Genomic DNA, 144,179 nt, shown 5'->3' on the forward strand with positions numbered 1-144,179 from the left:
TGATAATGTTTAACTCTTATTATTATATGTATAAGACTACTAACGGCATAATTTAATTGGATTACAGGGACACAGGCTACACAAAGTGTAGCGTATGATGTTTGAAAGGATGGGATTTTCGTGCCGACATATAGTATGGATTTTGTCGGCTAACGGCATGAAGACAATTCCAATGATTACGTTTCTACAAGATGGAGAAAGGATGCATTGCAATTCAGATTATCAGAATGTGATGGTGAACAAATGGAAACAAATAGTAGCGCTGATGCAAAAGAAGTTGCGATGGTGAAGTTGTGGTCAGAAGTTCATGCAACCATTGGTTTACTTCGTGGCACGAGTGAGACTGAAGTTGTGAACTTAAGCTCGTTAATTAGAGAGTTCAAGGAGAAACTTTTACCGTACAAGAAGCATTTAACAAAGCAGTAAGAATTTGAGCAAATCCTTGGTTGCTCGGCCAGTGACGAGGTAACGATACTTCCACCAAAACAATCGAAAAATAAAGGCAGCGGTAAAAGAATGGTGTCAGCTAAGGCTAAAGCCATTGCCTTGGCTTCTAAGCCAAAGCGCATGTGTAATAATTGTAAACAAATGGCACACCAATAAACGGAATCGCCCTAACCCATTCTCTCGAGCATCCACCGTCTTCACCAAAGATCGAAGGAGTAGAAGAAGAAGAAGAAGAAGAGGAAAGAAGAAGAAGAAGAAGAAGAAGAAGAAGAAGAAGAAGAAGAAGAAGAAGAAGAAGAAGAAGAAGAAGAAGAAGAAGAAGAATAGAGAAACATAACATCTTTGTAGTAGTAGGCGGTAGAAAAATACCTCCGTCTCAACAAATTATTTACAATCTTTTTTTCTTTAAAAGGTAAAAATCGGTGAGACGGAAGGGGTATTTAATAGCTAGCTTTTGTCTATTTTGAAGGGGGATTGCACCTTCCAGATTGTATAACTTCAGTAATATGGTGTGTGAAATTTCAAGCTAATGTTGTATAACTCTTTTACATTATTTTGATGACTTTTGTTCATGGCAACATATCCAATATTTAAAAGTGGCTTTAAGAACGAATTATAATTCCAGTGGCTTTAAGTAAAACTCTTACCTATATATGGATAATTGTACTTCACAGAATGTATAACTCTTGTACCCAATTTGTATAACTCTTGTTATTTTTTGAAAAACTCATAATTGTCTAATAAAATTTTCCTTTTACATAATCTGCGGTCATATGTTGTATAACTCTTGTACACGTTTGTAGAACTCTTGATGTTTTTTGTATAACTCTTAGTTTGTCTAATAAATTTTGCCTTTTTTTCATGCTGCAGACATGTGTTGTATAACTCTGTACATAATTTGTATAACTTTACTTCACAGAGTGTATAACTCTAACACTTATCGGTAAAACTTGGATTTTCATTATGACCACCAAGATGATATAGTAACAATATATTCCAAAAAGTTGTCTAAGTTGTTAAGGAGTTTCTTGACAACATACTAGAGTTGCAAAAAAAAAAAAGAATACTGTAATCAAAGGAAATACATTCTATTTTTTCGCAGGTTTTTTATCTCCTCTCCGCGCTGCTTTCCGTCTGGCTTCTACTTGCTTCAGGATCTGTAATTTCTCGCCAATGAAACCGTTGACCTTGGACAGAACTCCTTCCCTGATGATGTTCATGTCGGCTAGAGAAGCGTCCGCCAATGGATCACCAAATATCGACGGTTCACCTTCCTCTCGAGATCAACGTGACCAAAACTTTCACCCTCGTACATTAACATGTGCATCATGGCGAACAAGCCAGACTCGGTGTCGTTTATCATTTGCTGATGCCAGGCAAACTGGATCCGACGGAATCGAACGCCGGTATGTCTTTCCTCTGTTCTTCTCGTTGTCCCTAGACTCCACGTAGTCGCTCATGAGGCTCTTTGCGAGAGACAAGAACGTCAAAAAGTGAAATTGTAAAAGCGGTGACAACACTTTTTAGTTGAACATAATTACAAATTAATTCCACTTACAATAACGTGACATGCTTTGCATATCTCCGATTGCCGCGGACTTGAATAGTACTTATTGTCCAGAAGATCAATCGTCCTAGAATTAAAGTTGATACACACACATGCATAATGGGCTTCAATCTTAATGGGTACGAAGATTAAATCAGCCTTCAAGCTGAAATCTGTCCCACAGTCGGTTCGGAAGACGTCCCACGTATTGTACAACCTATCGGTGTCCGGTGTTTGTTGGACAGGGTTTCGTACAAGGCTCAAGATTATTTCCTGTTCAAGTAGCAGTATATGTGTGAGGATACCAGTGGAGTTATAGGGGTTGTGCATTGGAGTTGCACTGTAACTCTTATAGCATAATGAAAAATGCCTAAGTTCATACTGGTTGTTAATAACTACTCAAAACGAAATGTTTAACTCCAGGGAGGGTATGTATAACTTTAGACTTATTTTCCACTGTGAAAGTTTTAAAGAGGGTATGTGCAACTCTTATAACATATTAAAGGATTGATTAGGACCATACCATATGACGGATACCGAAGAAAGACGAACGAAAAATCGCGCAATCATGTGCCTCCAATCGATTAAGCAACAAGGACCAACACTCAATCACTTTTTCATCCATTGGCGTCTCAGGGAGCATAGACAACATTTGCAACCTATTAATTGTTCCGTGCCGGCCATAACTCACAAGTGGTTCACTGTAGTTCAGGAGAACAGGTGTTAATCAGGCTATAACGTATACTAAATGGGAAGGTAATCGCTATTAAAATGATCGCATCACTTCACCGATGAAACGTATAATCTAGAGTTTAGGAATGTGTAACTCCATTAACGATATATATAACTTCGGTGATGAAACATATAACTCCATGTATTACTCTAGGTATAACTCCAGGCCTCTAATGTATAACTCCAAAGCATATATTGTACAACTCGAGCATATCTTTGTAAAACTCTACGCAAAATAATGTAGTATTCCAAAGTAAACCAATGTGTCTATATTGATAAAACTTAATATGATAAAACGTTAGGATTTCAGATGACTTACTCATTTGGAAATTTGTAGTCATCAAGGAAAACGTAATCAACCACTTGTTTGCGATACACCAGGATATCCCTAATTAATGCCTTGTTCATCTTGACATCTTGGAGACCACTGTAAGGTCGGCGTCCGGTTCCCCGCAATATGTGGTGCAACCAAGGCCATCGCCCTTACTCCGGGAGCGGCTATTAACACCGAGAGGGCCCAACTAGACGGCGTCCGCCCAGGGCTACTTTGGAAGGTGGAGTCGATAGGTTGAATCGACTTTAGAGCAAGGTCGTTTAGAAGAACTGTTCTCTCCGGCGATTCCAACACCTCTCTTCCTTCCACTTGTGTTGCCGGCTATCCTCTGTTTATCACGCACCTCCTCCATTTCACGGTCTTTAAGCTCCTTAAAAGCTGTTACCCTGGATAACACATCTTCCCTGTCCAAGTTAATGTCCGAGGACAAGGGTTGCGCAATTTCCGCTCGCATGAGGTCATTGCTTTCCTTAGTCCCTAAGGTACAGTCGAATGGCTCTCCACGGCACAACAACATATGAACCATGACGACGAGACCATAGTCATTGGCGTATGTCCCGCTCCCTGCCAGTTGAATTTAATGTTGACAAAAGGAAACCCTTCAACTTTCTTGCCTTTGTCGAGCCCTTTGTAGGCCATATACTTTCCCATTGCATCAGCCTGGCGGAAGTTAGGCAAGGCGTTTAAAAGGGGAAGACCAATTAACAAAACAAATGGAGCTGATAATTAATCTAGTCACCAGTTTTATAAGACTTACGATGAATACGCGCAATCCCTCCGTATGGTAATTTCGAAGATCCTCATCGTAAGAACGATTATCAAGATACTCGACCGCTCGAGAGAGGAAATTTATGCAAATGCAAGAGTAATGATCTTCATCGTCAGTGCTTACCGGGACGAAAACCTACAAACATGCACCAAAAATCTAAGAGTTATAAAACATAATTAGCAGATTAGAGGCATACATATTGTGCGTAGTTGGAATTATACATTTAATGGTTAGAGTTATACATTATATGTGTAGAGTTGTACATTCAATTTCTAGAGTTATACAGTATATTCTTACAATTGTACATTATGTGCAGTAAGCAGATGCCTGGAGTTATACATTATACTGTATATGCTTAAAGTTATACATTATATGCCTAGAGTTATGGAGTGAAGTTAGCCACTATCAAAACTCTGAGCATATACTGTATAACTCTAGACAAATAATGTATAACTTCAGTCCTAGAACGTATAACTCTAGTCATTCTGAAAGGTAGAGTTATATAATGTATAACTCTTGCCATATGATGTACAACTCTAAGCATATACTGAAAGCTAGAGTTATATAATGTATAACTCTAGCCATATACTGTATAACTCTAGACAAATAATGTATAACTTCAGTCCTAGAACGTATAACTATAGTCATTCTGAAAGCTAGAGTTATATAATGTATAACTCTTGCCATAGGATGTACAACTCTAAGCATATCTTTGTTAAACTCTAGGAAAATAATGTAGTATTCCAAAGTATGTAAATGTCTCTATATTGATATCTGAGCTCACCATATCGGAGTCCAGTTGGAATGGACTAGAACACGACTCTTGCCACATGTCCCACGAGGCACAAAAGCCTTCAGAATTATCAACAACCAAGTTTTTCTTCCTGCCTTGCCAAATTGCAATTGCTAGGTCCTATAAAAATGATAGACGGGGTTGGCAGCTTGTATCACAAGTTACGTACAGTTTGTCACAAAATAACTTGCGGAGTTCGAGCACACTTACAACGTGACCTAGGCCAAAGAAAAAGGCGTGAACTTGAAACATTTGCGGTGTTCGCGCACGTAAGCCGATTGAGTAGTCAGACCAGCCAGATCGATGACGTTGGCCGTAATCGAGCCCCGGGCATCAACGATCGGAGATCAATACGCGTTATGCGGTTTGGACGAGGATATGTGACCAATTGTTCCCTACAAAGGATTAGAAAAATTGAGACACGCAGCAAGGGAAAAGATTCATGGGTCATTTTTGGTGTCGTATTGAAATATAGGTAAAACTTATCTTCTACTTACACTTTCTTATGGTCGTGGAATTGATCAAAGACATAATCCATTACATCCTTCTGTAGACACCTCGTTTCTACACCTCCCGCAAACACCTGGTGATGATTGGGCCGCATGTTTGATACGCGGAACGATTTGTGACAATTTGTAAGATTATCGTCAAGTGATTGCTCAAATATTAATGTCTACCTCTTAGTTGTCATCTACGTCCCGATACGGTCGTTTTGACAGTAATTAGAGTACATTCGGAGTCCGGGCCTAAAACCGTCTCCATTTTCTGATACCCGTCAAATCCCGAGTCAAAGCAATGCGCTTGTCTACCTAAGGTTAGGATGTCATAAAATGTTGAGATTATATCTCATTTTGAGTCTCATGTCACTTCATTGGGCTAAACATAAAGTTTACATTACAAAATGTGTATTTCATTTAGTTAAAATGACAACTCGAGCTTTAGGCCCGTTTTACGAGGCGATAACGACTTTTTTGGGTCAGGCCTATTTCACAGAAAGTTCTAGATCTCTTTCTTAGCTTTCCAACGCCACCGAAATCACCTAAATCCGAGTCTTGTAGAGAAAGTTATGCCTAAAATACGACAGGCTGTCAAACGCGTTTTCTACGCGCAGAGAAACCTACCGGGAAAGGACGCGCAAGTGCGCCTCTTCCAAGGGACGCAGCACTCTTTGCGCCTTTTCCCAGGGCTTTCTTTTTGTCCAAGTTTCCGTGTTTAACCTATGTCGGTTATTTCCGGATCTTTCCTTCCGTATCCTAGTCTTACCATAATTCCGTCGTGTGATTAGTATAAATAGGAGCCTTCGCTCCTCATATTTCTCACGCGAGTGTCCGCCCTTCTCTTCTCCCTTTGCATTCTAGACTTTGTTCTTACTTTTTGGCGTCTACGTGCTTGAACTTTCGACAACGTAAGCTCGGATCCTTCTGAGTACCAGCCTCCCCGTTTGCATGACCGACCAATTTGACCAACTCCACATCAATCAACTTAATTAACTTAATCGTTTTCCTCTTACGAGGGCACTTTCTTTGCATTCGCGTCGAGCATCACTAATCGATATCTTAGTCCTTCTCGTTTCGTCAACATGTAAGTCTGAGGGTGTAATCTCTCCTTTTATTTATTGTATTTATTTATTGTATAATCAATTGTAAGGTTTACGTCGAAAATACCATTAAAACCGATTTCTAAAACCATGCTTTAAAACCTCTTTTTACGGATTTCCAGTAGATAACCGTCGAGAAAGGACGCAAAGAATCGCGCCTCTTGAAGGAGCACGATTCTGCTGCGCCTCTTCGTGAGGCCGCCGTTCTCGCTTCCTTTCTTCTTCGTTCGTCTCGTTATTCGTCAAAATCCTTTTGTTTGTTTCGTTTATTTGTTAATTCTTCGTTAGGATAGTATATAATTCATATGTATGTTATAATCATCATCATTAATATGTTTTTAATTATTTAAATCCGACTTAAATCCCTTATAATCCAATATTTGCGGGTTTTCGTCATTAAATTCAATTCCGGGTTGTAGAGATTCAATCCATCAATATTGAGTTTCTGGAATTCGTCTTTGATATAGTTTTCATCTGTCTTTTATCGTGTTCATCACATATTCGTAATATATCCATCGTATCTAACTTAATTGATTTAATTTGTTCGCTCATTAATATTCTTCACTTCTATAATTAATCCATCTTGTGTTAATTCGTTTAATTCCGTCTTATTCATGTTTTACTGTTTTCACGACCCATTCATATGTTAACTAACATGTTAATCACTTTCATCCGAGTAAATATCATCAATCGATCATTAAATTCACCAATTAACATTAACGGCTTGCAATTATGGCTTCACAGCCAGAATTGAGCCAAGGAACAGACGCAGCATCTGCTGCGCCTATTCCAAAGGACGCTACTCTTTGCTTTGTTCTGGGCCGAGTTCGTCCCGAACTCCGTTTCTGCCTTGACCTAGTTTGTTTAGACTACGTATTATTTGACTATTATCCGTAATATCACGCTAATTCCTGTTCGTTAGTTTATTTGATTCTTTCTTCTTTTCTCAAATTATCCGTTTTAAAGGTATTTTCGACATAAATCGCCTAATCCAATGTAATTTTTGTAATTTCCCTTTGTTGTATTTATTGTATTTCTTTTATCGCTTGTATGCCTTCATATGTAATTGAACATCTAAATCCTACTTCGACCCAATTGTATGCTAATTAATTGTTCACCGACTTAGTATTAATTCTCACATGCTAGGATTAAAACTTGGATGTTGCATTGCATGCATATAGCCGACGATATATCAAGTACGAATAACTTCCCTAATCATTAGTAGAGGCCGCTATCGAGGCGGGCGGGATTAGGTGTTCGATCAAAAGAGCTTCCTAATACGTACCCTCACCCCTTACTCCAGATATCTGTGAACACCCGTGTTCATTGGCATCCACGAGAGTCATTCTAGACATAGAATGCTAAGGGTAACGATTGCTTAGTGTTCATGTCTCTACTTTGTGTCTTGACATGACACGGGGTATTCGAACGGTTCCAATTTCCCATAAAAATTGGTGGCGACTCCATACAAAATGCAAACGCTTGTTTGTTCCCAAGCGCCCCCGTGGCCCATGTCCACAGTTTGGCGACTCCGCTGGGGATAATACACTTACGTGTAGCAAGGGTGAAACTTGAACAAGGTTAGGGAATAATTTGTACAAGACAATTGTCGGTTTTCATAACTCGGTCTTCCTAGATCGTTTTATTCGGCCTTCCTAGGCCCAACCCAACCCATTCGACCAATTGTCCCGTCTAAACGGTCCTAATTCTTATTTGGGCCTAAGGATGGATAGCGATTGACGTCATCCATACCATGATGCTTACTCTTGTTTGTATCAAGGGCCTTCACTACTTGAGGAAATGGACTAGGAATCGGCCTTACTCTTGTTTGGCACGAGCCTCTCCACAGACTTCGGGTTTGATGGTTCGGTATGGCAACCCACCCTTTAAACCAAAACCTTTTCTAAATGCACTCAGCATCCCGTTATAATGCCTGTATATATGTTTGTACCATATGTGATCACCATTTTCTAAACAAAACCATGACGAATTTTGTGAAAATCAAAACCTCTTTCAAAATGTAAAATTTTCGAAAAGGCCATTAATTAGCGCAAAACCCAGTCAAACTCTGTCCATTTGTCGAGTCAAAACTTTGGGCCTAAAACCCATTGCAAAACCCGTGTAAAAAAAAACAAAAAAAAACGAAAGAAGAGTCCGAAAAAAAAAAAAAAAAAAAACCAAAAATAAGTTTTAATCAAAATATTTTCAATCCATGTAAATGCGAATATGTAAATTCAATTGGGTTAAGTTAGAGTCAAAGTTCAAACCGACTTTGTCCTAGTCGAAACTCTGTCAAATCATAAACTCGTCTTCCTTTACATTTTGTGTCTTTTCAAATTCAAGTCAAGTCCTAAGGCGTCACGCCGTCATTTTGGACTCCCTACCCTAATTCAGTTAGGATCTAATCATTTTCGACACATCGAGTCACACGTTTTGAGGCTCAACACACGTGTCTCAATGGGCCTCGTATTTGAGTCTAAACTACAATAGTCTTCTTAACACCTATACACAAACCTCGAGTCTAGAATCAACACGTGTCATCAATCCCGTCAATCAAGTCAACCACATAAACGTCACTCCGTCAAAGTCAACACTCGAGTCTAAAGGTCAAGGTCAAACACCGTGAATCCAAACACGAAAAGTCGCTCACGACATTTCATGAATTCACAAGTCAAGTCTAGATTTGTCATCTTATCCCTTCCTTTGTTGTTTGCTCTAGTATGCGTGATCCCATGTCAAATCAAGTTGTAATGCGCATCATTTTCTTCTCGGTAGGAATTCCGCAATTTCCAATGAAAGTATTCAAGTACGTTTATCTGTCGACGTCAAGGGACTAAGTGCTGCAATCATTAAGCTTCAGGCCACCGTCGAAGACTTGAGAACTCGTATCACCAATATGGAAAACAAGATAGATATGATGAAACCTTTACCATCTTCTCATACCCCAAGGTCAGGGCATAGCTTCAACACGACTCACCCATCTAAGAAGGCCAATGAAGGCAAGGGAGTTAACCTCTTGGAAACTCCACCCAGAAGGCCGAGACGAGCTCATAGGGAATTCGTTGACCTCGGAACCACATATAAAGTAGCTCTACAAAGACTGATTTCCCAAGGAAAACTTCATCCAATTGGTCCAACCCCAGACCCTGAAAAGATATTCCCTAGATGGAAGGGCGATTCATATTGTCAGTACCATCAAGGTAGGGGACACGATACGGAGGAATGCTTTTGTCTAAAGCATATTATTCAGGATATGATCGAGGATCGCAAGCTTCCTGTGCCACCTTCCGCCAAGAAATCCAAGAAGATCGACTCTCTTGGGTCTAATATCATTAAACATGATGAAGAATCATCTCTAGACTGTTCTCAACTCCTCACTCTTCATGATAGCGAAGAGATCAATGTCCTCGAAGACGAAGATATACAAAATGGAATGCTCATGCTTTCCATGGCCTTCGACAACAAATTTCCCAAAATAGAGGGAGCTATTGATAGCTTAAACTCTCGGCTTTCCAACATGGAGAAACAGTTTGCCGAAATGGGTAAGAAGCTTGATGTCCAACCTCTTAAGATGAAAAATGTCCAGACAAACCCTCAACATGACAGTCCTAAGGAGAAAGCAACAAATGGACAACCTATTCTTAGTTCTTCTCATCCGGGAATCAAAATCAATAAAGGCATCCTCATGGACCCTTCATCAAAGAAACCTAACAACCCTCCAAGGTCATTTACAAAGGCTTCCGAAAATAAGGGCACACCTCCTAGGAAATTTACCAACATTGGTATTACATACACCGATGCCTTTCAGAGACTCATGGAACAACGAATGTTGAAGCCTATAGGACCTACACCCGAACCAGAAAGGAAATCCAAATTCTGGGATGGGAATTCGTACTGCAAATACCATAGAGGCAAAGGTCATGATACAGAGAAATGTTACAAATTAAAAAATGTCATTCAAGATATGATCGAAGACGGGAAGTTGTCCCTCTCAAACTTTAGCCCACAAGGTAACTTAGGCAATCCTCATGGATATACCAATTATCAAGAAACTCTTCTTGACTATTATCCTTTCAGTGTTCCCAATGATGAGGACGAGGTGCTCAAATGGGTGAATGCTCAAAGCCGGATGTCGAAGCCAGTTGCTGGAAGAGAAAATGTTCAAGCATGGGCCGATGATTACGAGTCTGGGTCTAAGATCGCGTCAAAGTCCGGGTCCGAGTCCGAGTCTTAGGCTTTCCATCTCATATTTGTTCTAGGGTCTTTCTTCGTGTCCATTTTCATTTCTAGTGACAACTTGGGGGCTGTCCCATGAGTCACGTGTCTTCTCATATCTATGTTAAATACATTTATTATCCATTTCAATAAAAGCACACTTTTCAATCCACATATTCTATCATATCTCTTCCTTTACCCTTTTCCTGTGACAACAAGAATTGGTTTGAGACATTTTAAAAAGAACAACACATGTCAGTCGATGTGAGTGCACTTAGATGATGTTCCATTCTAAGTTGTAGAGGACCTGAAACTCCGTGTTCTTTTCTTACCTATTCCATGTCTGGCAATAGAAACCACAATATACCCCAGTTTAGGACGAGCATATCTCAAGAGATTCTAGGACGAATCTAGACCGTCTCCCTGGTTAACGATCCATGATGGAAGGCAAGCCCATTCCCCATAATAAGCAACCCGTGTTACTAAAAGACCAACCCGTTCCACACCAAAGGTGCTAGTCGGACCCAAATCCATGTTTTGCAAGAAAATTCAAGACGATACGAGTCACGATCAAAGACAAGGCTCAATCAAGAGAAACTTAGGTCAATATCCAAGGCCACAATTATGCCCGTAATCCAACACAAAAAAGTCAAAGAAAAGGCTCAATCAAACAAGTCAATATCCAAAGTCAAAATTATCCTCAAAAACCCGAATCAAGAATCCGAGCAAAAATCCGAAATATATTCTAGACCAAGAATCTGCGTCTGAATCAAGAACAATATCAAATACGAAATACTACTGAAGTCTATATAGAATCAAGACATCAATGAAGATGGTCAGCTAGCACCCTCACTTAGCCGTTTACATTTCATACACCCTAAGTCCTTCTCGAGACCGTTACAGGAAGATAGTTAGGAATTTTGAGAATCTTCTCAAACTCGTCAAATATACCCATCCTTTAGGGCCAAGACATGGAAACTTGAACCCACGTTATTTAACCTACCTTTATGTGCTCAGGCTACATCAAGCCAAGAGACCCCATTTCCAAGCCACATTACAAGCCATAATCCCATTAAGCCTTAACTCCACAAAATTAAGCTCCAGAGATTTGCTCATAAAAGCCTCTTATTACCGAGCTCCACATTCAAAATATCCAATCTAGTTTCACCTTGGCCCAAACACGGAGTCTTCAAATACTTTGCCACCTAGAACGGGACGAACCCATATCATCCTTAGGGTCCACTAAGTGTGCTCACATGACAAGGAAATTTTTAAAAAATTAGTTACACCTCTTTGGTCTATGATCAGAGGGAGTTATCTCAAATCGATTCTTCGAGTCACCAAAGGAATACACCCTTGTGACCCCTGCACTTTAATGTCCTAACAACATTGCTTAGGCACACACCTGAACTACGATCTGGTTTGATTTCACTTCACGTGAATACGTAGGCAGTCCTCAGGGACACAACCATCCCCACTTCCAACTTTCAAATCTCAATTATCAACCACCTCAACCATCAACTTTCAACCTCTATTCCAACCTTTCAGCCTCAATTAACATCCTTTCCACAACCAACATCTCTATACTGGGGGCTTCTTATTGTCGCCCAACCTCTTTTTTCACCAAATTCCAGAATCATCCTCCCATCCTGGGGGCTTCTCTTCCGAGATGCCACCCTTCCTTTATTCCTCTCTTATTTTAAGCCAAGCTAGTACTCGGTCCGGACAATGACAAAGATCTTAGATCAATTCTCCAAGTCATCGTGCCTCAAGAGGGGTCTCTTTTACAGCAAGCGGCGACGAAGATGTCTAAGTAGACAGATGATCCATGGCTCATGTCCTGCCTTTATATGCCTTCATCATTCTTGCGATTCTTCTACCTTTGGAATTGATACGCGTTATCACCCACACTTGGCTAGGGGTTGCGCATACTTAAACAAAGTCTGTCAGAGTCATCTCTGTGTCGCGTCAGTCAAACCTAACTCCACATTTCGTGTCATGTCCATATAAGGTCTACGTCGCGTCGGTCACGTGCCTAAAGCCCATTGAATATGCATAACGCATTACAAACGACAAACTTCTTTGAACAAGTTTTAAGCGACTTTTTAAAAAAGAAACAACTTTTGAAAAACCTATGTGTTTCCTCATTCGAGGTCCATGTGATAATTGCTTACGTGCATATATTAGATTGCATTCTTGTGTGGCTACTAACCATGCAGGTAAGTATTAGATGCAGTACTTTACCAAGACCTTGCTTGTCACAACGAGCGAGTATTTCCCGACAGGTGTTTTGACACGCCTTCATTATATTTCCCCAAGCGAGAGTAAGCGGATAGACAATCTCTCTCAAGACATAGAAATAAATTCTCGATTATTTCCCCAAGCGAGAGTAAGCGAATGGACTTTCCCTCTCAATACATGGAGATCAACATTGACCCAACGTTCTTCTGAAGTTTGTTTGAAGACTACCCAAGCAGATTTCTCCTCAATAGTTCCCGCCTGTGTCCTGCTACTAGCAATATTTCTCGAAGACTACCCAAGCAGTTTTCTCTCAGCAGTTCTCGCCTGTGTCCTGCTACTCACAATATTCCTTATTTCCTCATAGAGTTCGGCAAGGGTGTCATTCTCCAGGAGTTCCCAAGCCTCCCTCCTTAGGTTCGTAAACCCAAAGTTAGGATTCTTACCCCTAGATTCTTAGATCCCAAAGTGGTTTCCTTTAGGTTCATAAACCTTTAAGCTCCCACACCAACGACCTTAGGTTCATACACCCAACTCTTTAGGTAACCCTTTTCAGGATAAACCCTTCAGATCTTTCAGAAACTTACCTTAATCTTTCAGACAACCCTTTAGATAACCTTTCAGGATAATCCTTCCTTCAGCCTTATCCCTTCAGATAACCTTCCTATATTCAGATAACCTTCAGATACCTTTCAAATAACTCTTTAGATATCTCTTTGAGGATAATCCTTCCTTCAGCCGTATCCCTTCAAGATAGTCCTTCATATGTTGATCCTTTCAGTAACCTTCAGATAACCTTTCAGAGAATTATCCTTCAGCCTTCCCTTTAGAGAGAATTATCCTTTCAGCCTTCCCTTTAGAGAGAATTATCCTTTCAGCTTTCCCTTTAGAGAGAACTATCCCTTCAGTCCTTTCCTTTAGAGAGAGATAGCCTTCAGAGTTAGCCTTCAGAAGTATTAAGAAGTTTTCTTAATCCTGTGACCCTAATGCCTTGAGACACCAAGTTATCTTGAGACCAAAGAGTTTTTTGCGAAGCGTCTTGATCCCGTTTCACCCGGGGTATCTCGGGTATGGTCTCTTCTTATGGTGGCGAGCCTCCTTACGTAGTCTAATGGACTTTAAACGACCCTCCCGATAGTCGACGGACTCTAAAATGTTCCCGACGACAGGTCCTTGGTTCAGATCCCTTGAGCCGCCTCGCGTCGCCATAGTCGTCAGGTTGTAATCTTCGATTGACCCGATGGCTATACTTTGACTTTCGCCTTGTCCAAGCCTCAGTCAAAGTGGGGGCTCTGTAGACACCTCGTTTCTACACCTCCCGCAAACACCCGGTGATGATTGGGCCGCATGTTTGATACGCGGAACGATTTATGACAATTCGTAAGATTATCGTCAAGTGATTGCTCAAATATTAATGTCTACCTCTTAGTTGTCATCTACGTCCCGATACGGTCGTTTTGACAGTAATTAGAGTACATTCGGAGTCCGGGCCTAAAACCGTCTCCATTTTCTGATACCCGTCAAATCCCGAGTCAAAGCAATGCGCTTGTCTACCTAAGGTTAGGATGTCATAAAATGTTGAGATTATATCTCATTTTGAGTCTCATGTCACTTCATTGGGCTAAACATAAAGTTTACATTACAAAATGTGTATTTCATTTAGTTAAAATGACAACCCGAGTTTAGGCCCGTTTTACGAGGCGATAACGACTTTTTTGGGTCAGGCCTATTTCACAGAAAGTTCTAGATCTCTTTCTTAGCTTTCCAACGCCACCGAAATCACCTAAATCCGAGTCTTGTAGAGAAAGTTATGCCTAAAATACGACAGGCTGTCAAACGCGTTTTCTACGCGCTGAGAAACCTACTCGGGAAAGGACGCAGCAAGTACTGCGCCTCTTCCAAGGGACGCAGCACCTGCTGCGCCTTTTCCCAGGGCTTTCTTTTTGTCCAAGTTTCCGTGTTTAACCTAAGTCGGTTATTTCCGGATCTTTCCTTCCGTATCCTAGTCTTACCATAATTCCGTCGTGTGATTAGTATATGTTCCGGGTGTAATTCCAGAGCAAGTATAGTTACCACCCGTGGCTTGTTGAATGATGTCTTGAGTTGGATTCTCCTTTGGTCTTAATCGTTCCTCTCGGCCTCTCCTGCACAATGAACGAAGGCGAGGGCTTGGCTTTGTGCCAAGCGTACTCACTCCGACGCTCAAGTCAGTAAACTTAAGGGGTAAGTTGTTACTTGAGTGAATGTATATTGTAGAGAGATAAGGAAGATATTACCAGATGAATAGTGTATTTAGGTTTAGTTGTGGATTAGTTGGATCCCTTCCTCAATGAAGGTTGAGGAGTATTTATAGGCTTTCACCTTTTGTCACGTAGTGGCCAAGTGGCTAGCAGGTGGAAAGACTGATCTACCCCTCGGCCGAGGGACCTATGGCAGGCCGGCGGGCCCTGTTGACTCACCGCCGAGGGGTCTTGGATATGAGTACGCGGGTATGTGTCCCATTTTGGCAGGTTGTCATGCCGAGACCAGCCGACCGCCGATGGGTCGCATCGGCTCGGCTAATTTCATCTAAGTCGTTGACTTGCTGTGGATATCTTTGACCTTGCTCAATATGTTGACTTGGTCAGCGGTGCAGAATATGCCCCATCAATTTGCCCCCAGCGTAGTCAATGCCGTGGTATGGGCTCCGATGTATGCTCGAGCGTATATTCTGCGCAAGTAATTTGTAAAAAAAAAACGTCCTGCATCGGCTTCTTCTGCGGCGGCCTCTTTTACCTCGTCCTGGTCTTTCTTAGGCCGTACCATATCCCCCCTCCACATGGATGTGTAAAGGGCATCCGATGTGGAAAAGAAAGTGACTCTGGCCGAGACCAGGATTGAGTGTGCCGGTTGTTTTTGATTGCCCCCCGGCCGGCGCTTCTTAGCCTGGTTGATTATGTGGCCGGCGGAGAGCTGGTGCTTGGGAATTCGTTGAGGAAGGTGAATAGGCAAGGAGATATGAATAGGCGTGTTGAAGACGCTTGGTCACTGTTGCATTGATTGACGTCTAACTGTTGCAACGATTGACATCCCGTGGTTGCATGTCTGACACGTGTCTGCACGCTGATTGGTTGACGCTTCATGGGTCATTCATTCACGATTGGTCCTTCTTTATGGGCTTTTCCCTATAAATATGGCAGTTATCCCGTGAAATTGGCCACCAATTTCATTCTCCAAAACTTTTCTCCTCTCTAAACTTTCAAAGGCTTCTTCGTCTTCTGATTTTCAGTTGTTACTCCGGCGAGTGTTTTTCTTCAAGGTAAACAAACAAATTTCTTCACTTTTTATTTTGTTAAATAATTATTGCGATTATGTCTTCTGCTGACGCCGGGACTAGCATTTCTATGCCGGAGGGTTCCCCGTCGCGTCTTGATGGGGAGGGGATACTAGACGCCATCCCGATTAGGTTTGGTGGCCCTAGGTCTCCTTCTCCCGTAGCCGATCCACCAACTTTGGAGGGACGGGAGGATGAGGATGACGATCTTTGATGAGGATGAGGGGACTCCTTCGATGGTGGGAGGTCTGTCTATTCCGGATCATGGCGAGCCCCGCACGTTGGTCTTGACCGTGCTTGGTCTCATAAGTTCGCCGATTGTTCGGCGAGACACTTTTCGGAGGCCATTTCTCCTTCGGTGAGGGGTACAAGATCGTTATCCCTAAGAAGGGTCAGGCGGTCTGCTGCCCTCCACCGGGTCACACCGGCGTGTACCTCGAGGCACTGGAGTATGGGCTGCGGTTTCCTCGAATAAATACGTCATGGCCATCATCAAAGCTATGAACGTCGTCGTGGCCCACCGCATCCGGCCATGAGGACGATAGTTGGCTTTGTGTGGCTCTGTCTTTTTAGGGGAAGATCCCGACGTCAACTTGTTCCGCCGCCTTCATCATCTACGGCCGTCAATCGCTGGTAAAGTGGGTTGGTATAGCGTGCGGCGGAGCCGAGGCCGTCTCCGTGTCCAAACTTACTTCTTGCAAGGACGGCACGGCGATGGGTGTACGTGCAAGTCTTGGGAGGACTACCCCTGCCTCGGTCTTTCCGAGCCCTGTTTACTTGTGGTGTGAGAACCGGGAAGAGTATGAGGAGTGTACCTCCCGGGGTAAAGTAAAAATGGACGCTTCGATGGTCCCTCTTGCGAGGATGAGAAGCGTGCGATCTGCTTGTTTGATCTTTGAGAAGGGATGGCTGCCCCCGACTCAGATTATTCTTAGGAGGATGAGCTGCTCTGCCACGTCGGCCTCATACCGGCCCTCGGCCCGGGGTGAGTGGGGTCGGTGTGGGGCCCATCTTTACTGTTATGCTCCTGTTTTTAGAGCTATGTTTTTCTTTCATGTAATTCTTGTTTGGTTTCTTGCGGACCGGTTTGGCTGGGATCTGTCCGAGAGTACCTTGAAGAGGTTAGGCCTTGATAAGGACGGGAAGGTCGTTGAGCAAGCATCCTACGGTGAAAAAGGTGATCGTGAGACCGGCTCCCAACGAGCTTATGGACAAGCGGTGAAGTCACTGGATCGACGGCGGCCCAAGCGCGGGTTCTAGGTGGCGTCGAAGAGAGCAAAGAAGGCAGCGTCGGTGGCGGCGTGCGGGTCGACTCCTCTTCGACCCCGGTGGTTTGAAGGAGCCTGTGGAGGTCATTGATATTCTTGGGGGTCGGTGACCGTTGCTAAGGAGCCACCGCTTGCTTCCACCGTTGCCGGGGAGAAGAGGAAAGAGCCACCGTCTGTTTCCACCATTCTTGGGGAGAAGAGGAAAGAGCCACCGTCTGCTTCCACCGTTGCGGGAGAAATCGACTCGGTAGGCCCTCGAACGAAGAGGGTCCAAACTGAGTACGGATCTAACTTGTGGTTCGGATTTATTTGGTTATTTGGACATCCCGGATGACCGGCTTTCGATGTGTCAATGCAAGGTGACATGGATGCTCTGTGTAAATTTTTGTAGATCCTCCTCGCAACCGCCGTTCTTACTGAACGGCAATCGGGAAGCGACTGAGAAGGCTATTGAGAAGGCGGGTGAGAAATGTCATCGTTGACTCCTCAGCTCAGAAGATTCCTCCCTCCGAGCTTGTGGCAGAGGGTGTGAAACTATATAAGAGGCTGGCCAAGTGGACCAATCAAGCCGGCTCCTACATCTTGGAGCAGGAGAAAACCATGGCCCAGGCTGCGCCACTGATCGCAAAGCTTAAACTTGATCTCTCCGCCGCAAAAGGGGAAGCCGGGAAGGCTAAATGGATCTCCTTGCCGCCAAGAAGCGCGTGGAGGAGGCGAGAAGCGACTAGCGCCGAGAGGGCCAAAGTTGAGACGCCGATGCCGCCACTTTGCCAAGATGATGGAGGAGCGGGACAGGTATAAGGGTGCTTATGACGCCGCGGTTGCCAAGGGGGAAAAGTGGAAGGATTTTTTCGACAACCAGGCGGAGGTGCTCAGGGACGCGCAGGCTACCCTTGCTCAAAGGGAGAAGGATATTGAAATGCTTCAAGATGATCTTCTTCCCAAAATGTGCGCCCAATTCCGGGACCAGGCTGAAGAGGCGACCAGGGAGGCAATCAAAAAGCTCGTTCCCGAGGGCTCCTTCCCGTGGGATAAATTTGACCAGCTTCTGGACGAGATGGCTGAGGCTGCGGAGGCAGCGGCTGCAGAGAAGATGGAGGCGGCGAAGGCGGCTCAGATAGCTGAGGCCAAGGCGGCCTATGATGCAGAGGTGAAGGAGGTTGAGGGGCCAAAGGCACTTGAAAACCTCGAGCCCTCTTCTGAGCCGGCCACTGAAGATGCTGCTGCTACTGATGGAGGGCAGCAACAGGCATAGGGAGACGGGCGGTCGTCACCAGACTCACCCGGCGTCTCGGATAGCTTTAGCTGTTCGGGGGCCAATTATTGAGCCTTCTCTCCCTGCCATCTTTTGGCGCTTCAACTCACAAGTCTGTAACCTTTGTTTTTTTTTTTGTTTCCTTGCTTTTTGTAAAGCTTTGGTAGGTAGAGTTTAGGCTATCCTTATGGGGACGGCCGTCGTCTGTACTCTCCTTGCGATCATTTTCAATAAAGTTTTATCTTTTTGGTCCTCGGCTTGGCCGGGACTTTGATCACGATCCTTTACTTATCTTCTTGCGTTATTAATTGAGTGCCTTCGTTTTTACCGTCGGCATGGCCGAGTCAGTTAAAATGCATATCTCAACTGCGTAACGTCTTTAGCATTTCTTCTAGCGTATCGGTCATTGTGTCCCCGTCGCTCTCGGCTAAGGCCGAGGTAATCGGGGTTATGGCTCGATAGCATTTCTTCTAGCGTATCGGTCATTGTGTCCCCGTCGCTCTCGGCTAAGGCCGAGGTAATCGGGGTTATGGCTCGATAGCAATTCTTCTAGCGTACCGGTCATTGTGTCCCCGTCGCTCTCGGCTAAGGCCGAGGTAATCGGGGTTATGGCTCGATAGCAATTCTTCTAGCGTACCGGTCATTGTGTCCCCGTCGCTCTCGGCCAAGGCCGAGGTAATCGGGGTTATGGCTCGATAGCAATTCTTCTAGCGTACCGGTCATTGTGTCCCCGTCGCTCTCGGCTAAGGCCGAGGTAATCGGGGTTATGGCTCGATAGCAATTCTTCTAGCGTATCGGTCATTGTGTCCCCGTCGCTCTCGGCTAAGGCCGAGGTAATCGGGGTTATGGCTCGATAGCAATTCTTCTCTTTGAGTGCCCGCCTGGTGGCAATTATGGAGGAGACAAACACTTCGAAGGAGAACTTGGGTGATTCATTTGTTTGTTATGATCGTGCGTTGGGGTGTCCACAATGGGTTTGGACACCTCCGCCGCTATACAAAGTATTTTCTTAAGTTATCGGTGTTCCAATGGCTCATCAAAGGCACACCTCCCATGTCTGTCAGCCGGTATGTACCCGGCCTCATCTCTTCGGCCACTTTGTAGGGACCCTCCCAGTTGGCCGTCAGTTTACCATGAATATTTCCTTTGTTGGTGGCAGCCGACTTCCTTAGGACTAGGTCTCCCACTTTTAAGTCCCTTTTGTGGACTCTTCGGTTGTAGGCTCTTCTCATCCGGTTATGATATACGGCCAAGTTGAGACGTCTCGTATCTCGGCTTTCTTCGACCAGTCTAGGGAAGCTCTCGGGCCTTCCTCGTTTTCAATCGGGTTAAAGGTAGCCGTTCGAATGTTGGCACCGTTGCTTCAATTGGTAGGGCGCCGGAACCGTAGACTAGGTGGAAGGGGGTGTACCCCGTTGCTTCTTTCTCCGTGGTCCGAAGGGACCACAGGACGCCGGGTAGTTCATCGGCCCACCTTCCCTTAAGGTCTTCAACTGTCTTCTTCAAACCGTTGAGGATTGTTTTGTTGGCGCCTCACTTTGCCCGTTGCTCTGTGGGTGGCAGACCGAGGAGTACGCAAACTTGATGCCAAGCTCTTCTAACCAGTTCATTATCAGGTCGCTCCAAAACTCTCGGCCGTGGTCGAATACCATAACTTGGGGTAACCCGAAGCGAGTTATAACATTTTCCCAGATTACCTTTCTGACGGCCGCTGTGGTCTTCGCTGGTACTGCTACGGCTTCAACCCATTTGGTGAAGTAATCAACGGCGACGATTAAGAACTTCCTTCCTCCGGAGGCCGTTGGGAACGGTCCTAGCATGTCCATCCCCCACTGTGCGAAAGGAAGGGGACTAAGCACCGGTTGTAGGTCCCTGGAGGGAGCGTGTATCACCGGGGCATGCATCGACGATTCGTGCACTTCTTGGTCTTTGTTCGGAATCTTGAAGCATGGTGGGCGAAGTAGCCGGCGCGGAGAGCTTTGTGGGCTAGTGTTCTTGCCCCCATGTGGTGTCCACAGATGCCTTCGTGAATTTCTGTCAATATCAGTTCTGCGTCGGCTGGACCGACACACTTCAAGAGTGGTCTTATTACGGATCTTCTGTACAGTTCCCCTTCGAACACCAAGTACCTGGCGGCGATCCTTTTTATTTTGGCCGAGGGATTGCGGCCCCCCGTGCAATTCACTGTAAGTTTGTATTTCATTATCGGAGTCATCCACGTTGTCTCGGTCTCTATGTTGCCCACCATGCCGACGGTCTCGGTGATGCTCTTCGCATTCTCGATATCTACCAAAGACGGTTGGTGACATTCTTGATGGTTGAGTGGCAAGTTTGGAGAGCGTCGGCCGGTTATTCTCGGATCTGGGAACGCATTGGATTTGGAAAGATTTCAATTTCGCTATGTCGGCTTTTACCCTCTCTAGGTACCTTACCATTCCGTCGTCCCGAGCCTCAAACTCCCCTCTGATTTGGTTAGTAACCAACAGTGAGTCTGTCTTCAACACAATGTGTTCCGCTCCGCAGACCCTAGCTAGCTCGACTCGGTTATCACCGCCTCGTATTCGGATTCGTTGTTCGAGGCCGAGAAGGTGAATTTCAAGGCGTACTCAAACTCGTCTCCGTTTGGGCTGATGATAAGGATGCCGGCTCCTGAGCTGTTCGTCGTGGAGGAGCCGTCGGTGTAAACCTCCCATATGCAGGTTTGGTTCTTCTTGATATGTGCATTCGGCCGGGGAAATCTGCAAGTGCTTGCCCCTTTATCGAAGGCCTTGGTTTGTACTGAATGCCGAAACCAGAGAGTTCCACTGCCCATTTGATGAGCCTGCCGGATTGTTCGAATTTTTCCAAAGCTTTCTCCAATGGCTGATCGGTTAGGACCGTCACGGGGTGTGCGTCGAAGTAGGGTTTTAACTTCCTCGTGGCAACGACGACGGCGAAGGCTGCTTTTTCAATTAGTGGGTAATTTCTCTCGGCGGGCAACAGCGTATGGCTGACAAAGTAGATTGGGTGTTGCTGTTTGTCTTCTTCCCTGATGATTACAGCACTGACCGTGGCCGAGGTAACTGTTCCGGGTGTAATTCCAGAGAATATGCCCATCAGTATAAATAGGAGCCTTCGCTCCTCATATTTCTCACGCGAGTGTCCGCCCTTCTCTTCTCCCTTTGCATTCTAGACTTTGTTCTTACTTTTTGGCGTCTACGTGCTTGAACTTTCGACCACGTAAGCTCGGATCCTTCTGAGTACCAGCCTCCCCGTTTGCATAACCGACCAATTTGACCAACCAATTTGACCAACTCCACATCAATCAACTTAATTAACTTAATCGTTTTCCTCTTACGAGGGCACTTTCTTTGCATTCGCGTCGAGCATCACTAATCGATATCTTAGTCCTTCTCGTTTCGTCAACATGTAAGTCTGAGGGTGTAATCTCTCCTTTTATTTATTGTATTTATTTATTGTATAATCAATTGTAAGGTTTACGTCGAAAATACCATTAAAACCGATTTCTAAAACCATGTTTTAAAACCTCTTTTTACGGATTTCCAGTAGATAACCGTCGAGAAAGGACGCAGCAACTGCTGCGCCTCTTCGTGAGGCTGCCGCAGTTCCTGCTTCCTTTCTTCTTCGTTCGTCCTCTGTTATTCGTCAAAATCCTTTTTTTTGTTTCGTTTATTTGTTAATTCTTCGTTAGGATAGTATATAATTCATATGTATGTTATAATCATCATCATTAATATGTTTTTAATTATTTAAATCCGACTTAAATCCCTTATAATCCAATATTTGCGGGTTTTCGTCATTAAATTCAATTCCGGGTTGTAGAGATTCAATCCATCAATATTGAGTTTCTGGAATTCGTCTTTGATATAGTTTTCATCTGTCTTTTATCGTGTTCATCTCTTATTCGTAATATATCCATCGTATCTAACTTAATTGATTTAATTTGTTCGCTCATTAATATTTTTCACTTCTATAATTAATCCATCTTGTGTTAATTCGTTTAATTCCGTCTTATTCATGTTTTACTGTTTTCACGACCCATTCATATGTTAAATAACATGTTAATCACTTTCATCCGAGTAAATATCATCAATCGATCACTAAATTCACCAATTAACATTAACGGCTTGCAATTATGGCTTCACAGCCAGAATTGAGCCAAGGAACAGACGCAGCGTCTGCTGCGCCTATTATTCCAAAGGATTTGACTCTCATTGCGCCTATTCTGGCCGAGTTCGTCACGAACTCCGTTTCTGCCTTGACCTAGTTTGTTTAGACTACGTATTATTTGACTATTATCCGTAATATCACGCTAATTCCTGTTCGTTAGTTTATTTGATTCTTTCTTCTTTTCTCAAATTATCCGTTTTAAAGGTATTTTCGACATAAATCGCCTAATCCAATGTAATTTTTGTAATTTCCCTTTGTTGTATTTATTGTATTTCTTTTATCGCTTGTATGCCTTCATATGTAATTGAACATCTAAATCCTACTTCGACCCAATTGTATGCTAATTAATTGTTCACCGACTTAGTATTAATTCTCACATGCTAGGATTAAAACTTGGATGTTGCATTGCATGCATATAGCCGACGATATATCAAGTACGAATAACTTCCCTAATCATTAGTAGAGGCCGCTATCGAGGCGGGCGGGATTAGGTGTTCGATCAAAAGAGCTTCCTAATACGTACCCTCACCCCTTACTCCAGATATCTGTGAACACCCGTGTTCATTGGCATCCACGAGAGTCATTCTAGACATAGAATGCTAAGGGTAACGATTGCTTAGTGTTCATGTCTCTACTTTGTGTCTTGACATGACACGAGGTATTCGAACGGTTCCAATTTCCCATAAAAATTGGTGGCGACTCCATACAAAATGCAAACGCTTGTTCGTTCCCAAGCGCCCCCGTGGCCCATGTCCACACCTTCCTCACCCTGAACACCGTCCTGAAACGTTCCTTGTTAAATCGCAACCACTGTGAGCATATGTGCTGGTCAGGTTCGGGTGCCCCGCAATCGTGAGAACACCCTAGGTTCTCAGGTACAATGTCCATACACGGAAGGGGGCGGTTGAATGCGATGAAGAAAGGATGGTGGATCATGTCACATCGCGGCACATAAATAGGGGGTGGGAGTGGTGCAACCGGCTCAACCCTAGCACCATCGATTTCAACTACCACACCTTCTTTGGCAGCACCAATCGTTCGCTCCTCAACCCCGGCAAATGCCTCATTCACATCTGCCGTGCTCATGAAAGTCAGCGGGATTTGATTTCCACTCCATTCCGTTGAAGGATTCCCCGGGGTGATCTCCGCACCATCGACAACATCTACGTTTACACCCCCATTGTTAGAATGTTGTTCAACATTCTCAATTACATCCTTTTTAACAGTGGCCTGAATGAAAAATAATAAAATTAAACACCAAACGTATAACTCTGGCCATAAAATGTATAACTGTGAGCATAGAATGTATAACTCGGCCATAAAATGTATAAGCGTAAGCATATACACTATAATGTATAACTCCGGGAATAACTCCGGGTATAACTCTAGATATACCTCCAGCTATCTAAGGTATAACTACAAAGCATATATTGTATAACTCTAGTCATATATCTTTGTATAATCGTAGTCATATCTTTTGGTTAAGAGTTGTACCAACCGGCCGTTGCAGTGGCACTACAGTTACAAGGCCTCAACATAAGTTTCAACAAAGTTATACTTTATCAACTTAGAGTTATACACGACCAATAAAAAAAACGATTGTATAAAAAGTATTTAGCGCAAATTAACAAACTTACCTCGCCACCAGGACCACTCCCGTACGCTGGAAGTCCACATAAAGCTTCCTTCATTTCAGCAGTAGAAAGCATACACTCCATCAATTCTTGTGTCTCCAAACCCAATTCTGGGACCGTAGATTTTTCCATCTCCTTATCTGACGGTTTATTGTCTGACAATCTTTCAACATTTTCTTGCAATCCCTCCCCATGAACTTGCTCATGCACCTCATCACCTACCACGGGCCGAGATTCGAGCATCCCTCGACGGTCCGTCGGCTTGGCCTACAATGTCTGCTTTGCTCTTTCATGGTCAATGTCGACAATCTTCCAACATTTTCAGCATACATGTTCAATTCCTCCCCATGAACGTGCTCATTCATGCCCCTCATCAACTGCCCAGAGGCGAACCTCATCGTCCTTTGACCGTCCGTAAGTTTGGTCAATTTCCTCCTCGGTGTAACTCGCCTCCAACAACAGTTCTCTGACAGTTGGGACGGGGGTGCACAAAACTTGATCCTCTAACCCTGGGCTAGCAGGTGACAACGGCTTAGAAACTACTGTATCACCTCCCACTTCCTCCATAATCTTTAACCAAGAAACTGCAACTGATTTCGTTGGTGTGTCGGCTTTGACAGACTCTCGACGCGGCTCAACACGGGGGTTACCACCCCTGCCACCCCCATCATTGGCGAGACTAGACAGAATTTCACTTATTTGACGCGTAGATGCATCGATTCCGTCAGATTTTTTGGGAGGCTCGGTAACTACCTCTCCAAATGCAGGAGCGTTACCAACAGAAACCTTCAGCCTTTCTGCAATCTGTTCTGCTTCAGCGACGTACTTTTGAATCTTTTCACCCTCAAAGAATTCTTGAGAGGCCTGACTAGGATTTAGGCCCGTCGGATCACTAGTTACAGCTTTGATCCTTGCGGTTGCATCTGCGTACCATGAATAGAACACAATAGCGTTCCTTTGCATTTGTAGATAAAGCTCGTGAGTACACTGCATTCAAGAAGTACAGTAAGTTAGTTATATTATAATAGATGGGTACGTTCAGCTGAAACAGAATCCATCTGCAGAAATATATAATAGTTTGCACTTACATCGACAGCCCTAGCTTTCAATTCCTGGTCATCCTCGACACCTGCTGGTAGTTCTATCTGAATGAACTTCTTCTCAGAAGTTGAGCAGGAAAGAGGGGTGGGGGGCCTGATAGCAATAGTAGTTTGGGTTCACGCGGGTCGCTAAGGCTGCTACTGTCCACACTCCTTCCATAAGAGGGGTCTTGAAGGCACCTCGGATACCTGGTCTTAGACAAGGTTAAAGTACCCAATCCCCCTTGACCCACCTCAAATTTTACCCTCTCTACAAGCGAAGTTTCATCCTAATGCTTAATCAAAGGTAGATCGTGGCGGCACGGCTTACCTTTGTAATCATATCGCTGAAAGTAGCTTATCATGAGGAACGGGATACACCCGTTCAACATTGTTACCCCCTTTTTACGATCGACCCGCTTTCACCATCATGTCCAAAATATAAGAGCACCGGTCAAAATGCGGGATGGCTTTAGGATCTTCTACTGCCCTTAACAGACTTCCAATCTATCCCATTTGTTTGGGGTGGGTGCGAGGAATGAAGACATACAGAACAAAACAAATAGGCGGCAAAATTGATCGTCCGCCTCCTCGTACTCCAGAAGTTGCTTGTAAACTTTCCCTAAGGGTATTGCACTATTCCCTTTGGCCACCCCGTACGCTTGCCGCCATTTGTCCTTCAGCTCCTTATTCTCGGGATCGTTGGAACCCTTCTACGAGCTCACAGGCACCAAAGGGAGAGGGTTGGGTCCGAAAGGTATCAAGAAACAGTCATGCACGTCATGCTTACTGATCATAAACTCCTTCTTCCGCGAAGCCCTGAACACATATGACCCGTCAGAGAAGGACTCCAAGAACAGGCGAACGTGTGCAAGTGGGAAGCTGTTAATCTTGAGCTCCAAAAGGCCACCAAACCCAATTTTCTTAACAGCGGACACCTGATCCTCATTAAGCTTTTCAATGAGAGAGACAAGTCTTTGAGGTCGACACGAAACCGTGATTTCATGCACCATCTTTACCCTTGGCTTGACCTCAACCATCTGGGGAAAAGCAAGGACAACACACAAAATTAGACATACTGTAGTTGCAATTAGAGATATTTGGAACAAAGAAATAGACATACTGTGAATTAAAGTAATACAATAGATAGTCAGAGTTATACAAAATATAAGTAAAGTTATACATTCTGATAATAGAGTTAATCAGAAAATATCAAGAGTTATACATTCTGACAGCAAAAGTTATTAAAAATGAAATCAGAGTTATACAACAAATGACAAATGATTATAAAAAGGTCAAACTTTGAACCTAGGAATCAGCTCCCTTCTCAGTACTTGGTGCATCATCCATCTCAGAGGTGGTGACAAACAAAAAGGGATTGATTAACAAAGACGATTATACATATACATATAATCAGGTGACAAACAAAAGAAGAGATAATCGGAGAGTTATACGAGAATAACGATGCAGTTTGACCTATTATTAAAATGTATAACTTCAAGTATATCTTGTATAACTCTAGGCATATCTGCATAACTCTAGGCAAATATTGTATAACTCCGGTTATACATTATGACATGACAGTTATTCAACAAATGACCGCAATAGAATGTATAACTCTAGCAATAGAAAGTATAACTCTGGCCATGTAATGTATAACTCTAGCCATACAATGTATAACTCTGGCCATATATTGTATAACTCGGTTATACATTATGAAGCAGGTTATTCAACATGTAATCGAGTTATACAACAAATGACTGCAATAGAATGTATAACTCTAGCAATATAAAGTATAACTCCGGCCATATAATGTATAACTCTGGCCATACAATGTATAATCGTAAGTATATAAGTATAACTCTAGCAATATAAAGTATAACTCTGGCAATATAAAGTATAACTCTGGCCATATAATGTATAACTCTGGCCATACAATGTATAACTGTAAGCATATACAGTATAATCTATAACTCCAGGAATAACTCCAGGTATAACTCTAGGTATAACTCCAGGCATCTAATGTATAACTCCAAAGTATAAATTGTATAACTCTAGCTATACATTGTATAAATTCAGGTATAAATAGTATAAATGTAGGCATATATTGTATAACTCTATGCATGGAAACTAATTAGAAGTATAGTTATACATATAACAATTAGAGTTTGACATTATGAAAAAGGAGTTGGTCTGAGAATCAAAAGAGCTATACATCTAGAACCCGAGTTATACATCTAGATACCGAGTTATACATATTGCGTACTAAAGTTATACATCTAGTAACCAGAGTTTTACATTAAGTAACCAGAGTTATACACATTGAGTACTAAAGTTATACATCTAGTAAGCAGAGTTAGACATCTAGTAACGTATAAATCAAAATCAAAACTTTTAACCTGGATATCAACTCCCGTGTCAATACTTTCTACAACATCCATCTGTAGATGACAAACAATTGGGATTAGAGTTATACAGATATTTAATTGAAGTTACACATCATTCTATAAGAGTTATACAAACAAGACGAGATTTTTACCTTCGATTGATTTCTTGGAAGATTTCTTGGCATTTTTCTTGGCAAAAACCATAGTTAATTATCAAATGACCTCGAATTTGATCTGCACAACCATAATTAACAATTGGACAAATCAACATCAACAAACCCATAATTGAAGATTGAAAAATCAAATGAACTCTTTTTATGATAGTTTAACAAAGGCAATAATTAACAAAAAACAAACTACAAATCACTAAATAAGGAATGGAAAAAATACCTTATAAAAAAATGGAGACAAAGCGAGTTTGCGGGCGAGTTGGAATTAATTTGTAGTGATGAAAATGGCGTTTTTTAGGATGGAGTTAATTGGTAGTGATGAAAATGGAGTTATCAGAATTGTGAAGAAAGAAAAGGAAGACGAAATGACAGGAAATAGAGGGAAAAATACCTGCAAGTTGTTTTGAATTGTCTAGAAAATGAGGAGGGAAATGATCATAGATCGATGGACAAACAGTGTAGCATGCATGGGTTAGTGGGTAAGAGGAGAGAGGTAAATCAAAAATATTAGTTTAATGGGGTTTAGTGGGGTTTGATGCGAAATCGTGGCCATTGGTTTGATTGATCCAACCGTCCACATTAGGACTTATGGACTTAATATATCTAAGGACCTTAGTTGATCTCTTCTCTCTCTCTCTCTCTCTCTCTCTCTCTCTCTCTCTCTCTCTCTCTCTCTCTCTCTCTCTCTCTCTCTCTCTCTCTATATATATATATATATATATATATATATATATATATATATATATATATATATATATATAGATCTTGTGAGTTTGGTTTCTTATGGTGAGTTGTGAGTTTTGGCCTTTGAAATCTTAACCACTAGATTATATTAGAGATGAATGGCCAAGATCTAATCTTACATGTCATATATAACTATTGTCATTTACTTATTTTCTCTTTTTTCTAGTGCTACTTTTTTTTTACTTTAATTTTTTTTTCTCCTTTTTTTTACCTCGTGTTATTATGCATTTTTTTTTAAACTTTGATTTTTTTTTTCTCTTATGTTTTTATCTAATTTTCTCATTATGTTACCTTTTTTTTTCGTTTTGTACCAGATTTTTTTTTCTTTGAAATTTTTTTACTCGTATTTTTTTACCTCGTGTTATTATGCTGTTATTGTGCTTTTTTTTACTTTGATTTTTTTTCTCCTTTTTTTTACCACATAATATTGTGTTGTTATTGTTATTTCGCTGTTATTGTGATGTTATTCTGCTGTTACTTTGATTTTTTTCTCATTTTTTTACCACGTGTTATTGTGCTGTTATTCTACTGTTATTCTGCTATTATTGTGATGTTATTCCGGTGTCACTTTTGATTTTTTTACTACTTTGATTTTTTTACCGCATGTTATTGTGCTGTTATTCTGGTGTTATTGTGTTGTTATTCCGATGTCATTTTGATTTTTTTTACGACTTTGATTTTTTTTTCTTTTTTTACCACGTGTTATTGTGCTGTTATTGTACTGTTATTCTGCTGTTATTGTGATGTTATTCCGGTGTCACTTTGATTTTTTTTACGACTTTGATTTTTTTTCTTTTTTTTACCTAGTGTTATTGTGCTGTTATTCTACTGTTATTCCGCTGTTATTGTGATGTTATTCCGATGTCACTTTGATTTTTTTACTCTTTTTTTACCGCATATTATTATGCTGTTATTCTGGTGTTATTGTAATCGTCTAGCAAAGTCAAACTTGTTTATGAGAACAGGAGTATCATATAAGCTTCAAAACTCTATATAAAACCTCCAGCGGCTTCCAAGGGACATTTCAAACAAACTTGTATGCATTTACATTTTTGTACATTCACACACATACCATATGGATATTGAAACAATCAAATAAAAGTCAGAAGGCAAAATCAAAATGGTCGTGGAGTCGTGGACATATAATGATAATCTACAATGTACGACGTATTGCATATCAGCTTGACTGTAACACTGAATGAGAAACATCAAATGGAGCATCGTCTTTAGCCATTCCTGCCTGTACTTTCAGGGCATCAACTGTCATGGCCTCCATCTTTTGCATAGAGAATGACAGGATTTCATCAGCTGAGATCGGGTCTTCACGAACATTCCAAATCCCGGTTTCAACCCGTTCTTTCCTGGCAGTAGTCATTGAACTTGCAATCTTTTTAACAGTAGCAAGGCTTCTAGCAGCAGTAGAGCTAGCACCTTCTTTGTTTCTGCCACTGATGATTGCTGATGTAATCCCTTCAAATTCTACCTGTTCAGCAGTTCTTACCTATTATATCTTCAATGGATGATACCTGCAGGCAAAACATTTGAAGCCAATATAATTATCAGTAGAAATAAAGCTCGGAGGTCAAAACTACTATCAATCAAGTTCCGCAAGAAGGAACTGATAGCATGGATGCACTTAACACAGCATATATATACAGATTGAAAAACTCGTCTTGAGATTGGAAAACTCGTCCTGAGATACACGAGTGTTACTAATTTAACTTGAAATCACTATGCTAAGACTACTTATCTCCATTGGATGTCAACCGAAAACCCAATTGCCATCAGAGCACAACCACATATGCACTCAACACAGCATATATATATACACCAGATACATCAGCAACCAGAAAATGTCGAAAAGGCAACAAAAATACTTGGAAAGAAAAGGAGCTCATGTTTTATCTTCAAGCTTAAGCTCTTGGCTACCGTACTCAGGCAATAGAACAGTGTCTCCTTCCTTAAGGCTTACAGCGATCACCGTCCCATCATTAGTACGACTTCCTGGACCCACAACAACGACTTTCCCGGAGTTCAGCTGAATCAATTAATAATAACACAGATTTAGGTATTCAACTCTTTCATCACACAACCTAGTACTTAGGATCTACATTGATATCCTGAAATATGACAAGATTCAATCTTTTCATAAAAATTACTAGAATGCAATCATTTCAGAATGGATTAACCTCTGCATCACATAATACGATCACAAAAGCAGTAAACTTAACTTGAAATCACTATGCTAAGACTACTTATCTCCATTGAATTAGTCTTCCCTTGCAACAAAATCAATTTCATCCAATTAAACGGATTCGAAACACCGTAAACTTTCCCACACCCTAACGCTCCCAACAACTTGTCCGCAACAAACTCAATATATTGACTCATCAACTCCCCATTCATCCCAAAGCACGCAAAGTAGAACCATCTTCGAGCAACTTGAGCCAACCATGGATTCGTGCACCGCATATGTTCATAAACCCAGTCATTTCAATTTAGGGTTCAAAATTTGGGGGAAAACATAAGAGTGAATACTAAGCAAAAAGTGGTGTAACGGAAGTTAAAATCAATAAGAAAACAGGGTAATCAAATGAATATAATAAATCTGAGCTATTAAATAAGAGGGAATGGCTGGGTGGTGATGATAGTGGAAGAGGAGATGAGGCCATGTTTGAGGTTTGAGATGTGTAACGTGTTTAGGAAAGCAAAGCGCGTGCGTTTTATTATTAGTATTAGAGCCAATCTCAGCCGTGTGTACTTATCCAATGGTCCAGATTTTCCAAACTCACAACTCACCGTAAGAACCAAACTTACGAGATCCCGCCTCTATATATATATATATATATATATATATATATATATATATATATATATATATATATATATATATATATATAGAGAGAGAGAGAGAGAGAGAGAGAGAGAGAAGGGTTCTCATAAGGCCCTTACATCTTATGAGTCCCTAAATCCTTATAAGGACCTTAGGATGGAAGGAATGGAGGGATGAGATTACATCTCATTCAAGGGTCACAAATGAACCTCTCTAATCTCCCTCCCTAATTTTGTATAACTCCTCCTAATTTTGTATAACTCTTCCACCATTCTAATCTCCCAACTCACTTCCTCATTATTCATTCTTTCATACTTCTCTCATACCCTCATTCTCTCTCATTCCTCTCATCAGTAAACCAAAAAAAAAAAAAAACTGAAACAAAAAAAACCAAATTAAAAAAAAACCAAAACTATTATAGAGGAACAATTGCATGAATCACTAGCTACTGGTACTTCAAAATCCTTTGTTGTTTAACAAAATCAGCACATTACAAACCCACGACCCCAACCCTCCTTTGTTCTTCATTTTTTCACCAGATCTACACCACCCCTCGCCGAACCCACGACCCCAGCCAAGGCAGCCACTACCGTCTCTCGACAACTCTCTTTCCTTGACGTCCGACACACTACGACCCCACACACCTCACGAGCACCCTCCTTACCCGTCGATCCTACCGTCCAACCACCCTTTCTTCGCCCTAGAACAGCCGCCACGACCACGACCAGCCGCACCAACATAAAACCTCCACAACCCCTTCCTCCCCTCCGTCTTTCCACCTCCTTCCTGATGCCGCCAACCACCCCAACTCCGCACCCTACCACCGTGAACAACAACAACAAATCGACCCCTACCACCGTCTTTCCTCCTCCTTTCAGATCGGCTGTTTTGTTGTTCTTTGTTTTTTTTCTTTCTTGTTTGACGGTAACTTTATTTTGGTTTTTGGTTTTTGGGTTTTCTTTTTTCTTTTTATTGTTTTCTTTCTTGTTTTACGGGAATCCTTCTTTTTTTTCTTTTTATTGTTTTTTATTCAATTTGTTTTGTTTGGTTTTTTTGTTTGGTTTTTGTTTTTTTTTTGTTTTTTTTTTTCGACGATTTACGATTAAAGTTATACCTTTAAATATTAAAGTTATACAATTTACGACTAAAATTATACCCTTAAAATAATAAAGTTATACGATAATCAAACTAAAGTTATACTATTAACCTCTAAAGTTATACCCTTATACTACTATTTTTTTTGAGAATTTGGTTTGTGGGATGTCTTTCGGTTTTTATTTCATTATTTTTTTTGGCCTTTTTTCAGTGTTTACATATTATGGTTTTTGTTAGATAAGGATTTTTGTTTTTCTAGTATTGTTGGTTTGGATTTGGTTTTTTCTTTTATTAAAGTTTGATTTTTTTTTTATTTTTTTTTTTCAGATCTACTTTTTTCAGTCCACTATATTTTTTTGTTAGATAATTTATTATTGTATTGTATTTTCTAATTTTTTATCTTTGTTGTTTTTAATTTCTAATTTGTTATTTTTCAAATTTCATATTTTGGGCTGAAGTTATACAATAGTCAAAATAAAGTTATACTATTAACTACTAAAGTTATACATTGTATAAATTGAAGTTACACAAATTTTGGACTAAAGTTCTACATCTTGTCTATTAGAGTTATACACTGCGTGCATTAAAGTTATACATCTTGTCTATTAAAGTTATACACTGCGTCCATTAAAGTTATACTTCTTTTCTTTTTTTAAAGTTATACACACGATGTACATCTTGTATATTTTTTCAGATTTGTTGATTTTTCTTTTTTAGATCTATATGGTTTTTATTTTTTATATCTATTTGGTTTTTATTTTTTTCAGTATTGTTGGTTTTTATTTTTGGACTAAAGTTATACAATTTTGGACTAAAGTTATACGCTTAAAATATTAAATCTCTTATTCTTCTCATTTCTCTTCATTTTTGGACTAAAGTTGCACAATTTTGGACTAAATAGTGTCACTCTATGGACTAGAATTATTTGGACTTAAAGTTATACAAATATGGACTAAAGTTATACAAATTTGGACTAAAGTTATACAAATATGAACTAAATAATGTCACTTTATGGACTAGAGTTATTTGGAGTTAAAGTTATACAAATATGGACTAAAGTTATACAAATTTGGACTAAAGTTATACAAATATGAAATAAAGTTATTCATAATAACAGTGAAGTTGAACACAATGTCATTGAAGTTCTTCTCATTTCTCTTCATTTTTGGACTAAAGTTGCACAATTTTGGACTAAATAATGTCACTTTATGGACTAGAGTTATTTGGACTTAAAGTTATACAGATATGGACTAAAGTTATACAAATTTGGACTAAAGTTATACAAATATGCACTAAAGTTATTCATAATAACAGTGAAGTTGTACAAAATGTCTTTGAAGTTGTACACATTTTGTATAATTTTAGTCCATAATAGTATAACTTTAGTCTTTTTTTGTATAACTTTAGTCCAAAATTGTGTAACTTTAGTTCATAATAGTATAACTTTAATACTTTTCTGTATAACTTTAGTCTATAATAGTATAACTTTAGTCATTTTTTGTATAACTTTAGTCCAAAATTGTGTAACTTTAGTCCATAATAGTATAACTTTAGTCATTTTTTGTACAACTTTAATCCAAAATCGTGTAACTTTAGTCCATAATATTATAACTTTAATGATTTTTTGTATAACTTTAGTACAAAATTGTATAACTTTAGTATAAATATAAATTCAGATTTGAAACCAACACAATAAGAAGATGAGATTGAAGTTGCACATAATGTCCATTGAAGTTGTACATAATGTGAATTGAAGTTATACACGTTGAAGTTTAAATATTAAAACTGAAAACTTCATAAAATAAGACGAAATTTAACAAGACGAGATTTTAAATAATTTTATAAAACAAGAGGTTGAAGTTATAAACATTGAAATTTGAGAAAAAAATAAATAAATATACATTTAAATTTAAATACTAAAACTGAAAAATTTACATAACAAGACGAATTTTAAAGAAACGACATTTGAAAAAATAAAAAACAAGACGATATTTGAAATGTCAAAATATGCATTATAATAACTTTAATATGTCTAAGATTAATACTAGCAAATAGAAAAAAAAAACTCCAAACAACTAATATACCACAAAACCGGGGGAAAAAAAAACGAAAAAAAGACATATTCTGAAGAAAAAAAAAAAAAAAAAACATTAACTGAAAGTGAAACGAGATCGGGTGGTGAGACGGTGGCGGTGGGTGGGTGGTGTTGGGTGAGGTAGTGGTGTATAAGGAAAAAAGATTTTGATTTAATTGGATTTTTTATTTTTTTGGGTTTTTTTATTTATTTAGATTTTATGGGTTTTTGATTTATTTGGATTTTTTGGGTTTTTTTATTTTTTGGGTTTTTGGGGTTTTTTATTTATTTAGATTTTTTGGGTTTTTTTATTTTTTGGGGTTTTAGAGAGGAGGTGGGTAAAATGTGTGAGATGAGAGAGAAATGAGTGAGTGGAAACAAATATATAGCAAATTAGTGTTTAATTAGGTAGATTAGTGAAGTGTGTTTATTAGGCTTTTAACCACCTTTTGGTGAGTTCATCTCATCCCTTCATCTCCCTCCATCCAATGGCTCATAATAGAACTTATGGACTCAATACATATACATGGCCTTACATGATCTCTCTCTCTCTCTCTCTCTCTCTCTCTCTCTCTCTCTCTCTCTCTCTCTCTCTCTCTCTCTCTCTCTCTCTCTCTCTCTCTCTCTCTCTCTCTCTCTATATATATATATATATATATATATATAGAAGAAGGATCAAGTGAGTCCACCAAAAAACATTGAGTCCCTAAGTCCTCTTAAGAGCCATTGAAAAGATAGGATGGAGGGTTGAGATTGAAGGGGAAAAGGGAGGGATTAATACTAAATGGAGGGGATTGAAGCTAATTAATCACTTTCCCTCACTACCTCCACTAATCAACCACTAATTTTACTATATAACATTTATTTTTCACTCACTTCTCTCTCATCTCACACAATTATCATTCCTCTCATCTCTCTAAAAATCAAAAACATTCAATTTCTCTCAAAAATCCAACAAAAATCAAAAACCAAATAATTCAAAAAAATAAAAAAAAAAAATTCCCCCTCATTCACTCACACACCCGCCACCACCACCACCACGACACACCACCCACCACCCACACACCCGCTACCACCACCACACACATACCCTCCCACCACCACCGTCCCTCTCGTATCTACGCGGCCATCACCACCGACCAAACGCGGCCCCTCCTCTTTCTGCCACCTTGCTCACCACCATACACCACCAACACCTCCTCTCCTCTCCAACAAACAAAAAAATGCAGAAAAAAAGACAAACACCTCCTCTCCACCATACACAACCTCTCCAACACCAGATCTACAACCACAAACAAAAAAAAAAGCAGAAAAAGTCCTTCTCCAACACCTTCACCAACCACATCGACAACCATTTCCAGATCTGTCACCACACTCACCATCCGACCAACCTTCTCACCACCACAAACCACACAAAAACACCACCCACGACCCACCGTCCTCCTGTTTTCGTTCTCCAACCACCACCACCGTAACACGACAACCGCATCTCCTCCTCGACAACAACACAACCACCAACATCTCCAACCGTCATTTAACAACACCGACAAAGACACCCCCGACACCCCCGTCTTTTGCCCTTCCAGTTTTGTTTTTTATCTTTAATTTTTATTTTGTTTGTCGTTGATGGTGATATGATGGGCTCATAAAATATTATGAGAGCACTGATGATTTGTGATTAATTTTCAATTTCATGGTGTTTGTGTGTGTCGTTCATAGTGTTTATCTCTCCAGTTTTGTCTTTTTTTTTTCTTTTTTTCTTTTTTTCTTTTTTTAAACAAGTTAGGTTTGTTGTATGTGTTTGTTTATATTCGAGTCGGTTTTGTTCATATTCAAATTTAGATCTGGTTTTTTTATATATCGTCTTGTTATATATTTTTTAAAGATCTGGTTTTGTTGGGTTTCTTTTTCATTTTTCAGATCTCGTCTTTCTTTAAATTTACACTCATATTTATTTAAATTTACACTCGGATTTCTTTACATTTACACTCGTATTTCTTCACATTTACACTCATATTTGTTTAAATTTACACTCTGTTTTCTTTACATTTACACTCGTATTTCTTTACATTTACACTCATATTTCTTTACATTTACACGCATTTTTCAGATTTACACTCATATTTCTTTACATTTACACTCATATTTCTTTACAATTACACTCGTATTTCTTTACATTTACACTCATAATTTTTACATTTACACTTGTATTTCCTCACATTTACACTCGTTTTTATTTAAATTTACACTTGTATCTCCTCACATTTACACTCGTATTTCTCTTAAATTTACACTTGTATATCCTCACATTTACACTCGTATTTCTTTAAATTTACACTCATATTTCTTAACATTTACAGTCGTATTTCTTAACATTTACACTCGTATTTTTTGACATTTACACTTGTATTTCTTTACATTTACACTCGTTAAAATTATATAAAATTGCACTCATATTTTTTGTGGATATGAGTTGGTGGGGAAGGACGATGATGGTGGCGTTTTTTGGTAGTCGGACTAAAGTTTTACTCGTAAAGGACAAAGTTACACTTATAAAGGACCAAATTCACGCTCAAAGGACAAAAGTTACACTCTAAAACCTTCAAATTGACTAAAAAATCAAATTTTTACTCTTAAAATATTACATTTACACTCTTAAAACATCACATTTACACTTGTAAAATGTTAAAATTATATAAATTCAAAATTTCCGTCACAAAAAATCAAATTTACACTCTTAAAATGTTACATTTACACTCGTAAAACATCACATTTACACTTGTAAAATGTTAAAATTATATAAATTCAAAATTTCCGTCACAAAAAATCAAATTTACACTCTAAAAATATTACATTTACACTCGTAAAACATCACATTTACACTTGTAAAATGTTAAAATTATATAAATTCAAAATTTCCGTCACAAAAAATCAAATTTACACTCTTAAAATGTTACATTTACACTCGTAAAATATCACATTTACACTTGTAAAATGTTAAAATTATATAAATTCAAAATTTCCGTCACAAAAAATCAAATTTACACTCTTAAAATGTTACATTTACACTCGTAAAACATCACATTTACACTTGTAAAATGTTAAAATTATATATTCAAAATTTCCGTCACAAAAAAAAATAAATTTACACTCTTAAAATGTTACATTTACACTCGTAAAACATCACATTTACACTTGTAAAATGATAAAATTATATAAATTCAAAATTTCCGTCACAAAAAAAACAAATTTACACTCTTAAAATGTTACATTTACACTCGTAAAACATCACATTTACACTTGTAAAATGTTAAAATTATATAAATTTCAAAATTTCCGTCACAAAAAAACAAATTTACACTCTTAAAATGTTACATTTACACTCGTCAAACATCACATTTACACTTGTAAAATGTTAAAATTATATAAATTCAAAATTTCCGTCACATTTACACTTGTAAAACTCATACAACATTACATTTACACTTCAAATGAAACTCAAAACGATTAATTAGGGGTAGAGAGAGAAAGAAAAATTAATTAGTGTATAGAAATTTGATTAGTGGTAATTTTTTTTGGTAATTTTCAATCTCAACCACCCATCTCAATCCAACCATCCACATTTTTTTCCTTTTCTTTTTAATAGCCCTTAATCAAATTCATCTCAACCATCCAATGAGTCAATCCAATGGCCCTTAGAAGGACTTATGGACTCAATTGGGAAGGAGGACTCATTAGAACTCCTCTCTCTCTCTATATATATATATAGAAGAAGGATCAAGTGAGTCCACCCTTTTTTATTGAGTCCATAAGTCCCATCTAGAGCCCTTAAAAAGATGGGATGGAGGGTTGAGATTGAAGAGGAAAAACAAGGGATTAAGGCTAAAATTAAGGGATTGATGCTAATTAATTAGTTTCCCTCACTACCATCACTAATCCAACCCTAATTTCACTATAAAAACCTTCTTTTTCCACTCACTTCTCTCTCCTATCACACAAATATCAATCCTCTCCTCTCTCTAAAAACCAAATAAATCAAAAAAACCCAAAAAATATTTCCCTCCTCTTTTCCTCACTCACCCACCCACCTTACACCCAACATACCCCCGACCCAGGCCACCACAGCCATAGCCACCCCACGACCCACTACTGCCGCCACCAACAACACCCATAGCCACCCTTCACGATACCACCACAGCCACCCCACTACCCGACCACCACAACCCGACAACGACACCCTAACTCTCTCCCCGACCACCACCCATCTACCACCACCAACCACCTTACATGCACAACCCACCAGCCACCTCACCTCCTCTTTTCTGACCACCACTACAACAAACCCCCACGACAAGAACAACGACCACCGCCCCTTCTTTTTTCCAGATCTGAGCCACCCACAACTACAACCATCACCTCCTCCACACGTCACTCATCGCCGCCACTGCTCTCCTCTGCCTCTCCCGTTTCTCTCTTCCCTCCTCCTCTCCGCCGCGACTGGCTATCTTGTCATTTCTCCTTTTTTTTTCTCCAGATCTGGAGGTTATGCGGGTAATGGTGGCTGTTTGGTGGTGAACGTGATAAGGGGAGGGGATGGCTGGAGTCGTGGGGTATGGGGTAGTGTTGTGGCTGGGGTAGTGTTGTGGCTAGAGTCGTGGGTATGGGGTAGTGTTGATGGAGTCGTGGGTATGGGGTTTGGAGTAGTGTTGTGAACCAGATCTCCAGATTTGATTTTATATATATTTTTTTTTTCCGAAATCTCGTTTCTTGTTGGAGTTGTGGCTGGAGTAGTGTTGATGTGTCGTTTTTGTTTTTTTTTTTTTGTTTTTTTTTTGTTTTTTTTTTTAAGTTTGGTGGTAGTTGTTAGATTGTTTTGTTTTGTTTTAAAATGGTTAACGGTTTTTGTGTTGTTAATTTTTTTTTTTTTTATTTGACAGTTTTCTTTATCCTAGATATCGTCTTGTTTTAGATTTCAAAATCGTATTATTATAATTTTTATTCTTAGATCTAATAAATATATTTATTATATTCATATTTCTTTACATTTCCACGCATTTTTCTTTACATTTACACTCATATTTCTTTACATTTACACTCGTTCTAGATCTAGGTTTTTTAGTTTACAATTTTTTCTTTTAGAATTTTTTTGGTTTTTGTAGATCTATATTATACACTCGTATTTCTTATGTTTTTAGTTTTTTAATTCTTTTATAAAATATTTTTTTGGTTTTTGTAGTTTTTTTCGAGATCTAATAAATATATTTATTATACTCATGTTTTTTTACATTTACAATCGTACTTCTTCACATTTACACTCGTAAATCATTACATTTACACTCGTATTTCCTCACATTTACACTCATATTTCTTTAAATTTACACTTGTATTTCCTCACATTTACACTCATATTTCTTTACAATTATACTCGTACTTCTTTACATTTACACTCATAATTTTTACATTTACACTCATATTTCTTTACATTTACACTCATATATTTGTACATTTACACTTGTTAAATTTATATAGATTTGCACTAATATATTTTTGTGGATATGAGTTGGTGGTGGAGGACGACGGTGGTGGTGTTTGTTGGTAGTCGGACTAAAGTTTTACTCGCAAATGACCAAAGTTACACTTATAAAGGACCAAAGTCACACTCAAAGGACCAAATTTACACTTAAAATACTACATTTACACTCGGAAAACATCACATTTACACTTGTAAAATGTTAAAGTTATATAAATTCAAAATTTCCGTCACAAAAAAATCAAATTTACACTCTTAAAATATTACATTTACACTCGTAAAACATCACATTTACACTTGTAAAATGTTAAAATTATATAAATTCAAAATTTCCGTCACAAAAAATCAAATTTACACTCTTAAATCTTACATTTACACTCATAAAATGTTAAAATTATATAAATTCAAAATTTCCGTCACAAAAAATCAAATTTACACTCTTAAAATGTTACATTTACACTCGTAAAACATCACATTTACACTTGTAAAATGTTAAAATTATATAAATTCAAAATTTCCGTCACAAAAAATTAAATTTACACTCTTAAAATGTTATATTTACACTCGTAAAACATCACATTTACACTTGTAAAATGTTAAAATTATATAAATTCAAAATTTCCGTCACAAAAAATCAAATTTACACTCTTAAAATGTTATATTTACACTCGTAAAACATCACATTTACACTTGTAAAATGTTAAAATTATATAAATTCAAAATTTCCGTCACAAAAAATTAAATTTACACTCTTAAAATGTTACATTTACACTCGTAAAACATCACATTTACACTTGTAAAATGTTAAAATTATATAAATTCAAAATTTCCGTCACAAAAAATAAATTTTACACTCTTAAAATGTTACATTTACACTCGTAAAACATCACATTTACACTTGTAAAACTCATACAACATTACATTTACACTTCTGAAATCTGAAACTCAAAACTGATTAATTAAGGGCTAGAGAGAGAAATAAAAATTAATTAGTGTATAGAAATTTGATTAGTGGTAATTTTTTTGGTAATTTTCAATCTCAACCACCTATCTCAATCCAACCATCCACATTTTTTACCTTTTCTTTTTAATAGCCCTTAATCAAATTCATCTCAACCATCCATTGAGTCCATCCAATGGCCCTTAGAAGGACTTATGGACTCAATGACACATGTTGGACTCATTAGAACTCCTCTCTCTATATATTTGAGATTGAAAATAACAAAAAAAAATTACCACTAATCAATTTTCTATACATTAATTAATTTTTCTTTCTCTCTCTCTCTCTCTAACCCCTAATTAATCAGTTTTGAGTTTCAGATTTCAGAAGTGTAAATGTAATGTTGTATGAGTTTTACAAGTGTAAATCTAACATTTTACGAGTGTAAATGTAATATTTTAAAAGTGTAAATTTGATTTTTTGTGACGGAAATTTTGAATTTATATAATATTAACATTTTACAAGTGTAAATTTGATGTTTTACAAGTGTAAATGTAATATTTTAAAAGTGTAAATTTGATTTTTTGTGACGGAAATTTTGAATTTATATAATTTTAACATTTTACAAGTGTAAATTTGATGTTTTACGAGTGTAAATGTAATATTTTAAGAGTGTAAATTTGATTTTTGTGACGGAAACTTTGAATTTATATAATTTTAACATTTTACAAGTGTAAATTTGATGTTTTACGAGTGTAAATGTTATATTTTAAGAGCGTAAATTTGATTTTTTGTGACGAAAATTTTGAATTTATATAATTTTAACATTTTACAAGTGTAAATTTGATGTTTTACGAGTGTAAATGTAATACTTTGGTCCTTTGAGTGTAACTTTGGTCCTTTATAAGTGTAACTTTGGTCCTTTACAAGTGTAACTTTGGTCCTTTCGAGTAAAACTTTAGTCCGACTACCAACAAACACCACCAACGTCGTTCTCCACCACCAACTCATATCCACAAAAACTATGAGTGCAAATCTATATAATTTTAACTGAGTGTAAATTTACAGATATACGAGTGTAAATGTAAAGAAATATGAGCGTAAATGTAAAAATATGAGTGTAAATGTAAAGAAATATGAGCGTAAATCTGAAAAATGCGTGTAAATGTAAAAAAATATGAGTGTAAATGTAAGGAAATATGAGTGTAAATCTAAAAAATGCGTGTAAATGTAAAGAAATATAAGTGTAAATGTAAAAGAAATACGAGTGTAAATGTAAAGAAATGTGAGTATAATAAATATATTTATTAGATCTAAGAAAAAAAATCATGATAATACGATTTTGAAATCTATAACAAGACGATATCTAGTATAAAGGAAAGAAAACTAGGATCTAGGAAACTAGATCTATTAATTTGAAAAAAAAATTGTGTTAAAACAGATCTACAACAAAACAACAAACAATGACATTTTTATTGTAAAGAAATACGAGTGTAAATGTAAAATAATACGAGTGTAAATGTAAAATAATACTAGTGTAAATGTCAAGAAATACAAATGTAAATGTAAAATAATACAAGTGTCAATGTAAAATAACACGAGTGCAAATGTAAAATAATAAGAGTGTAAATCTGGAACAATAACAATAACACCAACAAATATTAACAAGACGAGATTTATGAAAAACTGAAAACAACAAACTCCAATCTGAAAATAAAAAATAAAAAAAAAAACACGAAATATAAATAAATCAAAATCAGAGGAGAATATAAACAAACAAAAACAAAGTCAAACAAAAGTATAAACGAAATATACAAAAACGAAACACAGATCTGGTGGACTAAATAGTTAATGGTACCAAAATATAAACCAAACAAACACAAACTAAAAAGAAAAAAAACACAGTGTGGGGTGGTGCGTGGTCAGATCCGAAAACATAAAAGGAGGGAGGGTCGGGTTGTGGTCAGATCTGGCGGCAGTGGGTGGTGTTGATGGTGGAGGGTGGGTCGTGGTGAGGCGTGGGACTGGCGTGAGGCGTGCGGGTTGTGTTGATGTGATGCGGGTTGTGGTGTGGTGTGGGTTGCGTGAGAGAGGTCAGTGTGGGGTGGTGCGTGGGCTGCGGTGGTGGTGGGGGAAGTAGTGGGACCACCACCAGATCTCGTTTTTTGGTATTTTTGTGGTGTTGTGGTTGTCGTCGTGGATGTTGTTGGTGGTTGTTGGTGGTGGTGGCGGTGGGAGAAAAGAAGGGAGGTGGTTGGGCTGGTGGGGATCAGATCTGGACATAATGGAGAAAGAGCGGGAGGTGGAAGGGCTGATGGTGGAGATGGGGTTGTGGTGGTTGTCGTGGGGAGTGGTTGTGGTTGTCGATGGTGGTGGCTGAAAGGAGATGTGTTGTTGTTGGTGGTGGTGGTTGTTGTTGATGGCGGTGTTGGAGGAGTCGAGAAGGGTGGCTGGTGGTGTTTTTGATTGAGGTCGGGGTTGGGTGGTGGTGGTGGGGAGGAGAGGAGAAGAAGAGAGGAGTGATTTTTTGGTTTTTGTTTTTTTTAGAGAGATGAGAGGAATGATAATTGTATGAGATGAGAGAGAAGTGAGTAGAAAATAAATGATATATAGTAAAATTAGTGGCTGATTAGTGAAGGTAGTGAGGGAAAGTATTTAATTAGCATTGATCCCCTAATTTTTGCACTAATCCCTTGTTTTTGGTCTTTAATCTCAACCATTTATCTCATCTTTTCAATGGCCATAAAGAGGACTCGTGGACTCAATGAATTTTGGTGGACTCATATATATATATATATATATATATATATATATATATATATATATATATATATATATATATATATATATATATATATATATATATATATATATATATATCCACAATTTATATTTATTTCCACAATTCCAACTCCTCGTATACTATAGGTTGAACGCCCTTACTTGAAACAAGATAATTAAGGCCATGTTCTTTTGTTCTGTAATTGTTTGAATTAAACTAAATTTAATAGAGCTGAACTGAACTAAATTGAACTTAACGGAGCTGAACTGAACTGAAATAATAATAAAAAGATTATACTACTACTATTAATAATAATAATAATAATAATAATAATAATAATAATAATAATAATAATAATAATAATAATAATAATAATAATAATAATAATAATAATAATAATAATAATAATAATAATAATAATAATAATAATAATAATAATAATAATAATAATAATAATAATAACAATAATAATAACCATAATAACAATACTACTACTACTACTACTACTAATAATAATAATAATAATAATAATAATAATAATAATAATAATAATAATAATAAATATTATTCCCTTGCTTATCTTTAATGAGAATAGATCATAATCTTTCTGCAAAAAAAAAATAATAAATATTATAATAATAATAATAATAAATATTATAATAATATTATTCATTAATAATAATAATATATTAATATAATATAATAGTAATAATAATAATAATCTAATAAGATATATAAAAAATAAAATAGTAACATAATAATAATAATAATAATAATAATAATAATAATAATAATAATAATAATAATAATAATAATAATAATAATAATAATAATAATAATAATAATAATAATATAAATTATAACATTATTAATATATATTATTAATAATAATACACCCTCTATTTTTTTATATATGACTTTCTCACATTTCGAGACAATCCCTTCTCTCTTCAATATCTCTTAAAATATAAGACTAAATATTATGATATGTGTACTCACATAAAATAGTTTTTCGTAAGGAATTTAAAGGTACCATTTTTTATAGTTTTTGAACAAATATATTTTTTTAAATATTAAGTCAAAGGCTTACCTCGTAAAAGCAAAAACCCATATATAAAAAATTGGAGGGAATATAATATATTTATAATAATAACTAAAAAATAAATAATATCTTATATCTTATAAAAAAAGAGGATTGGGGTCTGACATTACTTTTGACATGCTTCTATCCCTCATTGACGTCATATTTTACAAAAATGCTACCCAATACAACTTCTTCTTCTGTCGTTCTTATCCTTTGTCTTTTATCACCTACCGATATTTCTCATTTTTTAATTTTTGTTTCTTTGTTCTCGATTTTATCGACGCTAAAGATAATCACCGTCACATATTTCACCTTCGATTTCTTAGATCAATCAAAAAATTTGATCTGGGTTTGTAATTGTAGCTATGAATTCAAGAAAGGGTTGTTTGAAATCAGATTATCCTCCTCCTCCTGCTTTCTTAGGTTTGGATATGTACGATGAATTCAAAGAGAGATAATCCGATTCATCCTGAGGTCTTATAATCTTATCTTATGTCAGACGGCAATCCCTATCTACAATGTCTTAATCGTCATCGCCGTTGCCTGATGTTGCATCTCTTCGAATGGATGAAGCTAAGTATATATGGGCGACGAATATGATATGGAGGACATCGACGACGATATGCAAGAAACTTTTCGAGACAGAGACGGCTGCTCGGATTTGGATAATGAAGAATATGATTTCATGGTTAGTTGTTTTGATTGTTGTAGTTTGTAGTCTTTATTAGTATTTTTCTTTTGATTCAATTTTGATTTTGCTCGTCCAAAATTATTTAGGTTGTTTATTACAGTATTTTGAACTTAAGTTTTGTTTTTTTGTTCTTGATTTTATCGCTGCTATAGCCGATCCTCAATATGTTTTATTAGACCAGGCTTGATTTGGGTTTTTTATTGATAACTTTATTGATTAATTGGGTATGCAGATTATCGTGTGTAGTTGTGATTTGTTAGTGATGTCGTGTTTCTCTTGTGGTGTTTTGCAGCCTGTTCCATGGTTGAGCTTCCTTTTGTTGCTGTTGACAGGAGCAGAGCTTATATTCTATTATGACCGGGAAAAGAAGTGTCATATTGAAGGTAGATTACTATGGTGAGTTAGTGTTTTTTTCCGGGTTGTATGAATTATTGTTGGTTGATGTGAATTTGAATGGTTTGGCCTTAGAGTCTTGGACACATCCAAAATAGATTACAACTGGACCTTAATGAACTATTGATCAGGTAAAACATGCTTATTTTGTTCATGCTGTTCAACTTCTTGGTGGTCATGAAAGTATGATCCTTTCTTTTCTTCTTTGCATTTTCAATATGTTAATTATTGTGTAATACTTCGTACCGTCTTATATATAGTGAACTTTGAATGTTGTTTTGTTTACTGTTGGAGGAATTTAACAACATTTTTTAAATGTTTAATTGGATGAATTTTGAACAGGAGCAACGCCAAAATCAATTCTTGAGTTGATGAATGTAAAGGATCTAACTTTGTCACATGTTAAGAGTCACCTCCAGGTGAGTTATTATGCTTGATTTATGTTACAGTCTATAATGTATGGTTGCGTACATCTGACCCCATTCTTGAACCTTTCATCAAACGAGTCTAGGAATTCTCTACAGGTTCTGATCGTCAATTTACTAAATTTTTTTTCAAAATTATAATAAATTTATTCTTTTTTTTGTTGTTTTTTTGTATTTACGTATTAAATTTGGGCATATGATGAAATTCAATCTTTCAAATGGGTAATTTGCGTCTGAACTTTTCATTGATGTTATCACCTTGGAGAACTGATGCCCTTTTCATATTTTCTCGATACTAATTCTCATATGAGACGGTCTCACATTAATTTATCGTCAAACGATCTCATACATTATAATAAAGGGATTGTAATGAGGATAACAAGCTTCCTCTTCTGAGTAAAGTTGAGGACAATCGTTGGATGAATGTAACCAATATAATTACTGCCGCTATTGAACTATCCCTTATTATGTATCATTAAAAATTTCTATATAAGACGGTTTTATATAAAACTATAAACAAAATTCACTAAATTGATTATCTTAGCCGAATGTGTCACAAGTTAGAGGGCAATTACATATTGTGAGAGGGAGACTATACGTTTTTAGATTGTGACGGGTTGTGTTCGTTTTTAATGAAATTTTTTTTTGTTACATATAGATAATATTTAATGGATAAGATATAAGGTAACAAATTACGAATAGAAATAAAATCTACTTAATATTAAGTAAAATTGTTTATTTCTAATATTAAGCTTTCGCTATAAGCCGTCGTAAGTTGTAATATGTTAATTTTGTATGCATTGCTTGTGTATGCTCTGCAAGATAGGCATGTCCAGTAACATTTCAAGTATTACGTGTATTAAAATGTACATCCGTCTGATTTTCACAATTTTTTTTTAAATAGAGCAGTTTTTGTTTTTGTTGTCTACTGCCACTTATGTTATGGCACTCTGAAATGCAAAAAACTAAAGGCTATGTATGCATTAATAACTTTTGATTTATTATGCATGTGCAAAGAAAGTGAAAAAAGGTGAAAATAGAGTGAAAATTATACTTTTGCTACACATGTACACACATGCATATCTTTTGTTGTGACTATCTTCATTTCTTCTGTAGTTTGACAGACATACATACGCATGTTAAACTAAGCATAGGACATCTGTTTGGTTTTTAATTATTTTTTTGTTTTTTTTGTAAAGATAAAGGAACCACATTTTTTCTTCCCACCTATGCTTTGTTTAAATACCCAGGTACCTAAGATTCACTTCGGCTTATAACTACAACAAATATCTTTACAATATTTCTCTTCTCTCTAAATTTTCTGAAAAGTTTTTCCAAATTCTATAATTTTTTTTGTGGTTTAGTATATACTGTTAGCGTTAGGAAGAGGTACAGGTTACCGCGAAGTTGTCTGTCTATAATTTCGGGTAAGTATATGCATGTAATTGTATTTAAATATAGCTTCCTTTTTCACTTAAATTGTATTTAGATAATATATATATAGTATATAATTAAAAAAAATATAGCGTATAACTTCATTTATATGTTCACATTTGTTTTCGTACTGGAAGTGAATAACAACTACAACTTTTGCAGGTGATAATTGGTAAACGATCAACCTACAAAAAGAAAAAAAATACTTTGTATCTTTTTAAGGGAATTTGAAGGTTAGTACGAGAAAGGTTGTTTTTTACATTATTTAGTAATATTTTTGGTTTAATGAGATTACCATATTAATTAGATGTAACTGTATTCTAACTTTCTATTGTTACCATTGTTATATTATTCACCTAGGTGCCAACGTTTCTGTGTAAGCGGTATATTTTTCTTACGCATCGTCCTTTTTTTTGGTTGAAACTATAAGATTTAGTGTATATATATATATAGAATGACGATAAGGCACCACCCGGTGACGCTGAATCCAGGCACCAGCTTAATTAAAAAAGAAAAATATTATAAATTAAATTATTAGTTTTCGATTTTGCGCCAAAGTCTAAAGGGTAGTAACGTAATCTAATATTTATTAAATTAAATTAAAATTGTAACTAAACTAAAGCAGATCTTTTCTTTATCAATTGTTAACCTAAAAATCATTTGTTGTTTGAGCAATCCAATCATCTATAATCTCAAAAATAAACAAAACTGAATCAAGTATTTATGTCTATTGGTGTTAGCAAATATCAAACATATTAGAGTTGTAATATTCACTTGAAAAATCTGCAATCCCATGCTCGTACCCAGGATTTTATATACGTGGTAGCGGAATTTTTTTTAACATTTCCTCGGTTAGAATAAACACGGATGAACACAAATTTTTTGTAATAGTAACTTTTTGTAAAATTGAAAAAAATATTTGTTTTAGCGTAATTGTTTAATAAGTTAACAGAAAAAAACTCAATTGCACGTAAATAACTGAATACAAATGCCTCTCAACGAATCCCATCAGCCCTATGATATATGGACAGAAACAAAAAATGACGCGAGGAAAAATAAAAAATGCTGCTTGTGAGAATCGAACTTGAGTTGTCTATGTAAGAGGATTAAGAGCTCAACTTCACCACTTTGGCACAGACAATATACTGCTATTATGATGGTTTTACTTGTATTTATATTTCGATTACAACCATCTATACGGGGCAGCAAAAAGTCATTTTTCTTATATATTTTTCCGGTTTCGGGATAGCGGCCACTACCCCTTGCTACCGCCTGGATCGCCCCTGCTTCTACCTTTCTAATTCATTAACAATCATATCATTTTGATTCATCTTCAATCTTTTTGAGGAAATGAGTTCCAAGTTAGAACAAACAAAATACACAGTTTGTAACTATAGTCTATATACGTTTCTACTAATAAATTTTTTTAAATTGATTACAATTCGGCATCAAACTCAATCATCATGCACGATGAATTCACCATTAAGCATTTTGGGCTATTTAGCAAGAGTATGTATATATGACTTAAGGTTCCACTTATTGGAAGTTCGTTGCATGCTATCAAACATCATTACAAAGGTTGTGCCACTTGTGTTATGGCACTCTGAAATGCAAAAAACTAAAGGCTATGTATGCATTAATAACTTCTGACTTATTATGCATGTGCAAAGAAAGTGAAAAAAAGGTTAAAATAGAGTGAAAATTGTACTTTTGCTACACATGTACACACATGCATATCTTTTGTTGTGATTATCTTCATTTCTTCTGTAGTTTGACATACATACATACGCATGTTAAACTAAGCATAGGACATCTGTTTGGTTTTTAATTATTTTTTTTTTGTAAAGATAAAGGAACCACATTTTTTCTTCCCACCTATGCTTTGTTTAAATACCCAGGTACCTAAGATTCACTTCGGCTTATAACTACAACAAATATCTTTACAATATTTCTCTTCTCTCTAAATTTTCTGAAAAGTTTTTCCAAATTCTATAATTTTTTTTGTGGTTTAGTATATACTGTTAGCGTTAGGAAGAGGTACAGGTTACCGCGAAGTTGTCTATCTATAATTTCGGGTAAGTATATGCATGTAATTGTATTTAAATATAGCTTCCCTTTTCACTTAAATTGTATTTAGATAATATATATAGTATATAATTAAAAAAAATATAGCGTATAACTTCATTTATATGTTCACATTTGTTTTCGTACTGGAAGTGAATAACAACTACAACTTTTGCAGGTGATAATTGGTAAACGATCAACCTACAAAAAGAAAAAAAATACTTCGTAACTTTTTAAGGGAATTTGAAGGTTAGTACGAGAAAGGTTGTTTTTTACATTATTTAGTAATATTTTTGGTTTAATGAGATTACCATATTAATTAGATGTAACTGTATTCTAACTTTCTATTGTTACCATTGTTATATTATTCACCTAGGTGCCAACATTTCTGTGTAAGCGGTATATTTTTCTTACGCAACGTCCTTTTTTTTTGTTGAAACTATAAGATTTAGTGTATATATATATAGAATGACGATAAGGCACCACCCGGTGACGCTGAATCCAGGCACCAGCTTAATTAAAAAAGAAAAATATTACTCACTCCCATTCACAATAAACCTCCCATTTCATTTTGGCACAAAAATTAAGGAAATACACTACCCCACCATATAATTAAATTTGGACCACACAAATACACTACCCCACCATACAATTAAATTTGGACCACACAAACACTTACCAAAAAAGGAAATAGGGAGGTTATTGTGAATAACCGAAAAAGGAAATAGGGAGGTTTATTGTGAATGGGAGGGAGTATAAATTAAATTATTAGTTGTCGATTTTGCGCCAAAGTCTAAAGGGTAATAACGTAGTCTAAAGGGTAGTAACGTAATCTAATATTTATTCAATTCAATTAAATATTCATATATGTGTGTAATTACAATTACGAATTTATATTATTTATTTATCATTTAAACGTAATAGATTTATTTTATTAGTTCGACTTATAAGAACTAATAAAATAAATCTATTACGTTTAAATGATAAATAAATAATATAAATTCGTAATTGTAATTACACACATATATGAATATTTTTCTAGAGATTTTGGAATTGTTTGACGGCAAAAATATGTACAATTTGCATTAACATATAAGATGGAATACGTATAATTGTTATACTAAATATTGAATATTAATAATATCTGTAGTGTTATAATTTTATTATTCCAGTTTATTTTTTTTATATATATTTAAATGCGTAAACATTAAGGTATATATATATATATATATATATATATATATGTATATATATATATATATATATATGTATATATATATATATGTATGTATATATATATATATGTATGTATATATATATATATGTATATATATATATATGTATATATATATATATATATATGTATATATATATATATATATGTATATATATATATATATATGTATATATATATATATATGTATATATATATATATATATATATATATATATATATATATATATATGTGTGTGTGTGTGTGTGTGTGTGTGTGTGGAAAATGAGATGGAGCTACTGGGTGGTACTCAAATTGGGCGCCATCGGGGGTATTATATTAAATTAATTATGTATTTTCATTTTCATCCACTAAAATTTGAATTTCATCGTCACTAATTGAAATGGGTAGTTTGGGAACTTTAAATTGCATAATTAATTATGTATAGATAATTGGAAGAAAAACAGTTGATTTGTTCCTAACATTTTGTCTCTTTTTGAGGAAATGAGTTCCAAGTTAGAACAAACAAAATACACAGTTTGTAACTATAGTCTATATACGTTCCTACTAATAATTTTTTTTAAATTGATTACAATTCGGCATCAAACTCAATCATCATGCACGATGAATTCACCATTAAGCATTTTGGGCTATGTAGCAAGAGTATGTATATATGACTTAAGGTTCCACTTATTGGAAGTTCGTTGCATGCTATCAAACATCATTACAAAGGTTCAAGATGAATCAAAATGATATGATTGTTAATGAATTAGAAAGGTAGAAGCAGGGGCGAATCCAGGCGGTAGCAAGGGGTAGTGGCCGCTATCCCGAAACCGGAAAAATAAATAAGAAAAATGACCTTTTGCTGCCCCATATAGATGGCTGTAATCGAAATATAAATACAAGTAAAACCATCATAATAGTAGTATATTGTCTGTGCCAAATTGGTGAAGTTGAGCTCTTAATCCTCTTACATAGACAACTCAAGTTCGATTCTCACAAGCAGCATTTTTTATTTTTCCTCGCGTCATTTTTTGTTTCTGTCCATATATCATAGGGCTGATGGGATTCGTTGAGAGGCATTTGTATTCAGTTATTTACGTGCAATTGAGTTTTTTTTGTTAACTTATTAAACAATTACGCTAAAACAAATATTTTTTTCAATTTTACAAAAAGTTACTATTACAAAAAATTTGTGTTCATCCGTGTTTATTCTAACCGAGGAAATGTTAAAAAAAATTCCGCTACCCCGTATATAAAATCCTGGGTACGAGCATGAGATTGCAGATTTTTCAAGTGAATATTACAACTCTAATATGTTTGATATTTGCTAACACCAATAGACATAAATACTTGATTCAGTTTTGTTTATTTTTGAGATTATAGATGATTGGATTGCTCAAACAACAAATGATTTTTAGGTTAACAATTGATAAAGAAAAGATCTTCTTTAGTTTAGTTACAATTTTAATTTAATTGAATAAATATTAGATTACGTTACTACCCTTTAGACTTTGGCGCAAAATCGAAAACTAATAATTTAATTTATAATATTTTTCTTTTTTAATTAAGCTGGTGCCTGGATTCAGCGTCACCGGGTGGTGCCTTATCGTCATTCTATATATATACACTAAATCTTATAGTTTCAACCAAAAAAAAGGACAATGCGTAAGAAAAATATACCGCTTACACAGAAACGTTGGCACCTAGGTGAATAATATAACAATGGTAACAATAGAAAGTTAGAATACAGTTACATCTAATTAATATGTTAATCTCATTAAACCAAAAATATTACTAAATAATGTAAAAAACAACCTTTCTCGTACTAACCTTCAAATTCCCTTAAAAAGATACAAAGTATTTTTTTTCTTTTTGTAGGTTGATCGTTTACCAATTATCACCTGCAAAAGTTGTAGTTGTTATTCACTTCCAGTACGAAAACAAATGTGAACATATAAATGAAGTTATACGCTATATTTTTTTTTTAATTATATACTATATATATTATCTAAATACAATTTAAGTGAAAAAGGAAGCTATATTTAAATACAATTACATGCATATACTTACCCGAAATTATAGACAGACAACTTCGCGGTAACCTGTACCTCTTCCTAACGCTAACAGTATATACTAAACCACAAAAAAAATTATAGAATTTGGAAAAACTTTTCAGAAAATTTAGAGAGAAGAGAAATATTGTAAAGATATTTGTTGTAGTTATAAGCCGAAGTGAATCTTAGGTACCTGGGTATTTAAACAAAGCATAGGTGGGAAGAAAAAATGTGGTTCCTTTATCTTTACAAAAAAACAAAAAAATAATTAAAAACCAAACAGATGTCCTATGCTTAGTTTAACATGCGTATGCATGTCTGTCAAACTACAGAAGAAATGAAGATAGTCACAACAAAAGATATGCATGTGTGTACATGTGTAGCAAAAGTACAATTTTCACTCTATTTTCACCTTTTTTCACTTTCTTTGCACATGCATAATAAATCAAAAGTTATTAATGCATACATAGCCTTTAGTTTTTTGCATTTCAGAGTGCCATAACACAAGTGGCAGTAGACAACAAAAACAAAAACTGCTCTATTTAAAAAAAATTGTGAAAATCAAACGGATGTACATTTTAATACACGTAATACTTGAAATGTTACTGGACATGCATATCTTGCAGAGCATACACAAGCAATGCATACAAAATTAACATATTACAACTTACGACGGCTTATAGCGAAAGCTTAATATTAGAAATAAACAATTTTACTTAATATTAAGTAGATTTTATTTCTATTCGTAATTTGTTACCTTATATCTTATCCATTAAATATTATCTATATGTAACAAAAAAAAATTTCATTAAAAACGAACACAACCCGTCAAAATCTAAAAACGTATAGTCTCTCTCTCACAATATGTAATTGCCCTCTAACTTGTGACACATTTTGCTAAGATAAACAATTTAGTGAATTTTGTTTATAGTTTTATATAAAACCGTCTTATACAGAAATTTTTAATGATACATAATAAGGGATAGTTCAATAGCGGCAGTAATTATATTGGTTACATTCAGCCAACGATTGTCCTCAACTTTACTCAGAAGAGGAAGCTTGTTATCCTCATTACAATCCCTTTATTATAATGTATGAGATCGTTTGACGATAAATTAATGTGAGACCGTCTCATATGAGAATTAGTATCGAGAAAATATGAAAAGGGCATCAGTTCTCCAAGGTGATAACATCAATGAAAAGTTCAGACGCAAATTACCCATTTGAAAGATTGAATTTCATCATATGCCCAAATTTAATACGTAAATACAAAAAAACAACAAAAAAAAGAATAAATTTATTATAATTTTGAAAAAAAAAATTAGTAAATTGACGATCAGAACCTGTAGAGAATTCCTAGACTCGTTTGATGAAAGGTTCAAGAATGGGGTCAGATGTACGCAACCATACATTATAGACTGTAACATAAATCAAGCATAATAACTCACCTGGAGGTGACTCTTAACATGTGACAAAGTTAGATCCTTTACATTCATCAACTCAAGAATTGATTTTGGCGTTGCTCCTGTTCATAATTCATCCAATTAAACATTTAAAAAATGTTCTTAAATTCCTCAAACAGTAAACAAAACAACATTCAAAGTTCACTATATATAAGATGGTACGAAGTATTACACAATAATTAACATATTGAAAATGCAAAGAAGAAAAGAAAGGATCATACTTTCATGACCACCAAGAAGTTGAACAACATGAACAAAATGAGCATGTTTTACCTGATCAATAGTTCATTAAGGTCCAGTTGTAATCTATTTTGGATGTGTCCAAGACTCTAAGGCCAAACCATTCAAATTCACATCAACCAACAATAATTCATACAACTCGGAAAAAAACACTAACTCACCATAGTAATCTACCTTCAATATGACACTTCTTTTCCCGGTCATAATAGAATATAAGCTCTGCTCCTGTCAACAGCAACAAAAGGAAGCTCAACCATGGAACAGGCTGCAAAACACCACAAGAGAAACACGACATCACTAACAAATCACAACTACACACGATAATCTGCATACCCAATTAATCAATAAAGTTATCAATAAAAAACCCAAATCAAGCCTGGTCTAATAAAACATATTGAGGATCGGCTATAGCAGCGATAAAATCAAGAACAAAAAAACAAAACTTAAGAATTCAAAATACTGTAATAAATAAGCTAAATAATTTTGGATGAGCAAAATCAAAATTGAATCAAAAGAAAAATACTAATAAAGACTACAAACTACAACAATCAAAACAACTAACCATGAAATCATATTCTTCATTATCCAAATCCGAGCAGCCGTCTCTGTCTCGAAAAGTTTCTTGCATATCGTCGTCGATGTCCTCCATATCATATTCGTCGCCCATATATACTTAGCTTCATCCATTCGAAGAGATGCAACATCAGGCAACGGCGACGGCGATTAAGACGGTGTAGATAGGGATTGCCGTCTGACATAAGATAAGATAATAAGACCTCAGGATGAATCGGATTATCTCTCTTTGAATTCATCGTACATATCCAAACTTAAGAAAGCTGGAGGAGGAGGATAATCTGATTTCAAACAACCCTTTCTTAAATTCATAGCTACAATTACAAACCCAGATCAAATTATATAATAGTAGTAGTAGTAGTAATAATAATAATAATAATAATAATAATAATAATAATTGGTCTAATATAATAATTATGAATAGTATTAATAATAATGAGTATTAATAAAATAACAAATATAATATAATAAAAAAAATAACTAAATAAATATATTAAATATAAATATAATAATATAAAAATATGAATTAATTATTAATAAATATAATAGTAATATAATAAAAATAAAAATAAAAATAATAATAATAATAATAATAATAATAATAATAATAATTTTCCGGTCTCTCTCTTCTTTCTCTCTCTACGAATATTCTCTGAAAACTGCGACAACCGAGTGGTGCACTCAGCTTCGTTTTGAAGCCTTGTCGCCATGCCGAGGGGCCGGCCGCCCAAAATACAGGCCATCTCACGTCAGACCCGTTCTCGTGATCAATCAGGTGGTGATTTAATTGGAAGTAAAGATGGTGCTAGCACGTCTAGGTCTCCGGGGACTGCCGTTTTGGGGGATTTTATCGGTTCTGCTCGATCTTCTCCTCAGGCGGTGGCTACTTCTCCTCAGGTGGTGGTTAATTCCACTCCTGTGCAGGTAATCTCAAAAACCCCTCTAGGAAACCCTAAACCTAACTCGGATATTCCTGCTACTGTCAATCCCCCTAAGAAACCCTATGCTCAGGCCCTTAAAACTTCTGGGAAGGGTATGTCTCTTTCCTATGTCCAGAATCAGAGTAAAGAGGTTATCATTGAGGAGGAGGATATTGTTAGTGAAGTAGATTATTGGAGTTGTACCCTTGTTGGCACTGTAATGGGACGTAAAACGTCCATTGCGGAGCTTAATTCCCTCGTTTCAAAGCATTGGAATCACATTACTTCTCCTGAGATTCTCTACTTTGGGAAAGGCTGGTACTATTTCCGGTTTTTATCTCAGGAGGATATCACAAGTATTCAGTCTGAATGCTGGAATGTGAATGGTTTCCCTTTGGTGTTCAAACCCTGGTCTCCTACAGTTGCAGAAGAGTTAGATGTGGTCTCTACTGTACCTGTTTGGGTTCTCTTCCCAAACCTTGACCCTTGCTTTTGGTCTCAGTCTGCCTTAAGCAAGGTTGCAAGCTTTGTTGGCAGACCTATTTGTGCTGATGAGCCCACTACTTCAAAGAGTAAAATTGCTTTTGCTCGCATTTTGGTTGAGGTAGACCTTTCCAAGGAGCTGCCTAAAGGGATGACCTTACAAACTCCTTATAGGGGTACCATCCTTCAGAAAATAGAATATGAATGGCTTCCCTATTTCTGTCACACTTGCTGCAAGGTTGGGCACACTAAGGAAAGATGTAAGAAAAACCAGCCTAAGCAAGCCTATCAGCCTAAGCAGATGGCTTCAGTGGTAAAGGAAACTCAAGTGGCTGCTACTACAACACCTCCTGCTCAGGATAAGAATGGCTTCACTAAGGCTAAATCTGGGAGGAAAAGTGTTGACCATATAGTTGTTCCTGTTGTTTCAAGACTAGAAAATCAATTCACGGTTTTGGAGCCTACTGATAAACCTGTGCTGGTCCAACTTGAGGTAGAGCATGATAAAGTCCATGTGGCTTTTGATTATGGGCCTGTTGTGGAGATTGAGTCAGGAGGTCCTCCTCCCCCTCTATCACCGCAATGATCATTTCCTCCTGGAATGTGAGGGGGATGAATGACCCCCTAAAACAGCAGGAGGTTTTAGGCTTCCTGTATGAGCAGAAAATTGATTGTGTTGCTCTTATTGAAACTCATATCAAAGCTGCCTCAGCTAAGATAGTTTACAAAAGCAGATTTAGTGGTTTTTCTCTTGCATCTAACTATGAGTGCCACCCTGGTGGGAGGCTTTGGATTCTTTGGAATTCTTCTACAGTCCAGGTGACTGTTCTGGAAAAAGGGGCACAATACATCCATTGTTCCCTCCTTCATCTATGCACTCAGCAGAAGGTTAATGTTACTTTTGTTTATGCGTTCAATAGGGCTATTGATAGAGTTGCCCTCTGGACAAGTTTACAGATTCTTTCTCAGAGCCAACAGCTCCCTTGGTTGTGCCTTGGAGATTTCAATGTTTCTCTTACTGCGGATGAACGGGTTGGGTGTCTCACTCATGATAAGGAAATGCAGGAATTTAGAGAATGTTTGCAATTCTGTGGTCTGTCTGATCATCCTTCTACATGAGGGCTCTTTACCTGGCATAATAAACAATCTTCATGCCCTAAATGGGCTAAGCTTGATAGATTGTTGGCTAACTCCCAATGGTTTTTACAAATTCCTGCCTCCACTGTTGCAATCTTGCCTGCAGGTATTTCGGATCATACTCCTCTTGTCCTGACTATCCCATCAGGCAGGATAATGAGGAGGCCCTTCAAATACTTGAATTGCTGGGCTCTATCTGAGGACTTCCACTCCCTCATTTCTGAAAAGTGGGGATCAGGTGCTCAAGGGGGTAAAATTCACTCTTTGTTTTCTCAGTTAAGGGGATTACGTGGTTACTTTAAGGCTCTGCACTCTTCTGAATTTGCTGGGTTAACTAGGAGAGTCTCTGAAGCTAAAACTGCTCTTTTGCAAAACACTCCTATTCATCAGCCTCTCCTTGCCCAGGAAAAAGCCCTTCTGACTTCTTATATTAAACTCAAATCTGCTGAAATGAGGGTGCTTACCCAGAGAGCTAAGGTCCAGCATTTGCGTTTGAGTGATGCTAATACTAGGTATTTTTATGCTACCATTGCTGCTAGACGTAGTAGCAATACTATTGGCCTCATTAAAGATATGCACGGTCAATTTTGCTCTGGTCATAAGGAGGTTTCCCATGCTTTCTTAGGATTTTATGAGTCACTTCTTGGATCTTCTGAAAAAGTGACTCCTCTTCCTCCTGAGCTTTTTGCTAAGGATTGTCTATCTGCTACTGATCATCTGAATGTAATGGTTACTGACAAGGAGATTGAAGACGCTCTGTTTTCTATTGATAGAAACAAAAGTCCTGGGGTGGATGGGTATTCCTCAGGATTTTTCAAGGATTCTTGGAGCATTACTGGTACTGATTTTAAGGATGCTGTTAAGGAGTTCTTCCTTAAAGGATCTATGCCAAAGGCTGCTAATTCTACTATAATAGCTCTTATCCCCAAGGTTGCTTCTCCCTCCTCAGTTACTGAGTTCAGGCCCATCTCATGCTGTACAGTCTTTTATAAAACAGTCAGTAAAATCTTAGCCAACAGAATGAAGTCGGTTTTGCCTAGCATTGTGGGCTTGGAACAGGCAGCTTTCATTGAAGGGAGGGATTTATTTGATAATTCCATGCTTGCTCATGAGCTTGCATCCAAATACAATAGAAAACTCCTTACTCCCAGATGCATTCTAAAGGTTGACATAAAAAAGGCTTTTGACTCTGTCAGTTGGGAGTTCCTTGCTAGCTGCTTAAAACTTTTTGGTTTCCCCCCCATTTACTCTAACTGGGTCCTTGCTTGTGTTACTTCCTCCCATTTCTCTCTAAGTGTTAACGGCTCTTTGGAAGGGTTTTTCCCAGGTAAAAGGGGTCTTAGACAGGGAGACCCCCTTTCCCCTTATTTGTTTGTGCTTTGTATGGAAGTTCTGTCCAGACTCTTAAGGAAGCTACCCTCTTACCCTGGCTTCTCTTATCATCCTAAGTGTGTGAAAGTCCAACTCACCCACTTAGTCTTTGCTGATGATTTACTTGTTTTCACTCGAGGGGATCTTCCCTCAGTTCTGGCTGTAGATAACTGCCTGCATCAGTTTGCTGCTTTGTCTGGCCTTCATGTTAATCCCATGAAGTCTAATCTCTTTTTTGGTGGGGTTCCTGCTTCAGTGAAAGCCCTTATTTTATCTACTACTGGATACACTCAGGGTGATCTGCCTGTGCGGTATTTGGGACTCCCTCTTTTTAGTTCCAGGCTTACTCAGCGCATGTTCACTCCTATGCTGGACAAAATTAGAGAGACCATCTCCCATTGGGCTAACCATCAACTCAGCTATGCTGGTAAAGTTACTCTTATTAATTCTGTTATCTTTGGCCTTCACAATTTTTGGGGTGCTAGTGTTCTCCTTCCTAAGGGTATTGTTAAGCGCATTAACAAAATGTGCAAGGACTTCATGTGGGGTATCAAAGATGGTGAAAGACGACTTGTTTTCAAGAGCTGGGAGAGCATTTGTCTTCCTAGAGAGGAGGGGGGATTTGATATTAAAGAGATACTTAGTTGGAATAAGGCACAACTGATGATATGGGTTAAAAAGATTCTCACTAATGCACCTAATATATGGGTGAAATGGGCCAATGCCTATATCCTCAAAGGTGTGGATTTCTGGGATTTTAAGCTTACTGCTGCACACTCTTGGTTCTGGGGCAATGTCATATCTTCCAGAGATTGTCTTCTTCAGGTTGCAGGGGATAGAGTTCAGGCTACTTCTTTACTTCTTCTGCCAAACTTTAAACAGCTGATCTATGATAGTCTGCGGCATAAGGGAGCTAAGTTCTATCCTCAAAAAATTTTGTGCGAGCCTCTTAACTACCCTAAGCATGCTGTCATTGGTCTTCTTGCTATGCAGGGCAGGCTCCCTACTGTGGATAACCTTTGCAGTAGGGGGCTCTTTCTGACTAATAGATGTGTCCTGTGTGAAAGACAGGCGGAATCTTCTAGTCATTTATTTTTTGAGTGTGCCTTCTCATCTGAAGTGTGGTATGAGGTCTCTCAATGGCTTGGGATTACTTTTCACCCCAAGCTCAAATCTGTTCTTCACTGGTTCAAGCAGCACAATCGGGGGAGGAGTTGGATAAAAAAGCAACGTAGGTGTGCCTTGGTCTGTTCCATATACCTACTGTGGGCTGAAAGAAATAAGCGGCTTTTTCAGGAGCTGGTGCAGCCAGTCTCTACTATTATATGGCGTGTCAAATACCTAGTCCTTCTTAGGTCTAGGAAAGAAGAAGGGGAGGTTTAGCCTGCCTTTTTAGTCTATTTTAATTATGGTTTTATTGTTTGGTTTTAGGAGGGGACTGTATTGGTCTCCCTTGTAGAATGTGTAGGATCTGTACTCAAACATCATTCCATGAATATATGCAAAGATCCTGATTTCTGCAAAAAAAATAATAATAATAATAATAATAATAATAATATAATAATAATAATAATAATAATAATAATAATAATTTAATTAATATACTAATAATGATATCAATGTTGGAATATGTGTTCTCCGACAATAATGAGATCACAACTGTCGATCATGATGATCACATGTTTAAATCTCATTTTAAGAATACATGTGGGATGTAATATTTTGATCAACAATGGTCCACACATATCGGTAATGATTGATGACTAGAGTTTGACATTATCGTCGTGCGGCGGTGGTGATCGATTGATCCCCTTAGGTCATACCTATAGGGAAATACTCTTAATTGATTATTTAATTAATCGTATGCCGATACGAGTTAATTAAATTGCTTAAAATTGACGGATGATTTTGTGAGTAAAGTTAACGTGTCTTATTGTAATTCGATTAAATTAGATACGGTCTAAGTAATCGAATTGTTTTATTACTTAGATAAAGTTATTGTTTACGAAACAATTGAAATTTAAATTGAATGAATAATTTATTATAAATACAAGACGTTGTAATTTATAATTTGATAAACCGTTTTGGCACAAGTAATTACGAATTACTAGTCGATTTTGTATATGACATATTTTATGAGTATGTTGATTTTTAATATGTTAAAAATACATTACAATTTCACAAGTCAAGTAACATGTCACATATGTCACAATTGACAAAAGACAAAATAAAATGGACCTTCCATTTTATGTCATATGTGCCGAAAATATGGAGGGAGTATAAGGTTTATATTGTGTTTTTATTTTAAGTGGAAAACACAATGATTAAAACTAACTAGTAGCCTTGCATACCTATTCTTTCTTGGGTAGAAAAACTAGCTCATGCATTGGGCACTCTCCTCCCCTCCAACCGGTTTTGCATGGTAAAAAGCCAAGGGTTTTTCCTCTCCATTATTTTTCATTCATTTTTGATGATAAAAATTTCTAGTGTAAGAAATAACTATTCTCTCTACATCTTATGAAACTTTTAGAGAAATAAAAATCTCACAAAAGCTCCTCTCTTGACCGAAATATTCAAGAGAAAATACAATTTATTTTGTGTCAAATTTTAAGTAAGACTTGTATTATTTCTAGTACAAAATAATATTAGTTATTAAGAGGTTTCCTTGGGTATTCACTTTTGGGAGAGGTTCTATTTTGGACCTTTTGTTCATCCATTATAAGGAAGCTCAAGAACTAACAAATAGGTGAATTTGTTGGTGCCCTAATATCTTAAACCTCAATGTAAGATTGACGATTTCTTCTTTTATCTTGTTTTAGTTTGCATGCATAAGATCTTCCATTTATTTTATGACTAAATAAATTTGAACATATATGAATATGTAAATTAATGAGATTAATGAACTTAACAATCAATAAGAATATAAAATAAGAATAATAATATTAATGTTGAAATAAACTAATATAAACTGAATGAAGCTGAACTGAACTTAATGAGCTGAACTGAACTGAACTGGAATTAAGTCCAAAAGAATAGGGTCTAACTTATTTCGGAAATCATTATGGTGGAATACAAACGCAAAAGCCCTTCCTTTTGGAATACTCAATAGACTTAAAAGATTTTTGGTAAATACCCAAGCTCTAAGGATGACTCATATTTATAACACAGTTATTTTTTCACATACGGATTTTACTCTTTCACATACATTTTTTTCATTTATTTTTCATATCATACCCTTTTACCTAAACAAAGCAAATTAACTCTTATATCAACATTTTTCACTATACTCTAATCTAATTGCTCCAAAGACTTGAACAATGGATCAAAATTCTCCAACTAGTGACAATTCTACTATTTATACCCTTTTACCTAAACTAAGCAAAGATTTTGGGTCGTTGATTCCCAAGTTTCAAGGATGACTTCTATTTATAATCATAAGATCACCCTACCTTATGTTAATATTTTAATATGAGTCAATTCTACTATTTATACGTAGTATATTCATCACACCTCCATTATTTTTCAATGTGAGACAAATAACATACTAAGAAATATGTCATCTTTTTCACTCGACATCCAACCCGAATCCCGAAATACGGACAATTGTTACTCATTATATCTAATACAGTAGTAGTCATATTTAATAATATGAACAAATAATATATGTTAATGTTCATACGTTCAACATCCAATCCGGTTAATAATGAGCAAATACTAACAAACTAATCTTATCTAGAGTCTAAAGTTTTTCGCACGTATATAGGTAACATTTGTGCAATTTTATCTTATTACTAACAAACTAATCTTATCTAAAGTCCAAAGTTTTTCTTATGTATAAAACTAACATTTTTTTTCTTATAAATATTAAGTAGTGTTTAAGGGTTGGACTCTCTAGATGAAAAAAATGTTAAAAATTGAAAATTTAACATGAAAAATTAACATTATGTAACGTTACTTTTAAAGTCTCGTATATAATAATTATACTACTGATGTATGTTCGTTATTTAAAATTTCAGCTTAAAAATTAAAAAATAAATAACTTATTGCTAAACTACTAAATTTGAGTAGAAAAGGAGATGATATAACAATATATATATAATTATATAATTGTGAAACCACCAAAATCAAAAATATAATACAAATAAATTTCACTATTGTGGAGGTAGTAATATAAACTCTTATAAGAGCTATCGAAGACAATACTTAAGAGACTCGAAAGATTTTGGGTTGATATTTAAACTCCAAGGATGACTCATATTTATAATCATAAGATCACCCCACATTATGTTAATCTTTCAATGTAGGACAATTCTACTATTTATAATGATCAGCATACCTTATGTTAATCTTTCGATATGAAACAATTCTACTATTTATAATAAGATGGCCCCACCTTTTCTACTAATTATACGTAGTATGTTCACCACATCTACATTATTTTTCAATGTTTGACATATAACATACTAAGAAGTACATCATTTTTTTCGCACCTAGTTCGATATCTAACTCGATTTAATAACGATTTGTTCTTTGGAGTCATGCCTCCTACTCCCCCTTAATTGATGTATGAACTCTGTTTGTGAGTCTTCTAATTTAAGTCCCTATTTAAACAAAAAAAGATTGAAGACGGATAATTTCGTCTCAAATAAAAATTAGTGATAAAAAAATACAAATAAATTTGGTATTAAGACTACATAAGCCATTATGGCCTATGGGTCTTATAGGAAAATGTTTTTCTAGCATTTTTTAATGAGCGTGTTGGCAGTTCCTAGAGCTAAGATGATAGCCGAACCATGAGCTCTTTGCTATACTTAGATTTCTTCAACTGTTGTCCGCTTAATTGTTTGACTAATATTCAGTGAGTTAGTTTGTCCCATTGTAATGAAATCATACCTAACTCATTTTTATATTCTCATTCTCATTAAATTGAATAATTAAAACATTATAAATATTATAATCCATTTTAATATAGGAAATATTATTATAATAATTTAAACATTATCTACATTATTTTTTTCATCATATTGCACAGATAATGATACAAACTCTTAAGAACTCTCTAAGACAATACATGAGATACTCAAAAGATTTTGGGTTGATAAATAAATTCCAAGGTTGCCTTATATTTATAATCATAGGATCACCACACCTTATGCTAATCTTTCGATGTGGGACAATTTTATTATTTATATATGTTCAATGTAGAACATATAAAATACTAAGAAGTATATCATCTTAAATATGTGCAAATAATATGAAATCTATACTCTAATGATAACATTTTTTTTACCATGAATCTAAGGCTCTGTTTGGTAAAAACGAAGTGAAAAAGTAGCTGGAAACTGAAAAGCTAACCGATACCTGAAAATGTAGCTGATAAGGTAACTGAAAATTAGGAGTTGATAAAGTGACTGATTATATAAAAAATTGTTTGACAAACTAACTGAAAAAGTAGCTTATTTTGGTAAAATGATGTAAAAGGATATAATAATTATTTATAATATTATAAATTGAAAGGGCAAAAAGGTAATATTACCAAGAATTAGGTACCTGAAATATGAAATGCTACCTAATGCTACTCTAGGTAGCATTTCATTTCAGGTAGCTTATTTGGGCAAATAAGCTACTTGTCAAACACTTCCAGAAAAATAAGCTACCTGAAATTTTTATCAAAAAACTATTTCGGTCAAAACAGGTACTTGTAATATCTTGCCAAACGGAACCTAATTATACTATTTTCATAATTTTTTTAACAATACTTTTTTCTTCAAATGAAATGTAAAAAGTTTTTATATAAAAAATAGAAAAATCACTTGGATAAGAAATATACTCCCTCCTATTCACCATTTTCTTCCCTATTTCCTTATTCGGATTATTCGGGTTTTCTTCCCTATTTCCTTTTTTGGGTTGATTTCCTTTTTAAAAAGTTTTTTTATTTTTTTAATCATTTATTGAGACTCAAAAACAAAAAAAAAAAACCATAAATAATTCATCACGTTGACATAGTAAGCCAATTGACGTAAGATCACACGTCATAAATTCCTAACCTCACCAACTATTTATTTATACCCAAATATGACACGGCAACGACCAACAAAACAATTCCCACCCAAAAAAGTCGTAAACCAACACAAATTCTATCTTTTCTTGTTCTCCTCGTTGATCATCCTCTCTATAATCTTCCTAAGAATTCCGACGAAAATGTCCGCCATGAAGATAAACAACACGTTCTTCATATCACATGGATCGCCTACGCTTTCGATCGACGAATCGATCCCGGCCAGGCATTTCTTGGAGGGTTGGAAAAAACAGGATTATGCGCAAATTCCTAAAGCAATTCTCGTCATTTCTGCTCATTGGGAAACTGTTGAACCTACCGTTAGCGCCGTTAATGGAGTTTCTGATACCATTTATGATTTCTACGGCTTTCCTGCTTCTATGTATAAGGTATTTTAATATTGATTTAATATTTATGTTGTGGAACTTCAAAATGATTTTTTTTTTTTTTGGTTTCAAATGATGAGCCGCTGGACTGTGGGAGCAATCCAGGTGGGGGGATTCGAACCTAGAACCTATTGTCCAGTATAATCCATCTTAACGGCTAGGCTAAGACCTGTTTGATTCATATTGATTCAATGTATGATTTATGTTGTTGGAGTTGTTAAGTTGATTCGTATGACTTTTGCCTGTTGGTGGTACTTCTGAAATTGAAACATTACCCCTCCGTCTCAATTAATTGTTTATCTTTTATATTCTTCGTAAGGGGCTTTGAATATCTAAGGTAAGCAAATGATAGACACAAATCTTAGTGTACCCCAAATTTTGGAAGTAAAGTTTGGTATGTACGGAGTAATTTGATAGCACTTGAGACGGAGTAGAAGTGGAAGACGCAAAGTCAAGCAAGGACATTGAGTCGGATTAGGAATCGTGTAAAACTCCAAAGAAACCGAGTTGTATTTACTTACATGCTGTTGGGAAATTAGCGCCAATCTCCCACGCGCAACGGAAGCAACCAATTGACAATTAAACCGTAAAAGTAAATAAATGTAAGCAATAATAAGATGAGACAGTATTTTAGGGTCAAACCCAGGGCAAAACCTTCCAAACCGGAAGTAAAACCCACTAGCCAAATCGACTAGAATCCACTATAATAATATAGTACCAGTACAACGTAACCGTTCCGAATTAATACCAATTCGAAACCCACAATAAAATAATATAACAACCTCTAGCCCTCCAGTATATTAGTCAATGCCACTAATATCACCCCTAGAGTAACCTCCTAAATTATTGTATTATAACACCCGTTATACTGCCTCTCACCCTCAAACCCCGACTGTAATTTTATTTACTAGTCACCTTGTTTGATTATAATTTGTGAGATACTATTTCCAAAGGATTACAATCCTTTATATAGCAAGGTGAAAATGACGTTATAACTTACCATCATAAATCACCTCACGTTATATAAACAAATGAACTAAAAACTTCATAAGCTTTTACGTAATGTTAAACAAATGAATTAATATTCATTTAACATCACAATAAATACATAATGTTACATGTTCATTGTAACACTTCTAATTAAAACTCTTTGTGTAACTTGTGTTGGATTAATTTACCCAACACATGCCTGAACATCCTTGCTTATATTGAAGTCTAGTATATAATTACCGAGAGACAGTCGAACAATTGAACATAATATACCGAGATTCAGGTTTGGTTTTGTTCAAAATTGGATTGTGAAAGTATATTTGACTACGTACTTTCTCGGGGAGGGCAATCAAGAAATGATATCGTAATAAACCTGAGTTATTGGTATTTTTTCACAGCTCAAGTATCCTGCTCCAGGGGCTCCAGAGTTGGCAAAGCGGGTTCAAGAACTTCTCAAGGGGTCTGGGTTTGAGCGAGTGAATGTGGACAAGAAACGTGGTCTTGACCATGGTGCGTGGGTGCCGTTGATGCTTATGTACCCTGAGGCAGATATCCCTGTTTGTCAGCTCTCAGTTCAATCACATTTGGATGGCACACACCATTATAATGTTGGACAAGCGTTGGCACCTCTTAAGGACGAAGGTGTCCTCATCATTGGTTCCGGGAGTGCTACACACAACTTGAGAGACCTCCGCTTCAATGCTCAAGAAGTTGCTCCATGGGCTCGGGAGTTTGATCAGTGGCTTGAACAAGCTCTGACTACTGGAAGGTACCTTTTCGCTACAAGTTTCTTTGGCGTTATTTGAATGAACAATGAATCTTGCCTGAGATGATCTTAAACCAAATCACTGTGTGTTCCACATTCAAGTATAAGGTTAATGATTTGGTCTCACATATAAAATCGTTCCACATTAAAAATGACTTTTGCTGATATCGAACCTGCTCTTTTCCTTTTCCTCCTCGTCTTATAGGTACCAAGACGTAAATGATTTCCAAAGAATAGCACCTCATGCGAAAAAGGCTCACCCTTCACCTGAGCATTTCTATCCATTACATGTCGCTGCTGGTGCTTCTGGAGAAAAGGCCAAGGCGGAGCTCATACATCGCAGCTGGGAACTTGGCACCCTGTCCTACGCGTCCTACAAGTTCACAGATACCCCCATTTAGCTTTCTCTAGACTTCATGCTTTGTAGCTTATTTGTTGTTGTAACATCTGTATAAAAATCACTCACAAAGTTATGTTTGTTTTGCTGATGAAATTTGTAACTTGTATGCACACTTGGTCTGCTGTTCTTTGACATAAAACTATGAACGAAAGTCCGAAATGGTATATCACCATAATTGTAACAGCAAAATGAACCGGAGACGATTAATTAAATACCACTTCTATAAGACACATTTTAATTTAATTTAGATCCTTTTGTGTTTTATACACAAGTGTAGAACTATTTGCGAATTTTTTGGTTAACTAAAGCTATTTAACAAACTATTTTGCATTTTCGTCTAATTTCAAACAAATTGAGGTCAATGGATCCACGTCATCTTCGTTTTACTGATTTTAAGTAAAGTTGCTACTTCAAGTAGCAGTTTCACCTTTTCTCTGATCCTATTAATACACATAATTGAAAACAAGCCTGAATAACACGAAAAAGACACCCGCTTTCTGGTGCATTCACGGTCTTTTCCAAAATGCATATGTAGTCGGAATTTAAATCGTACAATTTTCGTATTTTCGATTCCGTACATTTATTTGTTTCGTTGTAAACAAGAGGAACCCGTGGGAATCATGGGACATTGGACATATACCCGCCAATCCGCCATTGAAATCACTGATGAACTTCATGCAAAAAATCAACAACAATCCTTCAACAATTCGCAGAAAAACCTAATTAATTGATTATTTTACAACAAAAATCGATTAAATCTATCAATTGTGCGTTTCCTCCATCAAAAAATGGATGCAGAACAAACATTTATAAGAATACAAGAGAGATTTTCGCAATTAGTGACGCCAAAATTGAGAAATGCAATCGAGTATTTCTTTCTCTTCGCTGCTATCACTCTTTTCTGTGTTCTCGTTGTTATGCACGCCAATTTTGTTCAGCAGGTTCATTTTTTTTTTTTGAGTTAGTTTTAATTGATATTCATGAAGTTTGATTATTCGTTTTTGTGCATTTGATTTGTATGTTATGAGCTGAAGAATTTCCGTAGATGAGGTTTTCGCAGTGTTCTTTGCACGATGTTTTAGAGGTTTTTGATTGAGTTTTTAAAGTAACACCTTAAAACTAGCTAGTACTTAATATTGAAAATTCCTTGCATTTGTTTCCAGTGGGGGACGGGGGAGCACTTTATATTTCAGGGATAGAGGGTAATATATTGGGGACATAGATAACTTGTAGTCAAAAATTAGCATTGGTTGTTTCGGAATTTTGGCTAGTATATTTGATGAACACTGTTGATATTGTTAATGTTGGGAGACACTAATGCGAGGCAGTGTAATGTTGAGATTAGGTGAATGTGGTTTTGTGGTGTTCTTTGCGCAAGAGTTTAAGGTTTTTGATTAAGCTTTTTTAATAAAGCCATGAAAAGTTAAGGTTTTTGATTGTGTGTTTTGGGTGAGAAGGGGATTTTGACTGCTAGTGTATAGTGTAAATTATGTAGAATATGAAATGTTGTCCCTTGGCAGGAGTATATTTAAATTTGTTTAGATAGCCAATTTTGAGGTAAAAGGAGGGTTGGGAGACACATAGTAGGGAAAGGGAGAGAATTTGAAGAATTCCTCCGTTAGGGTAATTTTGGAGCGAAAAAAAAAAGGAGTGAAGGGAGAGAGTTTGTAAAAGGGATGATGATATATGGGGTGGAAAAACTTTTAGGCATCCCTTACAAAATGTTTCCTACGGGGGATGACGTTATGTATGAAGGACGGAGAGTTTTTTGTTTTCTTCGATTCTCTTCCTTAATTACATTCAATTGTTAACCAAACAAGGGATGTTGGATCCTTCCCTTGCCCCGCCAAACAAAGGGTTCAGATTGAGTTTCTTTTGATGATATAAATAGGGTTTTAACATTCTATTGATAGAATACAAGAGTCGAGCGAGCTAGAACTACTGATGCCAGAATTCAGAAATGGACTGTTATGGTACTATGATGGAATAGTCAGGCTGATTAGCGGGTTATCGTGCATTTATCTACTTTGTTATAACAGTCTCAAGTTAAAAGTTGATCCGGGGTCTATAATATTATTACGAGTCCTAGAATTTTGAGAGATAAATGCCTTGCATAATTGCACCACAGCTCTGTTTTATATTGCTGCAGCTACACGACTACTTGATGCTCCGTCATATAATAGCTGCTCGTGGATTGCTGCTAGTTATGTAATGGCAGTATACGCCTCTCTCACAGTGATTGTTGATTTTAAATTTTGCAGCCTGGATGTTCAAGTGAATTGTCAGGAGTCCAAACGTCAGATGCCCAACTTATTTATATCAAGGTATGACAACTGCGCTGTTTTTATTTATGTCTTATGTGCAGTTAGGTTTCTGTTTAGTTGTTATAGCATTTGTATGGTATTTGCATAGTTAGCTGCTGTCTTTTTTTTCCTCTGCATGTGGTCTTCAAATTTATTTTATACTGCCTCAGTGTCTTGCTCTTGTCATATACATGATGGTTTTAATTCGTGAATGCAGATAACTGGTGCTGGCTTGCTGACACAATATGATTCTGAACCTTATGTAGAGCATATTCATGCTGAGCATGCTGCAATTGATAGAACGAAGGCGCCTGCTGCTCGTGTAGATGAGTTGAATTTGTTTGCTGTGAAAGACTGGTTTACTTGGGTTGCCTCAGGTGCTAGGAGAGGGAAGTTGAACCTCAAGTTCTGGAGAACGTATGATGAGTTATTTGAAACTCAATCAGAAGATACCATTGATGGGAGGGTATCCAAGTTAGCTAAGCATGACCTGAGCTCTGATAGAGAGGAGCCATATGAATTTTTTTCGCTGTTTGCCAAACAGCCCGTCAAAGCTATCTTTCTCCACTTTGTCAGAAAGTGGCACAGGCGTCTTTCATTTATTTGGAAGCATGGAACCCGTTTATTTGGGAGTCTTTGGGTATGTGTGGATTTATTTTTATATCGCTAGTTTTTGTTTGCATGTTTGTGCTTAGTCACTGAAGTTTTGTTCTGCCACATCCCTTGGTTTTTGTTTGCATGTTTGTACTAGTTTTTGAAACTTAGATGGTTTTTTTCGAATGGTTGTGGACAATTTTAAAGGAAAATATGTTATTAGGTGAGAAATCAGTATCCTGGTTAGTTCGCGTCTTGGACATAGGTAATGCAGGAATTTTCAAATTATTCCCATTTGCATTTTAATGTACTCAACTACTCCGTACTATTTAGGAGCCCATTGTCTATGTTGACCCTATCTCCTGTTTGATCTCTAGCTGCATTTCTGTTTCTATTATCAGTGTACTAGTGCATGAAATAGCTGTGGAATTTAGCTTACATAGGATACAACTGGTCATTACTTGATATATTTCTAACATTAGATTCTAGCCTTGCTGAACACGGTCTTGTTCAGGGCTATCAAGCATAATAAGTTCCCATAATTCATATCTTGTAGTTCATATATATACTCCGTATTTATTTAGGAATATGTCACATTTTCTAATTATTGAAGGATGTATCATTCATTTTGTTATCGCGATGGAATCATTTTATTTGATTGTGAGTCTTTTGTTTCTGTTTCTGAATTGGACTTTTAAGTACAGAATGTTGCAGGTATTCATTTGAACATTGACATCCCCAAATGGCTTCATATTCTCCACCTGGATCGGTTCAACTCTATTGCAGGTAAATTTTATTATTGATTTAGTGGAGCATTCTTTACATTTGGAAGTACATATTTAGGTTAGCTGTGATTCTATTTTAATGATGCGTGGGTTGAGATATTTACGTTTTGTACATAAAAAAGGTGAACTTTCGTTTACTTTTATTTTGCTTCATTTACTTTTTGTTTCTATAGTAGTAGTAGTAGTTATTGTTGTTTTCAAAAGAACCAGCTGCTTGCTTCCCCTTACACGCATGTAAATATGGCAAATAGGAGAATGTCATTTTGATGCCCTGCTTAGCATGTTGGGGTTTACAGTTTATCTTCATTAAGGCTATATTTGGTAAAATGAGCTGAAAAGCTAACTGATAACTGAAAAGGTAGCTTTAGCTGAAACCTGAAAACCTAACCAAAACGGTAGTTGAAAATTTAAAGCTAACACGGCAATTGATTAACTTTAAATTGTTGGGTAAAACTATCTGAAAAGATAACTGATATTTGGTAAGATAACATAAAAAGACATTATTATTTTGATGATGATGATAATTATTAATCAAGGTTAAAAGTGGAACTAAATTATGATAAGCTACCTTATTTTTTAAAATAGCTATTGTGAGTAGCTTTGCTTTTTGTTTACCTAGGTTAAGTTTTCTTCAGTTAGCTAAAATGACATTACCACACACATACAGAAAAATCGGTAGCTGAAATATTGCCCAAAATAACCTACTTTGTCAATTATGCTAGCTGAAATGCAATGCCAGACACGGCCTAGTGGGGCTATTGAAGTCTCTTGATAGTAACTGATGGATTGAGTTACTCATTTGTCTTATGGAGACAGTTTAGACGATAATCTTTACTCTTTAAACCTGAGTATATCTTCAAGCTGAGAGTGGCTGACTGGTGGTTAACTTCTCCACGCCTATACTCTGCGCTTGTGTAATTCTTTGCCTGTCAGTGCCTTTCTTCATTATATCATGAGAGCTATATGGCTTTTGGTAATTAGGGGAAAAAACACCAATAGATCGTGACAGTAAATTTGACACTGTAATTTTTTCTTGTTTCATTCTAAGTTCATCCCTCCTTCTCAGTGCAGTGGCTTGAAAGAAAAATTAAAGCATTTGAGCCTGCGTATTTATATACTATCGAAAAGGTGTGTCGTCTGCTCTTTTTTGGCAGATTTTTTCTAACAAATCTGATTGATAAATAGTGTTCTATCTCCTGCACTGATCTCTGTCTAATAGTATTTGTTGTTATATGTAGGGCTACTTCTTGCTTCCTGAAGAAGCTAAGGTTCGCCACAACATTCGCACAGCTAACATTAGCATATCAGCGCGGCATTCATGCTTTGGCAATAGGTTAATAGTTTTCTCTTAATTTTATTCCCCTTACACTGCTCTCTATTTTGTTCTTCAGGTTTTTCTATGTTGTACCCCTCAACTATCGATTTTTTTTTTAAGTTGTACCTTTACCTTTTCAAATTCCATGTTGCAGCTCTAAACTCTGTTAATGACTGGAATGACCAAGATACTAATCTGTTAACTTAATTCATTAGGTGAAGATTGATAGATGAACCAACTCAACCAAAACCTTAAGGTGATGGTTGAGGCCCAACTATTATAAATATTCCTATTACGCTCCCTCATTCAAATGCCCGTTGGGCTTGAAGAGTGGTTAATTGTGCACCGGCTCTGATACCATGATAGATGAACCAACTCAACCAAAACCTTAAGGTCGGTGGTGGTTACCGGAGAATGGGAGGAGAGGTGTTTGCTCGGTAAAGGATGAAGATGGAAGGATTAGGGTTAATGAAAGTCAATTAGGAGATAATCATTCAATACATCATCAATTAGCTAACTAGAATTGACAGATTATTACTTTTGGTTATGGTTTGGAGTAACTAATAGAATTTGAGGGAACAACATGTAATTCGAAAAGGGTAAGGGTACAACTTAGAAAAGCCGACAGTAGGTACAAACAAAGAAAACCATCTTTTTTGTGCCATACCTTTTTCCCTCCAATTCTTGCTCGTTTAGCACAGGGTTCAGTTTGGAATGACCCTGAGCATACTGCCTGTCTGCCTTTGGTGGATTCTGTATAATTGAAGCTGACAGTGTGTAGTGTGTTACCTTCAAGCAGTTATGGTGTACTGGCAACATTGGACCTAATTTATTAAAAGTTATCTTGCCTTGGAGGCGTAATCTAGGGCTTTTCTGCTATCCATTATCAACAATATAAATCAGTGGTGGGTTTGTATAGTTGTTTCTCCAGTAATCTCCACCAGCCCACCCCCAAAATGAGCGCTCTCCTATTCGACTTCCCCAGAGTACCAAAAGAAATCGAGAAAATACTAAATAGAATTTCCTGCACATGTCTGTTATTGTATCCAAGTTTCCCACACACAAATTTTTTGTAGCCGAACTTTAGCTTATAGCTTTCAACAATCTTTTCAGGTGGCAACAACTCCTTATTAATAGAGTGGTGGGATATGACACTATACTAATGAACAGTTTACTGGCTTTTCCTGGACAAGGTAGTACATTGTTTTCTTGAATTTATGCCTCGGCTTTTTCTGGGAAGTATATGCACATGTTATGTCAAATTGTTACACAGTTTGTGATGGCTAATAGTTAGTTCCTTTTCTTGTTTATCTCATTTTGTCATTACAATAGATCTAGGGTTGTGAATGCAATGCTTGATATCATTCTCATATTGGAATTTATTTATGGAATATGATCCAGTAAGAAAGATGTGTTTTTGAAACTAGCTTAAATGACTTTTTTTGCCACAGAAAAATCTTATCTAGATATTTGTGCTCTTGTTGCTTAAATTACTGATACCATGAAGCTAAGTCCTTGGCGCGACGAAATGTGATTGCGGCTCAATGCTTATCTTTGAGTATAGGTTGTCATTCTCTGTGCTATGCATATATTTATGTATGTGGCACATTTCCTCTCATCTGTTTTTTTTTTAAAAAAAAAATTGGGAATAATGGCATTCTTTCACTTTCTCGTCTCATGCTTCCCTTTAATTTGTGCTTCTTTTCTTTTCCATTTACTACTTTTAAAATCTTCAGCTCACCCAGGCATCTCAGATTTATTTATGTATGGCTGTTCTGGTTGCAGTTGTTATACAGAGGAACAATTTTTTCATCAATGTATTTCTTTCTTTTTTTATCCCATTTTGATGATTCAACTGTAATTTAGAACATTTCCTTGTTATTGTCCGGGGCAGGATACCTATACAACTACCAGACGAAGGAGTTTTACAATTTAAGTTATGCCCATGAACCAGCAAAAGGTTCTGATTCCTTTGGAGGTTCGTGTTACCTGCCTTTTCATCATCTTGATGTGTGGCAATCTTGAATCCGCTGATTCTTTTTTTTGTCTTGCCCAAAATTGGAAATAGAATTTTTCAGTGTGTTTACATCAATGGTATTGTTCCAATTACTAATAGTAATTTTAAGGATTCTTTCTGTTCTTTTAACATGTGTTGTTCAATTGTTCCTCCATCGTTTTGACGCACTTTGTTTCATACATTTTAGATTACCTAGTGACCAAATGCGGAGTGCTCATGATGTCTCTCTTTGTGTTCTTTACGACCACTATGTCAGTTTCTTTTACTTTGAGGGAGACGCAGACCCGCATGCTTAAATTCACAGGTGCCTTTTTTTTCCTCAGTTTTTAAGTTCTTAACAAGATGCTAATGTTGCAAACATATTCTTGTTTATCTTCAGTTTTTCAGTTCTTCCATTAACACAAATGATATCCACTGCATTTCCTACATTAGACAGGTCTGATCAGATTTAATTCTATGAACCCTTGATCGTTTTTTGGAAATGCTCTTTCCAGTTGCATAGGAAACATTACATACCAAGATCAATCCTTTTTTTTTGCAGCACTTACTGGTAGTTAGCTATGGATTGGCCTCTGTTAAATTATTTCATGCCACACAAGTAACGTCAGATTTACTGGTTTTTCAAAGAGCCAACTTGAGATGGGTATATGAAGTAAGCTAAAGAAGAGGATAGAGGTGCGAAGATTATAAAGAAAACAGATCTAGAATTTTATGTGTCAAATATACATGATAATTTTGCCACTAGAATTTTGCCAGTTGCGTCAGCTATAGGGATTACTAACAATTTTACTTTTTTGGCAGAATTTTTGGATGAGTTGCAAATATTTCTTTTTTATTTTATTATATTTGCTGTAAGATTTAAATTGATTGGGTTGGTAAAAGATTGAGCTAGTATTTTATTTTCACTTTTCATTTCACATTAATCATATGATGACTTCTAGTTTTTCCTTCGTATGTGTGCTTTTTCACACAAACAAGTTCAGAACTTTTCAGAACACACTGAAGTTTTGTTCTCAAATAATTGCAGTGCAGTTGCAACACCATGCTCGACGTCGACTTCCAACATTCCAGTTGATATTTGTTCATGTCATCGAATCACTTGTTTTTGTACCCGTAAGCTTTTAACTGTAAACTGTGTGCTCTTGTATTCTCATTTGCATTTCTTCTTACTTAATGATGGACTCTGATATGTAATGCAGATTATGATAGGCATTCTCTTTTTTCTGTTCGAATTTTATGATAATCAACTACTGGCTTTCAAGGTGTTGATACTGGTCTGGCTTTGTGAGCTGTTTACCCTTATTAGGTTAGTGAAATGCTATTTTTACCAGTCTTCTCATTTTTTTTTTAAGATTTAAGATGTGTGTGCTGCTTCGCATATTTGAAGTCTTCGCCTTGACATGGAATTTCCGTGCATTTGCAGTGTTCGTACACCAATTTCAATGAAGTTCTTTCCACGCTTCTTCTTACTCTACTTCCTGGTTTTCCACATTTACTTCTTTTCCTATGCTTATGGTATGACGTTTTGCTATATAGGCGGTCATTTCCTTGTTCTGTGACTTATTTCAGTGTTGCTTTAGTTCAAATAATACGTTTTATGACACTTGTATATTTTTTCGTGTGTAGGTTTTTCATACATGGCTCTATCTACTACTGCAGCGTTTGTGCAACATCTTATAATGTATTTCTGGAACAGATTTGAGGTAGATGATTTTGTTTTGCTTCCTAGCTAGAAGTCCTATGCCATGAAGCTAAATTATCATTATTTCTCTTGTTTTGTTTGGAATTTGTACAATCCTGGTTGATGCTCTTATATGTTGTTAGGATGTTGAGTAGTTATTCGGCAAATAAACCAGTTTTCCTGTATTATTTCTGCAGCTGGCCATTTTTTTTTTATATACCTTCTTGCTACACCTCATTCTCTACTAGGTTGTCCTTATTTTGTTTGTTGAATCTACTTCGTGCATCTATCCTCTTAATAAAGGGAATTTCATGTTTGAGGCTTATTCCCGATGTCATTTCCTCTTTTTTGCTTCTGTTTCGAATGGAACCAAGCCTCACATTTGTTAGGCTCTAAATAAGATGCGTTATTATTGTACATTAAACTGACTGCACTTCTTTTTATTGTGAAGTTAGTCATATAATACAACTTTTGATGTAATTATCATCCTGGATCAATCGGAACAGCCTTAATCTGCCCCTTTGAGGTGCTGTGTGTTGACGTGTGCCTCTTTCTCTTAAATGGTCAGGTCCCTGCTTTACAAAGATTCCTGCAAAATCGCCGTACACAGATGCAGCAGCACCCAGACTTCCACATTACCTCATCTACCATACTTGCTTCTACGTTACACATTACCCGGTTGAATACAAGGAACAACGCACCTGCCAATTCAGATGATACTCCGAGCTCTCAACCCTCTGGGTTTGGGCCAGGTATTGATGTTTCCATACCTCAGAATGTGCAGGATGGAGTTACAGGGATTCTAGAACAATCAGGGAATACAATCCCACAAAATGAAAATACAGGGGGAGATCCTATAATTCCTGAGCATGATCCTCAACTACCCGAAAATGGTCAGAACCCTGGAAATATGAATTCGTTTAGCTCTTTGTTGCTACGGATTTTAGGAGGAGCTTCCGCTGAAAGTCTCAATTCTTTCTTCTCTATATTTAGAGACGTGAGAGATGAAAACCATTTTAATGCAGATCCTCCTAGCCCTGAAGCTGACGCTGCCCAGAACCCACACTAGCAGAGGAGTGGCAGAAGAAGGTGAATTTGTTATTTCACGTGATTTTTTCCGCTTATAAAGGCTCTATTGCCTGAAATCACTGTGCTTGGTTATGTTTATGTTGTGTAGCATTCATGTTAACCAAAGCAGGATGCTTACGGGCTAATCAACTGGTGACAGACGTTGATGACTTGATGTATAAAACCTTCAAGTTAGCCAAAATAGGATCACTTGCGGGATAATCTGCTGGTGACATTTAAATGTCAGAAAATCGAAGGAGAAAAGATGCGCAGGGAATTATAAATGGTATGTGTACTAAGATTTTGTCAAATGCATTGCTGCAACCTTGGCTCAGTGGGGCGTTTTGGGTGTTAAAGTTGGTAATGCAAGTAGTAAACAATAAACATGCCTTTTACCGCGAGCTTTCTGCAGTAAGACTGTAACTCTTGAATGGTTGATGTAAAAATGTGCTCAGTTGTGACCTGTGATTTATAGTGAAGTACAGTATCATGCTTGAAATTCGTCTTGTAGGTGAAGCTTCCATCCTTACTTAAAACACCGATGCTTGATCAACTTCGCGCGTAAATACTGTCAATACGGGTCTTGATCATTTTAGGTATTTTGGTTTCTAGTCGGGTAAGGTCTAATCGGGTCATTTTGAGTTTAGTGATGTTGCTGCGCTTTCATTCATTACATTGTAGAACATCTTTTCACTTCTTGAGGGGTCTGTTTGGCTTGTAGATTTGTAAAACAATTGACGCAGGACCTCTTCAACAATTTTTAACAAACTTTTTAATTTATCGTTGTACTACATATATTTTGTGGTTACCCTAGAAAGCTATTCCTTCTATCCCAATTAATAGTTCACACTTTTCTTTCTTGGATGTTTTAGTCAATAGTTTACGTTTCTATTTTTGGTATGTTTTTATCTACTTTATCCTGATTTTTGTATATAAAACATATGTAAACATTTCATTGAGACAGAGAAAATATTGTTTTTTTTTTCTATAAAATCTTGATTGAGATTGTAAGCTTGAAATGGATTTGATAAGTTACACAAATGTAATTATACAAGTGTAAATATTATTAATGAATTGCATAGTATTGATCTATAACAAAGTTCTATTTATACATAATATACAAGTGGTAGTTATATTAAACTCGTATGATATTTTACCAAGGGACACATTGATTTACCAAGAGGCACTAACATCTTCTTTCATATTACAATCATCAAAATATCGCCGTCAATATACTCCAATACGGTCAATATACTCTAATAGGATTTGAACAACTCATATACTTGGTTAATAATAATTATCAATGTTGGTTTTCGGTCTGTTGTAATCTAACAACCGTCTTAATAAAGGCTAATAGTTTCTTTAAGAATTTCAACTTGAAAGAAAGAAAGAAAGAAAGAAAGGGACGATAAGAAGGCTCTGTTCATACACTTGTCTTTCCCTGGAGCTGATGTTTAGCACACGATTAGCATTGAAAAGAATGTCTAACAATCTGGAATGAGACGTTTGTTATTACTAGTCGCTGCGCCGCGCCCTACCGGGCGCGGAGCCTCGATTTGACTATCATTTGCAACGTCTTCAACGGTAATTGGGTTTAGTTAATGTGTGATTTGTTTTAAACTGTGAACTATTTTTTTTTTTCATGTAGTTGCCTCCTACCATTTACGAAATTGTATGGCAGTGTTATACTACTACATTGGTCAGGTTAAATGTTATAGAACATCGCTGCAGCTAACCGCATACGTATTGGAAAGTCGTGTTTATCAAAGGATTAAACCGTCTTGCCAGAATTTAGTTAAGAGAAAAGTACGAATATTTACAATTAGTACAACCTAGGCTATCTTACACGGTAGATGCTTTTACCGCAAAAAGTAAGGTTGTCTAGTTATCATATGTTACTAAAGTTCCGCTACAATCCGATCTAATTGTCTCAAGGGTAACTAACCCGAGATGTTTCGCGCTTATATTTGGAAATGTGTTTTGGAACAGACCTGCTTCAAAATGAGTCAAAATAGTCTTGGCATATTTGTTGTTTAGGTTAGAGAGATTTTGTGGAGCATCCACTTCAATTCTTGAGTTCTAGAGAGAGCCTTAGTTGGCATGACTTTAACGTACAACTTAGTTGTCTTAAATTTGTCTGCAATGTCTTTGAGATAGGCCTGTTTACCCTGCATTGAATGAATGCGTATGAGTGGTTAGTCAGCGATAAATTTATGTTGTACCGTTAGGATGCCTTCTTAATCTGGCTTAAGGGTTCTCGGTTTTGCATGTGACTTGCACTGAATTATTTACATAATTAAATCGAGAATATTTGGGTTGTGTGATTTGTTTTGATATGTGGGGAATACACGGGGTTAGGGATTTCTATTTCCAAAGGTGTATAGGTGTGTTGAAGACACATGTGTTTAACAAAACTGCATTTAAATTATAATTGATCAGAGAGTGGAAGGTCTGGCGACTTTCATTTCCAAAAGCATTTCTAAATTTCGGTGTATGCAGATAGAGTATACTCTCCAGTTCGTCTCGCAACTTGAAATGTTGTCGCCATTCCGTACACGCAAAACATTATGCAATTAAGGAGTTAAGTTCACAGGAGTGTTTTTCGTGTTGTGAGTTAATACCTTGGAGTGGAAACGACATTGTCCTGATGACAATCATTACACGGATATGCGACTCCTATCTCTTCATCGTTGCCGATTGCCACAATTACCACAACCATGGTACAAGTGCACATCTTTAGGGTCAAACGGTGCGGCGTAACATGTAGCCGTGGTGTTCTTCTGTAAAGTGTTGTTTGCCTGTAATTTTAAAGAAGTAATGTTTGTTGGTGGTCATCGTTTGTAATCATTTTCGAACATCACCGTGTATATAACTCTAACGAAACGCCTAGTAATGCAGGATTACATTATGAGAAGTGTCGCTATTTAGTTTTAATATATATTACACTTACACTCTTTTTGAGGAGTGTTTCAATTCTTGTTATGGTACGATGGATTTACGGAAGGCGGACTTCAAAGACATGTTGTCTTTTTTTTTTTCGCTAGTAGACTTTTGTTTTGCTTGGCCCCGTAATTTTACTAATTGTTAATTGTGTAAAGTGTAATTAGGGCCATGGGTTTTGATGCATGAACTCTTACCAAGTCCTGAGTAATTGACCTCTTCTCCGCGGATCTAACATGATGAATGTTGAATGCGTGGTACAAAGGGAAAATCCTAGAGTTGATGGCATGGTTATGTCAGTCATGAATAACATTCTTTGCTACTCTAATTTCGTTTTCTTGGGTTATGAAATTACCTTTTTGGTAGCTTGGCATTAGAGTTTGTAAAGGCTACCACGGGAAAGCTTGGTGCTATGGATCGCAATGCCAAACATTCTTGCAAAGCGGATCCGCCCAAGCCGTTATTATCGAACTGTTCATGGTTTGCACATGCAAATTGCTATTAAAAAGGGTTTTTTTGATATAGTTTGTGTTTATAAAAGTGGATATTATCATCAACTTGAGAATTCACCGACTGTGATCGACAATCATTACTTCACAAGCATCGGTATCCGCTCTATGTTGGCACTTTGGTTTGGCAAAGATCGGTCAACATATATAACAACTCCTAGCACATCTAAAGTTTAAGCCGTAATTAATTATGCATTCAATAAACAAAAGGTTTTTTTAGTATCTTTCTTTTTTGATGCGGGTGCGTGTTTATGTGTGTGTGTGTGTGTTAAGGCTCGGACTATGCTGTATAGTTTAGTCCAGTTTGGCTTACCATAGCGGTCTTCAAGTGCTACTTTTCTGGGTATTGATCCAATTAATACGAAATTAAGTGCCTTAGGAGCTTCTTCACCAGATACAGGTTTGACAATGGTATCTATGTTGAAAAAGATGTCATAAATCTGACCATCAGGATTCTCTGAAGTTGCATCAACGTCTAACTTTAGTTTTGCATTAGAGATGTCGTATTCCAGGTTGTCCTGAATAACGCCTTGAAAAAATTCTAGCTCATGTTCGTGTAGGAAAGTCCTCATTTTAGTACCCTGCAATGCACGCAAACCTTTTTAGGTACACTTTTTCCGCATACAAATAGTAGCCTGGCTATGCAAATCGAATGAAATATGAGCGGGGGTAATTTGTTTCAACAGTTTTGGTAACACTGTGTTTTGGTGATAGCTAATCTATGGTACATATTAGTTGTTTAGGATTTCTAAATATAAAGATTGTGAAGGTTGCTCTAAATCTAGTACCTGACTAATTATCAGGTAAGAATTTGTGTGCATAACTCTTAAACTCTTTAATTATAAGATGGGTTAGACGTTGTATGCGGTTGGTTCTCAAAGTTAGTAGGAGGCCTCCACAGTACTTCTGAAAGTCCTGCTTTGCCTCAAAAGCACCTAAATACGAGGCTACTAAAATTAGCCGCTTTGTTGAATTATGTTAAATGAAATTGATTAAGCTATGTCAAACAAGCCCAAAGCGTAAGTAACCTTCTGAAAATATTCTGAGACAGGAAAATCATGCAATCAATAGAGACACATCTAACGCCATCTTTTAGCATATGACAGAAATCATATCAGTACTGACTAAGATTAATCTATGTGGCTTACCGCCGTTTATACATAAACTGGCTGCACCCTTTTATTTGATAGTTGACCATGGGCTAATTGACTAAGGCTCGTTTAGCTATTAAGTTAGTTGGTATATGGCTGACATATTTATAACTGCTCTTAACCATTCAATGGTAGTTTGCATATAATTCCGTTCATTCCTGATCCTAAGTAAATGTATAACATATAGATCGTAATTTAAATTCTTTAAATTACCTCTTCATCTTGGAATGTAATTATTTGTAGCTCCAACCCTTGGCCATCTGGCTCAGAATGCACATTTGTTTTTTCAATGACTTTAGCTCTAATAGTGTAGGGGCCAGTTGATCCTGAAAGTTCCTTGATGCGCTTTCGCCGAGGCCTCATGATGAGCTGCATAGATTTGCAAGCGTCAGCCGATTACAAAAGGAATCATATTTACTAAAACAAACGGTTCAACAATTGTCAGAAGACATAGTTGTAAGTATATATAATTATGTGGCAAGCATATTGTGGTTATCATCCAGGTATGCAAGCCATAGTGTTGGTGGTCTCTACATACATTTTTCAATACTATGCTATCAACGTATTTCTACGACTGAACTAATACTATAATCGAACACCTAATGTAAGAGCAAACGAAGTACGCCTTAGATACGGTCGAGAATAGAAAAATTTGGTTAAAGGAATAACTGTTTGTAGCTTACTGGTTTCTGATTAACTCTTATATATTTCTGAATTAGTATTGTTTTGATAATGGCAGAGAAGCTCCCTTTCTCTTATTTTTCTCTATCTTTATATATATAGATATATATAAATGTTTCTTGTTTCAGACAAATAATTAAAAGTATACTTTTGATATTGCTCTGCAAATTAGGCTTTAGGTAAATCTATTGAAAGTTTCCTAAGATATTGTGTGCCATACAATCTAAGATGTAAGTAGGGCTACCCTATAAGGTTTTATCCTTTTTTTTTTGGGTGGAATGTTACTTGTTGAGTATTGTATATAACTTTCTTATTTCAGGGGATTGTGTTGGAAGCATTGATTGTAGAGCTGCCATTTGTTGACCATTGCATATAATTGTCTTATTTGAGGGGATTGTGTTGTAAAAAGAGGATATGTAGTTAGTTTTGAACTTCTTTGGTTAGATGCGGGGTAATTTTAGGTTTCATGGTATGGTTTGTTTTGGTTTGTGTAGGTAATGAATTAGTAATGTTATAGGCGCTTCGTGGACTCGAGACGACAAGCTCTTTGTTGGGAAGAAATATAGTGTGTTTTCCACTGTAAGAATGTATTCGAAGAAATTTATATGCTAGTGTAAGTGTAAATTAGCTTACGTTAAACGGGTTTTGTTGAAGGGTTTTTTTGGGTTTTATGTTGCGAAGGTATATTTGACTTTTTTACCTTAAATGTTCAGGTCAGCATCGCACAAGTAATCCTAAAGTCTAAAGTAATGCAAGATCATTATAGGATTACGATAACTAATGTATAGAGATGTTAGGGTAATAGTAGTAACATAATTTTAATTAATTATTTAGCTGATTAGTAGTAGTTGATTGCATAAATAAAGACCAGGATTGCTGAACACATAGAGATAGATTTTCCATAATAAGTGCTTCATTCATAATTTCCAAAAGTGCACATTGTTTTTGGTAGTTAGGATCAAAGAGCCATAGCAGGATGCTCTTGGATGGAACACATAAGTAGGTAAGCTAAAGTGTTCCCAAAATATTGCAGACGCCCTATAGGCTTTATAGCACCACAATTTGTAGTAGAAGTGGTTAAGAGGCGCGTCGTAGGCTTGTTTGCTAAGAAAAGGACACATAGTTAATATTTACAGACATGCTGTTTACTAACAGCGGTGTTACTACAGTAGGTTTAGGTTAATTGCTTGTTGCCGAGCTGGCGGCGCCTTTCTTTTTTTTGGAAGGAGATGTAGCAGCTGCCTTTGCAGTGTTGCGCTTTGGGGTGGTCTGTGCGGGTGTTTCTGGTGTGGCAGCAGTAGTCTTTTCCACTTTGGGTGCTTTGAGGATAGGTGTGGCTGGTGCAGGAAGCACTTCAATCAGGGTAGTGTTGGGGACGAGTTTGGTAGATCTTTGGTGTTGTCGCGAAAATGTTGATTTGCGATTCTTGGTGCTCTTGTTTGTCACACTTGTTATTGGTATTTTCTCAGTAATGGTCATTGATGCCGGAAGTTTACGTAATGGTGGATATTCAGAACTAATTTGTACATCAATCAGTGTTTGGTTTGTCGGTTTCTGGATTGATTCCTCAAATTCCAGCTGCCTGGCTACCTTCGGAGTTGGTTTTGTAGGAACCATGTCTATCTCTTGTTCTTGTGGCACTGGATCTGGTATTTTTTCAGCTGGCATGGTTATGGGCGGGACAGCAACTACTTGCCGTAGAGCCCACTCCAATGTATTGTTCCTTGACAGTGCCGTCTTTGGTGAAACTTCAATTACGAAAGGCTGTTTTTTGAGGGTCTCAGAAACTTTACCAAATGTTGTGGTGTCCTCCTTTAAGAAATAACAAAGTAAAAGTTTAGGGGAGGTTGTGTTAAGGAGTAGCACGGGATTAGGTGTCTAATAGCTGTTGGAGTTGTTGAATTGGTGGATATAGGGCGGTAGTAAATGTGCTACACATGTAAGGGTTATATTATTGTTGTTTTCGCAATTACAAAGGATTATAATGCGTACAGATGGCTTTTATGCGGAGCCGCAACCTAATATGGAAAATGCGTAAACTGAGCTTTGTTGCATACCGAGTGCTGAAGGTGGAATATATCTGATGCAGACATCTGGAATAGAATTGTAGTGTCTGCTGTAAATGCTGTAATTTCCAATTGGTCAGTGCCATCAGATACTACACAATTGAATGTGATCCTGCATTGTAATGTAAAGTTTTAAGTAAAAAATGGGTGAGGTGCATGCACCCAGTATTTGTGTTGATAGTAAAAAGGGCTAGCTTACCGTGGCTCAGACAATGCTCCGTCTTTTGTACAATTCTCGCATGTGAAGGACTCTCCAGCTGCATAATCTGTCCTTTTGCCGCAGTGGGAGCATCCTAAATATGCGTTAATTTTTTTAAAATCTGGAGCAGGTATGGTTACATTCAGTTTGTAGCGCTCATCCTGAAGTGTGTTCTTGGCCTGTTTGATTGACATGTCAGTTATGTGTGCAAAAGTACTTTTGCTATATGTAATTAAGGCAACAGTTGTATTATTTCCGAGCAACATGTTTATGCCATATTTGTAATTGAGGGACTGTTTGTGTAATTCTATTAACCTGTGTTTATTTAGGTGTTACGAACAAACAGGTATGTGTCATCAGTTGTGTGCTCTTTTGTTAATACCTTTTTATTTTTCAGATTATTGAGGTTCACAATGGGAATCGGCATGTTAGGATCCCTCACTTTGTTGATTCGTGTTTGAAGATCGGTCAGAAGTTCCTTGCTACGACCCACCCTACAATCAAAGGTTTTATTTTTACAACATTCTGTGGGATATTCACGCACAAATGGCACGATTTGCAATAAATAAAAAAGTTGTTCGTGTTAAGTGTCATACCATTCTTTAAGGTTATCTACCTTAGGACCTATAGGGTTTGCATCAATTAACGTTGACATGGTGCCTGTCAAAGAGAACCCTGCAGTATACGTGACAAACTAACATTAAAGTCTGAGATCATTTAGGAAATTTATAAAGGCAAAACCAGCATGTAATACCTCTATAAGTAGAAACCCGTAAACCTGTGAATCCAACAACTGGTAGTGAGGCGACCAACGATGCAAGTTGTTCACATTCGTTACCAGATAGTTCATTCCACGCAGATACTACAATTGGTTGCTCAGTCCTGTTACATGTGCGACAGTGTCAGCACTGAGGTGGGGTTACAGGTCTAGCTATGTATGGAAAAAATAGAGACATTACCCATGGTCAGTAATCATAATCTCTCTGACAGTGTTCTTACGACCTTGTTTAGAAGTGACTTCTCGCGCGGCTGGCTCCACATAGAGTAGTGTTCCAATGACATCTGTAAGGCGTGGTATAAATATGCATTCACAAATACTAATTTATAACTATGTATAAATAGCTGCGCATGCCTTCATACTCACCAAATATGTCATAAGAGTTAGCTGTCTTTGGTACTTGAGAGACGCATAGGTATTCTGGGAGGCATGATCCAGGCGCGGACAGTGGGTGGATGAATGTCTGGCGGCCAAACCCCATTGTGTAAGGCAGTTCAGTAGGATCACGCCTGTACTGGTCTGGCAATGGTCTTATGGGAGCATTTGCGATCTCGTAAACCCCATTAGAGACAAGGGCATCTTGGTGGCCCGAAATCTGATCTCCGAACAATGTGCCTCTCATTTTATTGCCCTGCAAAGCGGGAAATATAAGTCATTCCAGAGATATAACTACACATATATGGAATGTCCAATGGAAGATGGTTTCAAGGTATCTAGGTCTACAACTACAACATGCGTAATAGGCTTGAATATTCGGAAATACACGAGGTTAATTCCACAGTTTTCCAAACATCTGTATAAGTTATGCTATACTCAATACACTTTCTACCTATTCGATAGAGAGAATGAAAGAAAGCGAGTTTAAAGACAGCTTGCGTGAATGTGCCTCTTTTATTTTTAAAACAGCAGGACTTAAGTTTATGCTCAAACATTAGAGTTTTTCACAAATAAAAAAATGCCATATAAACACCTTTAGCATGCAATCTATAAGCAGAAACAATGTCTGTTAATAACAGTTGTTGATATAAAAAAGTATTGCCTTATCATCTTGCAAAGACCACCTGTCATGGTAGAGCACATCTCTTGCAGACTTTTGGGGTTTCCCTTTCTGAACAACTTTTACTTTGACCTTGTAATTTGTGCTGTTGGTGTTGAGAGAGTCTAGGAACACCCTACCGTCTGCCATGATACTTTCCTGGTTAAGAGGTAACATAACTATATGTTAATATTGGAACTGTACATTTACTGTGAGCGTTTGGGTGGTTGCACTCTGCAGAAGGTAATAGAAGACGTTTCTTAGAAACTTATTGTTTAAACCGTATGGGCTTCCTTTAATCTCTATTTTAAAAAAAAAACTGTGGATTAAACATGCTTAATGGGAGGTCAGACCTTAAAAGGAATTCTCAGTAAAGATTACAACTATGGTTGTCATATTTACTTCCATTTACTTTAACTATTCATCAGATGAAGGCTGTATACCACAATTACACAGGGATCAATAATAAATACGGTTTTTACTGTGGTTGATTCCTCCGAATTTCTGTATCGACTCTCATAATTTCCATTTATTGAGGGGAGTGCTAGAAAGTTTTTCTATATACAACAAATAGATAAAGAAAGATAACAGCTGCAAAATGAGGGAAAACACTTGAACATCTCTAAGACTGGTTTATATCAGTGACTCTGTTTGATCAGACATAATCACCACTGAATTTTATTTACAATTACAAAACGTAAGCCATCAACTCCTAGTACATGTATACGATAAGCGATTTGCTACAATTTGTCCGGCAAAGAAATGCAGAGTTAAATTAAAAATAAACAGAGGTGACTGGTTTGAAGCTCGTACCTAGAATAAACTGTCGTTTAATGGTGTTGGTAACAGCGATTCCTCTTTGCAAATATTCCAAACTTCTTCTGCAAAATAAGGTGTATGAGTTTGTTTCTAGAGGGAAGAATTGAAAAGTGGTCAATGCTACACCTTTAAGGAATTGATTGACATTGAGTGTTAACCATTACTCTAGCTAGTACACAGTAGGGTTGTAGTATTGGATTTTTGAGTATATCCAGGGATTTTGGTAGGGTAGTGTGAGTATGTGTTATTAAAAGCAACAAGTCTTGCTATAGACGGATATATCCGTTGATATTAAGCGACGGGTCAAATAACTTTAAAGTGGTGACTTTTTTGGGCCCCACCACGCAAGTTGTTTGTTTTATGCATAATGTGGTATGTTACTTGGCTCGTTTTTAGTTATGAACGGATAGTTGCCGTCTAATATGAGATTTTGTGTATTAAAAGTCTTGCTATAGACGGATATATCAGTGACTCTGTATGTACTTTCGGTTTGTTGTTTTTTTTTTTATTTGTTTCGTTGAATTGCTATCTATTTAAATTTTAAGGTATATCATTCGTTTGTTATCTATTTTAATTTCGCACGAATATTTAACAAATAAATAGATTGTACAAGCACTAAACGTTTTTTAATTTAATTCTTTTGTTTCATATATACTGATCATTATATAAAAAGTGATAATTTATTTACTTAATTACATTCTACATTTTTTTTTTTTTCATTTTAATCTAACTCGACTCAGGCCAATTACGTATTTACAGTATTTTTTGCGTAACCTCAACCTTTTTAATATTCGTACTAAATTGTAATAGTTAGAGTAGAATTGAATGGATAGTAGTTAACAATTCAGTGACACAAAAAGAGTATATAAGGAACGTTTTGAGGGTTTATGAAATAATTAGTGTGTTTTGTTTTTTTTGGATAGAGTTTTATTGATACGTTGTACTTTATTTTATTTTATTTTTGTTTACGCCTATCTTTTTTTTAGGGGGCGTGTATGTTTGTACGTAGCTAATATGTTTGATGTACTTTTGCATCTCTACTTTTTTGTTTAATCTTTTTACTATTGTTATTGATGTAGTCTTATACAGCTAAGTTTCTATTCAGTTGTTTCAATTTTAGACACTTGCAAATGCGACGATGTGTCTTGTTAGCTTTAAATCAGCTCATTTTTTAAGCGAGTAAAGCTACGTTTCGGAGCTAAATATACATCATTCCTTATTATCGACATGCTCCATCGTTGAATTTTGCATTGAATCTTTCTTGATTCTACTATTAGTTGTTTAAATTTGGGAGTAGTTCTTTCTTTGGTTTCTTCATTTGATCCAGACCATTAGCAGTGTATTTTTTTATTAATTTTATTATTTAATTTATAACTATAATTTCCTATCTATGTTTTTTCTTTTTCCTTTTTTGTTAATCTGTTATTTTAGTAGGTCGATAATGGCCGGTTTTTTTTTATCTTGATTTGATCAAGAGGTTTTGCTGTTCTTAAAAATATGCTACCAAATGATTTCCATTTTTTTATATAAAAAAGCCAAAGGATCAACCATTAGTTTGTTTGGTGCACTATCCCGCCTGATCGGAAATAACATAGGTTGGGATAGTTCGCTAAATAATAACATTTGGTAGACTTAGCAAAATATCAGCAACAACACCAAACAAACCTAAAGCCACAATATAGCAGCATATAGTGTACGCGTGGCGCTCGTACTTTTTCCGGGATTTCAAAACACAGTAGGTTGGTTGGAAATTGAAGTTTCCACAGCCTGATGCAGGTTGCCAGGACATACATTGGACGGCCAGAGCATACTTTGTGGGCACAAAATTGTCACACCATTCACGTTAGGGCAACATTTACCTACAGATGTTGTACAGGAAAGGGAACGTCAGTTATTATTGTCTAACAAGTCTGGAAATATGGCAGCAGAAGACATGTATGCACTTAAAGAGAGATTTAGTTACTTACCTAACAAGTAAATGTGGCTATATAATTTCAGCAAGAGAAAGAGCATCGTAAGACACTACATTTTTGACAAATGTGGTCGGCACTGCTTCGGGACCTGGGACTGAAAAAACAGTTACTTGACTTGCTTTCCGCGCTCTTGAAAGTGCAACATAAAGCTGCCCGTGAGAAAAACATGGGCGTGGTAGGTACACAGCAACCTGGCTTAAAGTCTGCCCCTGGCATTTGTTCACCGTCATTGCAAAACTGAGTTTTAATGGGAACTGATTCCTCTGAAATTGAAAAGGGTAGTTAGTTGAAGGACCTGGTCTAAGTTTGATCCGTGGTATGAACACATGATCTCCTGTATGCTGTCCAGTCATTATTACACATTCAATCGAGTTTGGTAAAAAACGCTTGCAGATCAGGCGGGTCCCATTGCATAAACCAAATGATGGTTGGAGGTTTCGGATTAAAATTACGGGACAATTTATCTTCAATACAAGTTCGTGAGGACTCATTCCACCAGGATTAAGCTTGTTGATAAATTCGGCTGGGTAAACCGCGCAGTTGTCATCTAACATCGAATCATGGCTTGTGTAGGTTACAGGCTCACCTGGGAACTTGTCAATAAGGACGCTGTTGATGGCATCCACATCTTCGTTAAGTGGGGTCAGAATTGCCCGGTTTGTAAAAATGTTAGAACCAAATGTGCCACTGTGGTAGAGTTCTGGAAATGCAACGACAGCCAGATCAGTGATAGGGTCTACATTACTGGCGTCCACAACCTGTACAAGTCCAGCAGGAAGTTCAATATATTCATGTTCTTTGGTTTGTAACTGACCGTTTCCAAGCGACAGTAAGAAACGTGCAAACTCTGGGTCGGACTGCGCGCGTATGTTTTCAGTCAGTCTAAATTTTTGAAGTTGTGGCCAAAGAGGAGAGCTAACCAAACTGGCCTCAACCACTTCTTGTTGAGACTTTCTGGGTAGTATTGGAAGTGTTTGTCGAAAATCCCCCCCAAACACGACTACTTTGCCTCCAAAGAGCTGGTTTGGGTCACACAAATCCCTGAGAAGAATGTCAAGAGACTCGATATTCTGCCTTTTAGACATAGAGGCTTCATCCCATATTATCAAGCTTGTAGCAACTATCAATGCTGCCAAGCTACTTTGTTTAGGAACGTCACATGCCAACGAAACTTCACATTCCAGAGGGATTTTGAACCGTGAATGGGTAGTCCTGCCAGTGGGGATGTTTGCTGCGGCGATGCCTGATGTAGCTGTCGGCAAGACAATTTTACCCATAAGACGTACTTCAGCATACAGTGCGTTGTAAAGGAAGGTTTTCCCAGTACCACCTGGACCGTCCACAAAGAATGCGCCAGGTTTAGACCTCTGGACATGTTCCATGATTGTTGTGAACGCTTCTTTCTGAGCATTATTAAGCTGTGCCTTACACAATTTACATTCCTCTGGTATCGGTGCATCAAGGGCATCTACTATATCCCTGGTACGTCTAATTTCATCATCATTGCATGTATCTAGGTGGTCTAAACCAAATGTTGCCATGGTCTTGCCCATTGCTTCTAGATACCGCTCAACTTCTCGTGCCGTAAGTTGACTTACTTTCTGAGGGTGGTCTGGGTATCTATGGCGAAAGTCTTCAGATAATGAATCGTAATGTGTCTCCCATAACAAACAAGGATCTTTTGGGTGGGAAAAAATGAGCAAAGTTGAAAACGGGCGTCGTAGTCTTTGCGCAGGCATTTGATCGCGCATGCTTCGCCATGCACAACTCAGCAAGAAAGACATCTTGTTCTTCTAAGAGACCGTGTCGGAGTGCTGCCTCTTGGAACGTTGCACACGTATACCCTTTCACAGTCTTTAATGCTTCGAATGACGTAGGGCCTCGGATGTGTAGTAGCAATAACCTTAAGAAGAATCTTTCACCTTCGGCCGGCGCCACAAAAACGAGCCTACCAATCACAATTACCTTGTTCCTCCGTTCTTCCCAAGTTCTAGTTCCGGTGTCCCAGCGGAAGTGTTCTGTAAATTCGGCGTACAGAAGGCGTGGGCAGCCTTTTGTGGCACTTTTCTTGAAAAATTCAGTTAGGGGAGTGCGTGCTTTCTTTTCATCAGCAAGAACATTAGCCAAGTTATCAGTTGGCCTGAGCCGTACCGTCTGCATGTTGGGGAGGTGAACTTGTAGAGGCATTACTGGTGGGTGGGTTTCAAATAGATCAAATCCAAAGATTCTCCATGCTGCTTCGCAGGGAGAAACCCATCGCCCTGATTGAAACTGCGAAATTTCATCCACTGTCTTAGGATCATTACTATCCGTAACACTGAAAGAGATTCTGTCATGACCTTTGTATATGTATTTGTATAAATACTTAACAGCATGCATTGTTGAACATACTTCGACATTCAGGTGGCAGTCGAAGAGGGCTAGTAAATAGGGGTTATAAGGGATTACCCATCTGTTATCCATTTTGTGTCCTCGAATCGGAGTTGTTTTTCCTGTGTCGCGCCTCTTATATTCTGGATAACCAGCAATATTGGTCGTAGTAGTAACTGAAAAGGACTTTGGGTACTCATACTTGCATTTGCCAAACGTCTTTCGATGCTTCATGCATGAGCATTCAGGGTTGACCTGGCCACATGGACCGTGCATCATATGTTTCAGCACAGACTTACGTAGGCCAGGGTTAGCTGTGGTAGGAATTTCAGCACATACAAATTTGTCAAAATCAGCAGGACATTTCAGCCTGTACCCGTCTTTAAGTATGATGAGGAAATGCACGTGAGGTAGGCCTCTTTTCTGGAATTCAACAACATACACGTAAGCGACCACTTCTCCAAAGATCTGCTTTTCAACTATTTGCTTCTTCAGAGCCAAAAGCTTGGCCCGGAAAACTCTAGCTACTAAATCTGGTCGGTTTTGCGCTTCTTCTCCTGGAGCAAGAAGTTCTTTTATTTCAGGCCAGCCAGCGTTGCATGTCATAGTGACAAAGAGATCTGGCTTCCCAAACCTATGTACCAGGGCCATTGAATTGAGATATCTCTTTTTCATGTCTCTAGGTCCACCTAAAAAGGTAGGTGGCAGAATTACTCTTTTACCTACATTTGTTGCGCGGCATTCTCCATTTCCAACAGTATCAATGATTCCCTGGTACAATTCAGCTCTTATAGTTTCTTGATTGTTTCTGAAATAATCGAGCCTTGTATTCTCTATCTTAACATACATGTCAACCACATATTGTTGCAGACATCGACCACCTCTTAATAGCATATTTCCGGGGCGGTTTTGTAGCTTGTAGCTGTAATATTGTCGGCATGATATGACTTTATCCTTGGGACCATAACCTTGTTCTGTGCCTGTGTCAACATTGTGTTCGATTTTTTTATTTAGAATGTATATATTGCAATTTCTAAAACAAAGTTATATATGTAAGGTTAATTTAAAAATCTTTGAATGGGTACATACGGCGTAATTCATTTTCTAAGAGGCCCTCAACTGTCTGGGTGAGTTCTAAGTGAGGCCTGGCATCTGGCATTTGTGTTTTTGAGGTAGACATGTCTGGTGTGATCTTTCGAAGGCCCTGTACCCATCCGCATTCTCCAGCGGGAAAAAGCAGTGGGTACTGCAAAGGATCATAACATCCATAATAATGCATTATCCTGTGTGCTTGATTATCTTTTGCGGTGACAGTTATGTGAGGAGTGCTCGACTCGCTAGAGGATGAACTTTCCGTCCAAATCACAGCAACCTCATCTGACGTGGGTGCGTTATACACCCTTTGGTCTAATTTGTATTTCTGCTTAGCAATATATTGGTATTTTCATCAATGGGTAGTTCTCTTAGGGACCGAAAAAATCGTGCGTAAGGGTTTAACTCGGTTATTTGCATTAGGATATTAACTATATCTGGCCTTACCTCTGGAAAGCAACCTGAACGATTGAGCGCTTCATGGTGGCCATCATAGAAATAGAGCTGCAGATATTTTGGCCTACCATCATGTGGGAGCAAAGTAGGGACATGATGATACATTTGCCCATGAAGCTGAAAGACATAGATACCTTTGTATGTGGTTGCATGGAAGGTCCCGCCTATTGAACTAAATGCAAAGAGGTTGTTGTACATCCTTGCAAATGTTCGGAAGTGAACGGCGTCTTCATCAAAAGAAGTATACAGTCTTACCAGCTCAGGAGGGTAATCATTTGTAGGTAATTGAATTGTACCGTCTCCACAATGAGAAAAAAGCCGTTTCGTATGCAAGCTTATTCGCCAAGCACTTTGGACGGGGAGCTTACGGTCGGCGGTTTTAGTGGTTCCAAAGGCAATGGATTGTCCACATGTGCAGGAGGTAACCCTGTTAAAAAAGGGCACCATAGTGTGTAAGTTTAAGTATTGGCTACTATTCTCTAACATCCACATTACTTGTAGATCAGTAATAGAGCTTACGCAATCGATTGATTTGGGCTCTCCTTCTCTTTTTTGGGCGTGGTGGTGGCAGTGTTTCCGGGGTGTTCCTGCAAACAAAGAATATGGGAATCTGTAATAAGTATCGTAAAAACATAAGGAATATAAGGTGAAGGCTATACCTATTTCTACTATCAGGCTGTCGAAATGTTGCTCTTGATCGTTTCCCACGCATAACTGGTGTAGGTGGTGGAGCACATAAGCTGTTGTTTGTACATGTTGGCAAGGCGTTTGAGGTGAAAGGATACTGCACCGATAGTAATGCCAAGTTAATCTTTAATATAGATAGGTAGAAAGCCATTATTTGACCAACGCAACAAACACCCAAAGGTAGTAATTAAAGAACCTGACTGCCAGGATCCAATTACAAGCTGCTATAATATCAGAAGGGGAACATAGTAATAGTAATGTAATTATGTAAGCCACTCAGTCTACAAATGTATTATGCACCTTTAGACATGCAACATATATACGAAGATTACCACAGGACACCAATTTAGGATTTAGGTGACACATGCCATAGCAAAAGGCCTGTGTAATAACTAAACTTGATTTCAAACCTGCTTTCTATTAATCTACTAAATTACACCCTTTTAATTTAACAAACTTGTTTTGGTGTAAATGGTTTTAGTTTGTCCAATTACTTGTTAGGCGACTACTTGTGCATCGTTAAGCGTTTGATTTGTATTGTTTTAGGTACCGAGGATACGTAGGCTCCAGATGTGGCCTCAACTATTCCTATGGTTAATGGAGTAATTTCTTCTTTTTTTAAAAGTTTGATTGTATTACTTCCGCATTTTTTTTTTTTGTGTAAGTATTATTTTTGGGTTACCCGTTGTTTGTTTTATTGTTCTAGTAAGAGGATAGTTCCCTGTTTACATGTGCTAGGGTAGCATATCCAATTTTAAATCGCGTAAAAAAATTAGGAGTGACTTATAAGCATTACTAAGTTTTTAGATTTTTTTTTAAAAGAACAACATAAGTAGTATATTCGATTAGCAAAAAGGCATTCGCCTCAAAATACATCACATTGAATGAGCATACGTGCAAGATAGGCACAGCAAACCACACATTTATAGTATCATAACGTTACAGTTCGATATTTCGAACGCCTAGGATCAGTACAAACAAAGCAGAAATGCATTACACCTAAAAACAGTTAAGTAGCATGGTGCCAAAACTAAACATATTCCATGCTGCAGCTACGGTAACCCATACCATTCCTTACATAGCTAGCCACTATCCTTTTTTGAAGCGGTCAAACATTTCTTCAACATGTTTAGAAACTCTAAAGTACCGGGGGGGCTTAGCTCTTGCAGGTCGGACGTGAGATTTGTGCTCGCAGGTTGAACACAGTTTGATTTTTTTAGGGGGTGGAGGAGGACCATTAGGAGGAGGGATTTGGAAAGCCTTAGCGCGTGGAGTTGTAGCCCCTTCCTCAAGGAGCAAACATGATGGTTCAAACTCTTCCTCTATGCCTGTTAGTCGTGCCTTTGAAGCAAGGTAGGTTTCTCGTGCTAGCGCACAGTTAAGAATGACACGATTAGTGGCTGGAGTATCATAGTTTGCATCTATGATTTCAATGTTAAGTATTGGGGCAACATATTCAATCACTTTCTGGGCTAATTCATGTTTTGCAGATTCTGGAAATTTGAAACAGCCACTAACCATGTCTTTTTTCCCACTAATTACTCCAGGGAGTGACACGGTAATAAATGCAGTGTACCGTTCCTTCCCGTGCCGAAGGGTATCCATTGTAGTACAGTGAATGGGGAATTTTTCAGTCAGGTGCCTTAACAGGGTAACATAGTCAAGCGTGACCACTTTGCGGGGTCCTGGCAAGGGCTCCTGAAGTTCCTCATTCAGCGGGAGGTTAGTATGGCCCTTCATAAGTTCTTCTAACTCTCGCTTTTTCAGGTTGTAAAGGCCGGCAAACCTTTGTGACAGTTCCCTTTTGGTGTGGGTGAAGTCCTTGACAGTGACATTATATTTAGTCATTAGATCGCGGACAGCGTGCATAGCCGCATGTTCACACGACTCTTCAGGAGTTAAGGCTGGACCGCCAGTGTATATAAAGGCAACTGGTTCACCCTCTGTGCGGATTGAAAGGTGGACGCTATTACCTCCTTTGGCGGCGTAGCGATGCGAGGGCTTGAGAACCGAAGGCATTCTCGCTATTTGCTCTAGCAAGGGTTGGAGCAGTACTACTACTTGTATAGATGCGGGACCTAGGACGTGATTTTATTAGTTTCCTACATTAAAAGACCTGGGAATAGAAAAACTTGTAATGTCCTATCTCTAAAATGAATAAACAGGCCGGTGGGCGACAAAGATCGTTAAAACGCAATAGGTGTATAGAACAGCACTTCATAGTTTTGCAATGGTATGGGGTTGCAGGAAGGCAGCTGTTAATTATTTGTTTTTTTTTTTTTGAGAAGTTACATTTACATTTTAAACTAAGGTGCGCTATGAGCTAGCATTAGTATGTACAGTTTATTGCTTATCATACATACACAAGTTAAGTTTGTTTGTATAATATTTTTTTGTCTGTTTTCAGTACACATTATGCATTCGTTTATTCTGTATTGTCCCTTTTAAGGATAAAACTTCAGGCCATGGTTATTGATGTTTCAGTTAGACAGTTTATTTAACTGGCCTCATATACCCTACTATGAAAAGTCGCACATTTGTAGTTACACATTAAACATGCTACACACAACATAACGCAGACAACTCATTCACTTTTAGCATGCATTTTCCTCTTAGGTAGTACTTACAGAAATTCCACAAATACGAAAAAAAACACTCTCTACTTCTAAGGAAACGGTAACATGCTTACCAGAAAACATAACATAGACAATATTTTACTTGAAATGCAGTACGTAAAGGTTCGTAGAGTACAAGAAATTGTATATGTGAATGTATATATACCGACTAATGAAGCGCGAATAAGGTAAATTAAGCACGTAAACAGACTATACCTTTGGTGAGGCAGAAGAAGAACCCGGTGAGTTCCCAGCTATACTTTCCCAACTCCCCTGCATTTTGCAAGTTTTTCCAAATTATTTGAGCCTGAGTACATAAAATAATTGCAAGGATAAACCCCAACACTTTGTTTATATATATATATATATATATATATGCATATACAAGTACAATGTAATGTTAGGTGTAGAATGTAAATAAAATAATACACTCACACTCTAGCTTTAACTACAGCCACTATCTCAAATGTATACAAATTATAGGTCAATATGTAAAGTTTGGGTTTAAGAATTACCCATTACATATGTCCAATTCAATATTAATGTCTAGTTAGCCTTTTTGTTTGGGAGGTGGGGCTTATTCTAATCCCGAAAAATGTTGTCCAGATTACTACCACCAATAGTTGGTAATTGCGATTGCACATTATAGTTATAAATTAAATATTTTGTACAATACAGCACGCATTTCAAATGTACACAAAACATTATACGATGTCAGGTTGCGGTGAAACAAGCCGTGTCCTTTATATCGTTTTAAATTTAATCAGAAATTTCATGTACCGGTAAAATTGTATTTATTCAGTAAAACTTAGTCGTTCCGAGCTGAGCCGTCTTGCCTCAAATGCGTGTATATCTGTGTTCAGACAAATCGTCTGGTACATTTGGTACCATCAACTCTCAAGATTGAGTTACTTAAATCATGGGCAAATTGATATGCTTTTGTTTGTTAGGCTCAAAAGAAAAGAAAGGCTATTATGTCTTATAAGTAGTACCATTTTTCAATGGAAAGATAACTTATTCATTATTGTCCACCCATCTATGCATGATTCAGGGGATTGTGTTATTGTGATAGAATGTGATATGTTATGGTGCCTTACGTGATGCAATTGGTACCTTTTTTTTTCCTTTTTTTTTCTGAAAATATTATATGAGGTTTGAGGAAACTTGTAATCTAACTAAATCGCGAGTTACAATAGCAATCACCAGTTACAATAGTACACACTCTCTCGATATTATAGAGTTTATGTAAAGTTTGTTTGCGTGCTCTTAGGTAACTCCCGCGATATTATTAAGTTGAAGTAAAGTTACAGCTTGTAATATTTGTAAAGGTTTTATTTATATAAAAATAAGTATATATTTTGATAGTAATAACAATAATTATTTTAATAATTATTATTAATTTAAACAGTAATAGTAACAGTAATATTAGTATTAATAATAATAATAATAGTAGTAATAGTAATAGTAATAATAGTAATAATAGTAATAATAATAATAATAATAATAATAATAATAATAATAATAATAATAAAAATAATAATAATAATAATAATAATAATAATAATAATAATAATAATAATAATAATAATAATAATAATAATAATAATAATAATAAAAAATTAGTTGCTTGTGTTTTAAAAACAAACCCCAAAGCTGTAAATCTTCAAGGATCCTTAAGCGATTTGGTTAACTCAGATGTAAGGATCGAGTGGTATTTTCTTTACATTGAGTCGGTATATAAATGTAACAAACAAACGTATAAATCGTCAAGACCGTAAGAGAGTAATTCCAAGTCATTAAATATAGAGTATGCCTTTGTAGCGAATTTACACACGTATTCAGACAAACGTGCAATTCCTAGTGGCGTTTCATGAATGGGCCCCATTTTCATTTGAAGCCATGCTCCTATATGCAGGAAGCAGTGACATCTGTTACCATTCATAAAATTTACAAATACAAATCCAAGATCTGAACAGTTCAGGGTGTAATTTCAGTAAACCAGATTAGTTTGGCCCTCTAAACGCCCAAGAATTATAAATCGGCAAGTTGTTTAGCTAAAAGAGACAATTAGCTGCACTTGTTTTAATGTTTGTTCACCGGGACAATGCCCAATGTCCATTACATTAAAAGTATTAAATGCAGGCATTTAAGGATAAAATAATGGACACAGTCCTCCGCCAGCAGCTGTTCCCACAGCTGTTCGGGTAATGATAACTGTTGCGTGGAACGTACATTCCTTGCGGTATTATGCTGAGGCACTGATAGCGTTTTTTTTTTAAAAACCGAGATCATTATCGTGTACTGTGGGCGCATCTGTTTAAGGAGGGTTAAGGGAAGTGGGGAGGGACATGATCTTGAACATATCAGGCCACTGCTATTCTGCAGCTTATGTAAATGACTCAAGTATTGCAGTAAAATTCTTCATGTAAGGCCTTTTGCATCTATGTTAAATTCAACTTATATGGAATATGCATCTACAAGTGGACGTAGATGCAGTCTTCAAACATTTATGAGTAGACATTGTTCATTCAGCCTAGTAGTTTAAACAAAAGTGTTACTAAATTCAATGGGTGATGATATGCAACTTTCAAAGTTATGCAGGTGGCCAGTGTCAATGGACAGGAAAGTGCAGATGACAATTATTTCCTCTTTTTTTTCAGGAATTGTATTTTTTTTAAAGACAGGGAAAGCACACAGACGTTGAAAGCATGCATCAGAAATAAGTGTAAGTAGCGCGTGTAAAAATAGGGTGAGCCTATTGAAACGGCTAGATCAGCATACCTGATAAGTGTAGTGCACATATTCCCATAATAGCAAACCTCACTATGCAGGATAGGTTGTTGTATATACTTAGAGGTAGTATATAAGCGTCTAATGTGAGATGTTTGGAATCTCTTGAACAGTCTCACTGCTTGCGGCCTGTTTTGCGCACAAACAAAAACTCGTAAATGGTAGATGTAACAATCCTATTTACCAAGTCAGGTGGAAAAAGTAGCAGTAGTGTCAGGTTCTTATCCAGTAGAGTAAACAGAGTAAACAGATCTGACACCACAAATCAAAGTCAATGCTAAAGAAGCATATAGTGCAAACAGCAAACCAGAACATAAAAGTTACCATTGATAGAACGTTTGCATACATTGTTCAAAAGCAGATTTCAGAAATTCTTTAAACAGATTATAGTTCTGAAACCAAAGTCGAATGACTTTCTACTAACCAGACACCCTAATTTACAACTGTCATAGAAGTGCCTAAATTCCCAAAATAAAGGACACCATGCTATCCTTCGCACGACAGTACAAAATGTTAGCATACGGGAAAGGAAAGACTTTCCTAACCGGTAGAGAGACCGAAACACAAAGACAAACTACTTGTCACTAATACATTACTATAATTTACATGCACAAGAAACACCCCGAAAACCTTCCAAAAACAAACACCTGCAAGCTATATTACAAAGGCAATCTTCCAGTAGTTAGCCTCCAGTACTACTTATTAGCGTAGTTATATGCTGAAACTCTAGCAGTCGGAGTCATAGTACCCCTCACTGCCTGAGTTTTCAGAATCCCACATACTAAAGTCATCCATAACCTCAAAGCTTTCCTCATCTGACCACCCCGCCTCTAATTGACGATGGAATTCAGCTTTTTCCTCGTCATTAGTAAAAGCCCTGCAGACACAATACATTTGAACCACCCTGTGCTCACGTTCAGCTGTTATCATACCCTCGACATTTTCGGTCACTAATTGCTTATTATAATCAATAAACACTTTTGATGTTTCGGTTCCCACCAGAAACATTTCAGCCCAAGCTTTACAAACCTCAGCCACATTCCGCTTATCAGCCTTGGCAAGCCTATCAAAGACATTAGACATAACCACGCCTAAACCAAGTGCTGGATGGTGAGTTGTAGTACCATCCTCTGGTTCAGCTTTCTTTACATCAGCATTTGTGAATATCTCTTTTGAATTGAATTGATCCTGCTTCCATTTAATGTAGCCTGTGATGAACCCCTTTTTATCCTCTTCATCTAAGTAGAAAAGGCGTGTGCATGTAAAAGGTTCCATATTAGTCCCTTTTTTTTTTGAGTTTTTTTGATGCTTTGGAGTTATGATCAAAATATGTTTATGTTGAGGGATAGATTAGTGGAGCATGTTTAAGTTTATATAGTAGGTGAGGGGACAAGTTTCATAATGACTGATTTTGGCAACTGAAGAGTCACATATGACATCACTCTAGCTAACTTAACTCTTTTGAATAGTTGTGTCTTGTCAGTAGTTGGGATTTTGATGGTTTCCCTTCCTTTTTACTATTCAATGAAGTTTCTACACTGTTCTTTCACGTAACCCTTGATTTCGTTTTTAACTGCAACTGTTCATTTATTAAGTTTGACTTTTGTAATTATGCTGTGATTAATTATGTTAACATTTTGATTTAAGTTTGTGGTCATGGATTACGGTTTCTTTAGGTTTTTTTTCTCTTTAATTGTCATTAAGGTTGTAATATTGTTACATTTGCGGTCAACCGTTACCAACACTGATACTGATCAATATCCTTAACAACTTTTAAATACACGACGCCTTTTTTTCATTTTTTTTCACAGGTTGAATTTGATGTAATATCAGCTTGCAACAGTCAACTGTCGTAATAACACTGCTACGTCGATAATCCAATATGGTTAATAGGTAAATATAAGTATAATGTACCATACATTATGTGTATTTGTGGGTTCTAAATATTATAAGGCGCATGGTAGTAGCCTTAGATTAATTTGTTGCTGCACAACGAGCTATTACTTGGCAGCACACACACTTCACTTCTAAATCTTTAGCTGAGCCTGCAACTCTTCCCGAACTTCGTGGTAGCCGCACTCGCATACTGATATGACCTAATCGTTCTGCTGAAATTGGTAGCGTGTTTTAAATTTTCACGTGCATCAACGTAATAGGGAAGGACCCACATATCTAGATATCTATATATATCTCTCTCTATAAATAAACCAAATATATATATATATATATATATATATATATATATATATATATGTACACATACACACACACCGATACACGCAACCACATACAGACACAGACGCAAACACACAGACACACACACACACACACACACACACACACATATATATATATATATATATATATATATATATCAAACACAGATTCTAAGAACTTACAATACCAACAGGAAGGGCAGAAGCACAAACTATTTGATTGGGCCTGTTGCCCTGAGTTTTTTTTTTTTTTTTTGAAATATGGATACAATAAATATGCATCCGTAAAAAGAATGTTGCCAGCCGATCACTTATGGATATAATATTTAAGCAGAAGAACACAGCAGGAGTTACATGCATTCTTGGGCAGATTTAGCTGAAATTTACGTACCGTTAGGCAGCATAAAGGGCAGTAGATGTTGCTGGTAAACTCCCAAACCCATTATCCTGCATACTGCAGCCTCTTACTATGTAATCATCACTGCACACCATCCTCTCTAGTAAATCAGAAACACTGAACATTAGATATAGTGTAAATCAGCCTTAGGGAACATTAAAGAAATGATTATTGAAACTTAACTGACCATGTATGGGCCAAAAGAGACGGTAGTATTTAATGGTAATCCTTGTAGCGACTGTTCAGAGAGGATCGCCAACTTGCGTGCCCTACTACACCTGAACATGGCATTACCTCGTGTTAGTGTTCAAAAAACCATGGGTTGTCCGGTGCAGCTACGTAGCTGCGTAATAATTAATGAATATAGACAGCTGACCTTAAGCAAGATACCTCTGGTAATATTGTAGACCTGCTACCCCAGAAACATGCCCTGCACGACCGCGCCCTGCCCGAAAGAGCAACTAACAGATAGGGTTGACATAGATAATCCTGCACCAGACCTGAACACAAGTACGTTTATTGCATTTCTGAAACATTTACTGGGTAAGGCCAAAATCACAAATGAACATAGCAAATCAGCCAGTTGAAGTGCGGTGTCCACGTTTAAACATAGAACTAACTACTGGTGACAATAAAGTAAGGTTTGTTTCTGTTTTAGAAACAAAAGTTTATAAAAAGTCAGGCGAACGTACGTTCAAGCGGTCTGCAGGTAGGTGCAGGTTAATCACCAATCACCGGTGCACACAACAAACCCTGCCCACTGTCATCAACAGTTAATGTTCCACTGCAGTCTCTGTTTCGGTCTTATACAACCCATTTCTGCCACCCATGAATACGTCAACATCACAGCAAGAAACAAATCAGAAATCGCAAGGCCTCACCGAAGCTAAGGGCATGGATTGAAGGGGAAAGATCAAGCGTGGGGAAGGTACTTGAGGGGTAACTATCCATAACCACAGTGAACTCCTCATTTTAAAAAGGGCAAGGATTAACCAAAAGGACCTGCAAATTGATGACCCAAAAAGGCGCAACTTCAATACAGCGAACAACTGACCACACCCTTTAATCTCACAAATCTATTTTAGATTCATGTACACATTTACAACACCCATAACAGGCCCTTAAGCCTTAGCCAAAGAAGGTGTAACGGCAATAGACTCAAATAGAATGCACTGGTCACACCTTCAATCTCACCAATATAAATCTACTCTCGTCCCGTCCAACCTCCAAGATTTCGACTCTAGTAACTCTAGATTAGGCTTTTTTATTCAGTAACCCCACTGCAGTAGCTGAAACCATCCATACTTAGCCCAAATTAAAATCCCAAATAAACACCAAAAGGCGCTGAAGTAATTATTTCCGAGATTCACACGTACAAATTTGTGATTGGTAATCCAGTAAATAGTTTTGAACTGCCCTAGAATTGCCCTTAAATAAATTTGTATTTGCGATTAAATCATCTAAAATCACAAATAACATTGCCTAAAAGCTATCATCGTATAAGACGCCTCCTTTCTGCTTGATTGTAATCAAATTGCACCATCAGTATATTTAAATGGCCATATAAGCTAAAAAACAATATGATATAGCAATTACCGTTATAAGTAAACGCACTATTAACACAACAATACACACATTGATATCTTATAAACACTGTAAAAATTTATTTTGGGCATTAGAATGTTAGGAGGAAAATAAAATCAAAAGGGATTCAAGTTCATTGTACGTTAAATATAACCCATCTCGAAGAAATTACGTAACCAACGTCTATTTTAACTTAATGCAGAAGCAATTAAAAAGGAAAAATCAGGAACTCCAACAATTTAAAAGGGAAGTAATCGTACTATGAAAGGATTTCCAAACTGTCTTAAGCTAAAACATAGTAGAACTAATACCTCCTCTTATCAATTACATCGCCACCTCGAACCAAGACACCTCCAACCACGACGACAACAACCTGGTTATTAAAGCCAGTCCCAATTAGCAATCAAGCACCCTAGGAAGTCAACAATTACAATAAGGAAAAAAGGAAATAAAAAAAATAGTTGTACCAAGACCACAAAGAAGATTCAATAATCAACAGCTGAGCATCGAGAATTACGTGATAGCTCTTTTTACATTGGTGTAAACATCATTTGGCCCACATCTTTGGCCATCGCCATATCTCAAAAAAGGCAGACTTAGCGATAATTTATAAGAACAATCTGGTATAAGCAAAGTTATCATTTGAAGTGTAAACTAACACAGCAATAATAAAACCTTTACGAAAGAATTGAACATACCTCCGATATTCCGGCTTCATCCTCACCGACAAATCAAGCTGAATCGAAAAAAAATAAGAACAATGAACAAAACCAGCATTAAGAAATTGTAACTACTGTAAAGAATCGCAAAAAACCTAAAGTAAATTCAATTAATTATCTAGAAAACCAAATTTGTTGGTGATCTTATAGACACAAAAATGATGTGATGATACCAGGTAAGTACCAGGTGCGTATTGTTAAGATAACCGAAACTAAGAAACACCTTAATTCATGTTCATAAAAAGAAACTCGAGGAAAGCTTATGTGTAGAGAACAGACCCTTAGTGCTGAAGGATAAATATATTGTGAGCTTTACTCTCGCCCGATAAAAGTTTATGTTAACTGAGGACAAGTTCGTAGGTGCTCTAAATTGTCAAATCATCCTAATTTTAAATTATCAATTTTATTCATGTTCTTATTCTATATTACAAAGAATAAAATTGAGAAATTTGAACAAAAGGAAACTAACATGAGCTTCATCTCGACAATCTTTAAAAATCGGTTCATAATCATCCTGATCTTAAACCACAAGTACAATTTCAAAGAAAAAGTAAATAGGCATTATCGGCTCTAATTTCGGTTCGATCACTCTATTTCTACGATTGAAGAACACTCAATTTCGTAATCGCTAAAAACCTAATACCACCAATATTTCAAAGCAAAGGGAGATGGGCACAAAGAATTCAAATTAGAGTAGTCAAGCTCAATTGCAACCAATATACATCATCTCTAAATGACTTCATTATTTCTCTCATGATTCAGACTAAATTCTTATTCTCTCATCCTGTGTGTACCAAGTCTGCATAGAAGAGAGACATTTCACATTGTTGTTCTGACCTTCCTTATCCGGAAATTGTGTCGTCCTCTTAACCCAACTTCTATTTCATAAATGAGCTTATTATCTTAATTAACCCTAAACATAACATTAAACATCTATTTACCTCTCACCAACCTTCCCCTCACTACTATCTATGCCCTTACTACATGCTAAGATCAAACCACACAACACCCTGCAATAATACTGTTGTTATTACCTGACTTGTCACTGAAATTATGAATGCAAGGGTTTCTCCCATGTTAATAGCTCGGGTGTACTGGCAAGAGCTCCATACATGTTTCCTTGACTCGACATTTCAGCATGCTTCCAGATTATGTTCTGTGTTTACATACAGAAAACTGTAAGAGCAACACATTTAAAAGTACCAGGTAGTGGTTTTTCGCAACCCAAAAAATTGACAGATCAGATATCTCAGTGATGAGGTATCCCTACAGCGTGTTTCTCAGTAGTCCAACAATACCAATTACAATAAAATTACGAATATTCTTAACAAAGGCAAAAAATCACCTGACCTTCTGAACTTATCTGGTCTTCAATAAGCTCAGAAATGAACACCCTTAGCAAAGAACCCTTGAGATTTAAGGATGTAAAACTCCAACCAGTTGGTGGATCCAATCCCATTCTCACTTTGCAAACTGCAGAAGATAATATTATGATTAAAAAAAGCAACTCAATTATTAAATTGGCAACACCTCATTTTATTGTTCAGTAGTCACTTTGTGCAATTCTCGACACAATTTTCATGATGGGTTAACCATAAATAAGGGTTATAATGTACACATCACAAGAAATCTACCAGTACAGATCTCAATGATAACATTGCATATTACCTTGGACCTTCATTTCCTCCTCAAACTAAAATATATGAAGCTTCAACTGTTACAAAATGCAAAACCCAAATTAGCATCTCACAAATATATAAGATTGTACTTCAGTGCAAGGGTCTAACACTTTACTACACAGTGAGCCCATAAATTGACAGTTGCACCTTACAGCAATTGAGGCCTTTAGGCACGGACTTTTGTTGTCCAGTTTTATTGCTTAACAGAAAGTAGGGGTGTAGTTCTGTATAATAATATTTTTAAAATAGAATGGTACACTGAACAACCTCACTTAAAGGACATTTTTTTTGGAGCACCATGATTTGTCCACTGGAATCGACATCATGCCTTGCTGCGAGACACTCCATAACAATTGATCGAGCAGATAACCATGATCGTGCTTAGAAACGTACGGCCTGAAACAGTTTTTTTCATCGTTATAAATTAGTTAGCAAAAGGAAAAAAGGCTATGATACTACTAACCATATAGTAGAAAGGTTTTTGGCAAAATGAGAATATCATTTAATTAATCAGTTCTCAAACTCACCTCCAAAAACTCGGTTCCGGTCAAAGCTATGGCCTTCTGAAAGGCGTCATTTTCTCGTTCAGATGATTGATCAGGATCTGTTCAATTAAGATTCAGCCTTCCCACTCTAGATGAAAAGTACATATTGATGACGTATTTTGGCAAGAGATCTGTATTGTATTAGTTGATTCCGTTGTCTGCAGCATTAACTTCCTGCCGCCACAATGGCCAAATTGTCAATATGAATTTAACAGTATAAAGTTATCCACTCAGCATCTCACCACTCACAGGCACAAGTCAACCCCTCCTTCCCCATATGCAAGGTTCAAATACCTCAACAAAGTTCTTGTAGACAGCTAGAAACAAGTGATGCACATCTGGGTGTTCCTGATCAACTTCAAGCTGTTTCGCTATTATCTCTTTTCCATAATGCTACAAATCCAAAGATAAGTATCACCAGACACATTCAACTTAAATAAAACATTCCAAAAACATATAAAATCCCACTAAACCAAAATCGAAATCAAACCAATAATACTTACTCCCTCTGTCACAATCATTTGCTTACCTTTGATTAAATACCTCTCACAAATAATATAATAGGTAAACAAATGATTGTGACGGAGGGACTACAAATTGTCGACGTCACTCAAATATAAAATCACTCGAAAAATATAAAATCATGCGAAAAAAGAAAGCAATTTCAATGAGACATTTCGTCCAGACCTTATATACAAGAACAACAACTTTGCTAAGTTTAGTATCAAATCCTCGGATTTCCAACCATCAATTACGAAAATTAGTTCAAAACTGGATGTCGAGAATATTACCTGAGCCAAACCAAACCACCTCGAAATGAGACATTTCGTCGAGCACCTTATATACAAGAACAACACTGCTAAGTTTAGTATCAAATCCTCGGAGTTCCAACCATCAATTACGAAAATTAGTTCAAAACTGTATGTCGAGAATATTACCTGAGCCAAACCAAACCACCTCGAAACGCAAAATCCAAACCCGTGAAACCTAGGGTCGAAGTTCCATCAATCAAGGCAGTGAAACGAGAACGGAACGAAATAGCTTTGAAATCATCAAAAGCTAATAGAAATTCAGATTAACAGCCCATACCTAGGTTTTGCCGACGACACTCAATCGCAGTGAGAGAAACAAGAGAGGGATGAGAATAAGTGGTGGAGTGAAATGGCTGAGGGAAAAGGAGAGATTGTGGCTGTGATTTTAGGATAAATGGAGGGACAAGATCTTGAAGAAGAATCCAACGGTGGAGGATACACTTGAGGATGAACTATTCATAGCTACAGTAAGAGTAAGTTTACTCTTTTTAAAGGTTAGGGATAGATAAACTCATGTTCAAACTAAAAGAAAATCACTTTCTATAAGCTCGTTATGTAGCATTCCCTATGTTTTGATTATTTGTTTAACTTTAATTTTAGCACAAAGACCGAGTAATAAGAGAGGGCTAATTATTGGATGACAAGTGGATCAAATTGTATTTTAAAGACATTTTCAAAATAGAAAAGGTAAACAATTTACTGAGACTCCCCAAAAGCTATATAAGTACTTAATCAACAAGTAAATCATGTTTTTTTGGGCTTAATTTCAGCTTCCATTGAACTCAGTTCAGCTCACTTTAATTCAGCCCATTTTATTTCAGCTCTATTCATCTTAGCAAACGTCAATTTAATTCAACTTAATTTGGTTTAGTTCGACTCCATTCAGCCCAAAAAAATAGAGCCTAAAAGGTTATTTTAACCAAATCACAAGTCTTGAATTCAAACTTTAGGAATGCAAAATTGGTAAACTCATGATGGGAAACTTTACCGCCTATTGACCTTATCCGGCTCAAATTCGAACTAAACCAAATAATATATACCCAAAAAAAATCTAAATATACTACAAAAGATTGTAAACTTTTTGTCCATGATATTAATAAAAAAAAAAAAAAAAAAAAAAAAAAATAGACAAGCCATTGTACATAATAAATAGTGATGTTGAAATAAACAAGTCCCATTAAAAATGAATTGATTGAATTTATTAATTGATATCCTTAATTTATGTAGGACAATGTGAATACCATAATAAAGGGGGGCAATATATTTAAAGAAGGGGAACCCACGAGAGATGAGCACGTTGCATTTGTCCATTCAATAATATGTTGTAATTTGTGGACTAATTACATTTACATTAATTAATTAATTAAGATAACGGCACCTGTCCCTGTAGTAACTAGGTGCTTTCAATCATCGATTTGTAATTTATTCTTTAATTTTCATCTTAATCATTTCTGCATGAGTATTAATTACAGTGGCCCTTGATAATTGAAATGCATAAAAGATATTTAATGTCACAGTGTCAGTGGATTAGCGTACAAATTTAATTCAATCATATTATTAGTACTAGACACTAGTATACTATATATTACCGAGAAAATTGTTGGGGTGGTAGGAGAAAAAATTAATTCGCAAGATAATGCATGGTAAAATTCCGGCACGAGTTTAATTGTTCTTTCTAATAATAACCGTATTGTAGGACTAAGCCCTGTTTTAACGGTTGAAAAGAGGTAAACTAAATTAACTCAAACATAATTTATTGAAGTTAGGTTAAATTGAACGGAAATAAAAAGTTGTTATGTTCTTTTCGGCTAAAAAAAGCTTAACTGAACTGAATAGAGCTGAGCTGAGCTTAATTGAACTGAACTGAAGTAAGAGAAGGTCATGTTCTTTCTTCCTTAATTTCAGTTTATTTTAGTTCAGCTCAACTCTATTTAGTTTAGTTCAGCATATCTCTTTATAAATTAACTTTTACTTCAACTTCATTCAGTTCAGTTCTTATCAGAAGAAAAGAACAGGGCCTTAATTTGTGAAGACATGAGCTGAATAAAGCTGAACGAAACTAAACTGGACTGAAATAGGCTGAAATTAAGTTAGAAAAAACAAAGTCTTAATTTGTAAAGAGATAAGTTGAGCTTAACTGAACTGAATGAAGTTTTACTTAAGTAAGCTGAATAAGAGTATGCAAATATAGACCTTGTTGCTAGGGATGATTTCTAAAAAAGTGTTGAAATAAATAACTTTAACATCAAGTTTCATTGAAGACGTACATATCCGTCACAAGTTGAAGACGGGTCAAGTAATACTCAAGTGGGTAGATAAGACAAAAGCAAAATGTCTAGGGAGTAGCATTCTGCTTTTGTCTTATCTACCCATTTGGGTATTACTTGACTCGTCTTCAGCTTGAGACGGATATGCCCGTCTTCAATGAGATTTTATGTAATTTTAAATAGTTGGCCTATCTTAAATCATTTTATGTTTAAACCGGGTTAAATACTATTCCCTTCATCTAACTTCAAATACAACATTTAATTTTGCACACTTGTCAATGCACAATTTGCATTGTAAGTATCTTTAATTTACACAATGAAAAAATATAAAAGTTTCATATTCTTATTGTACTATTAAAGGTGAATCAAACAAGATTCCATATGACTATATTTTGTCTTACATACTACAAGAAATTGTAAAGATTCTCTTCGTTTATGAATTGTGTCAAAGAAAAAGAAAGGCTGTGTTTGGAATTGAATGAAAGGAGTAATTCATATGATTAGATAAAACAAGCTTTAATTTTAGACATTTTGTTGAACCATATAGATATATATATATATATATATATATATATATATATATATATATATATATATATATATATATATATATATGTTTATATTTTGATGATGTCAAGAGTGCTTTACATTTTATATACTCGTTGAGCGTAATTGTTTGTTTAGTCTTTTAGATTGGGCTTACTAATCGCAAGCATTAAAGAATTGTGATCGAAGTATACAAGAACATGTCAAGATCAAGCCCTCAATCAAGGTTCAATATATTACGAGATATTGAAGAATTATTCAAGCATTATGAGAAGACGAAGCTTGTCTAAAGATTAATCAAGCTTGGATGATGAAGTAGTCTATACTCGAAGATCTCCTAAGAAGATTAGAATAGTATAGGTGATTATCTCGTAATGATCCTATACTCGATGATCTCCTAAGAAGATTAGAATAGTATAGGTGATTATCTTGTAATGATAACATAAGAATGAATTTCTTATACTAGTAAGGTTATAGCTTGACAGCTATAACATTACTTGTGAAAGAGCTCAATGTTATAGCTCTTCTACTATGACATTGAGATGCTGAGTTTATACTACACGACTTAAAATGTTTTCAAAATTGTTTTTGAAAAATGTTTTTTGATTCTTTTAAATGTTCTAGCAAAAGTATTTATTAAAGAAGTCCATATTAATATGGAGTATGGTTTTATTTTAAACTTATAATTAGTAATCATGTTGGATCAACTTATGAGTTGAGCCATATTACTAATTAGGGTTTTAACATGACATACTCTTAAACCCTAAAATCTAACCTAATATCAAGCTAGAGTTTCCACGAATCACGAGGCATATGTGTCGTGTTATCTCGCGTTGCCTTAAGGATAAAAGATTGTTATTGTAAAGATTTTATTCTCTAGAATTATCTTAACATATCTTTTATATTTAACTTGATATGGTTATTTATAATAAGGATATTTTTTGTTATAAAAAATCTTGTCATATCTTAAGATTTATGGAAAAGATAATAGAAGAATAATTTATATTTTATCTTTGGGAATATTCTTTATTATCTCTTAGGGTGTTAAGAAAAGAAATAATAAAAGATATGATTTGTTTACATATCCATATATATTTCGGCTATTAGGGTTTCGGGCAAACCGTGAGCCATGCTCTTTCCTTTCCTATAAATACTTTGCTTTTGCAACATTTGATGGTAAGACCTTTAAGCATAAAATTGATTTTAATTTTTAAGAGCAAAAACCGTGTGTTTCAAAACAAGAAAACTGTTTTGCTATTTTCGAAAAAGGTCGTGTGCTTATAAACTCGTATATTCATTTATTAGTTGTCGTTATAAGATAATTGTGCTTATTGATTTCTTACTCGTTCATTAACGTGAACTTTTAGTAGAATCATTAGTGCTTTCTTATTAGCGTAAGTTAGTCACTCGAATATTTAACGGTACTCACTTGGGTTACAACTAGGGTTAGTTGTACGAGCTGGGTTAGTAAATTTGTAATCCGTAGAAAGGTACTAAATTTATTAATCGAGAATGGTGGACGTAGGTTTCGATTTGTGAAACTGAACCACTTCAAAAACTATGCATCTCTCTCTCTTTTTTGTTCGTTTGTTTATTTCGTTCTTGTTTGTTCATTAGTTAATTAGTTAAAATTTAATCAATAAACTTTAAATAATTAATTATACTTATATAATCGAAAAAGAGGTAAAAGTTTTAATCCTCAATTCACCCCCCCCCCTCTTCATGAGTATTTTGGATCGATAGACTCTTCAATTGGTATCAGAGCCTCGTGCTCTTGATTGCCTAACCGCAAAGAGGCTGATCATCTTTTTCTTATCGTTTTATATTCCGCGGCCTATCACGTGATAAATGGATTTCAAATACCTCAAGTGTCTCGTATTTGATTGGAAGAATTATGGGTTATGGAAAAACATGATGACTCACTATGTGAAAGGTCATGATTGGGAGTGTTGGAGGATTATCGAAAATGGACCGCACAAAATCCTAGTTGCATCCGCTGAAGACACTACCTATGAGAAGAAAGAAGACGACTATGTCGAGGCCGACTACAAGAAGGCCGAAAAAAATTCTAAAGCTATAAGTCTATTACAGAACGGCATGATTTCTACAGAGTTCGATTGGTTCTCTTCGTGTACAACGGCCAAGGAAATATGGGATGGCCTTGAACTAGCTTATGAAGGTACTTCCATTGTTAGGAAGCACCGTATTGATCTGTTAATGCAGAAATATGAGCTATTCATTATGGAGCCTAATGAGTCCTTTGATAGTATGTCCGCACGTTTTCAAGTATCATAAACGAATTGAAAAATCTAGGAAGAAATTTCAACACCGAGGACATTACAAGGAAGGTTCTTAGGAGCCTGACTAAAAAGTGGCGTGCCAAAGTCACGACAATGGAGGAATCGCGAGATCTTGAAAACCTATCCTACCAAGAACTCATTGGTGCTCTCATGGCCCACGAACTCACTCTAAATACCGATGACGCTGAACCAAGCAGAGGTAAATGTATGGTCTTGAAAAGCGAAGATGTTAACTCCGACATAGAAGATGAAACCGTCTTGTTTGCATGCCGTTTTAAAAATAGGATCTTTCGAAACAAGCAAGCAAAATCGTCTTATAACAACAACGAGTCGTTCAACAAGAAAGCAACAAAATCAAAATCATCATTTGCTAACCAGAGGTTGCTTCAAGTGTGGAGAATCTGATCACATGATCAAGGATTGTCCAACATGGGAGAAAATTAAGGACAAGGCGAAACGCGAGAAGATAAAGAAAGAGTTCAAACAAGTAATGATGGCTTCGTGCTCGGGAAATCTTGACTCAGAAGATGATGAAGGATCCGAAGATGACGAAGTATCCGAAGATGACGAATTATCCAACCTTTATCTCAGCAGCGTCAGTCTTGACCTAATCTTTGACAGCGACGATGAGAGCTCGAATCATCATTCAAATTATTGCTTTCTGGGAGAATCAGGCGAAGATGATGATGAAGAGGTAAGTTATCTGGAACTCAAAAAACGCGTAAAGAAATTATCTAAAAATGCCCTAATTGAATTTTTTGAGCAATCCCTCGATAAATGTCAAGAACAGGACTTGGAACTAAAGGATATGAAGGAACAGATTCTCGATATTACTGAGGAGAATCAAATTCTAAAGGCAAAAGCTAAGAAGTTGAAATCTAAAGTTACAGCTGATAAAGCTACAACATTAGACACTTCTAATGCTCAAAAGAAGGAATTAGAGTCCAAAATTATAGCTAATGAAGCTATAACTTCAAACCTAAAGCTTAATATTAAGCACCTTCAAGCTAAAGTTACAACTAGTGAAGCCATAACTTTGGAACTTTGAAAAGCAAAGGAACTTTTAGTAACTAAAATCACATCTGATGAAGCGGTGATTTTAGAACAAAATAAAGAAATTGAATCTCTCACAAAGCAATTGAAAGAATTTAAGACTGAAATGATCAATGTTAAGAAGCAACATTCAGATGCTGTATTTATTCTTAACAAAAGGTTCCAAGACTTACGTGACAATTATAAGAAGGATAATGATGTAGATCACACAGAACCTAAAAGACTTACTTCTTCACGCAAGAAAAGTCCATGACAAGTCGGAAGGTAGCACAAAAGTTCTAAACTTCCTAACCGAACAATTTGACAATAATATGAAGATGGGGTTAGGACATGAGTGCTACAGCCGTAGAGATCACTCTAAATGCAAATCAACACCTTCAGATTGTGATTTTATAAAAAGGAAATATGTCGACCTTCCTGAATATTTAATTTGCAATTACTGTGGTCATACGGGTCACATCCAAGACAATTGGGTCAAGCGTGCACATGATATACAAAAAATACCGAATTTGTCAAAACGGTTGACACAACGTTCGAGGATGATGAATCCCCCATAGATGAACCTAACGAAGAAAGGAATAATAACTTTCGTTGGTTCTATGACATGGCTTTTGACTACACCAAGAAACCTAGCACTTCACAAACTATTTGTCGACCTAAAAAAAGCAAGCCTAATCACAAGGAAAATAGTCATGTTAGACCTAGAGAAATTCCTAGACCTAGAGAAATCCGTAAACCTAGAACCCCCCCTCCCCTCCCAAGCAAAACTTCCCAAGGTTTAGAAATACGCCAATTAGACAAGTTTGGGTACGAAAGGACTTAGTATATAGAGTAACTAACCGTAAAGGACCCAACCTAGCTTGGGTACCTAAAAACTGTATCTGATCCTTTTACAGGTATCAGTGAAAGAAAACAATCAATGGTATCTTGACAGTGGATATTCAAGACACGTGACCGGAGATAAGAATCCGTTTCTTTCACTCAAGTCGTTCAATGGAGGAAAGGTGACATTTGGGGACAACAAGAACGGTAAAGTGATTGGTGTGGGCAAAGTTGGAATCTCCAAGTCACACGCAATCAGTGACGTCTATCTAGTGGATGGTCTCAAGCATAATATGCTTAGCATATCTCAACTATGCGACAAAGGTAATAAAGTTGTTTTTCATACTGATGGTTGTCGCATTATAATTGAAGGAACAAGCAAAGATATTCTTGAAGGCCATAGGAAAAGGAATGTGTACATGGTAGATTTAAATGCCGTGCCCATTAACTATTTTACATGCATGGAAGTTACACTTGATGATCCCTGTTTGTGGCACAAACGCTTTGGTCACATTAGCTCATTAACCTTGAACAAACTCAAGAAATGGGACTTGGTTGAAGGATTACCTAAGATCAAGTTCGACCAAGAAAGAATGTGTGACACGTGTGCTAGGTGCAAACAAGTGAGATCATCATTCAAACCTAAAAGAGTGGTAAGCACAAATCAAGCCTTGGAATTGGTACGCATGGATTTATGTGGTCCTATGAAGGTAAGGATTAGAGGAGGATCCAGATATGTCTTTGTCCTTGTAGACGGTTACTCAAGGTATGTATGGCCTATCTTTCTTCATTCAAAAGATGAGACTTTTGATGAATTTGATTGTCTTATGAAACTTGTTCAAAATAAATATAAGACTAATCTTGTGTCTATTCGTACGGATCATGGCACAGAATTTGATAATTAAGCTTTTATTGAATATTATAGACTTAATGGTGTAGGACATAACTTTTCTGCACCAAGAACTCCTCAACAAAATGGTGTTGTTGAACGTATGAATAGAACACTAGAAAATATGGCTCGTATAATGCTTTTATGTAGTGGTTTACCTCGTAACTTTTGGGATGAAACTATTAGTACTTCTTGTTATATCCATAATCGTGCTATGATAAGACCTATCCTTAAGAAAAACCCTTATGAACTTCTAAGAGGTCGCAAACCTAATATATCCCATCTGCGTTATTTTGGGAGTAAGTGTTTTGTTCATAATAATGGTAAAAATAGGTTAAGTAAATTCAACCCTAGGAGTGATGAGGCGATTTTTATAGGATATTCGGATCATAGCAAGGCTTACAAAGTCTTCAATAAAAGAACACTTTGTATTGAGGAAAGTGTTCACGTTATTTTTGATGAAGATAATGTGTTTGATAAGCCCTTACAGGATGAAGAAGAAGACTTAGATGAACCTGACTTTCGTCTTTCTAGAGACGATCCCGTAGAATTAGAATTAGAGGATAATGAGATTGAAGGGATAAATGTTGAGCTTGATCATTCTTCTAAAGACAAAAAGGAGAAAACCAAAGTTATAGTTGATGATACTATAATATTGTCTCAAGATAAGAATTCTCAATCTAATGTTATAGGTGATGTTACTATAACATTAAATCCAAATCAAGGTAATGAGTCCGAAGTTATAACCGGGTCTACTACAACACCTGGATTGGTTTCAAGGGGAACTTCCTCAAATTCTAGGCCAAATGGAGTTGGGTTAAGTTCAAATAATGATGAAGAGCCGAGTACTTCAACTAAATGGAAATACAAGAGCTCACATCCAATGGACAATATTCTCGGCAATATTAAGAAAGGTGTTCAAACGAGATAATCCTTGAATAATTTCTGCTCGTTCTACTCATTCCTATCTATGATCGAACCAACAAATATCAAAGAAGCTCTTGCAAAATCAGATTGGATTATAGCTATGCAAGAAGAACTTCAACAGTTCGAACGGAACAAAGTTTGGCACTTAGTTCCTAGACCCAAGGATCGATCTGTCATTGGAACAAGATGGGTGTTTAGAAATAAGCTAGATGATGCCGGAGTCATTGTTCGAAATAAAGCAAGGTTGGTGGTCCAAGGTTATAATCAACAAGAAGGAATAGATTATGACGAGACTTTTGCACCTGTTGCTCGTCTTGGAGCTATTAGACTTCTGATAGCGTTCGCAGCTGTTTTGTGTGGATTTTGCGCAAGGCAAGATCAAGTCGGGGTTGATTCAGGTAGGGTTAACTAGCTCTATCTGGTTTGTAAGTCAGGTCGTCAGGGCAGAATATAAAGGTAAAAATATGATAAAAACAACAATAACAAGACAAAGAATTTTGTATGTGGAAAACCCTTAAATGGGAAAAAACCACGGGTACCAAGGCAGGAGAGGATTTCATTATTGTATTACATTTGGCACAAATGGACGTAATTATCTAAGAATGATATGAGAATATTGTATGCTGTTTTCTCTTGTTGTCCCTCTTCAAATGATTTCCAAATGTTCCTTATATAAGTTCTAGCTGAACGACTGTTTGATCCTGGCATTAATGTGGGATATTCTCCTTAATTACCCACAATTATTCCCAATATTACGTCCTTAATTGCTGCATTAATTGCGAGATCTTCCCATTCAATGTTGCGCGTATATTCCTCTTATGACATAAGTTCCTGGTCTGATATCGTCCTGATATTTTGACCGTTGTCCTCTCCATGGCCTGGCGCCTGTCTTCATGTGTCCTGATAGCCTGATACCCTGGCAGCCTGATAGTCAGGTTAAGGCGAGATATTGATCAGGGATATCTGCGGATTTCCAGGCCTAACATCAGCTCATAAGGGAATGAAGCTCTTCCAATGATGTCAAGATAGCATTTCTAAATGGGTATCTACAGGAAGAAGTCTTTGTAGAACAACCTCCTGGATTTACGGATAGCAAATTTGAAAACCATGTCTTTAAATTGGACAAAGCTCTGTACGGATTGAAGCAAGCACCAAGGGCTTGGTATGACAGATTATCAAAATTTCTACTTGACAGTGGATTTAATAGAGGATCTGTTGATAAAACCTTATTTCTAAAATCCAAGGGTTCTGACCTTTTGGTTATTCAAATCTACGTTGATGATATCATCTTTGGATCGACCAACCGTAGCTTGTGCAAATATTTTTCCGAGTTGATGACTTCTGAATTCGAGATGAGTATGATGGGAGAATTGAAATTCTTCTTAAGTCTGCAAATTTAACAAACTGAGGAAAGCATTAAAATTCATCAACAAAAATATATTAAGGAATTAATTCAAAAATTCGGAATTGGAAAATTCCCATGCTATGCCTACTCCGATGATCGCAGACAAGTAGTTAACCTTGGATGAAGACGGTAAGCCTGTTGATGAAACAACTTACCGTGGGATGATAGGGTCGTTACTATATTTAACCGCAAGTAGACCAGATATCATGTTTAGTGTATGTGTTTTTGCGAGATATCAATCATCTCCCAAAGAGTCGCATATGACAGCCGTAAAAAGGATTTTACGATATCTTATTGGAACGGCCAAACTATATTTATGGTATCCAATGGAGTGTAATTTCGATCTGGTCGGTTATTCTGATGCCGATTACGCAGGATGCTCTCTAGACAAAAAAAGTATGTCACTTGTTGCCACGTTCGTTGGACCTTGCATTATTACGTGGGGTTCAAAGAAGCAGAATTCAGTTGTCCTTTCAATAGCTGAAGCCAAGTATATCGCAGCAGGTCTTGTATGTACTCAATTGTTATGGCTTAACAACAATTACGTGATTATGGTGTTGACGTAGGTTGTATTCCTATTTTATGTGATAATCTGAGTGCTATTATTATTTCCAAAAATCCCCCACAGCACTCACGTACCAAACACATTGAAATTAGACACCATTTTATACGAGATCATGTTGAGAAAGAAAATATAAAACTTGAATTTTGTAGTACTGAGAAACAATGGGCAGACATTTTAATAAAATCATTAGCTAGAGAATGATTTGAGACTTTACGGTTGGAAATTGGTTTAATTGGTGGTACCTAAGCTTCTATATATGTTTAATCTCTCAATGATTGATTAGTAAAGATAAGATTGTATGACTATGTCCGTATATTGCGTTGCATGAATATTTACATTTATAGAAATTTATTTATCGTATATATTCTATTTGTATTTTAGAATTTAGTTGGCATACAAACTTTATCTTTTACCAAAAATTAAGATACACCATATTTCTTTTACTTTCCAAAATTTATAAAAATCCTTCCTATATTGCTACACAAAATCTCGTTTAAAGTCTCCTATTCCAACTTCTATATTATTTACTTACCAAATTTAATCCACTGCCACTTGTATTACCTAAACCTAGACCAACCTAGACTCCTACCCTATAATTACCTCTAACCGTGTACAATTGACCACACAACCCCACTTGCATTCACTTTTTCCTTTACCAAATCTTCACTCAATCTTTAACCATCACCATCATCATATTCAACTTCAACCTTCATCATGAATTCCTCACATGCAAAAACACGGTCCTCCACCCGCAACCAATACCAACGAAATCCGTGTAATCTACCACAACAACAACCATCTAATCATCCTAATTCTTCTGCTTTTACCTCACTAAATCCACAACAATCACCTCCCCTGTTTTGTGGTCGAGATGATGCGGTTTCCGAGGGTAAAAGGCGTCGACTTCTCAAGGGTAAAAATAAGGTGATAGTAGATAATGTTGAGGAGGATAGTGAACCCGAGGTCATTGTTAGGAATGGGGTTTCAAGAACTCTATTTCGGGAAGCTTCAAAAAATGCGACAAAGGCTGGGTTAAACCGAGTTCGGATGACAAAAGATGAAAGTATTCTTGTTTCTCGGGTTTCGCCATATTCAATCTATGGAGGAAGGTATTACCCTAAATCTTGGTTGACACAAATTCCTTCTCTTAAGTTTTTTGTCGACTTTCTTGATTTTCAAGGTTAGAGTGTTGTGAGTCGGTTTTCGGGTCCTACTTACCCGGTTGAGGTTGTTCAATTTTTCGCCTTAGTCAAAGTTAAGGATGGTGTGTTGCACGCAACTGTTAATGGTGTCGATGTTACCGTGTCAGTTGATGATTTTCGTTTGGCTTTTTCGGTTCCTCATGATGGAATCGATGTCAATCCTAGTTTGGAATGGTCTAATGTAGATGATGATAAACAATTAGCCATTAAAAAGTATTTTGAGGAGGTTGGGTCGGATAATGGTAACATTATAGTCCGTCCTCTTTCGGCAAAAATCAAGTTTCTCTTAAATTTCTTGTGGAACACGATTGTGCCGAGAAGAGGTGGAAGGGATAAAGTGTCGAGTTATGAAGCAATAATTGTGTATTCTTGGTTGGAGAGTCGGAAAATCAATTTGGCTAGTCTTGTTCTAAACCGTATCGTTTAAATGAGTCTAACCGTCACCAAGGAGAAATTTTGTACCATTCTTGATCTTCCATATGGGATGTGGATATCGAGGTTGTTGGTTGGGACGGGAAAGTTACGGTGTTAGTGCGAAGGATTGCATGTGTGATTGTGTCATCAAATTAATGGGTCTTGGGTTTGATGGACCCGAATTGGTCCTTGCTAAGAATGTTGAAAAGGTTTCTAGTGATGTTGGTTTAGTAGCTTTGGAAGCTAAGTTGAAAAGTTTTATGGGTTCTTTGATGGGAAAATTTGAGGAGCAAACCACGGCCTTAGCCACGGCCTTGTCTCGGGTTGGGACCTTACAGTCCTCGGATGGTGGTTTGGATAGTGCTCGGGTTTATGAGTTGATGGACGGGGTTGATAAGAGGCTTTCGGGTTTTGAGAGAGAGTTGAAGCCAATTCGTGGGGAAGTGTTCCAACACGGAGATCGTCTTTCTTTTCTCACTAGTCAAGGTGGTGCGTTGGTTATGCACGGGAAAGCAATGACGGCCGATCGATCTCTTACCTTGGAGGCGACAAAGACTTTGTCATTGAAAGTTCTTAACTTTGAAAGGAGCCTTCAAGCTCAAGCTACGCTTGTTAGGACCTCTTTTGATCGTCTTGATGCCTTGGAACATCGCACTCGTCCAGACTATGTTAACCCGTATAAGACCCGCCAAATTTGACCTTGCCTTGCCTATTGCTTAGTTTAGCACTTTCCTTTATTAGCTTTAACTTATTTTGCTTTTCCAATGGTGTATTTTACACAACTATTCCATTCGGCCCATTTTGGCATCTACTTGTGGTTATGGCCCAAGTAGCTCTAAGCATGTTGTTCATTCGGCCCATTTGGCTTTAGACATGTTTTCTTTTTAGTTTGTGTTCTACTTTAATTCTTAGGTACTTATGTTTATCTATGGTTTATTAGTTTCTTATATCATCTTATCTCTTATCTCTTGTCTCGTCTTATATTATTCTAGTCATTTTATGTTTGTTCTTGTCTTTTCGATGATGTCAAGAGAGGGAAAGAACATCTATGGTAAACATCTACCTAAGCTTGCTCCTTGTCAAGACCAATTGTCTCTTAAAGTCCTTTAAGTTTCGATAATGTGGTAATCGTCTTGATCTTATGTTGATCTTTATTATCAAGATAACGGTATTATATTGAGGGGGAACTTTATACTTAGTCACAATTTTAGGAGACTTGCCATCATCAAAAATGGGGAATTTGTTGAACCATATAGATATATATGTTTATGTTTTGATGATGTCAAGAGTGTTTTACATTTTATATACTCGTTGCGCGTAATTGTTTGTTTAGTCTTTTAGATTGGACTTACTAATCGCAAGCATTAAAGAATTGTGATGGAAGTATACAAGAACATGTCAAGATCAAGCTCTCAATCAAGGTTCAATATATTATAAGATATTGAAGAATTATTCAAGCATTATGAGAAGACGAAGCTTTTCTAAAGATTAATCAAGCTTGGATGATGAAGTAGCCTATACTCGAAGATCTCCTAAAAAGATTAGAATAGTATAGGTGATTATCTCGTAATGATAACATAAGAATGAATTTCTTATACTAGTAAGGTTATAGCTTGACAGCTATAACATTACTTGTGAAAGAGCTCAATGTTATAGCTCTTCTATTATAACATTGAGATGCTAAGTTTATACTACACGACTTAAAATGTTTTCAAAATTGTTTTTGAAAAATATTTTTTGATTCTTTTAAATGTTCTAGCAAAAGTATTTATTAAAGAAGCCCATATTAATATGGAGTATGGTTTTATTTTTAACTTATAATTAGTAATCATGTTGGATCAACTTATGAGTTGAGCCATATTACTAATTAGGGTTTTAACATGACATACTCTTAAACCCTAAAATCTAAACTAATATCAAGTCAGGGTTACCGCGAATCATGAGGCATATGTGTCGTGTTATCTCGTGTTGCCTTAATGAATAAAAGATTGTTATTGTAAAGATTTTATTCTCTAGAATTATCTTAACATATCTTTTCTATTTAAGTTGATATGGTTATTTATGATAAGGATATTTTTTGTTATGGAAAATCTTATCATATCTTAAGATTTATGGAAAAGATAATAGAAGAATAATTTATATTTTATCTTTTGGAATATTCTTTATTATCTCTTAGGGTGTTAAGGAAAGAAATAATAAAAGATATGATTTGTTTACATATCCATATATATTTCGACTATTAGGGTTTCGGGCAAACCGTGAGCCATGCTCTTTCCTTTCCTATAAATACTTTGCTTTTGCAACATTTGATGGTAAGACCTTTAAGCATAAAATTGATTTTAATTTTTAAGAGCAAAAACCGTGTGTTTCAAAACAAGAAAATTGTTTTGCTATTTTCGAAAAAGGTCGTGTGCTTATAAACTCGTATATTCATTTATTAGTTATCGTTATAAGATAATTGTGCTTATTTGATTTCTTACGTGTTCATTAACGTGACTTTTTAGTAGAATCATTAGTGCTTTCTTATTAGCGTAAGTTAGTCACTCAAGTATTTAACGGTACTCACTTGAGTTACAACTAGGGTTAGTTGTACAAGCTGGTTAGTAAATTTGTAATCCGTAGAAAGGTACTAAATTTATTAATCGAGAATAGTGGGCGTAGGTTTCGATTTGTGAAACTGAACCACTTCAAAAACCGTGCGTCTCTCTCTCTCTTTTGTTCGTTTGTTTGTTTCGTTCTTGTTTGTTCATTAGTTAATTAGTTAAAGTTTAATCAATAAACTTTAAATAATTAATATACTTATATAATCGAAAAAGAGGTAAAAGTTGTAATCCTCAATTCCCCCCCCCCCCCCTGAGTATTTTGGATCGATAGACTCTTCACATTTTCAAAATATTATGACTTTTATCTTTATCTAAATTTTTAACCGTTTCGTTTTTAAGATGCATGGATCGGCTATGCCAATCATTTGTTTTAAACAATCATTAGTATAGATCCCGCGCAATGCGCCATGTATATATAGAGTATTTATTTTGTAGGGTGTTATTTATAATAGAAAACTAAAGTTATAAAAGGAGTATTTTTATGAAATCTATATTTTTTTTACCATAAAGTTAAAGATTTCATTTTGTAAATTTTCTCCAATTTTTTTAATGAATTTTTTTGTTACAAATTTAATGGTAAGTATGTGTCAAGTTATTCTCTAACGTTATAATTAATGCATTTAATGAAAAATTTACCAACTTATAGTTTATAATTTAACATCAATTTTATTATATTTTGATGAAAAAATTATAATTTTGAATTTAATTATAAGATTAAAGTTTAATTATAATGAAAAGATAATAGTTTAAAAAAAGAAAGTTTTACTTGTTTCTTTATTTAGATAAAAGCATTTGGAGGAAAAATTAAGAAAACTTTTATGAGTTTTCAAAATAATTTAATTTTCTCTCTCCCTCATAATGATCAATTATCAATAAGGTTGTCCCCAATCAATTTACTCCATTTCCTCCACTATTAACTATGGAAGGAGTTGCAAAGGTGCTAATCGGGTTAGTTGGGTCGGGTTTAGGTACGGTTAAGTCGGATCAGGTTATATCGGGTTCGGGTCAGCATATCCTTTCGGGTCAAGTTGGGTTGGGTTCGGTTCGTTATCAGGTCGGGTCCTTTTGGGTCAAATGATGTTTCGGGTCGGGTTGGATTTGGGTCGAATCACTATCGGGTCTAGTGATTTTATCACATTACTTCAATTTTTGTCCATTAAAATTATTTTTTCGACCGTTATTTGGTTTAGTTACTTCATTATTAAGCCAAACCTATCAATCGAAACACTAAATCACTCTCATTTTGATCAATACTAAGCTTAATAATTATTGGGACATCAATTTAATCGGGTCGGGTCTGGGTCAGGTTCGGATCACTAATTATCGGGTCGTGTCGGGTTACGGGTAGGGATGGCAATGGGTCGGGTATGAGTCGGGTCTAGTAAGACCCGGATCCGGATCTCATACCTTGGACCCATGCCCAACCCAGACCCTACAGGGTCCAAAATTATCAGACCCATACCCAACGGGTCCGGGTCTAAGTCGGGTCTAGAGTAAATAATGTCTCTTTGTAATTTCAATGGTGTACTCAGTATAATATACTAGCAGGGGGTAACACCTCCATCTACCAATGAGCCTTAACAAGACTTTCCCTAGCAGATAAGGACGTTACCATCTCGGTTGCCCGAGGAACAGTAATAATCAAATGTCGATAAAAGAACAACTACAGTAAATTACAAATTATTAAACAAATAAAAGATGCAACTCATGACATCTATCAACTATGTGAAACTATCTCTGCCATAACTCATGGTAGACTCGTCCCTCCAAGCACCCAGCTATGATCCAGTTATCAACCTGCTAAGACCGACTGCTCACCATAGTGGATCACGGCAGACACAAGAAGAAAACACAACAACACCACACAAGGTCAATAACTGAAGGAACATACGAAACCAGACATAACAAACATATACACATCCCTTTCTCCAATCACCCACACACCTCTGACTGCCCGAAAGTCCAGTCCTGCCAGATACCAATCGCAATCAGTAATCCACGCCGCCAATGGGGGACCGCAGCCATACTCACCAAATCCCTGCTCATCTATTCCGAGTGATAACCCAAATTCCTTAAGGTGCACATCCCCTCCTGTGGCGGGTTTCACAGAGGGTGAATCAAGGGCGTGATGCCACTCCCGCAAGTGACCCCACTCAGCCGAGGGCACGCCTCGTGAACCAAAGACAAACAACAACAACCAAACACAACCAATATACTCAACCAATCAGAACACCAAATACAATCAAGCAGTACAATCGACATACTAGACAGCCAACAGTACTGAGTAGGGGAACCTACCTCAAGCAAACCGTAGCGATTCCGCACACGACTATAAGACAACAAGCAACCACTATAACCACCTATAACAACCAGTATAGCCATCTATTACTACTACCACAATCACAAACGAAACCAAGGAAGACGATGATGATGATGATGATGATGACACATACCTATTGATACTGTCATTTCTGTACTAAAAATAAAACCTAAATTAAACTAACAGAAGCTAGTGATAAGTAGGGTCGATCTCCACAGGGAGACAAGATATCTATCTTTAGTCCGTCTATCTAGGTCACAAATGGGAGTTTTTAGTTTGATTTTCTAACTACAGAAGGTTTAAAGGTAAGAGAAATAAAGTAAGAGTGATTAAGGCGAAAAAACATGATAAGAATGATCAAACAAGAGAAAATATGCCAGGATTTCGGTTCACCATTATAGTCTATCGACTCAGTTGCAAATAGCCTAGATAATTTACTGTGAGAAGGGCATGGGAGAGGTCCTTCCGGTCCGCTATCCACCCTAGAATTCCACTAACTTAACTTCCGTCCTCATTAGGGTAGTCTACTGTTCATAGCAGGTCTGTTTATTCCAATCTTCCGATCTAGGAACAAAGTTAACCAGATTAATATAATTTAGAAGCGTGGACTCAACTAAATTGGTGTTACAGTTATATTGCTATGTGGATAGATTCTCACATATAAATTATCTAGCCTATTCTTTACATCGTCACAATCCTACCATGGATTCCCTAGTCCTAACATAAAGGGAATTAGCTACTCGTGTTCTCAATGTGATTAACAATAACAACAAAAGACATACTAATACGAGACATAGCGAAACGATGATAATCAAGCATAAATAAGACATGGATAAGAATAATAATGAAAGAACAAGAAATTAACGCAAACAAAGTATTGAGATTAAGGAGAAAAGAATGATTACAATCTTAAAAGATTCCGGCATAGAGAACAATCCACAAAGCAAAGAGCAAAGTTAAGAGTTTAAGCAGTAAAGAGTGTTTGAGAGATTAAGCAGTAAATTTAGAAGTAAAAGAAGGTAAAGTAGAAGTGAATAATCAGAAGTAAAGAAGGTGTTTATTAACCTAATCACGACTCCCTTATATAGGGGAGCGAAAATTAATAAAGCTAAAATTATCATGGATTAAGTCAACCCGTGTAAACTAGTAAACCCCTCGATCGATTTCAGACCACTCGATCGAGGTCTTCTCCAACAATTGTACTCGATCGAGTAGTTAAGGCTCTTGATCGAGTAACTCCCAATAAGCACATTTCGATCGAGCTCTAAGAGCTGCTCGATCGACCATCTGTTCCAGCTAAACCACTCGATCGACTCATAATTCCACTCGATCGAGTGGGAATCCAACGCATCAGTCTTAAATATGTCTTTGACAGCTTCAAACGACTCACTTCACACATCCCGAGGCACAATCTTGCTCTAATGACTCCGTCTCCTTACAATGCATGCTAAGTGGGACGAATAAAGGTCGATTCCGCTACTTTCAGGTCCATTTCTGCAATAAAGGCAAAACAAACCAAAGTAACCAATTCGGGGAATTTTACAATATATAACGATACAAAAAGGCATAGAAATGCTTGCAATAAAAGGCTGAAAAGTCTATATAAATTGCACGTATCAATCTCCCCAAACCGAACCTTTACTCGTCCTCGAGTAAACTAAATGCAAACTAATGGAACGGATATGAAAACTCGGAGCTAGCTATAACTTGTCTACTTGAACCAATTTAATGCAATTGAAAATTAACAGTCAAAGCTACATCAGTCAATACGCAAACGAGTTATATGATGTCCATAAATAAAGCTGACCTATCGACCTTGCAAGACCAACAAAATCGGACTCTCACGTTCACTCTTCTTTCATGAAGCAAAGGGTGAATATATGTATAAGAGAGAAAGAGAGGCAATCACTCACCTAAACTGCGATCTACATAACATGCATGCAACAAAAATGATAGACGATTCAAGTACTATACATACATTCCAACCAGCAATGCCCGTCACAGCCGAGGGCTTACAAAAGATATGGGAAAGTGAGGTTACAGGTGAGAAAAGGCAAAATAGATTATGGGAATGTGGAGGTAAAGCGTCAATCTAGCACCTAAACAGGACCATATAAGACCATCTGAATCTCAACTGACTAGAAAATGAAGCACAAGATAATTTATTGTGAGAAGGGCATGGGAAAGGTCCTTCCGGTCCGGTATCCACCCTAGAATTCCACTAACTTAACTCCCGTCCTCATTAGGGTAGTCTACTGTTCATAGCAGGTCTGTTTATTCCAATCTTCCGATCTAGGAACAAAGTTAACCGGATTAATATAATTTAGAAGCGTGCACTCAACTAAATTGGTGTTACAGTTATATTGATATGGGGACAGATTCTCACATATAAATTATCTAGCCTATTCGCTACATCGTCACAATCCTAACTTGGATTCCCTAGTCCTAACATAAAGAGAATTAGCTACTCATATTCTCAATTTGATTAACAATAACAACAGAAGACATGCTAATACGAGACATAGTGAAACGATGAAAATCAAGCATAAATAAGACAAGGATAAGAATAATAATGAAAAATTAACGCAAACAAAGTATTGAGATTAAGGAGAAAAGAATGATTACAATCTTAAAAGATTCCGGCGTAGAGAACAATCCACAAAGCAAAGAGCAAAGTTAAGAGTTTAAGCAGTAAAGAGTGTTTGAGAGATTAAGCAGTAAATTCAGAAGTAAAAGAAGGTAAAGTAGAAGTGAATAATCAGAATTAAAGAAGGTGTTTATTAACCTAATCACGACTCCCTTATATAAGAGAGCGAAAATTAATAAAGTTAAACCTATCACGGATTAAGTCAACCCGTGTAAACTAGTTAGTAAACCCCTCGATCGAGTGATTTCAGACCACTCGATCGAGGTCTTCTCCTGCAATTGTACTCGATCGAGCAGTTAAGGCTCTCGATCGAGTAACTCCCAATAAGCACATTTCGATCGAGCTCTAAGAGCTGCTCGATCGACCATCTGTTCCAGCCAAACCACTCGATCAACTCATAATTCTACTCGATCGAGTGGGAATCCAATGCATCAGTCTCAAATATGTCTTTGGCATCTTCAAATGACTCCCTTCACACATCCCTAGGCACAATCTTGCTCTAATGACTCCGTCTCCTTACAATGCATGCTAAGTGGGACGAATAAAAGTCAATTCCGCTACTTTCAGGTCCATTTCTGCAATAAAAGCAAAACAAACCAAAGTAGCCAATTCGGGGCATTTTGTAATACATAACGATACAAAAAGGCATAGAAATGCATGCAATAAAAGGCTAAAAAGTCTATATAAATTTCACATATCACCTATATATAGCACTCCGGCGACAAGACCGCTACCCGACTCAAGCATCCCATCCCCATGGTGTCTCCATCCTCAAATGCTCCAAAAAGATGAATCATGGTGAAGGAGAAGTGATATGATGACATCTAGGTTTAGGATGAGATAAATTTGTTCTATTTATGTGGTCTACTCACGAGCTCTTCCCCTCTCTCTGGGCAAGGCTAATGAAATATCCCGGCCTTAACTGATAGGGCTTCACAGGCCTAGGCCCTAACAGGGCAGCCTACAGGAGTAACCCTAAAGTCACAAAGGAATTGCAGGAGAAAATTGGAGAACTTATGTCCAAGGGTTTTGTCAGGGAGTCCCTGAGTCCCTGTGCAGTGCCAGCATTGCTAGTGCCCAAGAAAGATGGCACCTAGAGGATGTGCATTGTATTTGTTTTAGGGGCGAGCAATCAACATCACCATCAAGTATAGATTTCCTATCCCTAGACTGGATGACATCATGGGTGAGTTGAGTGGAGCTCAGTTCTTCTCCAAAATTTATCTTAGACAAGACTATCACCAAGTCAGAATTAGGGAAGGGGATGGGTGGAAGACAGCTGTAGATACCCGTATCCGTCGATATTGGAATTTATAGAGAACCCGACAAACACCCGATGATGATAGGACACATGTATTTATTTAGTTGTCATTGTCATTATTTGGAGCTCGTTTTACGATGTAGAATGGGCGTCGTCGATGAAGTATTTTATTAATTTAAATTATATTTAAATTAATGTTTTTTTAAGTGAGTTCATTTTATTAATTTAAATGATATTTAAATTATGGCTTTTTTAGGTGAATTCAATTTATTTTATTTTATTTTGAATTTATTTTTCCAAATTTATTTTATTGAAAATAAAATAAATATTTGATTTGAAAAATCATTTTATGAGTATATTTGATTTGAAAAATCATTTATTTTAATGTGTTAATTGATTTGAAAAATCGATTTAAAAATCGAGAAAAACTCGTTTCAACCACGCGTTTTGGAGCGCGATTTTAGCTCGGTTTTTGAGCCCGTTTTCTTTACGAGTTGACACGAATCTCGAGTACACTAACCAACCTAAGCCTCTACCCATCCAACCCCAGTTCGAACCCCATATCCACGGCCCAAATCCCGTCCCAAATCACCCCCAAACAGCCCGCATATACACGAGCAGCCCCCCTGTTTTGCAGCTCAAATCCCGAGCCCAAAACCCGCTCCAAATACCACCAAAACCCATACCCATTAACCCTAACCCATACCCTAGTATCCTACCCATATTACCCTAGCTTAATCACCAAGAAAACCCCTCTCAAACCCTCACAAAAGCTGCTGGACAGCAGCTATGCGTGAGCAGGCCCGACTGCCTCTCCCTCTCTTTTGCCCTACTTTAACTCCTTATAAATACGACCCCTTCACCATACATTGATGGCTATAAGTTCTCCATACATCCTACCATCACCCACAAGCTTTAAACCTCAGAAACAAACCCTAATTGCCTCCCAAAAACCCTAAACAAAACCGACACACAAACTGAACTGTTTGTGTGTCCTCCTCGAAAAGCAACTCGTTCCTCCATCAAACCTCCATCAAAACTCGATTTTCTTGTTCCTAATTAACCAAATAACATCCATCTACACATTAGACAAAGATTTACGAGCCAAATTGCCCTTGAGAGTACACGAAATCCCTCGAGAGTGTTATACACTCTGTTTTTGATTTATTCTTGTCATTCAGATTCTGTTTGTGCTCGTTTTTCGTGCCCAATAACCCAAAACGAGCAGGGGTTGCTTTAATATTACTGTTCTCCTCTCTTTCTAGTTTTCAAAACATCTTTCAAATCGAATTTTCGTTGTGAAACGAGGGAGATATCATCGTTTGAAAATCGCTGTCCAGAAAGTTTCAAAAACGCGTGTTTGCTTTGCTCTTCGTCGACGACGGCCTCTCGAGATAAAATCTACCATCGATTACGACCCAAGACGGTGCCAACGATACATTTAGGTTGAGGGTGCATCAAATCCTCTTCTTTTCCCTTTTATTTCGTTTGTTTTATGTTTTTTTTATTGTCTTGTTTTTGTTTGTTTTTTCGTTTTGTTTATCGATTGTTCTAACTAATTATGAAACTAGTTTAGTCCGAGTATGAGTTAAAGTACCACCATGAACACCCGCGTTGACTTGAGATGGGAAAATAAACCGCTACTTCAGTCGGTCGTACACCCCCGTCACATTTACATATCCTCGTGTTCAAGGTAGGGCATAAATAAAACGAGTTGTCTAACTTCGCTCTTCGCTTTCGACCCCCTTATTGTTTCGGCCAAATCGACATACCCTAGGACCCGTTGTATGTTAGTTTAACCTCTGATTGTTAACCTATGACGTATTTAGATGACATTAAATTAATTTAATAACCTAATTAGACACATTAGGGTACATCGACATAGCTTTAAAAATCAACTAACAATTCTGTAAATAATTGAACGCATCTTTCTCATCACTTGATTTCTCGCTAGCATAGGAGTGCGTGATTAGCACCTTCCTATTAACACTCGACGAGTAAGCATTAATCTTATGATATCTGACCTAATTGGACCCTTAGGTCGTGTAGAATAACACACTTGCGTGTTTCTTCTCAATCGATCAATTTGTTTTATAACTTGTTTTCTAACTCGTTTTCTATTCCGTTTTGCAATCATTCGATCTAACTAATGAACCTAACTTAGGAACTAGGTTGGCCTTGTCTTGGCCGTGAGGGTGGCCGTTGGTTTGGGCCGTGAGTTGGCCGTGTGTTTTGTCTTTCTTATTTCGTTTCTCTTTCCTTGTTTATCATTTGTTCTTTGTTGTTTTGTAGCTTGTAATTTATAGTTTGTTTATCGAGTTGTAATCTTTCGAGTTAGTTTTCTTTTTTACGGGTCAAAACCTCTTCAAAAAAACCTTAGTCTTATTTGGTTAGACGGTTGTTCCCCAATGCTTGTAGGAGCGTAGTAAACCGCATGTTGTTTAAAGCAACATGGCCCGGTTTATGCTAATGCATGCTTTGGTGCGTAGCCCTATGTCTAATTCGATGGGATTAAGTGAAAGCACGCATTACGAGGAGTGACCCAAGGCCGTGTGTCGTGTAGGCCGTGAGTCACCCCCCCTTGTGCACGGTTTTCTAGGCCAAACGGCCATGTATTGCGTCGTGTGTATAGCTTTGTATTTAGATCGAGTTGTATCTTTAATTTGTTGTTGTGTCGGCATGAAATGCCTGGTTTCTAATAGGTAGATCCCAACGGCTCCCCCTTTCCCCCTAAGCCTTGTTTGCTTTCGTTTGAATGTTGCTAGATCAATCAACCCACATGCTAAATTACAACTTTGACAAAGTTAGTTTAGTTGCATCTAAAACGACATAGAAATTGTTGTCACATGATAGGGTTAAAACAACGTTTGCATATCATACATCGTAGTAGCTATGACCTTGTTTGAAATCCATACTTGACTTAGTAGAGGCCGTTATTGACGGGCAGGGTTGGGTGTCCTTATGGGCTTCCCAACACGTACCCTCACCCCTTACTCAAGATCTATGGTTTGTGGATCCGTCTAAATACCATTGGATTACGAGAGTCATTCAATCGAGTGATATAGGGTACAAGTCTTTATCTTTAATCACTTGTAGTCGATTGGCTTTATGCTTTTCGATGAAAGGTGTAAAGTTGACTTGAACGGTTCCAAGTTCCCAAAAAACTTGGTGGCGACTCTAATATATCTTAATTCGATTCGAAAGAACCTCGAGTCGATTATGCCTAGTGTGGATCCCGCGGACGCAGATCCCGAGGGCCTTGTCCACGATTTGGCGACTCACATTGGGAAAAGAGGACTAGTTACACTTTGTTTCTAGGGTCTTTTCCTCCGAGGTGAAACTTGAAAAGAAAGTGTTGGAAAGTAAAACATTACTCATAGTGCTACGATTCATGCATAAACCCTTTAGGACTTGCCCGGGCCGTCCCAGCGTTTCTTTGTGATGCGTGGGGGGCGACGTCCCACTATGCTAGGAAGCTGCACATTGCTCGCTTCCACTTCACCTCGCGTGGTTCTTTGTGGTGGGGACGATCTTCTAGGTACTCTACCTTAAGACACCTTGCTCTATAAGACCGCAAAAGGATGGAGGGCATAGACCTTCTTGTAGAAGACTTGCCGAGACTTAGAGATGTCTAGGAGCATACATCCTTATAACATAAGAATGACAATGTGCAAATTGTTTTCTCGAGTCTTTTCGAAATTTCCCATGTCCTTTTCAAAACCGAACTTTTGAACAACTTACTTTCAAACTAGCATGGTTTTAAAAAAAAAACGCGGAATGCTGCCCAAATAGGACTAGAATTTTCGGCCCAAAATGAGCTTTTATAGCCGGCATGCTACCCATTTCAAATCTCATTTTCGAATCAATCTTTCATTTTTTCAAAACCAATCCAAAATGCCTCTCGAACCTCAACCAAGCATGAAATGCGTCAAGTCGTGTCCGGGTCATGGCCGTGTTAGGCCGGGTGTGTTTCGTTCTAAGAGTCTATAACACGACCTTGTTGGGTCACCCAAGCTCACCTCTTGGGCCTTGAGTCATGTTGGTCGACCTTTTGGTCTAGGATAGTCCACAAAAACGTCCAAGCTAGGCCATTTAGGGCGTTTCACCCGAACCTATGGGCTATGTTAGTCCAATCACGGGTTTAGTCACACCGAGTCCGGTTTATAACCGATTCATGACAGTTTGAGTCATGTCGTTTTGTCGAGTCTAAAATGAATCAAGGTCTAAATCCAACCGTGAGTCGAACCTTTGGTTAGTCAGTCTCAAGTCGAGTCTTTGTTTGAGTCAAGTTGGGGTCGTGTCCTTAAGTGTGCAGGGGCTCTTACTTTAAATATTGACTCAGTACGGGGTTTTCTTGTAGAAAGGCCGCCAAAAACCCGACGTCAAGCAATGGAAGATGCTATCAACAAGCTCACCGAGGCCGTGAACCTCATGATGACCCGAATGGATGCAATCGAATCTAAGCTGGGTGAAGATTCCCCTCTATCTACCCCACCTCGATCGATCCGGAGAAACGGTTCAAGTTCATCGAAGACCGTTTGAAACTCTCCCAGGGAAGAACATTCACTATGAGAATGCTAGGGCCTATGCCCGATTCAGATAAGTTGCCCACGAACATGGTACTCACCGACATCCCAAAGTTCAAGGGCACCAAGATCCATCCACCATGTTAAGGCCTATAAAGGGTACTTAGCATCAAGGAGTGTCACGACATGCTCTCGAAATTTTTGCTCAATCTCTGGATGAACACCCGAAGGCGTGGTTCTACAATCTGGACCTTAAGAACTTCCCTACTTTCGAAGATATCACGGTGGATTTTTGTAAGCACTATGCTGACAATGTCGAAATTCAAACCAACATAAGAACATTGGAGGTTATGACACAAAAAGAAAAAGAAAGCTTTACTGAATTCCTTGCAAGATGGCGCGCTGAAAGCGTGAAGTTAGCCAAAAAGCCTGATGAAGTCGAAATGGTAGATAAGTTCGTAAAGAATCTACGACCTGTTTACCGCAATGCTCTGAAATACCAGAATTTCGGTTCTTTTAAAGAATTGATAAGAATTGGGATAAAGGTAGAAGATGACGTCCGAATGGCAGAAGTTGAGAAGCCAAAAGGATACCAAGGGGCCTCATCGTCTAGGACCAAAGCCCCAGCAACGACCCATATTGATGAAGCCATCAATCTCTTAGAAGGGCGATCGAAGAAACCGCAGCGCCAAGCTCCGAGGGCATTCACCGATATCGGATGCACTTATACATATGCTCTCCAAAGGCTCATAGCCCAAGGAAAGCTGAAGCCCATTGGTCCAACTCCGGACCCTCCCGCTGATCAACAAGGTAAATGGTATAAACCAAATGCCTACTGTGCCTTTCATCAAGAGAAAGGCCATGATGATCGAAAGGTGCTATCGATCAAGCACGAAATTCAAGACATGATTGAGAACGGAACGCTCCCGATCCCAACTGTTAAACCCAATAACATCACCAATCCATTTGGCGATCACGCCAACTTTGTTTCTGTCGAAGACAATGTCGATTATTCCCATCTTATCCGCCCATGTCACTTGAAAGGGGTGTTTATCGGGAAGATATTTGTGGATTGCTTTGAATTCTTGCCAAACTCGAAGAATGAAATTCAAGTCGGGAGTCTGGCTCTAGAATGTACTCCTCTCATTAACGAAGTTAATAAAAGACAATTCGATTCACCAACCTTCATCATTGGCGTAGATCCTCATAGGACTACCTCGGGATGGAGGCAGACCATCAAAGGGATCGAGGACTAGAACCGAGCATCTAAGCTGACAGCTGAACAAGGGAAAGCTCAAGACCAGATTTGAGAATTATGAGTCGGGATCTGTTTTCTTATCTTAGTCGAGTCGAGTCTAGGACTTTCGTTTCTTGAATTTGAGTCATTTGTTCCACGATGACCTAGGATGTGTCATAGGAGTCGTTCCATCGAGTCTGTTAAACATTTGTCATTCCAATAAAAGTTGCAGTTCGTTTCCAAATATGTCTTGTTTCCAATCCTCAATCATTCTGAAAACATGATAAAATGCACAACACACTCAAAGGCATCCCTGGGGTAGAAATATGTCCCATTTCAAAATGTAAGATACACTAGGATCCCGTGTTTGATTCCTTTACCTATTCCATGTCTGGTGGTAGAAAACCTCCATCTGAACCAATGTTTGTGACAAGCTTTTAGATGATTTTATGACGAACCTAGACTAGCTCCTTGTTTCCCCTATCGATGATGGAAGGCAAGCCTTTTCCCCAACAAAATCATCCCATCTCGAAGAGAGAAGATATCAACCCGTTCTAACAAGGAATTGTTAGTTCCTACCCAATTTAGTTGGCGAAGCCCAGTTTTCAAGGTGTATCCATTTGTGACTAAGAGAATGAATAGAAGATCATTTTCAAAGAGAGAAAAAAGATGAAAAAGAATGAAAAGATGAAAAAAAAAGGATGAAAGAAAAGAAAAATGAACAAAGAAAAGTGATGAAAGAAAAAGAAAAAAAGAAAAAAAAAGAAAAAAAAAAGAAAAAAAGATGTTGAAGTTATTGCAGAATGCTTTTGGTTGAATGTCGAAGTTACAGAGACCAGAAGTCAAGTCAAGTACCCATAGTTGAAGTTCAATGGGCGAAGCCCAAAAGCGCAAGTAGTAACCTCTTTACCCTCTAAGTCCTTCTTGAGACGATTCAAGGATAGTCGGGAATTTTGAGAATCATTCCGCTTGTGCTGTTACACCCAGCCTTTAGGGACCAGATATGGAGATTTGAACCCACATTGTTTTCCAACCCATTTGCACTCGGGTTTCATCAAACCCGAGACACCTTTTCCAACCACATCAGCAGCCATAGCCCTTGGCCTTAGCACCATAAAACAAACCTTCAGAATGATGGTTAACCATTCCAACTTTTTATTACCAAGCTCCACATCCCAAAAGATCCAAGCCTTTTACACCTAACCCCAAACACGGGATTTAACGGTACTTTACAGGCTAGAATGGGATATGACATGATACCTTAGGTGAAACCTTCGAGTGTGTACACACAATCAAAATGCCAATTTAATGCACCTGGATCGAACTACGTCGGATTTGATTTCGCTCCACGCGAATACGTAGGCAGTCCTTCAGAATAAGGGATTCAATCCATCTATCATCCAAGTTGTCATCTTGTCGGTTTCTTACGGGTCCTAACCAAGTCCAAATGAAGCCACCTTTGTTTGAGTCGGTCTTAGCACTCGATGTAGGCTAGGATAAGGATATAGGTTCAGATGAGTAGTATCAAGTCTCAGAATGAGCTTTATCTAACGGTTTAGGCAAAGATCTTTGAGTCACATAGATGTGGGTTTGTGTTGGGACAGAAAATATGAAAAACCCCTTTGAAAAGAAAGAAGGCGTGGAAGAAAAATAGTAAAAGCCCGCTAAAAAGAAAGAAGGCGGTGGCAACAAATGATGAAACTCGCTGAAAAGAAAGGAGGCGAGGAGAAGAGTGACAGAATGTTCCCAACAAAAGTCATGTGTGATGTCTAAGTGTTCTCATAAAATCAGTCTGTGTTTAGTGTCTGGGCGAAGCCAACGTTGTTGCTCCATGAGTTTAATCCACCTTGTCAATGCCAAGTGATCTTGATTCCCTTGTGCCCTTGGGAGCACGCCCATGCCATACGATATCTCCGTCCCAAGTTCGACGACCTTGTGATTCCCATTTGCCATCTTTTGGCGCCGGAACGGCCAATTTACATTTCTACCCCCAACAAGTCAATAATTGAATTAAAGCCCGTGCACACTTATGGTTTTATTTTCCTTTTTTGTTTTACGGTAGCGGGCTACGCCCACGTTATTTACCGGTCGGACAGAGTGTCTGAGTCGTATTTCATGCTCACCCATCAAGGTTCGATTAAAAAAAAAAATTTCAAAAGTTCAAAATTCCGAAATTTTCAAAAACTTTTCGCAAATTACGGATAGATGATCCAAGTAGTAGAATCTTTTCGGGTCGATGACCCAGTCTTTCAAATTCAATTTCGAAGGGTCGATGGCCCAATTATTCAAAATTTTCAAATTCGATTCGCGGGTCGATGACCCAATCTTTCAAATGATCTAATTTTAGGATCGATGATCCAAATGTGCTTATGTGATGATTATTGCTAGTACGTTTTTGTGTTTCAAATGTAGCAGGATATGCTTCAACTGGGGGCTCTAAAGTCTTCGACTTTAGAGCCATTGCAAACTGGGGGCTCTGAAGCCGATGGCTTCAGAGACCATTATCAAGATGTAAAGGATGACATCCACCAATAATTCAATTCAATACAAGAGTATGAAATGGAAGAATTCCGTAGCTGAAAGCAAATGATGAAAGCGGCGGCAACCTCCTTGGAAAGTCCGTCCCATCCGGACAAGCGCCAGCAGATGATAAATTTTGGGCAAATGTCAGCAGATGATGAATTTTGGACATACGCCAGCAGATGATAAACTTTGGGCATGTGTCGCGATTCCGAACTACGACGCGGGTTTGATTCCGTCAGAAACGGATACGTAGGCGCCTAAGGATAAGGCTCAATCCACCATTTATGCAATTTATGGGTCGATGACCAATGATGACAATTTGACGCAACAGAAGCAAGAGTTAATCCCCAACGAAGTTTCAGGTATGATCTCATCTTATGGTCAAGGAGCTTATATACGCAAGTCTAATGGACTATAAACGACCTTGAGAATCCTCGGTCGAAAGGGACTGGGGTATACTTTGACTTTCGCCTTGTCCAAGCCTCAGTCAAAGTGGGGGCTCTGTAGATACCCGTATCCGTCGATATTGGAATTTATAGAGAACCCGACAAACACCCGATGATGATAGGACACATGTATTTATTTAGTTGTCATTGTCATTATTTGGAGCTCGTTTTACGATGTAGAATGGGCGTCGTCGATGAAGTATTTTATTAATTTAAATTATATTTAAATTAATGTTTTTTTAAGTGAGTTCATTTTATTAATTTAAATGATATTTAAATTATGGCTTTTTTAGGTGAATTCAATTTATTTTATTTTATTTTGAATTTATTTTCCCAAATTTATTTTATTGAAAATAAAATAAATATTTGATTTGAAAAATCATTTTATGAGTATATTTGATTTGAAAAATCATTTATTTTAATGTGTTAATTGATTTGAAAAATCGATTTAAAAATCGAGAAAAACTCGTTTCAACCACGCGTTTTGGAGCGCGATTTTAGCTCGGTTTTTGAGCCCGTTTTCTTTACGAGTTGGCACGAATCTCGAGTACACTAACCAACCTAAGCCTCTACCCATCCAACCCCAGTTCGAACCCCATATCCACGGCCCAAATCCCGTCCCAAATCACCCCCAAACAGCCCGCATATACACGAGCAGCCCCCCTGTTTTGCAGCTCAAATCCCGAGCCCAAAACCCGCTCCAAATACCACCAAAACCCGTACCCATTAACCCTAACCCATACCCTAGTATCCTACCCATATTACCCTAGCTTAATCACCAAGAAAACCCCTCTCAAACCCTCACAAAAGCTGCTGGACAGCAGCTATGCGTGAGCAGGCCCGACTGCCTCTCCCTCTCTTTTGCCCTACTTTAACTCCTTATAAATACGACCCCTTCACCATACATTGATGGCTCTAAGTTCTCCATACATCCTACCATCACCCACAAGATTTAAACCTCAGAAACAAACCCTAATTGCCTCCCAAAAACCCTAAACAAAACCGACACACAAACTGAACTGTTTGTGTGTCCTCCTCGAAAAGCAACTCGTTCCTCCATCAAACCTCCATCAAAACTCGATTTTCTTGTTCCTAATTAACCACATAACATCCATCTACACATTAGACAAAGATTTACGAGCCAAATTGCCCTTGAGAGTACACGAAATCCCTCGAAAAACAGAGTGTTATACACTCTGTTTTCGCGGTTTATTCTTGTCTGTCCAGTTCTGTTTGTGCTCGTTTTTCGTGCCCAATAACCCAAAACGAGCAGGGGTTGCTTTAAGATTCCTGTTCTCCTCTCTTTCTAGTTTTCAAAACATCTTTCAAATCGAATTTTCGTCGTGAAACGAGGGAGATATCATCGTTTGAAAATCGCTGTCCAGAAAGTTTCAAAAACGCGTGTTTGCTTTGCTCTTCGTCGACGACGGCCTCTCGAGATAAAATCTACCATCGATTACGACCCAAGACGGTGCCAATGATACATGTAGGTTGAGGGTGCATCAAATCCTCTTCTTTTCCCTTTTATTTCGTTTGTTTTATGTTTTTTTTATTGTCTTGTTTTTGTTTGTTTTTTCGTTTTGTTTATCGATTGTTCTAACTAATTATGAAACTAGTTTAGTCCGAGTATGAGTTAAAGTACCACCATGAACACCCGCGTTGACTTGAGATGGGAAAATAAACCGCTACTTCAGTCGGTCGTACACCCCCGTCTCATTTACATATCCTCGTGTTCAAGGTAGGGCATAAATAAAACGAGTTGTCTAACTTCGCTCTTCGCTTTCGACCCCCTTATTGTTTCGGCCAAATCGACATACCCTAGGACCCGTTGTATGTTAGTTTAACCTCTGATTGTTAACCTATGACGTATTTAGATGACATTAAATTAATTTAATAACCTAATTAGACACATTAGGGTACATCGACATAGCTTTAAAAATCAACAATTCTGTAAATAATTGAACGCATCTTTCTCATCACTTGATTTCTCGCTAGCATAGGAGTGCGTGATTAGCACCTTCCTATTAACACTCGACGAGTAAGCATTAATCTTATGATATCTGACCTAATTGGACCCTTAGGCCGTGTAGAATAACACACTTGCGCGTTTCTTCTCAATCGATCAATTTGTTTTATAACTTGTTTTCTAACTCGTTTTCTAATCCGTTTTGCAATCATTCGATCTAACTAATGAACCTAACTTAGAAACTAGGTTGGCCTTATCTTGGCCGTGAGGGTGGCCGTTGGTTTGGGCCGTGAGTTGGCCGTGTGTTTTGTCTTTCTTATTTCGTTTCTCTTTCCTTGTTTATCATTTGTTCTTTGTTGTTTTGTAGCTTGTAATTTATAGTTTGTTTATCGAGTTGTAATCTTTCGAGTTAGTTTTCTTTTTTACGGGTCAAAACCTCTTCAAAAAAACCTTAGTCTTATTTGGTTAGACGGTTGTTCCCCAATGCTTGTAGGAGCGTAGTAAACCGCATGTTGTTTAAAGCAACATGGCCCGGTTTATGCTAATGCATGCTTTGGTGCGTAGCCCTATGTTTAATTCGATGGGATTAAGTGAAAGCACGCATTACGAGGAGTGACCCAAGGCCGTGTGTCGTGTAGGCCGTGAGTCACCCCCCCCCCTTGTGCACGGTTTTCTAGGCCAAACGGCCATGTATTGCGTCGTGTGTATAGCTTTGTATTTAGATCGAGTTGTATCTTTAATTTGTTGTTGTGTCGGCATGAAATGCCTGGTTTGTAATAGGTAGATCCCAACGGCTCCCCCTTTCCCCCTAAGCCTTGTTTTCTTTCGTTTGAATGTTGCTAGATCAATCAACCCACATGCTAAATTACAACTTTGACAAAGTTAGTTTAGTTGCATCTAAAACGACATAGAAATTGTTGTCACATGATAGGGTTAAAACAACGTTTGCATATCATACATCGTAGTAGCTATGACCTTGTTTGAAATCCATACTTGACTTAGTAGAGGCCGTTATTGACGGGCGGGGTTGGGTGTCCTTATGGGCTTCCCAACACGTACCCTCACCCCTTACTCAAGATCTATGGTTTGTGGATCCGTCTAAATACCATTGGATTACGAGAGTCATTCAATCGAGTGATATAGGGTACAAGTCTTTATCTTTAATCACTCGTAGTCGATTGGCTTTATGCTTTTCGATGAAAGGTGTAAAGTTGACTTGAACGGTTCCAAGTTCCCAAAAAACTTGGTGGCGACTCTAATATGTCTTAATTCGATTCGAAAGAACCTCGAGTCGATTATGCCTAGTGTGGATCCCGCGGACGCAGTTCCCGAGGGCCTTGTCCACAACAGCATTCAAGACCAAGCACGGGCTATACGAATTGCTGGTCATGCATATATAATTATAAAATATAACTATATTTATAATTATCATTAAGATTTAAATTAAATACAAATACGTAAAAAATATTATTAATATAAATAAAAAGTAATAAAAAAATATTTATATTATAAGAAAAAATGTTATATATAATTAAAACTCTATTTTAAGAGATTCAAAAGACAACTTCAAGTACCCATTTTGAGAGATATTTACATCATTATTAACGTTCTTACAGTAATCTAATAAACTATATAATATAATAAGTTTTATACAGAAGCAAGTTTCGTTATTGACAGCTAAGTTTGATTTTTTAAATGATAAATATATTTTATTAAATTTAATAAGTACTCTGCAGCAGTAAAATTGAGATATTTTAGTATATAAAGAAGTAGTCCAATGCATTACATCAATCTCTTCCTTATAAGAATAAGAAAGCATCTTACAAGAGAGATTTAGTAGATCGGAAGTAACTGCCGCATCAGTCTTTGTCTTTATAGCTCGTCCACTCGCTTTGGTTCATCGATTATGCTTCTTTGCAGCTTTCTCTTATGTTTTCGATGGGAACTCTTTCACCACTTTATAGTTAGACTCGGGTAGAGGCGGCAATCACTGACACGACCCGAAAACACGACACGAACCGGACACAAAGTTAGCGGGTTAGGGTCGAGATGTTGCAACCCATTTAAGTAATTGGGTTGACTCTACACTACACGACACGAAACTTAAATGGGTCAGGTTAGGGTTGATGTCTTTTGATACGAATCCGACACGAATAACCCATTTATTTAAAATTGTCATAATATATTTGGCTTGAGTCAATAATTCAACAAGACAACTAACAAATAGCATTTTCTTGTATCATTTTTGTGGGATATTAGTTTTATAACACTTAGTTTATTGTATTAGTTTATTGGGTTAAACGGGTTAAGCGGGTTAAAATGACCTGCTTAAAGATAAATGGGTTAAACAGGTCGGGTAGGGTTATAGAAAATTAAATGGGTCGGCTTAGGGTTGAGACAAATGACCCGTTTATGTAATTGGGTCGGGTTAGGGTTGGGGTAGTGGTGACCCGTTTAATATTGACCCGAACACGAACACGACACGACCCGACCTGTTTGCCAGGTCTAGACTCGGGGATTAAGCATCTACTGCTTTTCTTTCTTACTAGTGGCTCTTTGTTCTCGTCTTTCAGATCCCTGCTACGCTTGGGCTCTTCTAGTCTTTACTCTTCCTTAAACCGAAGTCTAAGGATGATGACCTGTGCTGTGCCACTGGCCAAGAACCCCGTCTTACTCTCCTTTCATGACGAATTAGTTGAAATGATTTGGGTTTCACGATATCACGATTTATATTTCCCCGCTGAACTCTCGTTACTCAATCGAGTGGCCTCTAATCGATCGAGTGACTAAGCTACTCGATTGAGTAGCCTCTGCTAGATCGAGTTACCAGAACTCAAAGGGTTACTACGTCTCAAAGTTAACTCGTAATATTTCCGAAGGTCTAGACAAGTGTCTAAGGTCAGTTAACGATGGTCAACGAGTCTCTAAAAGGACGGGTATTACATAGGGGCTTCAAAGCTTCATATTAGCTTTAGAAATCAAACACGGACAGTGAAATTTTAAAGATTAAAGTCCAAAAATACATGATTAACCTTATAAAGATCGGATCTTTTACATTTGTTTCTCTTATTAAGCAACTTTTTCGTTCATTCATCATCATCAATTCAATATGAATTACTGTTCCACGCCCAACTCTTGTATCTCCAAGAGTAAGAGAAGGAGGAGCAAAGGGGCCAATAAGGAAAGAGAGACACAGCCATACGAAAAGAGGAATTTGACGATCTGAGAGTTGAGGAAGATTAAGGAACAACCTAGAAAAATGAGAGAAATGTGAGAGGAGATAATGAGTATCTGTATGACAAAAACTACATCCTTGCTGATAGAGCTGAAACATTTTTTATGTAGTTTTTGTAACACTCCCATACACCAAGGTGCCTTACCAAGACCACCCTAGCACATGGAGGTGCTACCATCTCGGTTACCCGAGGTATAGTAATCAAAAGAGATCATAAAGAAATGTACTTTAAATATGGAAGTTTAAATGTGCGTACATCTTAACCAAAACAGAAATATAAAATACAATGTGTCAAACTGAAATCCAACTAAAATAAATTGTCATAACAACACAACGGAAGACAAAAGACGCTGATAAGTGATGACTCCATCCCCAGTTAGATCCCACACGTACTCCAAGGAAATACCTGCTAATCAAATGCTCACCATCCCCGAATGGATCACCACAGTTTTCAAAACATTTTAACGGGGCCAATTACTGAATAAACAAGATAACCAAGAACAACATCCAATTACACAATCACATTCCTCCAACTCTATCTCATCACCAGACACCTGACTACACACTAAAGTGTGTAACCCTGCCAGAATATTTATCGCAATAGATATTCCACACCGCCATTGGGGACCGCAAGCATACCACCTAAGCCTCGCTCAACACTATAGAGCGAATAATTCATGTCCATTAATATACACATCCCCTTGTGACGGAAACCACAAGGGGCGAATCAAGGGCGTGAAGCCACTCCTGCAAGTGACTCCACTCATTCGAGGGCGCACCTCGCAAACCATAAACAAACAAACAACCAATCCACAATACCAATATAAGCATGCCAAACCCAAAGTATGATAACAATAATCATGCCAGTAAACAATCATGCCATCTTATGGTTATTTACACAGTCAATTGCGTAGAGAAACCCTACCTGAGAAAGAATCACCAACAATCAATGCAACGAATAAAAAAGGCTCCTCTATGAAATAAACTCCTATAAACAATAATCATACAATCAAAAATCTACACATAATCACTCCCAAAACCCCCCAAATCACCC

General features: G+C 37.1%; 6 protein-coding genes, 4 long non-coding RNA genes and 3 other non-coding genes across 19 annotated transcripts; 3 read left to right on the forward strand and 10 right to left on the reverse strand.

The window, feature by feature from the left end:
• Nucleotides 1-46,725: 46,725 nt before the first annotated feature.
• On the forward strand, nt 46,726-46,817 carry LOC141650384 (small nucleolar RNA Z101). Its single transcript, XR_012546422.1, has one exon. It is a non-coding gene; the product is annotated as a small nucleolar RNA Z101 (small nucleolar RNA).
• A 7,473-nt stretch (nt 46,818-54,290) lies between these two features.
• On the reverse strand, nt 54,291-54,389 carry LOC141650470 (small nucleolar RNA R30/Z108). The gene has a single exon (XR_012546500.1). It is a non-coding gene; the product is annotated as a small nucleolar RNA R30/Z108 (small nucleolar RNA).
• An 80-nt stretch (nt 54,390-54,469) lies between these two features.
• Nucleotides 54,470-54,561, reverse strand: LOC141650385 (small nucleolar RNA Z101). The gene has a single exon (XR_012546423.1). It is a non-coding gene; the product is annotated as a small nucleolar RNA Z101 (small nucleolar RNA).
• A 10,951-nt stretch (nt 54,562-65,512) lies between these two features.
• LOC141647414 (4,5-DOPA dioxygenase extradiol-like) lies at nt 65,513-68,317 on the forward strand. Its single transcript, XM_074455571.1, has 3 exons — nt 65,513-65,941; nt 67,327-67,697; nt 67,900-68,317. Exons 1-3 carry the CDS (start codon nt 65,570-65,572, stop codon nt 68,093-68,095), a joined length of 939 nt encoding a protein of 312 aa, XP_074311672.1. The 5' UTR covers nt 65,513-65,569; the 3' UTR covers nt 68,096-68,317.
• A 339-nt stretch (nt 68,318-68,656) lies between these two features.
• LOC141647413 (membralin-like protein At1g60995) lies at nt 68,657-78,674 on the forward strand. 5 transcript variants are annotated; one of them, XM_074455567.1, is made up of 15 exons: nt 68,657-69,035; nt 70,356-70,418; nt 70,615-71,037; nt 71,696-71,777; nt 72,843-72,904; nt 73,015-73,109; nt 74,205-74,284; nt 74,986-75,069; nt 75,296-75,412; nt 76,136-76,221; nt 76,308-76,414; nt 76,532-76,623; nt 76,735-76,811; nt 77,358-77,878; nt 77,967-78,356. In XM_074455567.1, exons 1-14 carry the CDS (start codon nt 68,883-68,885, stop codon nt 77,856-77,858), a joined length of 2,022 nt encoding a protein of 673 aa, XP_074311668.1. In that variant the 5' UTR covers nt 68,657-68,882; the 3' UTR covers nt 77,859-77,878; nt 77,967-78,356. The 5 variants fall into 5 exon arrangements, with proteins under 5 accessions (XP_074311668.1, XP_074311671.1, XP_074311669.1 ...); XM_074455570.1 differs by having other exon boundaries at nt 77,358-77,682; nt 77,783-78,356; XM_074455568.1 differs by having other exon boundaries at nt 77,988-78,074.
• Nucleotides 78,675-81,386: 2,712 nt separating this feature from the next.
• Nucleotides 81,387-86,074, reverse strand: LOC141648845 (uncharacterized). Its single transcript, XM_074457557.1, has 7 exons — nt 86,000-86,074; nt 85,786-85,897; nt 85,404-85,582; nt 85,196-85,316; nt 82,671-82,826; nt 81,620-81,887; nt 81,387-81,472 (listed from the first exon to the last, which is right to left on the reverse strand). The coding sequence occupies exons 1-7, from the start codon at nt 86,056-86,058 to the stop codon at nt 81,387-81,389; spliced, it is 981 nt and encodes a 326-aa protein (XP_074313658.1). The 5' UTR covers nt 86,059-86,074.
• A 3,510-nt stretch (nt 86,075-89,584) lies between these two features.
• On the reverse strand, nt 89,585-91,681 carry LOC141645997 (ATP-dependent DNA helicase pfh1-like). 2 transcript variants are annotated; one of them, XM_074454125.1, is made up of 3 exons: nt 90,305-91,681; nt 90,004-90,218; nt 89,585-89,895 (listed from the first exon to the last, which is right to left on the reverse strand). In XM_074454125.1, the coding sequence occupies exons 1-2, from the start codon at nt 91,560-91,562 to the stop codon at nt 90,031-90,033; spliced, it is 1,446 nt and encodes a 481-aa protein (XP_074310226.1). In that variant the 5' UTR covers nt 91,563-91,681; the 3' UTR covers nt 89,585-89,895; nt 90,004-90,030. The 2 variants fall into 2 exon arrangements, with proteins under 2 accessions (XP_074310226.1, XP_074310225.1); XM_074454124.1 differs by having other exon boundaries at nt 90,004-91,681.
• Nucleotides 91,645-93,228, reverse strand: LOC141648846 (uncharacterized). The gene has a single exon (XM_074457558.1). It carries the CDS (start codon nt 93,226-93,228, stop codon nt 91,645-91,647), a length of 1,584 nt encoding a protein of 527 aa, XP_074313659.1.
• Nucleotides 92,838-94,510, reverse strand: LOC141645999 (uncharacterized). Its single transcript, XM_074454126.1, has 3 exons — nt 94,447-94,510; nt 93,919-94,354; nt 92,838-93,359 (listed from the first exon to the last, which is right to left on the reverse strand). The coding sequence occupies exons 2-3, from the start codon at nt 94,123-94,125 to the stop codon at nt 93,264-93,266; spliced, it is 303 nt and encodes a 100-aa protein (XP_074310227.1). The 5' UTR covers nt 94,126-94,354; nt 94,447-94,510; the 3' UTR covers nt 92,838-93,263.
• An 81-nt stretch (nt 94,511-94,591) lies between these two features.
• LOC141646000 (uncharacterized) lies at nt 94,592-100,099 on the reverse strand. Its single transcript, XR_012545259.1, has 3 exons — nt 100,011-100,099; nt 97,446-97,502; nt 94,592-94,711 (listed from the first exon to the last, which is right to left on the reverse strand). It is a non-coding gene; the product is annotated as an uncharacterized LOC141646000 (long non-coding RNA).
• Nucleotides 100,100-103,026: 2,927 nt separating this feature from the next.
• On the reverse strand, nt 103,027-104,765 carry LOC141646001 (uncharacterized). The gene is made up of 3 exons (XR_012545260.1): nt 104,684-104,765; nt 104,528-104,589; nt 103,027-103,132 (listed from the first exon to the last, which is right to left on the reverse strand). It is a non-coding gene; the product is annotated as an uncharacterized LOC141646001 (long non-coding RNA).
• A 144-nt stretch (nt 104,766-104,909) lies between these two features.
• On the reverse strand, nt 104,910-106,650 carry LOC141646002 (uncharacterized). 2 transcript variants are annotated; one of them, XR_012545262.1, is made up of 4 exons: nt 106,604-106,650; nt 106,286-106,408; nt 105,970-106,091; nt 104,910-104,952 (listed from the first exon to the last, which is right to left on the reverse strand). It is a non-coding gene; the product is annotated as an uncharacterized LOC141646002 (long non-coding RNA). The 2 variants fall into 2 exon arrangements; XR_012545261.1 differs by having other exon boundaries at nt 106,570-106,638.
• Nucleotides 106,651-106,778: 128 nt separating this feature from the next.
• Nucleotides 106,779-108,449, reverse strand: LOC141646003 (uncharacterized). Its single transcript, XR_012545263.1, has 6 exons — nt 108,249-108,449; nt 108,098-108,146; nt 107,951-107,996; nt 107,454-107,552; nt 107,142-107,333; nt 106,779-107,010 (listed from the first exon to the last, which is right to left on the reverse strand). It is a non-coding gene; the product is annotated as an uncharacterized LOC141646003 (long non-coding RNA).
• Between the last annotated feature and the right edge of the window lie 35,730 nt (nt 108,450-144,179).

This window comes from Silene latifolia, chromosome 3, assembly GCF_048544455.1.
Source record: "Silene latifolia isolate original U9 population chromosome 3, ASM4854445v1, whole genome shotgun sequence".
Taxonomy (NCBI): domain Eukaryota; kingdom Viridiplantae; phylum Streptophyta; class Magnoliopsida; order Caryophyllales; family Caryophyllaceae; genus Silene; species Silene latifolia.

Bases quoted from the DNA above. Each gene is read 5' to 3' on its own strand.
- LOC141645999 (XM_074454126.1), bottom strand. From the start codon at position 94,125: ATGTACAACAACCTCTTTGCATTTAGTTCAATAGGCGGGACCTTCCAT. The intron at 93,360-93,918 runs GTAAGGCCAGAT...ATGTTGACACAG, and splicing joins GTTCAGGTTGCTTTCCAGAG to GCACAGAACAAGGTTATGGT.
- LOC141647413 (XM_074455566.1), top strand. From the start codon at position 68,883: ATGGATGCAGAACAAACATTTATAAGAATACAAGAGAGATTTTCGCAA. The intron at 70,419-70,614 runs GTATGACAACTG...TCGTGAATGCAG, and splicing joins CCCAACTTATTTATATCAAG to ATAACTGGTGCTGGCTTGCT. The intron at 71,778-72,842 runs GTAAATTTTATT...CCTCCTTCTCAG, and splicing joins TCGGTTCAACTCTATTGCAG to TGCAGTGGCTTGAAAGAAAA.
- LOC141645997 (XM_074454124.1), bottom strand. From the start codon at position 91,562: ATGGGCAAGACCATGGCAACATTTGGTTTAGACCACCTAGATACATGC.
- LOC141648845 (XM_074457557.1), bottom strand. From the start codon at position 86,058: ATGTCAACGTTAATTGATGCAAACCCTATAGGTCCTAAGGTAGATAAC. The intron at 85,583-85,785 runs GTATTAACAAAA...TCAATCAAACAG, and splicing joins ATAATCTGAAAAATAAAAAG to GCCAAGAACACACTTCAGGA. The intron at 81,888-82,670 runs GTAATTTAAAGA...CGTGCATTGCAG, and splicing joins TTACATTCCAAGATGAAGAG to GGTACTAAAATGAGGACTTT.
- LOC141648846 (XM_074457558.1), bottom strand. From the start codon at position 93,228: ATGTATGTTAAGATAGAGAATACAAGGCTCGATTATTTCAGAAACAAT.
- LOC141647414 (XM_074455571.1), top strand. From the start codon at position 65,570: ATGACACGGCAACGACCAACAAAACAATTCCCACCCAAAAAAGTCGTA. The intron at 65,942-67,326 runs GTATTTTAATAT...ATTTTTTCACAG, and splicing joins TTCCTGCTTCTATGTATAAG to CTCAAGTATCCTGCTCCAGG. The intron at 67,698-67,899 runs GTACCTTTTCGC...CTCGTCTTATAG, and splicing joins CAAGCTCTGACTACTGGAAG to GTACCAAGACGTAAATGATT.